General features: G+C 46.5%; 4 protein-coding genes across 27 annotated transcripts; 1 reads left to right on the top strand and 3 right to left on the bottom strand.

The window, feature by feature from the left end:
- Positions 1-3,370: 3,370 nt before the first annotated feature.
- Positions 3,371-9,857, bottom strand: Clec3b (C-type lectin domain family 3, member b). The gene is made up of 3 exons (NM_011606.2): positions 9,651-9,857; positions 6,288-6,386; positions 3,371-4,056 (listed from the first exon to the last, which is right to left on the bottom strand). Exons 1-3 carry the CDS (start codon positions 9,757-9,759, stop codon positions 3,656-3,658), a joined length of 609 nt encoding a protein of 202 aa, NP_035736.2. The 5' UTR covers positions 9,760-9,857; the 3' UTR covers positions 3,371-3,655.
- A 14,816-nt stretch (positions 9,858-24,673) lies between these two features.
- Exosc7 (exosome component 7) lies at positions 24,674-47,572 on the bottom strand. 3 transcript variants are annotated; one of them, NM_001081188.1, is made up of 8 exons: positions 47,481-47,572; positions 41,811-41,912; positions 41,468-41,562; positions 32,832-32,997; positions 30,209-30,279; positions 29,853-29,976; positions 28,763-28,918; positions 24,674-24,904 (listed from the first exon to the last, which is right to left on the bottom strand). In NM_001081188.1, exons 1-8 carry the CDS (start codon positions 47,535-47,537, stop codon positions 24,800-24,802), a joined length of 876 nt encoding a protein of 291 aa, NP_001074657.1. In that variant the 5' UTR covers positions 47,538-47,572; the 3' UTR covers positions 24,674-24,799. The 3 variants fall into 3 exon arrangements, with proteins under 3 accessions (NP_001074657.1, XP_006512270.1, XP_006512271.1); XM_006512207.4 differs by lacking the exons at positions 41,468-41,562; positions 41,811-41,912; positions 47,481-47,572 and adding an exon at positions 34,078-34,919; XM_006512208.1 differs by lacking the exons at positions 32,832-32,997; positions 41,468-41,562; positions 41,811-41,912 and having other exon boundaries at positions 47,481-47,564.
- A 36-nt stretch (positions 47,573-47,608) lies between these two features.
- Positions 47,609-94,644, top strand: Zdhhc3 (zinc finger, DHHC domain containing 3). Of its 21 annotated transcripts, none has more exons than NM_001372544.1 (8): positions 47,609-47,807; positions 60,211-60,540; positions 69,671-69,826; positions 71,647-71,771; positions 76,493-76,589; positions 77,177-77,258; positions 80,322-80,452; positions 82,482-88,505. In NM_001372544.1, the coding sequence occupies exons 3-8, from the start codon at positions 69,815-69,817 to the stop codon at positions 82,638-82,640; spliced, it is 606 nt and encodes a 201-aa protein (NP_001359473.1). In that variant the 5' UTR covers positions 47,609-47,807; positions 60,211-60,540; positions 69,671-69,814; the 3' UTR covers positions 82,641-88,505. The 21 variants fall into 21 exon arrangements, with proteins under 21 accessions (NP_001359473.1, NP_001359477.1, NP_001359471.1 ...); NM_001372548.1 differs by having other exon boundaries at positions 69,671-70,167; NM_001372542.1 differs by lacking the exon at positions 69,671-69,826 and adding an exon at positions 61,829-61,880.
- Tgm4 (transglutaminase 4 (prostate)) lies at positions 93,245-126,062 on the bottom strand. 2 transcript variants are annotated; one of them, XM_017313442.2, is made up of 16 exons: positions 125,978-125,993; positions 122,362-122,458; positions 121,183-121,282; positions 120,256-120,469; positions 119,212-119,309; positions 115,707-115,818; positions 114,201-114,319; positions 112,248-112,349; positions 109,546-109,717; positions 109,336-109,474; positions 108,027-108,130; positions 104,121-104,372; positions 98,902-99,177; positions 98,248-98,417; positions 95,966-96,102; positions 93,247-94,071 (listed from the first exon to the last, which is right to left on the bottom strand). In XM_017313442.2, exons 1-16 carry the CDS (start codon positions 125,991-125,993, stop codon positions 93,930-93,932), a joined length of 2,250 nt encoding a protein of 749 aa, XP_017168931.1. In that variant the 3' UTR covers positions 93,247-93,929. The 2 variants fall into 2 exon arrangements, with proteins under 2 accessions (NP_808579.2, XP_017168931.1); NM_177911.4 differs by lacking the exons at positions 121,183-121,282; positions 122,362-122,458 and having other exon boundaries at positions 93,245-94,071; positions 120,256-120,429; positions 125,978-126,062.
- Between the last annotated feature and the right edge of the window lie 347 nt (positions 126,063-126,409).

The following is a 126,409-nucleotide window of genomic DNA, read 5'->3' as shown; positions in this document are numbered from 1 at the left end:
CTGTTGTTTAAACTATAAAACACGTTAAGGACACCTCTAACTCCTATGCTCTGTGTTTCCAGTGCACATAAGCATCAGCTCTCGGGGAACCGTGGAACACTGTGGATGTCAGAGCACTACACGGACTAGATGGAGCCTGGATTCCAACTCTGTCCACTTTGTTCTCAGATGGTATCTGATATGCAAAAGGTTCTGCCCAGGCAATGAGACAGCATTGCCTGGATCTCCTATGACATCAGGGGTTAGGTCACCCGTGGGAAGCACATGAGGGTGGAGGCAGAAATATTTCCTCCTCATCTCTGCACTCTAGATGGTATATTCTATGGAGGCTGTGTCCTTCACTCAGACACATCTGTGGATCCACTCCACAACCACAACCCGGTCCTTCTGCCTCCCTGGCTACTCCTTGCTTTTGTAGAGTTCAGAGGACTACATTTTCACTTTGGCTGGCCCTGCCTTTGAGCTTGGCTCTAGCAGCCCAGTGTTCTCTATTGCAAATGGAACAGAAGAAACCACGGTTTTGAGTCTGTGTCTTCCCCCAAGGCCACAGGACTAGAAAGCTGCAGAGTTGGACTCTAAGTCAAGAATTCCTTCCTAACCCAGAGCTACTACTGTAAAAGAACTAAAAAGCTAGTTCATGGTTTACCCAGTTAAGAAAACCCTAACATTTAGAGCAAGCTCAAATTACCCTTGCTATTGACCTGGTATTTAAACTTGCCTGTCTTCATCCAAAACCACTTTCCTACTACATTGCTTAGCTTTGTTTGTTTGTTTGTTTGTTTATTATGTATATGAGTATTTTGCCTGTATGTACATCTGCACACCAGAAGAGGGCATCGGATTCCAAGGAACTACAGTTACCGGTAGTGGTGAGTAGCCATGTGTGAGCTGGGACTTGAACTCAGGAGCTCTGGAAGAGCAGCCAGTGGTCCTAAACACTAAGCCATCTCTCCAGCCCAGCTTAGCGCTACTCTTAACACAAAAATAGAAGAGCAACTCGAAGGACCAAGACCAACCTCGTCCTATTGTCTCTGAACTTCAAAACCCAAGAATTACACCACAGGAGCTGGGTGGGTGGGGAAGAGCGAGCAAGGCAGGTGCTTGGCCATCTTAGGCCCCGGGTTTAGGCTAGTGGACTGTTTGGAGGCGTACTTTGCACCCAGCTGCTTTCTACAGAGGACAGAATCTCACAGAGTTCATCTTCAGCCAGCTGAGAGACCTTAACCTTTCCTGTAGCAATGTAAAGAGTTGTATTAGTGTAGCTGTATTCACAGTGCATGAGACAACAGCGCCTCTTGGTGGAGAAGGAGGGAGTTGTTCTGAGAGTGGGTTTATCCAACTTGATATAACAACCTATGCTCATGGGTCACTGGCTCGTGAAAAGCAAGTAAGGAAGAAACTGGCATCAGGCCTCAGAAATAACCCGAAAACTCCGAATGGAATTGTATTTTTATACAATTCTGTATTTCCAATCACAAACACACCAACACCAAGTGCTGTCTCCCCTTTTAAATTCATTCATTCATTCATTCATTCATTCATTCATTCATTCTGTGTGTTTATGTTTCGCTGGAGTTTAAACCCAAAGTCTTAGGCATGCTAAGCAATCATTACAACACTGAACTACAGCTACAACAAATGCCTCCACCGGCACTTGCGAAAAATAAAAATGGAAACTGTTGGGGTGACTAAATTGGTAGGACTGAAAACTGTTTTATGACAGTGTTGAAACCTCAGAGACTTTTAAGGTACAGGTCAAAAGGGTTTCATCATTGGAAAGTATCTTGTATAGTGATCAGCTAACAACTTAGGCTCTTTGCAAAGGATTGAAAAGTAACAAATTAGCAAAATGATTCTCAGTGGGTCTTAGAGCAGCCCACCACGGGAAGATCGGGGGTTGGCCTTTGCGGAGGGAGGATTTCCTGAATGAAACCTGGAACTCAAACCCAGAGTCGACCTGGACAATGCAATGTTTCTTTCTTTAAAAAGAAAGAGAGGGAGGGAGGGAGGGAGGGAGGGAGGGAGGGAGGAAGGAAGGAAGGAAGGAAGGAAGGAAGGAAGGAAGGAAGGAAGACACAGCTGGGAGGTCAGGTGGACTGAGTTTGGAGTGCGCAGGTGTTCTAACCCTGAAACACTACAAGCTGATGAACAGGAAATCATTCTCTTTGCCACACTGCCCTCTTCCGATGGAAAAAGGCAATGTTTATCACCTGCCTAGATCGCCTTTCTACCAAGACCCACAGCTTCTTGGGAACAGCACGATTTCCATAATGGTGGTTAAAGAAATCTGACCAGAACTCTTTGGAATCAGAGCTCTTAGCTGGCTGACCATCCCGAGAACAGGCTTCACTCTTAACACTAACAGCTGTGGCTCCTCACTCTGCCCATGACTTGAATCCCATACAACGATGTCCCAGTGCTAGGCAGTCTGGTGGTGACATATACAGCTCCATACAAGCTTTCTCCTGCCCCAGTCAATCACACTATCATCAGAGCTGGGTCCACAGAGGTGGTCTAGGCCAGGTCACACTATAAGCCACTTGAGGAAGGGGAGGCATGAGGCTACTGTGTTTCATTTTTGGAGAGTTCTCGTCATGTGAGACCAGTATTCCATGGTGGTGGGAAGGCCCAGGCCTGTAGAATCAGCCCGGTTATAACAACACATACTGTCCTGGGTGAAAAAAAAATAAACCAGACTACATATAAGTTCCTGCAGTATGGTAGGCTCAGTGATTCTCTGTGCTGATAAGAAGCAATGTGGAACCCCTGGCTGGCTGTAAGCAGTGGGAGGGAAAGGAACACACTAGCCAGGCAGTGTTGGCAACTGTTATATTTGGCTCCTGGACCAGCCTCCTGGGACAATAGAGGCAGATGGGAATCTTCTTGGGAAGGCTTGATACTCCACTCATCCTTTACTCCACAAAAGCCCCCTGCATGCCTATGTTTCTCCCAGATGGATCCCCAACAAGAGAAGGGATAGCCCCACCCCATATCCCAAACATGCCTGCCAGAATTGGAGTGTGTGTTGTAGTCCAGCAGAGGGAATTAGTCTCTACAGAAAGCAGACTGGAAATGTGACTAAGGCTCTCCTGGGTTTGGGGCCAGGCTCCTGGGATCTTCTTCCCGCCCTAATCTGCCGACCAGCCAACTTCAGGAATTCTTTTTTTTTTTTTTTTTTTTTTTTTTTTTAAGATTTATTTATTTATTATATGTAAGTACACTGTAGCTGTCTTCAGACACTCCAGAAGAGGGCATCAGATTTCGTTATGGATGGTTGTGAGCCACCATGTGGTTGCTGGGATTTGAGCTCGGGACCTTCAGAAGAGCAGTCGGCGCTCTTAACCACTGAGCCATCTCGCCAGCCCCCAACTTCAGGAATTCTGCACCAACTTTATTTGCAAAAACCAAGCAGAGAGAGGAACAGAAGGTCTCCCCGCCCCTCTGGGCCCTGCAACAACTTGTCTCTCCCTGAGAACCACCAGGCCCGCCCCACTCACCAATGTTCAGCTCAGCCCCAACGCCCCCCCACCCCACCCCGCCCATATAGCAAGCTCACAAGCCCCACCCTTCAACAGCCTTCTGCTCTTTGTGGTTCACACCCCTCCCTGGCCCAGGCCCAGCCCCTCCGCTCCGGGCTGGGCTAGTAGCGGCTGTACTACACAATGGCAAACTGGCAGATGTAGGGCAACTGATCGCGGCATCGCTTGTCGAACCACTTGCCGTTGGCTGCGCCAGACAGGGCGGCGCAGTTCTCGGCTTTGCCGCCGTCGGGTTGCGTCGTGATCTCCGTCTCCCAGTTCTTGTAGGCCAGGAGGCCGCCGGTCATGTCCACCCAGGCGCCTTCCGCGGCCATGTCGTTGAGGCCCAGCCAGATGTTCGCATCGTTGCCCACGCTGTGGCGCGCGTACTCGAACAGCGCCTCGTTCTCTAGCTCTGACTGCGGGGTGCCCAGCGTGCCCCCTTGCGAGATGCAGTCCTCGCTCGCCTCATGGAAGGTCTTCGGTTGGGTGAAGGCCAGGAGGCACTTCAAGTTCACCTTGGTGCCCTTCAGGCACACTGAAGGGAGAGATGGCTGTCACAGAAGGTTTGGATGCTCCGAGGCCAAGAGACCTCTTCCAGGCTGACTCCCACCCTTCACCCCATCCCATCCATCTCCTGAAGCCTGCTTGCTCTCGCCTCAGGACCCTGCTGTGGCAGACCCTGAAGAGCCCAGTAAGAAGGGACATGGTGCCCTGCTCCTGGAATGGACACACCTCTGCTGCAAAGGGCGACCTAGCCAGGGTCACTGACTTCCAGAGATAAAGGGAGTGAAGAAGTCACCTGGTCCCTGATAGTTTCCCCTCCCTGGGATCAAGCTACTAGCTCATACTGCTAGACATTTACCTACTAGAACTAGAGACCCCACTCTGGTTACTTAGTATCTACCACTCCTGTCTGAGGGCCAGCAAGCTTCTACACAGGGGATCAACACAGGGGACCTCTGCTCAGACCAGGTCCCTGGCTGGGTGAGTGGAACTGGGACTTCAGGAGCATTTGTGGAAAAAAAAAAAAAAAGATGGTAAGGAATGGCCATTTCAAAAACTACTCTAAACTAGAGTGTTCAGTGCAACACTGGTCTCCCAGGTTAGGAGGAAGGTGCCCATGGTGAGCTTGATGTTGCAGCTTGTGTTTAGCTTAATTTCTGCATCAGACAGATGGAGTGTGTGGTTTTTGCTGCGGGGTCACATATGTCAGAGCTCCATATTGGCCCTGCCCCTTGCACTTAGCCATTCCACCCAGCGAATATTAAAGAGAAACATTCCCATGTCCCTGAGGGATTTGACAGCTAGGCCTCATAGAAGTGTTTAGTCACAGACTCTAAAGCACACCCACAACACACAGATGCATCGTATACACAGCCCAGAGCCAAGCACACACAAGGTATGCTCACGGCACACTATAGAACAGAGCAAGGTCACAGGGTGGGTAGAGAATGAGAATAGACACATGCAAGATGACCGTGATGGAGAGGGACAACTAACTTGAAAGAGGACTGGCCTGGCAGAGTGGATGTCCAGTCTGTTTAGGCTTCCCCAAGCAAGAAAGTAAAAGCTGGCTCTCCTGGCCACTAGAGTGCCCAAGCTATGAGGCCCTGGTCCTGCTTTGCCACTCCCCAGCTGGGTGACCATGAGAATCCCTCTGCCTCAGACCATCTTTTATTTTTTTAATATTTTATTTTTAGAAGTTTTTTATGTGTATATACATGTACCTGTGTGAGTGTATATCACATCTGTGTGGGGTTGTCCTCAGGACAGAAGGCATTAAATCCCTTGGAGCTAGAATTATAGATGGCTATGAGTCACTATGTGGGTGCTGGGAACTGGTTCAGGTTCTATGGAGAAGCAGTTAGTGCTCTCAATGACTAAGCCATCTCTCCAGCTCCAAGATTTTATTTTTTTTATTTATCTTATTATTATTTGTTTTTGTTTTTGAGATAGAGTCTCACTGTATGACCCTGAGTAGCCTGGATCTCATTTTGTAGACCAGGCTAGCCTTGAGCTCACAGAGATTCGCCTACATCTGCCTCCTGAGTGTTGGGATTAAAGACATGAGCTACCATGCCTTATTTTTATTTTTAAAGTGTGTGTGTGTGTGTGTGTGTGTGTGTGTGTGTGTGTGTGTGTTGGTAGTGTTGGTAGTGTTGGGGGTTAATGCATGTGACATGAAGTGCCCATGGAGGACAGAAATCGTTAGGTCCTTTGGAACTGGAGTTACAGGCAGTTGTGAGCCACCAGATGTGGTGATAAGAATCAAACTCTGGTCCTCTGTGAAAGCAAGCATCCTCAATAGCTATGCCATCTCTCCAGCCCCCGTCAGCTGGCAGATCTTTATACTGGGACTGACAGATGCTGGCCTGGTTGCTGAGATTCAGAGACCATCTGTAAAGCTCAGAGATGCAGAGGGATGGGCAGGGAGAAGGTATGCAGCAGTATGCCCCAGGGCTGTCAGGCTACTGAGTACAGTTCCTCTGTGACTGGCCCGACTCCAGAAAGCTCACTTCCACTGGACAGTGTTAGGTTCCTGTTGGAGTGCCTTCTGGCCTCTGGAGCACCTCCATACCCTCTAGCTGTGACCTACCCAACTATGCCTGACTGGGTGGGTCTTACAGATGTAAGTAAGGCAACCTTCCCTGAGGAAGCATGTGAGGGCTCTTGAGCTTGGCACTGGATGGAAACAGCCTTCTTCCTCAGGTTGCCTGTTACCCCTTCTTAAGTGTGTGTTCCTCCAAACAGCTATCCTGCACTTACCAGTCTGTAAGGCCTGCTTCTCCTTCAGCAGGGCCACCTCCTGGGCCAGGACATCCATCCTGTTCTTGAGTTCCTCGAACATCTTTGAGCTCACCAAATCTACGACAGAGGCATGAGACAATGAAAACCCAAGGTAGGCAGATGCTCCCTTCCCCATCTGCCAGCCCCAAAGAAGCAAGAGGAAATTCCTTCTCCCAGCCTAGATCTCTTGGTGTTCCTTCCTCTGTCCTCTGTCTCAGGAACTCACCCTCCAGTGGGACCTTGTTGCCTGTTCCTGGTTTCTCTCAGGCTTCTCTATCCTGCATTTGTCATGGTGGGGCTGGGATTAGCAGGACTTGAGGAAGCAGCCATTTCATCAGTTCCAATAGGACCATGGGCTACAAAATCACAGAGGTCAATGCCCCTAGGACTCAGGGGTATAGGGGGGCACAGGGCTGGGTATGGGGGACAAATCAAGAGAGCAAGCCCTAGACTGAGTTGAGTTGACGTGTTCACCAACACAGCTCCACCTTCTCATACATACAAGGAGATGACAACAACACTCTGAAATGACTCTGAGGAAGCCCAGGAGAAATGACACAGCACAGGGCATGTGTCCCCCACCCTCCTCAGCTGCAGCTCAGGGAGAGCAGGGAAGCCACTTCCCACAGAGTAACCACTGCAGAAGGACTGGGGCTTGTTGTGCACCACCTTAACCATGCTCACAAACTGCCCTATGCCATGGGCAAGTACCATCTTGAATCTCCACCATTTCACAAGGAAACTGAGGCCAGATTTAAATGACCTATCTAGGATGGTAGCTCAAGGCCCTGACCCAAGTAGCCACAATCTTCCCACCTGCTTCATGGTACATGGCATCTCTGATAGGGACTGCCTGTGCATCAGCAGGTATAGGTAAGAGACAGTGTGTGTGTGTGTGTGTGTGTGTGTGTGTGTGTGTGTGTGTGTGTGTGAGAGAGAGAGAGAGAGAGAGAGAGAGAGAGAGAGAGAGAGAGAGAGAGCTGAGAGCTGTGGGTAAACCCCTGTCTTTCTGAAGTTCCAGGGGTTCCCAGGAAAGGTCTGGCTTAAGGCAAAGGGTAGGGAGTCACCTCCAAGGGCCATTTCATGTGAAATCCACATCGATGAGGTCAGAGTCCACCCACTAGAAGCCTTGCCAAGGAATTGTGGCCAAGACACAGACTTGCATGTACAAAACCCAGTGGTCCAGTGATCATCAAGTGTGGGGAAAGTCACACCCAGAGGACAAGAGCAGAGCAGATAGGGCTGGAGCCAGCAACCAGGTCACTCTGAGCCTCAGCTTCAGGGTTCCATGGGAGCCATCTGGGACCAGTGCATGAGTGTGGCCATTACGGAAGACTGACCCCTGCTATGATCCTCCCCTTCCACACATGACATGATCTACAAGACTGATGAGAACCCGAGAAACTGGCAATCATTTTTCACATTCAGAAATTGTTTGCTTTGGACGAGTATCCCTCACATGGCATGCCCTGGTGGCAATGCTGGCAATGAACCATACAGGGTATTCAGCCCTCCTATTTTAAAATGAGCATTTTTGTAGACAATTATATTCATCTGACTTAAGAAATCAAAACAGCCTGGCAAAGTGGCGCACACTTTTAATCCCAGCACTTGGGAGGCAGAGGCAGGCAAATTTCTGAGTTTGAGGCCAGCCTGGTCTACAGAGTGAGTCCAGGACAGCCAGGGCTACACAGAGAAATCCTGTCTCGAAAAATAAAAAAATTAAAAAATTAAAAAAAAAAAAAGAAAGAAAGAAAGAAATCAAAACAACCCTTAAAATCTCTTTTCCAATCCAGACTGTTCCCTGCAGAAGTCATCTCTGTTACATTTGGGATCTTTCTGGAATAGTTCTCCACACACACAACAGACATTTACTTTTAGTCAGTCCATTCAAATTTTCTAAATAATCACTGATATATGTTAGTTGTTCAGGCTATCAGGATTCATCTCCAAACTTGTATGGCTATGATAAATCCCTTTGTCGAGGGGCTGATAATATAGTATCCATTCTGTTTTGAATTTTATTCACATTGTAAACTCAGTCTTCAGTATTTTGGTTTTGCCTATTTTTAAGACAGAGTCTCCCTGTACAGCCTTGCCTGGCCTGGAACCCCTAGGCTGGACTCAAACTCACAGATATCCACCTGCCTGCCTCCAGAGTCCTGAGTTTAAAGGTGTCCACCACCACACCCAGCGCTTTATCTTGTTCGTTTGTTTGTTTAAAGTTCTGAAGACAGAACCAGGAAGTCACACTATAGGCAGCTTGCACATTAGAGCACAGCAGGAAGGAAGCGGCTTAACTCTAATGCTGGAGTTTTGTTTTGTTACTTTTTTTTTTTTTTTTTTGAGATGGGTTCTGTAGCCTTGGTTGGTCTCAAATTTGCTATACAGTTGAAGATAACCTTAAATTATAATTCTCCTGCCTCCACTTCCAGAGTGCTGTGGTTAAAGTGTTTCCCTTCACTCTGGATTTTATGTAAATTCTGAATCAAACTCAGTTTCTTGCAGCCACTGGGCAAGCAAGCACCCTACCGCTGGATTCTGCCTGCTCTTTGCTGTAGCCTTGTGTTCCAAGATGCTGATTTGTATAGTTCACTGTGGAGGCTCAGAGGGCCTGTAAATTTCTTCACACCCTCCCCTCTCTTTGGCTGGGTTCTAGGGCCCCATCTCTCTGACTCTTCCTGCCATCCTCCAAAGTCCTGTAGGGTGACAGCCTCAGTCATTACCAGAACGTTCCCCACCCATCCCAGGATGACCTCACTGCTGACAGGACTATGGAGGTAGGTCTTGCAGCCTCAACTTTTCAGAGGAGAGCAGAGATGCTCTGAGCTCATCTGAGGGAACAAGGCTGACACCCCATGGAAGTAAAAGTCCATCTCCCCCCATTCCCCCTCTGAGTTTGTCTCTGGAGGACTTTAAATATATTATTAAATGTTGTCTGCAAGTCTTTGAGCAAATTCCACCCTCCTGGGCTCACAGTTGAGGAAACCCAGTCTGGTGCTCCCTGTTGGGAACTGTCCATCTCCAAGCCGGAGGTTTGATTTCTCTAACGTGTTGGGTGCCAGAGGAGGAGCAGATGTTAGTTTACAAAACCTAGTAAGATTATTCTCTGTTCTAAGAGTCAGGGACTCGAATCTCTGACAGCCATCCTTGCTATGAGAAATCCCCAAGCTCCAGGGGTCTCTCACCAAAGGTCCCAGAAGGACTCACCAACATCAGATATGGAGGGAGGATCATGAGGTAACCAGGAGGGTAGCTGCCCCCAGACTGTGACTGCTCCCCAGAAGATAAAGGAAAAAGCTGCTCCTAGGGCATTGGGAGGGACAGCTGCCCCCTTCTTACCTTTCTTGGCATTTGCAGCCTTCTTGGCCTTGGGAGTGGGTGACTCTGCAATGACCTGGGACAGGAAGGAGAAGAGGCAGAAGAGCAGGTAGGTGCCCCAAAATCCCATACTGCTGCTGCTGCCTGGGTCAGAAAGCAGTGGCCACTGCAGCCTGGGCTACACGTCTTAAGGCTGTGGACACAAGGACCTCAGCCTGGGAAACCCTCCCAAAACTTGGCTGAAGACATGTAAAAAAGAAAGAGAGAGAGAAAAAAAAAGTGAAGCAAGCCTGCCAAAGGAGAAAGGCTTGGGAGCCATAGCTACACTGCTGTGGACAAACACCCAGCAGCCTGGCCAGGCTCCGAGAAAGTCAGCATTTCAAAGGATTCTGACAGATAGCCAAAAGCTGTCATTGTTCAATCCATCCAGTGATCATCTCTCGCAGGAGCCAGATTGGGCCTAACATTGGCTTAATGAGTCTCTGCACCCACAGAATTGCCCTTTCCCATTTTGTTGAGGGAACTGGGGGTCCTTCCTCACATTTTTTCCCTCAAAAATCTGTCCTGAAGCCATAAGAGAGACAGAGCAAAAGAGGGGACCAGAGCAGAGAAGGGACCCAAAAGGCCTTAGAGCAGAGGTGCCAGAGAGGGAACCAGGGTGATGTCTCCTGGATGTGCAGTGAGGGGTATCAAAGCTCTGCAGGACAGAGGGAGGCATAGCCAGGAAAGTGGAGGTCCTGCAACAGTGCTGGATTCCAAGCATGGGAAGGAGGAACCCTGTAAGCAGGGGAGTGATGGCCAAGACCACAGGAACACCGATGGCATAAGCAGACCCTAGTAAAACAGTGGGCTTAAAAGCAGGGTTATCGGTGGGCCCCTGTGAATGTGAACATATCCAGAGAAATCCATATGTGTAGTCAACATAAGAATGCAGAAACATCTGACTCCCAGCTGTCCCTGAAAGGATCTTACTGCTACAAGCCATCCAAAGCCTTGAGTCCTCCTGGCATGTAAGTACAGAATGCAACATTCTACTCAAGGATTCAGAGCATGGCAGAGAGATGCTGGGTCCAAGGCTGGGGCAGGAAATGAACCCAAATTGTGAGAGACCAAACTGTGGGAAACTAAGTCCCGCCAGTAACTCTCACCCTAAAGATCCACTGACCCTTTGAAGGGAATTATGTCACCCCCTCCTTCATTGCCTCCACCTGGCACCTGAGACTGCCAGCTTCACTCCCTCCTTCACTTGGCACCTAGAACTGCTTAGATTAAGGCAGCTTCACCTTCTCCTCCATGTCTCCGTTTGGTGCCCAGGACTGTTTTAGGGCTGACATTCCAAGATAAGCTGCAAGAAGCCTGTAATCAGCATCCGCCCCAGATGTCCATCCCTTTCTCTGTATTTTATTATGCCCCTTCCTATTTTCTCTCACTGTGTGCTTATAATCAGGCTCCTAGCCTTCATTAAACAGACCTTGACAACTCTTTGCTTGGTCTTGCTTCCCTTTCTCCGCTCATTTCGTCTTTCAGGCCCTGGTCCTTCTCGACCCATGGAATAACTAAGTCCTGCTGGACGGGACACCAAATGTGTCTCACTGCCAGGAATCAAGCATACTTAAGAATGCTTAGGACCCATCAGTGGGAACAGCCAGCCTGAAGGAGTTCCTAAGGTGTGAACTCACCAGTGTTGGAGATTCTGCAGAATGGGAGCTCTCACACTACCATCAGCACCAGGCTGGAGGAGATGAACACATAATATAGCTCCACATATAATTCTGGAAAGGACCCTTGGATACAATTGATGGGATGTAAGGCACACAGGGCAGAGCTACGTCCTGTCCCAGTTCCAGTGGGGATGCTACAATGTATGACCACGTCTTCACCTTTAGGCAGCAAGGTGGCTCAGATGGACCACTTAGTCAAAAATGGCTTTTGGAAATAAGGTCCTTTGTAGAGTAGTTGGAATTTTCTGTGAATATGACCTTTTAAAAAGCAAAATGCAGGGATGGAGGTGTAGCTCAGTAGTAGGGTAGAGTGCTTGCCTAGCATGCAAGAAACCCTGGTTTTGAGCTGAGCATGGTGGCTCACACCTTTAATCCTAGCACTCAGGAAGAAGATGGATCAGGAAGGTGGCTCTCTGAGTTTGAGGCCAGCCCACTCTACAGAGTGAGTTTCAGGACAGCCAAGACTACACAGAGAGACCCTGTTTCAAAAAGCAAAAACAAACAAGCAAGCAAACAAAACCCTGGGTTTGGCCCTTAGCATGTAATAAACAGGGTGTTATGCACATCTGTAATAAACAGAGAATTGTACACATCTGCAATCACAGCACTTGAGGGTTTGAGGCAGGAAGTTCAGGAGTTCAAGGCCAAAAAAAAAAAAAAAAAAGATGCAGTACCTATATCATTCAGCTCTTCTCTGATCTCTGGACCAGCCTTGATCCATCCGGCTGGGAGAGACATGTTGTCGAGGCCCAGGAGAAGGAACTTAGATGGTCAGCCAGTGACCAGCTGGAAGCAGAACATCTGCAGATCCCCTTAACTAATGGAAAGAGCACCGCCCATCATTTTTGTAAGCGGGAGAGGGCTCATACTGACAGCTGGAACCTCAGTGGGATAATCTGGGGACTGATGATTGCATAACGTAACAAGGAATCTTGCTTCCAGGAAAACTGGGTGGGTAGAAAATGCAGGAGGAAGTTAATAGTTCTTTTAGAAAACAAACAAAAAATTCCTTTGCTCTCCAAACTCCTCTCCCCCGACTGACTCCATTACAGCCAACATAAGAAACAGCAAGAACCTAAGTATGTGTTAGTCCAAGACCTGTTTCCCAAAATGGGCTCAAATGTGGAGGCTCTACTCTACTTTTGCTGGGGAGGTTATCCCAGGCTTACAAACCATGGGAGAACCTTAGGGGACCAGTGTATTTCGGGAACTGTGTAAGCCCACAGTGCCTCATAGTCATAATAGGTCCTAGGGATGCATGGCAAGGACCCATGTTGTGCCTGGAGTTGACAGTGGGGCATCACTAGGCACTAAAATGCCAGAGCTGGCAGGGAGGGAAGACAACTAACATGGCCAGAGCAAAGGAGGACTAGGGATGGTAGTCCATGTGGGGGCTCAAGGAAAAGGAGAAATAACTTGTAGCTGAGTGACAGCATCTGTGGGGACAGGGACAGGGGCAGGAAGGGGGCAGACAGAAAGCTAGACATGCAGATGGAGACAATGAGACATATGAAAAGACTGGAGGCCAGAAGTAAGCCACACGGGGATGCTGTGATCAGAACGTACTTTGGAGAAAGGATGCGCCACTCTCAGGGAGGCACACTGGGAACTATCTGCCTAAAATTAATTCCAGCGGGCTTCACCTGACCTTGGGAGTGACTCTTCCCTACTTGATCTAGAAAGTAAAGCCTGAACCTTAAAGGCTTTTGGGGTTGTAGTAAGAAGTAGGCAACATCCTGGGTTGTTTTCACTTGCAGGACTTTGAAAGAGATAGGTGTACAAACATTGCACAGACTTCTGCACGAGTACAAGGAACCCCACTTGTGCTGTTACAGTGCCTCTTCTAGAACTAGGATAGTCAGAGGGGTGTGGTGTCTTAGCTTGGGGCTTCCCCAGATTTGGACCTGCAGTGTCTCCATAGAAAGATCTGCACAACTGGAGATGGTTCAGCAGTTTTGAGGGAAGACAGTTTGTCCCTCAGCTCCATCAGTGTGTCCTCAGTGGCAGGTGTGGCAGCTGCAGAATGTTTCAAAGCCAGTAGTGGCTCATGCCTGTAACCCAAATGCTCTGGGTGCTGAGGCAGAAGGACTGCCACCAGTCTGAGGCTAGCCTGGACTACAGAGACACTCTCTCAACAAAGGATGCTTTAAAATGACAGTCCTTCAGCAATAGCAAGACTTAGCAGATAGCAAGACTCATGGTCTCCAAGCCTAATGACCTGAGGGTGACTCTCAGAGCCTACAAGGTGGAGAGGACCAACCTCTGTGGATGGCCTCTGACCACATACAGGCCATGAATAATACCCACACACATAAACAAATGATCATCAGTTTATCCTTGTTTTAATATACATATTAGGTGTATGAGTGTTTGTACATGTGCAAGAGAGCACTGGATCTTTTAGAGCTGGAGTTACAGTTGTGAGCTGCCTGGGGTAGGTGCTGGGAACTGAACTCAGGTCCTCTGGAAGAGTGGGAAGAACTCTAAATAATTTTTAAAAATCAAGGTGTATTTGTGTAAAAATGGTATTCTGTTAAATGTAAGCATATATCACTGTTTATGTAGCCCCTCTGGTGGTTTGAATGAAAATAGCTCCCATAGGCCCATAGGAAGTCGCACTATTAGAAGGTATAGCCTTGTTGAAGAAAATGTGTCCCTATTTCTTTGTTACGCTCTCCGGTCGAGTCAGCTGGACAAGCCGAAAGGCTTAAAAGTCACTCATGAGGCAAGAGAGTTTCAAGGAAGCTCTCCTCCTGGAGTCTAGCATTTCCTACCCATACATTAATTTTCCATTCCCGTGTTAGTCTAGTGTATGGATCCACGTGCTCTCTTTCAGTATTTTCCTATTATAAGTGCTTTTTAAAATTGAATTCTGACATGGCTAAAGCCTTCCGCCAGTGTTCCAACAGTCCTAGAAATGTCCTTGAGCAAGATCATGGGCTTAGAATTCAGTAAGATTGTAAAAGCTAAGTCACTCCCTTACACAGGAATTTACCATCACTAAGGAAGAAGGAAGTTTCAGACCAAAGGAGAAATCAGAATAGATACTTAGAACTGTAGCAGAGTTACACCCATACACACGTATTTACAATGGCCTAAGGGGAAGGTGGACTATACAAGAGACTAAAATAGGAACTATGGCAAGGGCGCGAAGCCCTTGACCCTGGCTTCTAAGATTAGTATTAGTGAATCTTAGGTGGAGCCCTTGTTGATCCCAGCTGTTATCAATGAATTCTATCCCAGGTGGTTCCCGTTAGACCTTTTGTGTTTGCATTCCTCTGTTTTATGTAAGATTCCGGTTACCTCAATTGTACCTTACAAATATGTCACCTAACTTCCTTATTGTCCTCTGCATAAAAAGTCTGATGCTCGATTTTAAAATTACACTCAGATTCCACACGAACTCTCCTGTGTGTGTCTGTTTGTCACTCACCCACACTTTGCCCACCCGCGTCGAGAGACCCCATTCCACGCAGACACAGGGACCCAGAGGGTCTGCGGCAGCTGGTGCCCGAACAGGGACACCAGAGCGGGTTAGTCTTTAGTTCTTCTTTCTTTTTTCTTTTTCTTCTTTATTTTCTCAGGCAAAGACAGGATCTCGTCGTGACCATGCTGCAGACGGGCTGATTCGTAGATCAGTTCAAGGACGAGTAAGTTTTTATCATGGGGCAATCAGAATCGAAAGGGAAGAGGTTGTTTCTGTCGGTCTTCAAGTACATGTTGTATGAAAAAGGCCTAAAGGTCTCAGATAAATCTTTACAAGAATTTTATGATTTCGGACAAAAAGTCAGTCCCTGGTTTCCAGAGGAGGGAAGCTTGACATTAGAGGATTGGAAGCGAGTAGGTAAGATGCTTCCTCCCTCAAAAGAGACTGTTGTATTAATAAAACAATTGGCTTGGGAAAACGTGAATACCTTGTGCCAAGACCTAAACAGACCAATCCATAAGACAAGTTCCCTACAAGATTATATTAAAGCATGTGCAGATACCTCACCGGCCATAATTCAGGGGATAGCTTACGCCGCAGCAAGGAAAGGGAAGAAATTCGGTGCTACTTATGGAATTACATGTTTCGGTTATAAAAAAAACCGGGGCACCTAAGAAAAGATTGTAAAAATCTCTCAGGAGACAAGAAGAGTATTCCTTCGGATCCCTGCCAGCATTGTGGCAAATGAAAGCACTGGAGAATGACTGCAAATCAAAGTCCCATAAAGATGGAATTCCGCTCACAAAAGAAGTGGGTAAGGCAAAAAACTAAAGGGGCAGTCTCTTAACCCCATTCAGGAACTGTGGAGCTCATTATAGGACACAGCTCCAGTTAAAAGAAAAACTTCAAGTGGTGGATTCTGATACTTTAGGTAAAATTTAAAGTTATGGTTAAATTATAGTTAAAGTATAAAAAGAGACTTCATAAAGGTCAAAATATAGGTCACTCCTTACTGTTACCTTATTTACAATTTCCCAATCCTACATTGTGTCAAAAAATTCGTAGAAAAGGCTTTATTGGAAGTTAAGTCATCTCCTCAAACATATATAATTCATTCTATAGATAGTATTTTTGTTGGTTGCAGAAAGTAGAGAGCGTTTTGCAGATGGTTATAAAATATTTGACAAAGTGTGGACTGATGATGGCTTCAAAAAAGATTCAGCATGGTAAACTTTCAGGGTATTTGAGACATTTAGTGTATAGAGATTGTGTGTTTTCTCAAAAATTTGCCCTCAGATTAAATAAATTAGAAGTTTTAGATGCTTGCCAGAAGCTGTTAGAAAATTCTAGATTTTAATCTTGGTTTGACAAGCTACCTCTTACAAGCAAAAATAGGCCTATATAAGTAGCACCAGTTCTGGGCTTGGGGTCTCTTTGCCTCTGCAACCAAGCTCTCCCAATAAACGTGTGCAGAAGGATCCTGTAGGTGCGTCGTTATTGCTGGCGAGTCAGGGCGCGCAAGATTCTCCTCTGAAACCTCTTGAGCTGGACCCCACAGTTCAAATCACCCTCACTACCACTGTCTTCCATGCTCCTACTAGTATGACCCATTAAGCCCCACTTAAAGGATTCAACTGCTTTTCTAACCCAAAGTCCCAGTGTATTCCATATTCCTCCAAATAAAATCGTGGTTCGGCCTATCAAGCAATACCCCACTTCTGTTGGTATGAAGAGACACCATGACCGTGGCAACTCTTACAAAGGAAAACATTTAATTGGGGGCTTGTTGGGCCCTGCTAATTAAGGGAGACGTCACCATTATCTGGACAGCTCTCTTGAGTTTGGCACAAAATGGGGTATTCCTTTATCAGCAGGCTTCTCCTCTGACCTTGCCTGGGGAGTTCAACACACACACACACACACACACACACACCTCCAGCCCCCTACCTGTGAAATGTAAAGTAGCTTTGGTGAGATTACAGATTCAGCCTTCTTTCCCATGATAAGAACCTGTCCAGCAAGCCTCTCCATACAAATGAGATATCCTAAGTAGTAGCCAATGATATATGTACCTACCCTAGAAATCCACACCTCCTTCCCCCAGAACTATATAGTCCTTGATTCACCCTGATTAAAGTTGAACTGCCTCTCTGAAGCTGATTCCAGTAGTCATTTCTGTCATCATCCTCACGGGCCTTCTGAACCCTGTTCATCAACCCTGCTCCTTTGTTCTTGTGGGCTGGTGACCAACAGCCCTCTGGAGAAGAAAGAACCACAGGGGCTGCCTTATAGTTCAGAAGGAAAACATTTAATTGGGGCTAGTATCCAGTTCATAGGTTTAGTCCATTATTGGCAATCACAGGTAGCATGGTGGCATGCAGACAGACATGGTACTAGAGATATAGTTGAGAGTTCCACATCTGGATCCAAAGGCAGCAGGAAGAGAGGTTAATACTGGGCCTATCTTGAGCATCTGAAACCTCAAAGCCCACTCCCAGTGACACCCTTCCTGCAACAAGGCCATACCACCTAATAGTGCCATCCCTTATGGTCCTATGGGGGCCATTATCACTCAAATTACCACATTCCAATCTCTGACCTCCCCATAGACTTGTAACCATATTATAAAGTCCAACTTCAAAAGTCCCCAACCTCAACCCTGTTTAAAGTTTTTGGAGACTCAGTAATCTCTTAACCATAACACCTGTAAAATGAAAATAAAAAGGCAGATCATGGGCTGAAGAATTGGTTCAGTGGTTAAGAGCACTTGCTGTTCTTGTGAAGTGCTCAGGTTCGATTCCCAGCCCCCACATGGAGGCTCACCACTTCCTCAGGCACCAGGCATGCATGTGGTGCATAAACATATATGTAGGCAAAACACTCATCTTAAAAAAAAAAGTTTTAAAATAAAAAATAAAAATGGATAAAATGTAAAAAGCAGATTACATACTTCCAACATATAATGAACATATAGAATAAACATTATCATTCTAAAAGGGAGGAAAGAAATGCCGTGATGCAGTTCTGAATCCTCCCTGTAGCAGGGGGTCTTCGCTTATGCCTGAAGATGTTTCTTTTCCTGGGTTTCGGCACCACTTTTTGCACGTGCCTGACTAGCCAGCAAAGCAGATGCCGCAACAGGATCCTTCTGCACACGTTTATTGGGAGAGCTTGATTGCAGAGGCGAAGAGATCCCAAGCCCAGAACTGGTGCTGCTTACATAGGCCTAGGAGAGGCGTGTCTCACACCCGGATTGGTTATGCATGGGTTATGCTTACCACCTCATTTGCATGTCTCACATCTGATTGGTTAACTTGTCTCTCACCTGATTGGTTAACTCTTAAAACCTCATCTTGGCAAAAAAAAAAAAAAAACTTATACTGCCTATGTATGCATGGTGGCCAGCAGTAGCCAGCGCCACCCTGCAACGGCACATGTGGCTTCCCACAGGAGAATACTAACGTGTGACCAAGATATGATTCTTGCAGTATTTTGGTAAAGAATGTGGCTGTTCCCTGCCCTTGTCTAAAAAAAAAAAGTCTGTCCGAGACTAAATTGAAGGGCTATGAATTAATAGCTTCGGCAGCAGACATTTCCAAACAACCTACCATGGATTGACTGTGTTGTGTAGCTATTAGTGGACAGTCTTGTGTAGGTCTATAATGAAAAGGAGCACACTGAGCAAAGAAAACAACAAAATGTACACGTGAAGGAGAAAAGTGTAAACAGATTAAAGAAAAGCCTGACGTTAAATCAAATAAAGGGAGTGGGAACCTCAGCAAGACCCCATTCAGCTAAGCTTGCAACTTGTGAAAAGGAACTTAAAATGAAAAGAATTAAAGAAAAGCTTGGGGCCAGGCGTGGTGGTGCACACATTTAATCCCAGCCTGAGAAGGCAGAGGCTGGCAGATCTCTGAGTTCAAGGCCAGGCTAATCTACAGAGCAAGTTCCAGGACAGTCAAGCTTAGGCAGTGACGGGAACTACTGAAAACAGAAAGCTGGTGTGTGATGATTTGAATATGCTTGGCCCAGGGAGTAGCACTATTAGGAGGTGTAGTGTTGTTGGAGTAGGTGTGTCACTGTGGGTATGGGCTTTAAGACCCTAGTCCTGGCTGCCTGGAAGTGAGTTTTCTGCTAGCAGCCTTCAGATGAATTATGTACAACTCTTAGCTCCTCCTGCACCATGCCTGCCTGGATGCTGCCATGCTCCTGCCTTGATGATAATGAACTGAACTTCTGAACCTGTAAGTCAGCCACAATTAAATGTTGTCCTTATAAGAGTTGCCTTGGTCATGGTGTCTGTTCACAGCAGTAAAACCCTAAGACATAATGAACATGTATTTGAACAAGGGGACCATGTTTCAGCTCCAGCAAGTACCAGAACTCGGCAACTTTGGCCACATGGTTCCAGCTTTAGAGTCAAGGATACAAGAAAGGGGTTATGGAATATCTCTCCACAACTAAGGAAAGCCACTGAAGCCAGGCATATGTCAGAGATGTCCCTGAATGGAGGCAACCTAGACTGGTTATTATGTGAAGCTGTAAAGATGAAGCCTGGATTGCTTTGGAGACCTCAAAGTACTGGAGATGGCAGAACTGTGGGATACCTGTGGGAAAACCACTAATAGAGTGGAAACAGATAAAGAGCAAGAAGTGTGCTGCAGTCAACAAAGTTGAAAGGCGTTGGAGATCTGAAGAGCACATTGATTTTAGACATGGGTATAAAATGAGTTTGGAGTTTGTCCAGTGTAGAGAGCATCTCCTGTGCAATGTATGGTAGCATCGCCTGTTGATAAAATGCTGTTGGCCTATTAGCTTAGGCAGGAAATAGGAGGTGGGAGTTCCAGCAGGGAAAGAATTCTGGGATAGAGTCAGGCACAGGAGAGAGATGTTCCCTGAAAGCTGATGGAGACGGACTTATGAAACTGAGGAGAGGTAGCTAACCATGTGAAAGACATAGAATAGTTTAAACAGGAGAAATAAATTACATGCTAGCGGGAATGAGAAAAACCTTGTGGCCTAAGAATTTAGTCATATATAAGTCTCAGAGTCATTATTTCAGGGACTGGGGTGCAAATGGTAAAGCCCAAGGTTACAGCCCAGTCGGTTTTCACTCTTGCTTTGGTCCAGTATTTCCGCATTATGTTCCTTGTCCTCCCTTTGGAACAATAATGTATCCCTATGCCACTGTATGTGACCTGCTTTGTTTTGATTTTATTGGGGTCACAGTTAAGAGATTGCAATGAAGCTGGGCGTGGTGGCGCACACCTTTAATCCCAGCACTTGGGAGGCAGAGGCAGGCAGATTTCTGAGTTCAAGGCCAGCCTGGTCTACAGAGTGAGTTCCAGGATAGCCAGGGCTACACAGAGAAACCCTGTCTCGAATAACTAACTAACTAACTAAGAGAGAGAGGGAGATTGCAATGAGTCTCTGAAGAGATTTTGGAATTTTTAGGCAGGGTTGAGACTGTTAAAAATGATGGGGACTTTTAAAGTTGGACTATGATAGGTTACAAGTCTGTGAATGTGGTAGTTTGAGTGAAAATGGCCCATAGGACCATAGGGAATAGCACTATTAGGAGGTGTGGCCTTGTTGGAGGAAGTGTGTTACAGAGGAATAGGCTCAAGCCTGGCCAAGTGTCACTCTCTTCCTGTGGCCTTTAGAATCAGATTTAGATCTCTCTCTCTCTCAGCTACCTCTCTAGGATCATGTCTGCCTGCATGCTGCCACACTTCCTGTCATGATGATAAATGGACTAAACCTCTAAAACAACAAACCTGCACCCTAAGTTATAAGCCCACCCCCTGCCTAACGACCACCAATGCAGAGGGGAGCAAAAGTTTATATGACTCCCAATACCAGCCAATTGTGTTAAAGGCCACAGTAGCTTTCCAATTAGACATTCACCCCTACCCACAAACCATCCTGCATCGGGGAGGGAGCTGAGCCAGCTTGAATAGAATAAAGACCCTGCTGTGAATTGCACCAGATAGGCTCCTGGGTGTGTTTTGGGGAATCACTAACACTTCCTTGGCACAACTCGGGTCTACAAGTGGACTCTCTGGAGCAACCAAGCGTTACCACTACAAAAAACCAGGGAGAGGGAAAGGATTAGAAAAGATCATCTGGCCTGCTGTCTTGGCTTGAGGTTGGCCTCCAAAATATTACCCAGTGGCCCCTGGAACATCATTCAGGAGCCTAGTGACTGGACAGCATGTCCTTCATCCCTTCTCTAGGTTCCTTCCTCTCTTTTCTTCCCATTATTCCTCTAAGTTTCCTGCCCCGAGTCCAACCACATTGTCCATCACAGTACTGGGCTTAAATCCAGGGCCTTCTACATACACCTCAGTTCCATTTCCTGGATTTTGTTTTTTATTCTTTTGTGGTGCAGCTCTCAGAATACAGCCTATGTATGAAGCCCTTATGGGCAGTTTGCACTTCCCTGTACAAAGCATGGACGGATACATAACAGCAATTCTGGCTCATCTGCTACCCATGCTGACCCTGGATCTGTAAAGCATTCATATTCTCTTGTCTACTCCACTTCTCTCTAGCCAGGCGCACAGCACCAGTGCAGCCGGCCACAGTGGATTCTGACAGGCCACCTGGAGCCCTATCACTTTTACCCCCTCCCCCCCCTCCAACTACACATCTGTGGTACTGTCCCCATCATGTGTCAGAAGAAAGCAGGGAGGGCTGGGTTTCAGCCAGGACAGACACACTAGATTAATATTTCCCTAAGGAAATGTGTGCTAAGCCCTCCACCCTCAAGGCTATCTTATTGTGCTAAGTGTAGAAGCAGAGGTGGAAAACTGGGAAGAGGGTCAAGGCACAATGCAGTTTATTTTTCTGTTTTCCTCCACCGCTTTGAAAACATTTAAAGTCAAAACTGGACAAAACAAGATCTGGGCACCCCACCTAGATCTGCTTAAACATGTGAAATTCTGGCTCTGCATGCAGCTGGCCCTCACACAACCCCTCACAGATGTTTCCTTTCAGCCCCAGCCCTTCTGGCCCTGTGTCAGCAGCAGCGTGGCCTAGCCTGAGGCTGTCTTCCCACACCCTTCAAAGGCCAGAGCATCCAGAATACAGATTTCTAACATGAAAGCAAGGGTGATCCCACCCGTACTCAAAACCAAACACAAATAGCTTTTGACCCTGGCCATCTGTTCAAGTATGTGACTCTGGCCCTGTCTGTGTCCTGGTGCCTGTGTTGGGTAGGTCTTGGGAGGCCAAGCTCCCAGCCTGGTCTCATGGGGCTCACAATACTTGAGGATAGAAAGTGAAGCAGGATTCCCATGATCCAGATCTGGAGACACCTAGCAGGTGTCTTCTGGATACACTCCTATTCCATAGACTCATCACTTGTCCCATGTGCCATCTTCTCAAGGGACACACAGGAGTCACCTGTGGGAGAGTTAGTGGATAGCCTGCAAGGTTAAGGGAACAAGGGCAGTGCTGTATGCCCACCTCTTCCAGAAAAGCAGAGGGGTGTTGAACTTAGTTCTCTGCCTACATGATTAGTGCTCCTGTTGCTTCCGGCCTCCAGGATGTCTAAACTCAAACTCCTCTCCCACACATTGTCTTGGGCTTTGGCAGGTGTGGGCCCAGCGCTGTTTGGGGGATAATGCAGATTAAAAACCATCACACAAGCATCAAAGGTGTTGCTGGGGCCTGATCCACAGCCTACACTCTGAGTCTGCAAAGGCCCTCGGGAAGAGAGTAGCTGGTGACAGACTACTTACTTTCTGCAGAAGGTCCCTCTTCTGCAGGATCTTAGGGCATGCCATATTCTTAGCTTTCAGAGCATACCCCTTCTCTCTGGAGAACTTTGGGTAGTGACCCAAACAAGTTTCTACTAGCTATATATCCTTCTCCCTTCATGAAAAACAAGCCACCAAGTGTTCTATGACCCTGGCTCCCTCACTGCTGTCCCAACGTACAGAACCAACTTACCTACAAACTGGAGTTTTCCTCTCTCACCAATTTTCCCAAAGAGCCAGAGGAAGATGAGAGGTGAACAGGGGGGTGGCATATGAATCCGGGTGCCCTGTCCCAGGCTTGTGCCCATAGTACTGCTGTGGTAACCTCAACATTCATTTTTACTACCCATGGGCACATACAAAAGCACTAAAAGTGGTCACTGTCCTACACAGACAAAGTGATCGAGTGGAAGCGGTCCTTGGAACCGAGGCTTGTGCACCTCATTCACATTTGAGGCACCTCTCTGCACCACCACCGCTAATCACTCCTCGTGGGTACACAATGGGCACAGGGCAGAGGATAAAGCCTGTCTCCTGCCTTGTTGGGTAACATGGCATCTGTTGTGGCATGCACTGGGAAAACACAACAGCCCAGCTATGCTATCAGTAGGTAAGCAGCTTCCCAGGGACACACAAATCCAGCTACTTCTTTGCAGGGATGGATGGACCTGGTCACACGAGGGAGGGCCCATGCCTGGGCCTCTGAAATTAATGCACGAGGGCTGCAGCCCACACTGCTCTTTCCATTAGATGATAAGTTCCTAACACCTCGCCCTATTTGGCTGACTCAATGCAGAATGCAAATACCTCTGGCTGAAATGTTCTCCATGAGTCAGCTCCCTCCCAAGGGCCCAGTAAGACTGATTTAGGAGCTTTAGCTCTCCTGGAAAACACACAAATACTCCTGTATGCACGAAGCCTGAATTCCACCATGCTGCACTGTGAGTAGACTATCTTCCTTACTGTCCCCAGACAACTAAAGCTGGCTAGTAAGTCAAATGACAATAGTCCTTAAGCAGCCTTTATAGTGCTGATACAACACGGCCATCTTATGAAACATCAGGGCGGGGTTATAAAACACAAAGGAATTTGAAAACAAGACTGGAGTCTGATATGCCAGAACATGCCTGCAACCTAATCCCGAGCAGGAAGACTTGGAGTTCAAAGGCATCACTGGGCTACATAAGACTCTGACTCAAAACAAAAGCAGAAAAATCTAAGAAAGGTAGGATAGGATGGGGAGGGACCCAAGTGTCCACTAAGCCCCTGACCCAAGGAAGGATCTTCTGGGTCTCTTGGCTGGCAGGACCTGGTAAGGTTACCTGGCAGGTACAGGCAGGAGGCCTGGGCCCTCCTCTGTGGCCATGGCTTCCTTATTCCTGACCCTCAGAAGCACCAAGTACACGGTGGGTGGGAGTGGTTTGAATTGATTGATGATTGATTAATTTTTGTGACACGGTTTCACTATGTAGGTCTCACTTAGCTAGCCTGGAATTCACTATGCAGAGTAGGCTAGCCCCACACTCATAGTAATCTACTTACTTCTGCCTTGCTGGTCTTGGGATTAAAAGTTTGTGTCACCAAACCTGGCACTGTGATTTTTAGTGCAAAAGTTTTATAAAGAAAAAAATAATTCACAAAATACTTACTGCAGGAGCCAGGCAGTGGTGGCGCACGCCTTTAATCCCAGCACTTGGGAGGCAGAGGCAGGCAGATTTCTGAGTTCAAGGCCAGCCCGGTCTACAGAGTAAGTTCCAGGACAGCCAGGGCTACACAGAGAAACCCTGTCTTGAAAAACCAAACACCAAAAATAAAAAAAAAAAAACCCAAAAAACCAACCAAACAAAAAAAACCAAACTTATTGCCGGAGGCTATTTCTTTAAAGCACTTTCTCCGAGGAGTCTGATTGGAGACTGGGTCTTGTTAAATTGTCTCAGCTTGAACCCTCCCCAGTGCAAGTATTCAGTCTATGCTACCATGTCTAGCTCCTGCAGGGTCTTTACTTCAGTGTTTGCTGTCATTCTCTCGTACTTTAAAGCAGGCAGCTCCCGACTCACTTCAATTCCATCCTGGCAGCAGACTGCTAAGCAGGATGGTGTCTTGGTATAAAGCTGGAGATGCTAACAACACCAATGGACCAAAAAAAATAGACTTTATTTTTACATTTACAAATGTGGAATTAAATTTTGACAATTAAGAGAAATATATACAAACCAGTGTCAATGAAAAGTGAGGCAACCAACGTGCAGTGGAGAGAAATCACCCCAGGAACCCGACTCTCGGCCTCTTGGGCCCCAGGCTTTCTTCCTTGTGCAGAAGGCTCTGCAAGGACACGTGCAGCACCTTGCCCACTCGCTTGCTGCTCTGTAGGATGACAGGGACAGGACAGAGGTCACCTGCTAGTGAGGTACAAACTGACCAGAAGCCCCCACCTGCTGGCTAGTCTGCCCAATACCTACACATCTGTCTGCATCACAGAACTTTTAAAGCAGCTTTTCATTTGCCCTACAAATTAGGTATACATTCCACAGAGCTACACTCCAGCTCACTAACAGAAAGACCAGAACAGTCTTTCAATAAATACAACATGAACTCTAAACCCCAACAGCATCACAGTTACACCCTGGAGATCCTCTAAATACACCAAGCATGAAGGGCCAGGGAAGACTGCCCAACCATCAGTGCTCCTGTGGCCACGACAAACAGCCACATTGCCAACCAAAGCTGTCCAAGGCACTGTTTTATAATAAGGATAAAAGACCACAGAGAACCCTCCGGCTGAAGAGCAGACTGCCAGGCCATCTTACTAATAAGCCATTCCTAACTCAGCTGACAGCAGCCTCCCAGGTCAAGTCTCAGGTGCCTAAGTCTGCCCCTTGGCTACCTGCAGAGCTGCATTAGAATAGAACAGGTCAGACTACCTACTACTTTAGCCATTAGCACCCAAACAGCAGACAGGCTAGAAAAAAACAAAACAAAACAAAACTAAATAAATGCACAGAATGTCCCAAACCCCCCAAATAAAATCTTTGATATCTTGGCTCCAGGCTCATGAATCACTTTACGATTATAATGTATCAACCTCAAGTCTCTACTGAAAACTTTGAGTGTTCTCACAGCCTATGACTGTGACAATGACACTGGATTGGATCTTAGTGTCAGAGAGAAAGGCACCAAGCCTACAGACCCCAGTCCCAGGCCAGTCATAACCTTTGGGTCTATCCTGGTGCCAGCTGTCATGTGAGATGAGCCTCCAGATATGAAAACTTATGAAAAGATTATTGTGGATTAGAGTTCAGACTCCCAGCACCCAGTAAATGTTGGGCAGATGTGGTAGCAAACTTGTGATCTCAGCTTACAGAGAGCCAGAAGCAGGGATCCCTACAATAAGCTGGCTGGCTAGATTAATGAGCTCTGGGTTCAAGTGAGAGATCCTGCCCCAATACACATAGTGGAGAATGACTGAGGAAGACACTCAGTGCCAACCTCCGATCTACACAGACACACACACACTTACATGAGCAAGAACCTCCCCACATGCACACTCACACATATGCAAACATGCACATATGCATGCATACACACACAAACACACACATCCTCCACTACAGAAAGATGTTCAAGTCTAACAAACAGGTGGTCTGACTACCCATGCAAATGAAGGTGGGAGAAAGATAAGAAGAGGTAAGAGCAAGGACAACAGGAGTGGAGAGCAGAGGCCACAGCCTGCAGAGATAAGTTGTTCTTTGAGCCACATTTGCAGACCCCATTCTTAGGTTAGGGAGGCCCAGGCTCAGCTCACTGATGGAGCTAATTTCCCAACCACTGTAACCCTGACCCTAAGCTCTTGGCAAATACAGGCTGACAGCCCTGGAGGCACAGCTACAACACTTCAGAGAGACCTGCTTATCTTTTACATGCCTCAGGTTCTTCATCTCAAAAAAATGTGAATAACTATGGGGGATAACAGATTGGGAAAAACACTAAGTTCCTGGCATGTAGTACACAATAAATCTTTGCTATTGTTTAAAACACCTGTATTTCTGTTGCAGGATGCTTGATTGCTCTGTGAATCCTGAGATTATGTTATTTACTGAAAAAACACAACACAACAAAACAAAACTGTTTCTAGTTGTGGTGCGGCTCAGTCCTTAGGACATACCTTTAATCCCTTTGGCTAGAATACAGACATGACCTTAGTACACACCTTTAGTCCCAAACAATGAAGGTAAAGTTTGTAGAAGGAAGCACCCATGTTTAAAAGTGATGTCTAATTGAGTGGCAAAGTGATGAATCAGAGAAAGAGCTGATAAAATAGGATATGTATAACTCTCAGTAGAAGAGTGGCGAGGGAAGCTACTTGGGGGCAGTGCAGAGAGAGGAAGGAGGCAGTTTTACCAGGACAGTTGTACCAGAGACATGTTGCAGAGAGAGTTAAAATAAGCTAGACACAGGTGAAGATGGAATGGGCTGAAGAATGATAAGGAGCCAGAAGATTAGAACAGAGTTAGTCTGAGGCCAAGCAGAGCAATTAAGAAAAGCTGAGAGAAGCCAGTTTGAATCAATCAGGTTAGAAAGAAGTTTGAGACAGAATGGCTGAGTTGATTAGCCAGCCAGTGTTCAGAGAGAGCAAAGAACCATTAGCTCATTCAGTAAGTCTCAGAGGCTGAAAACATCCTCGGCCTAGGTAAGACTGTACAGGGGCTGGAAGCTTTCCAGGACGAGGCCTAGGTTAGCAGACTGAGGCAGCAAGCTTCAGAGTCAACAATCATTCTGGCACGTAAAGGACACTTTTACAGATTTCTCATTCAGTCCTCTGGGTGAGCCCTCTCCAAGGGAAGCTTGAGCTCCTCCTGTCTGACGAGGTCTTTGGTAGGACTCCTACTGCATTCTATCTGTAGAGAAGCCCAACCTAGGTTGCTTAGCAGAGTACAGAGAACAAGAGATAATGGGCACCAACTCACCAGTACTTCTGCCCCTCGTATTCTCAGAGCTGCCATCCTTCCCTCCCTGCAGGAGGTGCCCCTAAGCCTAGGCTGGAATGCACAGCCTGGGAGACAGGTCTTCACAGCTTACACTTTGGTGTGGAAGCTTGTGTAAGAAAGCAATGAACTATGGATGGGGCAGAGTATAGAGTGCTCTTCCCACAAGATGGCCGTCTATAAAAACTCACAAACTGTAATAAGTGAGGGCATTTAAAAGCAAGGGCATGAAGGGGATGCTCTGACATGTCGGCATTATCTCTGTGGGAAAGACAAAGGCCTGGGAGGAATATTCTTGGCTCTTGCACATGAGCAAAGACAACAGGGCCTAACATCAGGTGGATTCTCTCGCTGTACTTCTATCTGTTTAAGCTAATGGTAAATGCCAACTCATAGTTTGCTTGTTTTTATAATAAAAATGAGAAGTGCTTTGTACTACTGTTGAGCTCAAATGTCTGGAGTTCCTGCATGAAGGTCTAGGGAATAGCTTTTGCTCCTCAGAGACTTAGTCTTGTTGGCCACAGGTCAGGGTGACACCTGGGTCCAGCCAGCACACTGCCACCACGTCCTGTTATGTGCTCTTGGAGGCCACAGGTCAACACTAGGTGTCTTCCTCTATCACTCTTTACCTTCATTTCTGAGACAGGGTCTCCCTGGATGTGAAGCTCACCCCTGGTTAGCATGGCTGGCCAGCGAGCCCCAGGTTCTACTTCTCTCTGCCTTCTAGTACTGGGGTTACAAGCATGCACCACCCTGCCCAGTTCTTTATGTGGGAGCTAGGGATCTGAATCAGGGCCTCACGTTTGTGAAGGAATTGCTCCACTCATCGAGCCATCTCTCCACCTTTGCCAGCTTTCCCCCAAATACTTGCAGGTTGTGAAGAACTGGGATAGGTCACTCTTTTAGTGCTGGTCTTACCTACTCTCTCTTCGGAAGGGACAGGAATTCAATTCCTCATTCTATAATAATTATGTGACTCTATACAGTCAAAGATAATGCCCTCAGATACTCAAACCAAAATGCAGCCACTAGGGATTAGTGGAGGAGAGACTTGGTGAAGATAAACAGTCACTAGCAGGGCCTGACGCCCAGCCCAAAGCTCTACCCACTATCTCACCAACGCTCTGCTCTCCACACCCAACTTGGGGTCCTAGTGTGTCAGGGGAAGACACCTGGGTGATGAAGAGGTAGGAAACAGCGAGCTCCCCGAGCCAGGCTTGCCCCAGCACTGTGGCCTTACCTCCATCATCTCGAAGATGCTCTCAGGATCCAGGCTTCCTTTCCCCACTTTCCTCATGCATGTCACTACTCCCTTGCTGGTCACTGACACCAGCAAGCTGGCCAGGGAACAGGCCTCCTCTTGAAGTGTGGCATCTACCACATGCCGGCAGCCAATCTGTAAAATCAAGGTTGCTTAACACACAGGTGAAAAATATACCAGAGATCCCAGACGCCCCTGACACAAAGCCTACAAAGACTATACAAGAAACGCCTTCTCAGATCTTATTTTAAATTCTGCTCATCTGGAAAATGCTGGAAGGAATGCTCAACACTGTCATCATGGTTCATTGCATGAATAATAAAAAGACAAAAGGGAAACAAAGGGCATGAGACCACAGACAGCTCATCAGGACAGAGGCCAAGAGGCCATGTGCCATCTTGTTCACTCCAACAGTGAATCTAGAGAGCCACGCTAAGGGGTAAGATGACACCATCCTCCAGAGCTCTGTTCAGTCCCAACACCCTGTGAGCACTGTAACTCTGCTGTTCACGTACTTGATAGAAGCAGGTCTCAAGCCTGCAGTGGTCCTCCTGCAGCAACCTACTGAGTTCTGGAATTATAGACATGAGCCACCATACCTGGCTTCGTTTTATTCTTATATTAACAAGTCTCTGGTGTAATCAGTCACAAGCCAACACAGTTCTGAGGCTATGCGAGATGTCAGACTGAGCTCTGCGCAAGCCATGCCTGACACGCAACAACCAGGACCTCAGTTCTGAGATATGCATACCAGGGTCCAGCTACCTTGGACTCTGGGGTAAAGCGAGTTCATGAAAATGAGCACAGAGCACTGCAGGGCTGCAGAGGGAGAGAGCCCCACTGCTAGCGAAGCCCTCTCTCGGGACTCATCACATCACCTGAGTAGAAGGCAAAGAGAGCACTACATGATGGTTTATAATGTAACTTAATTATTAGATTTGGGTTAAAGCTGCATCTATACAGCGTGTACAACTATAACCTCTCAACCTATGAAGTAATCTCATAGGCCAGGGTTGGAGGAGACCCAACTTCTCAGGGAAAGTAGTACTGCTAAGAGACAAGCTCATACCTTGCACAGGGTGACAATGCAGGGGACATTCTCTACACTCAGTCGGATGCAGTCATAAGGATCGTCAGACAGCTCAATGTCCTTTGCCCCCTCTTCATCCTCCAGAACACGAACCCTTGGTATCCTGGAAACAGGAGTAATGAAAACTTCCAGCCACTGGAAGGAGGAAGCTAACCTCCTCAGAGATTGAGAACACGAGTTGAAATATATGCATTTTACAAACCCCTTTCCTGGAGCGCAACACTAGATAGCACCTCTTTCAACACTGAAACCATTTTAGACAGTACAACTCCCTTGCCAGTGCTCCACGATGAGCTCTACACAGGCTCACAGGACTGCTCTTTAGGAAGACTCACCTTGTGTTGAAGAGAGCAGCTTTTACAGCAATGGAAATAGCATCAAACAAATTCCCACCACATTCCAGCAGCTGAAAGAGAAAGGCACAGAGAGGAAAGAAAAAGTCAGTGTTACCTTTCGCCAAGCATTAACCCAGCTAAAAAAGATTCCCAAGCCATGCTGAATATATATTTAAAAAATAAAGGCATAAAACCAGGTGTGGTGGTTCACATCTATAATCCCAGAACCCAGGAGGCAGGGGAAAGAGTCTCATCATAGGGGTGAGGCCAGTTAGGGCTATACAATGAGAGTTCCAGGCCAGCCTGGGATAGAGTAAAACCCTGTCTCAAACAAACAAACAAACAAACAAACAAACAAACAAACAAACAAAAAACCCCAAAAAACAAAACCAACCAACAAACACACAAACCAAAACCAAAAACCACCAAAACACAAACAAAGCTGGACACAGTGATGCATGCCTTTAATTCTAGCACTTCAAAGGCAGAGGGAGGTGGATCTCTGTGAGTTCAAGGCCAGCTTGATCTACATAGTGAGTTCTACAATAGCCAGACTTACACAGTGAGAGACTGTCTCAAAGAACAAACACAACCAATTAACCAAATAGCCAAACTATAAATAAATAAATAAACAAATAAATAAATAAATGAGAATAAAGATAAGAAGCTGGGCTGCCCCCCTTGGCTAGGTGAGTCATGAAGAGAGTAACATGCTCCCTAGCTGTAGTGCTGCTAGTCCATGGCTGTGGTTACACAGGCACACATGCAAGGTCCTACTGCCCCGCTGAAGTGACAAGGTTCTCACAAGCAGCTGGGTCAGTACCTCAGCAGTGACTGACTTAACTTTTCCCCAGATGGTTGCCAACTGCACTGTAAACCTCACTCTAGCCTTCACTATCAGATGACCAACAAAGGATACTGCATGTATGGACTCGGGGACACTTCTGGTATGTGATTAACAAGGCACATACCCACTGCTCAGACCTTACCGGTATACACTGTACACTAAGTATAAAAGCCCAAGTTTACCATTGGTAGTCTCTTGCTGCCAAGGTCAGAGCCTATATCACTTGGAAACAGACAGCAAATCTACCCTCCCAAGGCACCTTTACCTAAGGTTCTGGGGAAAAAGTCAACAACCAAACTCCCCAAGGAGATAGAGAAGTTACACTATAGAGAATCTTTACATACTGTATGGAAGCATCATTTGTCAATAAAAAAGCCTATAGCCAATGAGCTGAGACAGGAAATAGGAGGTGGAACATCTGGCAGAGGGGAGACAGAGAAAGAGATAGAGACAGAGACGGGAGGGGTGGGGGAGAGGAGAAGGAGAGGGGGAGATTGAGATGAAGATTAAACTGGGAAATAGACATGAGCTATTCACTCTAGACACGGAAGAAGATGGTTCCATGAAACCGAGGACCAGGTAACCCAGCAAGTTTCATGACTTAGAATAGACTATATGGGCAATGAAGTTATAAGCTAGTCAGGGAACAAGCAAAGCTTTTAGTCTAGGCATTTATTCAGGAAATATTAAGCCTCAGAGTCATTATTTCTGGGAACGAGCGGATGGGTGTTACAGATGGCTTTAACTACACTCCATGTTGGGAAGTCAAGAATCTCTCTCTCTGGATTTGATGGGCATGTCATGTTTATGTATTTGTGCATCCATCATCCCTTCTGAGAAAGACCCTTAACAACGCCCAGCTATATAGAAATGCTTATTGCTGACTATATACTACTTAAGACCCAAATGAAAACTCTGAAACTAAGAATTAGATCTGTTTCTCAGGTTTTTGAGAAACAGCCCACACACATTGCCGAGGGTCTGCTCCTACAGTTACAGGTGAGCTCGCAGCTCTTCCTGACACTGCAGAGCAGCAGCCTCTCATCCCCAGAGGTGCCTTGTTAGTTACCATTTTCCTGCCATAATCATCTACGTTTATATGGAGTCTGAAAATACTCAGCAGCAGTGAGTTCAGGTGATTATCTATCCTAGTCAGAAACACAGGAAGGAGCGCACTCCAACTCTACTGAACGTGCAAGCTTCCCTTGGAAACATCCTCCTTCTTAGGTGTGGCCTAGAGCCCAGCTCCCCCTCCGAGTAGGCCAAGTGCAGTCAGTGGCCTGACACTGGCTGACTTCTTCACTTCTGTAGGTCTGCTCCCCACGGATCAGAATGAGTCTGGTTCCTTCTCTTCTCTAGGTCTCTCGTGTGTACTCACAGAAGGATTGGAAGGCTTAGAAAAATCAGTGGAAAGAGCTTATTCCACACAAAATGCCAACCTACTAAACTCAAACTCTACATCTGTTTGGTACTACCCAGAGGGTCCTTGTTGTTAATTCCCTGATAACGCCTATGGGTAATTTTAGGTACAACTCTGTTATGACTACAACTTTATTATAGAACAGTGTTACATGTACTACTTATTAATGTTTTGCATTTATCTTGTAAATAAAAGTATCCTAGGAGACGGTCCCCTCCCAAATACTCTGCATGCTGGGAATGGGTGCTGAGAACACCTTTCCATGAGGAGGAAGGGTAGAGGGAGGAAAAGAGACCAAACCAATAGGTCTTCCTTCAACAAGGGTAGCGTGACAGGGACATTGCAAGGTGACTCACCAGCACATCCACATATAGAACCCAGCAGTGCTCTCGAGGACTGATGCAGAGGGACCTCAGGTCTACGCTGCTCTTGTTGTTAAATATCCGGTAGAGGGTGTTAGCAATCTCTGTGCCAAGGTCATCACCTCCTCGCCCTTCGAATTCTGGGGTAGCATTGGCTGAACTACACAAGGCAGCAACAGAAAAAGTGAGTGAGTCTCTAACAGTACAAAGACCTTGTTCTCTGAGGAATGCTAGAGAGCCAGTGTTGGGAATATCACACAAGGACCAAAAGCTGAGAGCTGTCCTAGCCTTCATGAGGCAAAAGGGACAAAGAGCGAGGTCACTGAAATGAGACATGGATGGCCCTGGATGGCCCTGTGGGTCTACAGGTGTATGCAATGACTGAGACCGGCACTGTGCCCTGCACCTGGCAGTGGATGTGACAGGCCTTCAAGCAGAGGAGAAAGAACAGATCGGTGGCAATGCAAACCTCAGCTGATATAATGAACTCCTCAGAGGAAAAAGAACACTCATCTCTGGCTGGCCTGTGAAGCTAGGAAGCCTCAAGACTGCGAAGTATGGATTAGTAGAGAGGTCTCTCTACACAGCAGTGCAGTGTCAGTGTCAGGCCCTTGAGAATGATTTAGGAAGAGAAAAAAAAAATATATATATAATATGTATATGAGAGATAGTAAGACAGACTCCAGAACGAGGTTATCCCTGTGCTGAGAAGGAAAATGAATAGAAATACAACAATATGCTGGTCTGTTAAGCAAGGGGAAAAAATCCTTTTTTGGACTCTTGATACTTATGCCCAATTACCTTCACAAAGAATTAACAAGAGCTCACACAAGCTACTCTAATATGACTCAAAGGCTTTACAGGACTCTTCTGAGAGTTCTGTGGGGACTCAAAGCAGCCTATTAAGTCTGTGAGGTAAGCACACATCACTCATCTGTGTAGTCAGCACAGTGAGGGCGAGCATCAGCTCAGACTCTGAAGTCAGGCCTGGTGGGGGTGGTGGGGATATATGTGGACGTATATGTCTGACTCCTGAAGGGTAAAGAAGCCGCAGACTCCGGAGAAGCAGGAATCAAAGCAGCACGAGCAGAGAGGCTCCAGGGAAAACAATGCCAGCGTGGTGACCCACAACTGGGCCCAGGCATTGATTTAATGCTGAAAGGATCTTACTCAGTGGTATAGTCTAAGAACAAATCACAGAGCAGCATTTATTGTATAATAATTCTGATTCTCTAATTACCTGCTCTTTCCTTCCACCATCAGCAAGTAGAACCCAAATTAAAGAGCACAGAGAAGCTTCACTGCTGCCATGGCAACGTGGTAGTTCCCAAACTCCTGTCAGCCTCAGCCACGACAGTGAAAAGCAGCTCTGTTATGGAGGAACAGTCAAGACCATGGACCAAACTTTTCCACAGACAGCAACATACAGTCTCTTTCTGACTTTAACACCAGGCAGGCAATATTAAGTCCTATGTGGTTACGTGCTCGACATCACCCACACAGACACACAGGTCTCAGTGTGCACAAACCAATCATGGACGCTTGCCCTTGTCTCTTATATTCACTGAATATCACAACAGACACATTTTCAACTTCCTAGCCCCAGGGTAAACCATTAATCTTCTACACTGTTTGTCTACACTCATCTGTTCACAAAGCCAGGTCTCATTATTTCCTTGGGACTAAACAAATTTGAAGTAAATGTTATCCATTTAAAACAGCCTTTTATTTTTGAACATACCACTCTTTTAGCATAGCTTACAAGAGGAGGAAGATTAGAGGCTTCTGTAACCATGGCCCAGTACTACCTGCATAGTTCCTAGTTGTAGGGTAGTCACCTATAGGTACCTCTATAGAGGAAGTACCGCCTACAGAGGAGGCCAAGGAGAGAGGAGGTAAGTGTTTAGCATGGGGAACTGAGAGGTGATAGAGAGATGACTCAATGGTTAAGAGCACTGTCTGCGTTTCCGGAAGACCCAGATTCAATTCCTAGCACCCATGTAACTTTTACAAAAAGTTTTTACTGTGACTACAGTCTCAGGGGATCTGACAACCTCTTCCAGCCTCCATGGAACACCCAGACACATAAAAAATAAAATAAAGCTGGGCATGGTGGTGCACACCTTTAATCCCAGCACTCCGGAGGCAGAGGCAGGCGGATTTCTGAGTTTGAGGCCAGCCTGGTGTACAAAGTGAGCTCCAGGACAGCCAGGGCTACACAGAGAAACCCTGTCTCGAAAAATCAAAAAATAAATAAATAAGTAAATAAAATAAAAAATAAAGGAAGGAAAAAGCCAGAGTGCCTATATTCTGGCAAAGAAGAAACAGGCAAGGTAGAGAAATGAAGATTCTGCCCTATCACTGGGACTAACACAAGGACCCTTTGCAACTGTGCTGAGCAGAGAGGAAAGGGCCACAGAGACCATCTCTAGGGGATGAAAGCCAAATGCCCTCACAGGTAATGGCACACACCCAAACAAAGGGTCCACACAACAGTGAGCAACACATTCAATAAGGGAGACACTGGCATTTCCCAGGTCTGATTAAAAGCATTTTAATTCCTTTGGTAGCAGGGTGTAATGGCATACACCTTTAATCTCAGACTCAAGAAGGCAGAGACAGGTTCATCCGTGCCTCCATCCCTCCCCCCTCCCCCCCCTTCTTGATTTTTATTTTTTTTATTTTTTTTTTATTTTTTGAGACAGAGTTTCTCTGTGCAACCCTAGCTGTCCTGGAACTTGCTCTGTAGACCAAGCTGGCCTTGAACTCATCTGCCTGCTTCTGCCTCCCAAGTGCTGGGATTAAAGGTGTGCGCCACCACTGCCTGGCAAGATAATGTCTTTCCTCTGGAAAAATAAAGTACTACATAAGAAAAACTAAAATCTTACAGGTGGTCTGTGACCTATAAGGCCCAAAGGAAGTAGTCTCATTTTACAGGGTAGCAAATACAAACAATTTAATAAATGTTTACTATGCCCTACACACAACTCTTAGCACTTCAGATGCTATTTTGTTCAAATAGCAATTCTAGACAGTGCCAGCTGTCTTATCTATATTTATTTTATTGGTACTGGGAAATAAAACTGGGATTCAAAAATGCCAGGAAAGCTCTTTACCACTGAACCACACCCTTACTCTATGACACAATTCAGATGAGGAGTTGTGTAACTTACTGTAGATGAACAGTGTCTAATCAGCTAAGGGTCTAACTCAGGTATCTCAGGCCCCCGACAGCAGCCACCTTCCCATGTTACATACGCTTTGCTTTGGGCTTATATTTTTGTCTCTGATAAAGAATGGGTGTTCTTATCATGAGACTTATCATCAGACCATAGGTGTGGTCAAAGAAAGCAGTCCTGAGAAAACTTTCTGTTAAGTGAGAGAGAGACAGAGAGACAGAGGGAGGGAGGGAGGGAGGAAGAGAGGGGGAAGGGAGAGAGAAGGAGAGAGGGAGAGAGAGAGAGAGAGAGAGAGAGAGAGAGAATGAATATGAATAAATGAGAATGAATGTACAAGGGCTGGAAATTCCAGGCTTCTACTTGTATGTATCATCATGGTAGGTCATAAAACCAAATGCTCTTAGTTACCAAACTAACTCAGTGTCTACATAAAGCGTGCTCCAGTCCCTCTCCCAGAGCAAGAAAAACAGCTCAACCAGTTGGAAGAACATGGGTTCTGCCAGCTCTCCACCCTCCTGACTCATCCACTCCACCCTGCTCCTGCGGCCTGGCATATCTTTGGCCTAACTGGCATAGGGTGAGATCAAGGCGACGTCTACCTAGAGTGGGACTCCAGACTCGGGACCTTTGTTGCTCCCTTTGCAACCACTATAGCCTGAAAATCTATTCAGCCAGGGGACAGGTCAGGCTGCTGCAGAGAATGGCTGACCCTGGCTGACTCCTTTGTGTGTAAGCACTCATTTCTGAGACTACAGAACCTGGGTACACCTCTCTGCTTTGTCACCATCTCCAGCCCTTCAGCCAAGAACGGTGTTCTCCTGACAGGTAGAGAACAGATATACAGTTCTACCCACCAGATTTCAAAGACTCAAATACATGTGATTATACTAAGAACCAGTTAAGATCCCAGAGGGAACTAACAGATACTTGCCACACTGGAACCCAGGAATGACAACATTGTCCTGGATTTCCCAATTACAACCAAGCCTTTCTTTTCCTAGGTCCAAAAGCTCTGATCAAAGTCCAAGCTGAGCAGGGACTCAGTGGGATGCCACCTAGTGGCACTCAGGGCAACATGCAACTAACTGAATTCTTTCATCCTGGCTTTAGATGGAAACCAACTTAGTTTCAAAGTTCTCATTTAAGATGGACTTTTCTCAGCTACTACAATCAAGGCAAGGACCCATGAAAGGTTTAAGGTCCACTTTGATTCCAGATTATGGTAAGTGCTGCCTGGAGTTGCTGGAGTTGGGTAGGGTTAGGTAGCTAGTACCCTACCAAAGGGCTGAGACATATCAAGATGTCTCACCACCACTCACAAGAAGCAGGCCAAACTGAGGCAGTGAAGAGCTACCTGGGTCTATATTATCATTCCAAGGAGACAAACATGAAGAGAATGAGTTAGCAGAAAAGCAATTAGCTTTGAGAGACCAGTACCACTGAGAATTGAAATAATAAGAACCTGGAAGTTGCAGATCAAGCCGGGCTCAGAGTGGCAGGAGGAAGCGCACACCAACACCAATTATAATACTTTCCTCCCACTGGGGAGCAACTGTTACAGCTGGCAGATAGGGGCTCTCCAGCAGAGCTCTGCAGCATGTGGTATCTATATTGCTGAGCACATTCACAGGCACCCAAGAGCCATTTCTGTTTCCTAGGCAGCAAGAAAGGGATTGGTCTCCTCAAAGTCTCAAGTGAGGTTCTAGTACAGATGGCAGCCTGCAGGGCCTAGCAAACTTTCTTCTCCATCAATCGAGGTTTTGTGATTCTTACGGAGCCCCAGAAACACTGATAAGGGAGGACAAGGAATGGATTTACTTGTGCTATGGACCCATCCCTGCTTCTGTCTCCTCTGAAGATTTTTTTGTGTGACTAAGGACAGAACCCAGCACCTCCTACATGCAAGGCAATCATTCTACTGACCCATACACCTCAGCTCCTCACTGTGGATTCTAGGCAGGCACTCGTCTACTGAGATACACCTCTAGGCCCCCCCCCACTATTTTTTTTCCCCGAAACAGGATTTCTCTGTATAGCCCTGGCTGTCCTGGAACTCACTCTGTAGACCAGGCTGGCCTCGAACTCAGAAATCCGCCTGCCTCTGCCTCCCGAGTGCTGGGATTAAAGGAGTGCGCCACCACGCCCGGCCCTCCAGCCCTCTTTTTTATTTTTATTTATAGTAAAGAAGTACTGGAGGTTTATTTTAATGTAGGCTTAATCATGAAGATTAGGATAAGATTTGCTAAGTAGAAAGCAAGGCACACCCAAGAGTACAGGCGTGACTCTGCTTCCAGGGCCAACCACACTAGCTAAGCCTTCTAAGAAAGCTAGAATTCACTACCTTGAGATTATACATCTTGACAGGCTTCAGAACTCCCTGGAAACTGGAGCTCCTAGTGAGGTCCTCTGAGATTTAGGAGGAAATAGACCAGCAGACAGCCATTCTCAGCCAGGTCAGTGAGGCTGCTTTATAAACTAAATTTTGAAAGGAAGCAGTGCAAAGAATATTGCCACATGGGAGTCACCCTTCCTTGACAACTTGGATAAGATCGGGCCAAGCATAGCAGGCTCACCAGCCACATTCTCATATTTAGATACACAGCGTACAGTGAGACTTCTGTGAATTCTGGACAAAGGAACTCCATCTTGCAGCAAGCCACTGTATTTCTGCATGTCATGCTGCAGGAAAAACATTGTACTTCCCATGTTAGACGGTGTCTCCCGAGACCAATGGAATAAGGGTAAAGATGGCCCACAGACAAATATAACTGTGCCAGAGTTGAGTTTCATTTGTACTCAGGCTGTGTGAGTCCATAGTCACCTCAACACTAGGTACCTCTCTGGACCCAGATTTGTATCAGTTTTGCCAAAGACTTAGACAAAGATGAAACAAGAACAGGTAAGAACAGGGTCAGTGACTTGGGGAAAATGCAGCCATCCACAACTATCTTCCACTCCCTAAGCAAGCTCTGTTAAACTCAGTTTACTCACAGCTGCTGCTGTGAATCCCAGGGGAGAGAGGGGACATATGTTAATCTTATATCTCCTGGAAAAAGTCACAAATCAGAGTCCAGTAAAATCCTTCCTTCCCTCCACCCAGCACCTGAGTACACTTTTTATAATGTAGCCAGCATGCCTGTGGTCTGCTCAGGAGGAGTGGGGCAGAAAATAAAAAAGGAGGGGAAGGAAAAGGAAAAGGAATGGAATTACGGCTCTTCTGTCTGTAAATAATGGAACTTGAGATGAGGCCAGGGAAAGAGTCCTGCTTCCTTCAGCAGCAAAGGAAGGGATAGCACCACTATACACCAAACCTGCAGGATGAGTCAACTCCAAGACAACCCAACTGGTGAGAACAGCCAAGCAGGAGGCTGCTGGAGATGGGGGTGGAGGATGAGGTGGAAAGAAAACTGACCAGAAAGATGAATGTACATTCATTCTCCCAAGCTCAACATCCTTCTTAAACTGGTTTCTGCATGCTGTAGGAATCGAAAGAGCAAGATACAGAGTCAGATCTGCAGTTTTGGCCACTTGACCCTGGGAAGTCTCCTCCTCTCTGTAAACTTGATTTGTCTTTTTCTCACAGGAGTCCAATGTGGATCAACTTCTGTGTTTGAAAATGAAGACAGGAAGACTAACTACCATGTAAACATGGCCCTCCTGTATGGACAGGGCTGACACAGTGGCCACTGTGCCTAGACTTTGCTAACTGGTCCTACGCTTTTCTTCTGGGAGTCTAAGCTGTGGAACTGTAGAGGGTCCTTATGGGACAACACCCACTGAAAATCCTGAGTGTAGAATCTCTGAAGGGCAGAAATGTCCAAGTAAGTTGCCCCATCTACAAAGCTATGGCAAATTTCAGCCATGTGTACAACTATATGCTAAGTCTATGTTCCCTCTAACATATCTAAACTCGGAGGAGGTCTTAGGGCTACAGGATACACACCTAGACCTAGCAGGAACCAGTAGGGGATCTAACCCATAGAATGTTTGCTGATCTGGAGGCAGTGGAAACTGGGAGAATGGAGCCTAAAAATGAGATGGACTAAAGTCTCATGTGATAGCTAACTTTATTCAGTGCATCACGCAATTTATACCTAGAGGGCTAAGAAAGGTCATCTGGGTAAAGTTCTCACGAGTTCAAGCTGTATATAATCAAAAGGACAAGCTGCACGTGGCAAAACAAGTTTTTCCCCCATAGAGGCATATAATCAAATAACAATAGCCAGTTGTGAAGAATAATCTGAAGTAAGCTCACTCTTATCTGCTGTAGCTAGGAGGCAGGAAAGCACAATCCAAGAACAATCCCGTGTCTTTGAAGAAACTGAGGTCGCAAGACTCTTATCTTGGGTTCCTGGAGTTTTCTCACAAGCACTCAGAATTCCCTACACATTCCATTCTTGGACAGTGTTCAGACAAAGGCCCTCTGCTGTCAGCACTAGCTTCATTCGAGAAGCAAGGCAGGGATAGAGGTTGAGATGAAGCCTTACAGTAGGAAGTCTCCATCCTGGGGCTGGAGAGCTGGCTCAGTGGGTGAGGACTTGCTGCTGTTGCAGAGGACCCTAGTTAAATTCCCAGCACCTATGACTGTTTGTATCTTCAGCTCCAGGGGATCTAATGCCCTCTTCTGGTCTCCAACGGCAGGAGGCACACGTGTTGTGCAGAGATATTTACACGAAGGCAAAACACTCGTACACATAAAATAAAACAAAACAAAATAAAATAAAATAAAATAATTAAACGGGGAGAGAAATAATGCTTCTGAATCCCAGGGGAGTCCGCTGCTGCCTAGGACCTGCTCTGTTTTCACTCTTCCTCATAACCACGTTACCATCCCCTTTTCTTAGAGGAAAAGATTCAAGTACAGACTGAGGCCACACAGACTGGCCAAGAGCTGGATGAGATACCACGGAGCCCTGGTTCTTCCCAACACGCGTGTGGCCTGCGTCATGGCTACTTGCCCAGCATGCCAGGCTATGTGGCTGATTCTGAGCCACCTGTCAAGGAAGTGTTCTCTGCAGAGCAAGAGCAGGAAGAGAAACAGGGTATTGTGGACCAGACGATCGATATTACCTGTGCTTGGTGTTTGTCGAGGCACCTTACCATTTGCAATGTCACTCGACCCTCATAATGACCATATGCTGCGCTTCCAAGCTGAAGGCCTTTTTCACTCAGAGAAAGAAAAGCTTAGCAAGCATCAGGCGATTAAAACCAGGTTAGGTCCCCTAACTGCCTGGTGAGTAAATACCTCCTGGATAAATGAACGACTTAATAAACATGACAGGGCTCACTTTCTGAATCTTCTTCTTTCAATCTTTTTTAGGGTGTGTGTGTCGGGGGGAGGGGGAGAGCAGAGATTGAATCTAATGCATCCTACACGCTATGCAAACACTCTACCCCAGAGTGACATCCCAAGGATTTCTCTTGCTTAAAAACAGCCTGCGTAGTACTGACCAGTCAACAAAGAACTCCAGGTAGCCTTCATTCGGTTTCTCCAGCTTCGGTGTCCCCATTTCTGCTTTCACTCCCACCAAGATGTCTGTGTGACCCTGTAGACACATCCAAGAGTCCTTCTCAGGAACAACCACACTCCTCTTCAAGACGGCTGTGGTGTTTCGGCTTGGGATATGGTATTCTAAGATGAGGAGTGCTTTGGGTCTGGAAAGATGTATTCTCCCCGTATGGCTTGGGGACACTGGTCTCCTCAGGACCAATGTGCACCCCCTCCCCCAAGACAGCAGGGCCTGTAACTGATCCATTTCTCCACCTGGGTATGAACAGTGGCCACAGAACTTACCAGCTTGACTCTGGCAGACCCACTGGTGTTAGACACCACATCAGTCTCTACTTCAACACATCGGTAGTCCTCACAGCCACGGCCATCCACCCGAAGGTCTTCCTAAAGGAACAAGGTTCATGATGTGGTCCCAAACTCAGACTCCCTTCCAGAAATACACAACCTCCTTTTGTCTCAGTGGTTCACCTCAAATTTTGTCCTCACACTACTAACAATACTACCAGCCCAATATAAGGAAGAGACTCAGTAGTGACTTATCCTACAGTTAATGATGAGAAAACTATGGTTTCATGTCAGATGTGCCTTCACTACAAAGGCCTGGCATGTTTGGATATACAGAATACATGCATTAAAGCAAGCAAAATGGAGACACAGACACACAGACAGACACACAGACACGCAAATCTGTAAGGCTATGCTTTGCTAAAGCTACAGACACAACTGTCTCAACCTGAGCCCTGTTTACTCCAAATTTGTTCTACAAGACCTGTTATACACAATCTAAAACATTTAACCTTCTAAAATAGTCAACAAACTAATGCAGGTGAGCTACTTGTTTCTGTAATGAGGAGGTAGGTAGCACAGCTATGTTTATTCCCTTAGGTACTATGACTGCTTTTCCCCCATTTGCTGAAGGGAAATACACAAATTCCCACCTATCCTTTACAGAACAGTGTGTTAACCCTGTTGTATGAGAAGTTTCCAGGGTAGCTACATGCTGCCTGTCCCTTATGCAAATCTACTTATGTTTTTCATTGTCTACTTATAACAGCACAACTCATAGGTATCTATTTTATGTTGTGCTATAATCTGATATTTGTCACTCCCAAGCATGTTGGTGTCTTTAGGTTGGCTTTGTGCCTTTTAATCCTTTCGTATTTCTGACAACATAAAATGTTCTAGCCATTAGTTAGTTTTCCCTGCCCTTCCCCAAGGAGCTCTGGTTCCTCTTACTGGCAGACAGTATTCAAAAACCAGGATATGGGTGCTAAATTTGCTGTGGAATTCTAGAACATCTCAGCAAACAGAACTAGAAAGAATATATACCAACCATCAAGTCTTCATTTAGTTCCCCATCTATCAAGAAGCCAGGAGTTCAAATCAATAGCTCACTTCCCACTTCATGTTCACAGTTCATTCCAGGCTTTTTCTTATTTGTAACATTTTTCTCTGAGTCCCAGTACCAAATCTCTAGAGATGGAGGTAGGGAGAAACCTGGCTGTCATTATCTATCCCATATTTCCATATACCTTTTCCCTGAGTATATACATTGTCTCAGGGCTGCTAACCATTCTCCCGGGAGAAATAAACTTTGCAGTAGAGTACAGTTAGATACAATGTCTCGGTTTTCTTCTCCTCACCCTTCCTTCCCTTCCCTATAGTCACAGTATTTATTTGTAAACCCAACTCCTTTGCAACATTTATATTTCTGTTCCACTGAATCCTGGTTACTTTTAATTTCTTATTTACTTTCCCAGGGTTATGGAATGTCACTGTGACTCCTCCAGTCAAATAGCTTTGAGTAACAACCTCTTCCCTTTATCTAATTATGTTCTTTCCATACCCCCCCTCTTTTCACTTCTTTCCCATCTACTGCCAACAATTGGGTTTCTTATTGAAATCCAGTTTATCTTGTATTTCCTCCGTTCAAATGAGCAGATTTTTTTTTACACCCTCCCCTTTTAAATTAAGCATTATTACACAAAACACACATTTGCATAAATCTGGCATTTGGACCCCTCTATTGAAACAACTTAGATTTCTTGTAATAATCTAGTGTTGGGGGTAATAATCCCCTTTACTTATATGAAGGGTGGCATATCATTTTACATGTTTTTTAAAATTTTTATTTCCTTTATCTGTATGAGTGTTTTGCCTGCCTGTGAGCATGTGTACCTCATGTAAGCCTGGTGCCATAGATGTCAGAAGGGCAGCACTGTATCGGCGTAAGCGAAGCTTCACATGGTTGTGAGCAGCTGTGGGTTCTGAGAACTTACCCTGAGTTCAGTGAGAGTAGGAAGTGCTCCTGTCACCTTTCTAGGCCCTACACATTCTTTTTACACTTGTCTTTCTTCAGACACTTAGGTGTACACCAAGGAAAGCCAACACACAGCGCACACAATAAAATGCCCCAAGCCATCTCACTAAGCTCTTCCTCATTCTTCAAATACCCTTGAAGGCATTTTCTAAAACTAGATGCATTCATTTTATTTTATGTATGTATGTACACGTGTGGCACGTGTGTGTGCTTGATGCTGGAGGAGGTCAGAAGCAGTCATCAGATCCCCTGGAACTGGAGTAGTGGATGGTTGTGAGCCACCAAGTCAGTGCTGGAAACAGCTCTGCAAGAGCAACGGGTACTCTTAATCACTGAGACATCTCTCCAACCCACTTTTCCTCCCTGCTTTTCTTTCTTTCCCCCTCTCTCTTTCTTTCTTTCTCTCTTAAACAAACAAGCAAACAAGCAAGAGGCTGGAGAGACGGCCCAGTGATTAAGAGCACATACTGGACTTCAGTTGGGTTCCCTGCAACACCAGCTCCAAGGGAGTCAGCGCTTCTGGCATCTGCTGGCACCTGTCCTCACTTGTGCACATGACAACACATAATCAAAAATAATAATGAACTTCATCAGGTTCTCAAAGAGGGTGGATGTTCTCCAAAGGAGAGGGGGAAAACAAAGAAAGACTACTGCCATCCAAGACTGAAGGATCCGTTCTGAAAGTCAAAAAGGAAGGAAACAATTTCTGGCATCATGATGGCATGGACCCTGACCTTCAGCACAGACTAGAACACTGCAGACTGGGGGCTTCTGGATGCTGCTAGCTCCTGGTGACTTGCATAGCAGTTACCCACATGATTGTAACAACTCTGCTACTTGGAAATGGTATATGATAATTGGTGCTACTACTTCAACATACTCGGGAGGGTTCTAGACTAGAAACAGTTCTCGAAGGTGACCCTTCAGTTACCTTGCTTTGACATGTCAAATACCTTGACATTTCTTACAGGGGACTTCAGATTTAAGTGTCTTCCTTCTAGAAAATAACTTTATCTGGCCTAGCATTGCAGGCCCAGTCACAAGAAATGGAAGGTAAAAACTAGGTACCAATTGTTATTTCACTTTCCAAGTTCCCTGAGCAGCTCTGCCTCTCTTTGGAAGGCTATGGCTCAATAAGGCCACAGACATGGGCAAAGGTTTTCTGTGCCATGGGTTTTTGAATGGAAAGGGCAAAGGGCTAAGCAGGAAATGTGCTGGGGATTAGTTCCAGTTGTGACTGGTCAGACTGACTTCTCAATCTCATCACTGAAGACCAGACTCAGGTAAAGATCGAGCTAAAAGAGCTAGAAAAGGAGCAGAAATACAGAAAACAGCAGCTAAGCTATGCCTTCCTCCAGCAGCCAAGAACAAAGCAATGACACAGCTTTGACAGACCCCAAGAAAGCCTTGTTTGAAAGCCTAATCAACAGCCCTAGCCTGGTCTGGCTATGAGGCCAGCTTTAACACCTACTAGGACAGACCAGCCAGTTGGAGTTATAGCTCTGTAGCAGCCACCTGACTTACTATCCACCCTTAACAGGGCCAGAGGTAGGTGTGTGATCCAAGGCATGCCACACAGGGGGTGACCAGCTGTATTTGTAATGAACCACTAGCAGCCCAGACCAATTCTCTCAGTGAAATTGGATGTCTGATCTAATTAAAAGTTGTTAGACTAGTGCAACAGGGTGGCACACACCTTTATTCCAAGCACTCAGGAGGCAGAGGCAGGTAGATCTCTGTGAGTTTCATGACAGCTAGAGGTAAATCCGTGTCTCAAGAAACCAAAAAGTTGTTAGGCCATGATGTGATTGAGAAGCCAAGCAAAATTGAAGGGGTTGGGCGGGGACGATGGGACAGACTATACCAAGATGGAAGGGAAGCTGGACAGCAAGAGACCACTGAGAAAGGATACAGTTTGGTGAAGAAAAGAAGATGATTCACCAGAGAGTCACCAATCATTATGGTTCTTATGAGAGAAAGTATTATAAAGCTCTGGATGGAAGATTTCCAATTTTTGCAATGAACCCACTTTTTCTTCAGGTCATTTAAGATTTCCTGAACCTGTAGAATTTAAATCTCATCAGCACTTAATGTGTCACCATGAAGACTAGGGATATGGAATGACAGAGTCACACTTCTGGCAAAAAAAACAAAAAAAAATTAAAAACTCATCAGCACTTAATGTGTCACCATGAAGACTAGGGATATGGAATGACAGAGTCACACTTCTGGCAAAAAAAAAAAAAAATTAAAAACTCATCAGCACTTAATATGTCACCATGAAGACTAGGGATATGGAATGACAGAGTCACACTTCTGGCAAAAAAAAAAAAATTAAAAACTAAAAGGGAAGCCCCACCCCTAGGATTGACTACTTTAACATTCCCATACAACCCACTGTGCATATACCCCACTATTACTAAACCTGATCTTGAACTAAAAAGCTAATGAGTTGTGGGTTTGGATTTTTATTACTCAAGTTTAATATGAAACCTAATGACTGAATTTTGGCATTCCTTACTCTATATGAAGTAGAAAATAACAGTATGTCATATGATTTAGAAAAGAACATGCTTTCACTTGCATTATGTAGTTTAAATGGTAACAGGTCACCTTACTATGATGACTACATCACAAGATCAACTGTAGGGACAAGGCTTGTAGAATACTAGATTATGGTTGCCAGGAAACATTCTTCACTTCTCTTGAACGTTCAAAAGCAGGACTGAGCCCAGATCGCGGTAGTCATTGTAGCTACCCAAAGATCTAAGCGCCCCACAAGTAAAACAGGTAAATCAACAATTACACCATAGACTACCAGTCTGCTTTGAAAAATTCTTCTCAGCGGGTGGTGAAAAGGCATGCCTTCTGCCAAGGCAGGACTGATAGGAGTTACACACCAGCCTTGGATATAAAGCTCTCCTCCTCAAAAAAAAAAAGCAAAAAAACAAAAGGGTTGAGAATGCGGTTCCATGATAGAATGCCTGCCTAGCATGCACAAGGCCAAGAGGTTCAACCTCCAGCACCGCCAGAAAGAAAAACACTCCCTATTTTTCTCTATTTGTAAGACATGTGTGTGTATATGTCAGCGTGATTTCTCTTAAGATTGGGTCTTTATAGCTCAGTCTGGCCTTAAACTCCTGATTCTCTTGTCTCCACTTCCCAGCTGCTGGGATTACAGGTGCCAGCCACCAAGGTCTGGAGCATGCTAAGCACGCACTCTATTACCGATGCATTTCCTTCTTTCCTGTTTTTAGGGGGTGTGTGGCGTGTGGTGTTTGCTGTCAGAATTTTAAAGTCCTTTTCCCCCTCGGATACACGGCCTCTGTGTGCAAAGTCACCAGAGTCCATTCACGTGCCGCTATTCTGATTACAGGATCTCGGGCACTGCACTCTCAGGTCGTGCAGAGGCCACAAGGACATTCCTTCATTAAACTGCAGCCTCGGGAACTGCCCGCCCGCCGCTCCCTGATGAGCTAGGAATCTCCTCCATCCCGAGAGCTGTGGACATCTAGGCATACAGGACGCACACTCGCTGCAGCACTAAGCCTCGGGCGTCCGTCCTGACCACGTGGCCGCCCCGCACCTCCTCCCTGCGCAATATGGCCTGCACTCGCGGCCGCCACCGCTACCTGCACTCCATGAACGATGTAGACCTTCTCGGCCTCGCTTAGCGCCACCGACGCCATGCTGCTCAGCTCACCGCGCGCGCTGGCGTGTCATCAGCTCGCGCCTCTCCCCACCGCGCCTGCGCGTCATCAGCCCGCGCGGTGGCCGCTCCCGCAGCCGCGGCTGCCGCCACCGCCTGGAGCTCCATGGGCTTCTCCTTCGCACCGCCCCGTGTGAGGCCGAGTCCGGCAAGCCGTGGCGCCGGGTGCCCGTGCCATCGCGGACGCTGGCGGCTGGGCCCCGGGGCAGCAGCAGGCGGCGCGGGACTGCTAGCTGCCTCCAGATTGACGGTCAGTGCAGTGGGGAAGCCCCAGAAGGAGGGAGGCGCGGGGCCCCAGCCGGGACTGGATGGGAAGCGCGCAACCCGAGCGCTCGGGCCGGAGTCGAAGTAGCCGAGCGCGCGCACGTGAGACACTTCAGGAAGGCGGAAGTCGTGCTGCCCATGAGGGACCATCTCCTCAACCCCCTCCTAGTTGGTCCCTAGGATGGCTGAAGGAAAGAGACCATGGATCCCTCATTAGGTCACTGGTCGGGAAGGGTCTGCACCAGGAATGGGGCGCCAGCTTCTCAATTTTCTCACCCCTCCTTCCATTCCAGGGATCGATCTCTGTCCTGTCTTCCCTCATCCTTTCCTCCCCTACTGCCCATCATCAGATAATGGCCCAGAGCTTTGCAAGTTACCCTTGCCCCGTGCGGTTGCTGGAGTATTGTCCCAAAGAGAGTAGGGAGAGTGTCTTGCACTTCGGGATGCCTGGATGGAAGGGATCTCCGGGGAAGATGGATAACTTCATGAAAGAAAACCGACCCTGGGAGGATATGGGACCTAGGTTATCCAGAAAGGATGCCTGCAAGGTGAAGCTGGGGTCATAGTGAGGGGCCCTTTAAGGAAGAGAGGGGATATGAACTAAGTTTTAAAGGGTCTCTCTGAGAAAATGAGGGGAGACTTGGTAGAGACTTACCTGGTGTTCTATTTTAAACAAAAGTAACCCTTCAGCTTAATCATCAAGAAATAAAAGGTGCTGGCCACCCTTTGCCTTTAATCCCAGCGTTTGGGAGACAGAGCTAGGCGGATCTCTGAATTCGAGGTCAGCCTGTTCTACACTGTGAGTTCAAGGACAGCCTGAGCCACATAGTGAGATCCTGTCTCAAAGACACTGCCCCCACTCGTCGAAAAAAGGCTTTTTTTCTCTTGTGCTAACTAAGTAAGTAAACAGAACACTAACCAGAGTCCTCCAGGGTAGAAGGGAAGGCTCTTGTGAGCATAGCCACAGAGCATGGTGATTAGAGTTGTCATAGTGGATTACTGACTACGCTGAGATTTCAACAGTAACAGGAAGTGCCTGGCTATATTCCTAGGTACTGAACTGTTAGCTGCTGAGCCCTCAAATGATAGCCTCTTCTTGATAGACTGGATATGAATTTCCTGCGTCCATACATAATACTTACTACAGGTGCTCCTGAGACGGCTTCCTGTAGGGTTGGACTTTGCCCTCTAGGGTAACTGGAAAAGGTGGAGCCAGACGGCTTTCTTCCTTTTTTGGAGGAACAGATGCCACACTTGATATAGCACCTAGACACCATCTCTGGTTGAACAACTAGATTCTGTGTGAGGAACTGGTGAAATAGCAAGGGACTCCTGCTAGTAGGGTATCTCGTGCTAGAGATGACTGGAAAGAGAGACCATTTGAATATATAGTGGGGTGGGGGTGGGGTAGGGTGAAGATTGAAAAGTCAGAAAAGATACTGGAAGAAAGTTTGACTTGAGTTTAACTACTATGAGCCATTTTCCTGGGAAAAAGTCTTTGGGCATATCTTTAAAAGTGTGTTAGTGGCAGAACAGTAGCATGTGCAAAGGCCCTAGGTTCCCTCCCCAGCACCACACGGGCATATCCTACCCCCGACAGCAGACAACAGGTTCTTTCTGAAGAAGGGTCAGTGTTATCTATTTGGTGACTGATTTTATGAGTAATATCTGGTATTAGGTTCAGAAGACTTCAAGAAACATAAACAGTGGAGTTTATATTCTCTGCTGGAACACTGCTGTCATCACTAGTTATTTTTCCTATGTGATGCTAGAGCATTTTCATCATATTCATTGAATGCATTAGATGTCCTTAAACCTCATAACTCATAGTTCTTATTTATTGAAGCTATTCAAAGAACATATTAGAACCAGAAAAATGAAATACCCAAGGATGGCACATTATATTGTGTTATACCAGTTTGCTTTTTCATTTCTCTTGGGGTTTTTGTTTGTTTCATGCTGTTTTGTTGTTGTGTCTTTTATAAAACCCAGGCTCTATTAACTTTCTATGACACTGTGTGATGCTTGTTGTATGCCAAGAACTTTACAAAGATTCAATTCTCAGAATAGCCTTATGAGGGCAATTTTACAGTTTAGGAAACAGGCACAAATAGCATAAGTGTCTGAGCAAAGTCACAGAGCACATAACTAATATGTAGCAGAGGCAGGATTTGAGTGGAGGCTTTGTGGCTCCCAAATGTCACTTTCTGTAGCCTCTCACAAACTCCATGTCATCTACCAGGGGACCTAATGCAGAACACCCATGTTTGTTATGAGGCTGGTAACTATCCTGTAAAATACTGCTCAGTTTCATTCCATCAATTTTTGATGCTGGTGCTGGAGGCTCATGAGTCCTGGGAAAATATTCTGTCATGGAGTTATATCCCTAGGCCACAGATTTCGTTTCAAAAGCAAGGATGGATATTCTAGCCTGAATTCACTTCTCTTGAATCCTTTCTAGAAGAACACGGAATATGATTAAGTCCTGTCCCTGTTTAGTTCACTTTATCAGATAAAGGAAAAAGTTATGTGCAAAGCAAGGCTAAACGCCAACTCGCTAAGAAGAGAGCCCTCCAGAGCGGAACCTGGGATATCTGGAATGAAGGGAAGGGTTGACTGTGTGATATGCGTGCTTAGAGAGCCAAACATTCAGGAAGTGTCCTAATGACGTTCTCATGGACCAAAAACACGTGAAGAATTAGGCACTTGCTTAAAAGACGTATAGGATTTACTATAGCTGAGGAGTCCAGGCCCTTGAGCTAGTACATGAACCAGATAGTAAAATGAAGTACTCAATTGAGCTGGTTGGTAATTAGGGCTGTAATAAGGCACTAATTGTGCAAGTTAAGCACCAAGTACAAGAGGGAAAAGAGCTGCTGCTAACAGCAATAACATGTAAAGAAGAAGTAAATATGTCCCACCCACCCTGGTTCATTAAAGCTATAAAAGCTACTTAGCAAAAGCGCCTGGGGCAGTGCTCTGAACTCTTAGAACCTCAGCAAGGGGATGTTTCCTAAGGATCTGTTTCCTTTGCATTTGTCCTGCCTGGGCCTTATTTATGAATACTAGATATAAACAGCCTTTCATAATTTAACCTTGAGTCTGCATGTCATGTCCTAGATCTTGTGGTTTGGGACCATAGCAATGGAAAAATTGGTAGCAATACATGAGCCACACTTATTATTTCATTATTAGGGAAAGGCTCCTCCATGTTTCATGTTAAGAGACCTGTCTAAGCTTCATAAGGTCCTGTGTGAGAAAATGAGTCACACATCCCACTTTCCAGGTATATAGTACACCACCCTAAGAGCTGTGCTCAAAGACTGAGGGCTAAACTGGGGATAATATTTCAGTATTGACCTAGAAGGGAAGGAGGTTGACACCACACCGCTTCTAGTTACACTTTTGAAAATCGTTTGCTTTCCTCTTGGGAAATTTCCTGAGTCACTTAGCCAAGTTACTCCTGGCAGTCAGATGTGACGACGATAGAGCTAGAGGCAAATATCGGTGCTCTCATCATCCCAGGACTTTGCAGGAAAGTTAGGAAATCATATCCTGGGACTTGTGGCCTTCAGGATGCACAAACACTTGATTGAAGTGTTTGAGTTTTCTTCGATGACTAAGGCCGTTGGTTGTCTCCCATTCAGTGTCAGGGGTGTGGGAATACCTTGGGCGAGTTCAGTCTCTCAACTTGACAAATTGAGTTTAGTACCCCTAGCCACAGTCTTGTTGTGGTAAGTCTTAACCTTGGCACATAAAGTCTTATTTCCAGACCAAGTCAGTAGCAGAGAATCCAGAAAGACAGGTTGGTTAGGAAGATAAGGATCTGTAGTGTACAGACTCCAGGGCTTCTAGGGCTGTGCACTGGGCTTGGCTGCTCACTTGCTTTGTGTCTAGAATCTTTTAGCCCCACTTTATCCCAAACCCCTTTCTTGCTAATTTATAAAACTCATACTAATTCTGGACCTACGAAGATTTAAATATTGTCTTGATAGCTCCGTGGGTAAAAGTGCCAACCAAGTCTGACAACTTTAGGTTGACCTCCAGAACTCACATGGTAGGAGAAAAACTACTACCACAAGTTGTCCTCTGACCTATACATGTATCATGCATATCATGCACGGTAAGTACATAAACACATTCTCTCTCTCTCTCTCTCTCTCTCTCTCTCACACACACACACACACACACACACACACACACACACACACACACACAGGTCAGGCAGGAGTGAGACCCTATCTCTAAAATACATATATACTGGAAAAAAATGGCTTAAAATACAGTTTAACTTGGAGTGTTTGTTTTTTGAGCCTGGCTCTCTATGTAGCCCTGGCTATCCTGGAACTCTATGGATCAGACTGGGCTCAAACTCACAGAGATCTGCCTGCTTCTCCCTACTGGGTGCTTGAGCTTCATCTCTGAGCTCTGAACAAGCTGACCCAAGTTTGGAAGAGGCCAACCAGTCTCAGTGGATTTCCAGGAGGTTTTGTTTCAGAGGGCTTGTAAATTGCTTCTGGAAGAAGGAATCTCATATTGGTTTTTCATTTTGCTTTGTTGCTTTGCTTTTTGTTGTTTTGGGGCGAAGGCAGGTGTTGAGGGCCAGGCTAGCCTGGGTATAAAGAAATGCTTTTCTATGCTCTGTTGAGCATTACCAAAAATTAGAAATGTAATGGTCAGTTCGTTAGAAAGAAACATTTGGCAGGGTATGGTGTGTCACATCTTTAATTTGAACACTCAGAGGCAGAGGCAGGTGGATCTTTAGTGAATTCAAGTCGATCAGAGAAGTACAGTGAGACCTGGTCTCCAGAACAAACGACAATGGTCAGTGTGCAGCAGGACAGGAGGAAACGTGCCCTGCCTGCCATTGTCTGTGTTTTGGTAAACTTTAGTACAGACAAGGTTCAGGGTACAGATGTGACATTTACTTTTTTCCCTTTACATTTTTTTTTTTTTAAATGGCAAGCAGAGGGGGAAGCAATCTTGACTGTGTGGAGTTCCCATAAGGCAAGATAGAGCCAGGTCTGCCTGCCTGATTTGCTCTGTCAGGCTCTGGCCACACCCTTACCTGTGTGGAGAAGTAGTGATTCGTTCTGTTATTTTACTGAAGTGTTTCATACATAGCAATTCTTTGTTCATTACTGGATTTTTGGAGTCTCATCAGAAAATGGGTGTACATTTCATAGTCGTTTGGCATCATTAAATTTAGGTTAAGTGTCGCTCAGATAAATGAATTTTCTGCTTGCCTGGTTAATTTTTAAAAAGATTTTATTTATTCACTTTTTGTCTGTGCATATGGTATGTATGTGTGCCTGATATCGTGCCGAGGACTGACTCCAGCTCCTCTGCAAGAGCAATGAGTACCTAACCAATAATAACTCCAAAGTATTAACGAATCACATAAACCCCAAATACAACTTTATTTTTCCTTCCCTAACAATTATAAGTTGCTCTTCCACTTTCACCCCAACTAATCATATAGAAGTTTAGGATAATACAGTCCAAGAGTCTTCAGAGCCCTGAGAAAACAAACAAGTTTAATTTCTGATAAAGACTATAAGACTATATCCTACATCTATTGAATGCAAATCAATTGCTTTAATTAAGCTAAGACCTTAACTAGATCGGCAGGAGTTAAATCTACAAAAATTTAGTTAACAACTAAACACTCTATTTCTGGCGTCAATCTACTTCTCCCGCCTATCAGGAAAAGGGCAGTAGAAGCCTTAGTATAGTAGTTTCTCTACACCTCCGAATTTGCAGTTTGACATGACCATCACCTTAAGGCTTTGGTACAAAGGGAACTTAAACCCCTGTGTTTAGATTTACATTCTGAGCCATCCCTCCAGCTTCCCTTCCCTCAACCCCCATTCATTTCTAAAGCTCCTAGGACCTGGGCCATTCACCTACAAAGTCAGCTTGTGAATAAATGCTTTGTATGATTGACTCTAAAGTGGACTAAGAGTTCAATACCAAAAACAGTTCCATTAAACTTGAGGTTGATGTAAATTCTCTAGGTATATTTCAAGAAGGTTCTGAAAAGATGCCAGACTGTTTGAGATGACATTTTAAGGGACTGTGAGGACTGAAAGTCATTTAATCCTGATAGAAACTAGTTTAAACAGGAATTAAATGTTTAGGATGAGTTTAAGGGGAATAGCAGCCAGGCCCTCTCCTCCTTACATCATCTACCACGATAGATTTGCTGGGACTGACCTAGAGTCTCCCATTTAGGAGTTCCTGCAGCTTACTGATGTGTGTAAATTGATGAAACAGATTTATCTATATAGTTTCTACTTGTAGGGACCTAAATGGTTTACTCATGATAGTTGGTGTTGTATATATATTTAGATGACCCTTGTCTTTATGACTAGGGAAAATAATTGGGGAAGATTTGAATTGGCTTAACCAGCTTGGCTCATTGTCTTTTGCTCCTGTTACTTTACACAGCCTCACATCCACTTTCATGCTGTTAAGGAATGCACTTGTGGGTGGGAGAACTAGATTGGGTGAGTGGGTGTAATGTTTTAGAAACAAAGTCTTCACACAGTGATTTAAAAGGGAGTCTAAGGATTCAGAATCAGACCTGGCTGAAGTATTTCAAGACTTCAGGAGGGGATCTTGCCCTTCAGGAACAGAGGAAGTAGAAAAGGACCAGGGGTACTGGCTGGGACGAAGGTAGCATGTGGGTCTTTGCTCTTTCTATTTAAATATTACATTTTTATTAATACATTGAGAATGTCATACATACTCACAATATATTTTGAGAATTTGTGTGTTTATGTGATGGCCATACCTTTGATTGCAGGACTGCAACCAGGTTTTTCATAGAGCAAGTAGTAGACTGATATAGGGATTTGCCCTTATCCAGCAAGTGATCATGAACCATAACCATGGTAACTGGACTCTGCCTATGAGTCTAGCAAATGCAAAGCCTGAGTAATGGGTCACAGTAGGAAGGCCTGGAGCTGCCCATCTGTGAACAGATGAGTAACACCTCAAGAAGCAACCAGCAGTCAAGCCCCAGGAGCTCTGGGCCACAGGCGCCACTTCATGCAATGCGTTTGTGCTTGCCGGCCTGTGGTAGAAGAACATGCTTGCCGTCAAGCACAGTGAAGCCTGTGCTGTATACAAGACTCTGTACCAGAAGAAGGTGGCTTGGTTTGAGTTTCTTAAACACCAATTTCAAAAATTTTGGCTTTAAGGACATTTTCACCTAATTTCCTTACAGTCAGTCTCTCTCTCTCTCTCTCTCTCTCTCTCTCTCTGCCTGTGTCTCTCTCTCTCACACTCACACACACCTCAAAGTAGATTCTGACATGTACCATACCATCTAAGCTTGTGAGCTTGGAGCATTAAGAGACTTGCTGCTCTTCCAGAGATCCTGACTTTGTTTCCCAGCATCCATTTCAGGAGTCTCAGTCTTCTGTAATTCCAACTCCAGGAGATCTGATGCCCTCCTCTGACCTCTTCAGGTATGTCCATGTCCATGCACATACCTACACACAAACTCATACATGTACAATTAAAGACTGGGAACCCCAGCACTCCCAAATGCCTTCCTCCATTCTAAATCCCCTGTCTTCTTGCCAAAGGCTTTGTGCCTGTGCCTCTCTGGTCCTTGAGTATTCTTCTCTTAGGTGAGAATTATTAGTTTCAACTAGTGATTGCTAACACGTGGTGGGAGAGCTCCTTTTGATGTTATAAAACATCCCCAAAGTACAGTATAGGTTGCTATAATTTAGATTAGGAAAAAGATCATTTTCCTCAGATCTTTGGTGAAGAACTGGTAGCCACTTAGAGGAACAGAAAACCTAGTATCACCAAAATAGGACTACAGCTGGTTGCCTTATTGCCCTCTTGGGCTCCTTGGCTTCTGGACTTCGCCATCTCATCTGCCTTATCTGTCAACAGCCAGGGTGGCCTTGCCATAGGGTTGCATAGTCCCTCACAACTTCTCCTTCTCCACTCCAACACAGTCTTGCGTGTGCATAGCCTAGATGCCCAGTCCTCCCTGCCAGGTGTCCAGGCCCTCCTCACCTCTGTCTGTAATTCTCGCATCCCACTTTTCATGAGTCCTTACCCTGGGATGGACAAGTCTGCTCATCTCGCTCTGCGCTCATGTGGTTTTGTGATTTTTTTGCTTTGTTGTTGTTTTCATCCTGCTTACCCCATATTGCACTACTTGTTAGTCACCTGGTTTGACAACTTCCTTCATGCAAACACTTTGAATTTGAGCACATAATGCATGCAGCCAGGCTGCAGAGCTCAACAAAATGGGGCTTGTAAGTCAGCCTAGGAAAACAAATGAGCCCAGTCTTCCTGGATGGGGGAAGGGGGAGCAGAGCAGGGCAATACCCACATTCCTACCCTCACATCTCAAGGGATTGGTGGGGCAGGGGTGGGGTGGGGTGGAGTGCTGTACAGTTCTTTGCACACAGTGCCTGCTCCTTCAAGATCATGCTGTGTTGAGTAAAGAGAGACTTCAGACAAGGAGAAGGGTAAAGGGGCTAGGAGGGGACCCTAGAGGAGACTACTCCTCTGAAGGTATGGCTGGCCTGTAAGGAATGGTGTTGGGAAGGGGATAATCCTGGGCCTCTCCTAGCTTGAGCATCCAGCTCTACCAGGCTCCTCAGAAGCAAGGACAGGTAAAGGGAGGTGGAATTTGGCAGAGTTGCTGTTGAGCTGTAAGGTTAGTCCAAACAATAAGAAAAGATCATCTTCTACCTTTGTTGTTGGAGGAAGTCTGAAGGGATTATAGACACCTTTTTTCACATTGGATCCTTTAGTGAGAATTCTGGAATTCTGGTTTCTTTCAAAAATGTTATGTTTTTGTTTTAACCCAAGGTATTGGGGGTATGGGGCTGCTTTGGACTGCAGCAGCTGACTATGATTTGCTTCATGCTCTAGCAGAGGCGTGGTTTCTGCTGTTGTGTGACATTTGGAACTCTGGGGACTTTTCAGAGGGCATATAAATGCTAGGGCCTTGGGAGAGGTGGCAGTCTTCCTCTTCTGTAACCACTGTCACTGGTCAGTGGTTGTTGGTTGCTAGGGAGGTTGGATTCAGTTAGAAGTTGTGCTCAAAGAAGAAACAAAAAATTAGATTCAGAAATCTGTATCTTTCTTCCCTCTAGAATGGCCAGGTGTTAGGGAACCTTGCTTGCACTCTTGGGATAATCATGAAACTTGGATATGGGTGGGAAAGCCACCCTCAGCATGGCCCTGGCCTCTGGTTTTGCCAGGTGGGTCTTTTCCTCATCTTCCACATCAAGGAGGCTCTTGTTCCCAGCAAAGGGTTGGAAAATAGCTCCTTCTGTACAGTGTTTGGTTCCAGAACATTCTGGCTTCTTGTGTAAATATTAGTCCACCTGTTTCATGATCCTGCTTGGTCTAAGCTTTCTCACCTGAAAAGAAGCAGTCCAGGCCTTGTGGCCCTGGGGTTACTATTTACTAGTGAGCACATGGATTGAGGGGCTGTTTAGTGCCAAGTGAGAGGCAGGGCTACATGTTCCCTGAAGGAGCCTTACACCCCAAATGAGTAGCCTTTCTTTACAGATACCTCTAGAAGATCTTTACTAGCCTTGCCATCTTGCAGAAGTATGCAGAGAGCACTGTAGACCCAGAAGGAGCAGTGGTTAGTTATAGAAGAGGAAGACAGCCACACAAAGAGATGCTGGAATTAAAATGATCTGCACGGGTTGATGTTGGTGACTGTGAAGCCCTAAGGATGCATCCAAGGCATTGGTGTTCACGAAATTATTCTAGAAAAAAATGAGTGGCTATTGTGCTGAGGCAGGAGCAAGAGTCCCATTTTGTATGCACTCAATCTCTCTGTTTCTTTTCTCTTAAATTTTATTTTGATGTTTCCATCTAACCATCCAAATGATTGACAGGTGTTTCTGTTTTGAAACAAGTATGGGTGAGCCAGGCATTGTGGTACATGCCTTTTATCAGAGGCAGTTGGATCTCTTTGAGTTTCAGGATAGCCAAGGCTACATAGCAAGACTGTGTCTCAATCCCCCAACCTCCTCTCCAAAAAAAGGGGCGGGGGGGGGGGGGGAGTCCCAATTGCCTGGGAAACTTTGCTTATGCCTTAGTAAAACTCTGCAAAAACTTTAGTGACACCATTCCTTGACATCGTTGCTACATGTACAACTGAAAACGAAAAGCTGCTGAAGGGCAGAATGAAGTTAACTACCTCTGTCACTGGGTATTTAACTTTGGTGGTCTCCCATTTATGAAAAATACAGCCCTCATGACAATTAGATAGAGCACTAATGTGAAAGAGATGACAGAAGCTTGTGCTGTCAGGGCAGTGGAGTGTTTGTTACTGATCATCTACATCACAGGAAGCTAAGGCACGATGATCTGTTTCTTAGTGGGTGGCGATTGGGTTCAGCAACTTTTCTGTGAAGATTCAGAGTAGGTACTTGGCTTGCATGTTGATACAGCCCCCGCCTTAGCTGGGTAATTCTTTCACCAGGCAGAACCACCAGAGGCCTTCTGTAGGGTTGAGCTTTAATAAAATTGCTAGAGCACAGGTGATAAACATGCAGACCCACTCAGTGGAAGAAAGCTTGTCCCTGGAGTGTGTTGCTCTTCTGTTGTGGGATATTAGCTATTTATTGGGTTTGATTTGTAGTTGAATAGAATTTAAGTTCTAGAATTTGCTAGGCACAGGTTAGTTCCCATACATTCCTGTTCTTCAGTTTCTCATTGTCCTGCTTAGTGCTTCAGAAAGTGAACCTACATCATTTGTTCAGGCAGCACTGAACTTTCCTCAGAGAGCAAGCATGGGATTGCTCAGCTAGAAAATTTTGGTTGATGACCAAGAGACATTGTGTCACAACAGAGAAAGTTAATTACTCTCTGTATGTTACAGCTTTGTTCTCCAGCACTGTGTTCCTGCTGTAGGACAGTGCTCTAATTTGTTACTCTGTTCATTTAGCTAGGCATGTGACACACTTAGCTACCTGTCTGTCTTGAATCTTAAGCTAATTTGGAGCAGAACGGACTGTGCATGATTAGCCTAAGCAACATTTCACTCTGTTTAGCTTTCCCACTTTCATGACTGTGCTCCGTTCCAACCATATCTTCTTTCTGATGAGGAAAAAGGAGGAATCAAGTTTAGGTTAGTCTAACAAAGCCATTGAAAACCCAGAGCTTTCAAGAGACTGTGGGCTGGGGCTGTACACGGTCATTTCTTCACCTGTAGAGTGACTTGCTCTCCAAAGATTAAGCCACTGTGCTACATGTGCCTTTCCATGGTTTCTATATGTGGGAATGAGCTGAGCCATCAAATTCCCAGTGAGAATTCTGGTTAGTGTCACAACAAGTATAGCAGCTGAGAGGAACAGAGGACATCTCTGTGCTCTGTTCTTTAGCCCGTTGTGGATGGACATGCAATACTGATTCTTAGTTAATTCTCTTTTTTTGTTTGTTTAAAGCTTTTTATTTATTTGTATGTTATTCTTTATTTAACCAAGCATGGTGGTCCCACTCCTTCAATCCCAGCACCCTGGATGCAGAGACAGGTGGACTCTGTGAGTTCAAGAACAGCCTGGTCTACAAAGCAAGTTCCAAGACAGCCAGGGCTACACAGAGAAACTTTGTCTCAAAAGCCAATAGTAATTATTATTATTAAAGTTAGCATACAAAGTAATGATTTTCTTATGGCGTTTTCATGCTTATTTCACTATACTTTGTTCTGTTTCATTCCCAGTTCTTAGTCATTGTATCTCCGGAGGTCAGTGTTGTAACTGTTGGGACGAATGCTGGTTAGCCATCACTTTTCCACTGGAATAATGTCTTTTGAAGAGAATACTTGTGCAGGGCCAGTGAGCTATGCAGGGTGTTCAACATAGGCCCCTCCCCAGAACCCTCTAGCTCTGGTACCAACAACTCTGGTAGGGGCAGTGCTTCACAGGTGGGAACATAGTGGCTTGTGGTAAGAAATACATTTGAACACACGGTTCAGTATCTCTACTCTTGTCCCATCTCTCACAAAGAGAGCAGAACTCAGAGTCTCTTGCCCTAGAAGCAAGCCATTTCAGTTCAGTGCTCCCGGATTTAGTATAATGGGCTATTTGCCCAGTGGTCTCACAGTCAGGGAGACCTAGGCTCTGGTCCCACCTGTAGTTGCTATACTGCTATCTGATGTGCCTGCTCTTGGGCAAGGCATTGCCCTGTCTGGTCTCCTCATTCTCACCTTCATATGAAGATTTAGGGAAGGCATCCTTGCTTTACAGTGGTGAGGACAGAGCGAGCGGGCAGCCCTTAAATGAAGAGGTGCTGAGGCAGTGTCTGTGGGGGGGAGATGCACACAAGCACTTGGCTCACGTGTCCTTATTGCTAAGATAACACCATATTTCTGCTCCCTTTCCTTTCAGATGCCAGTATGGACAGAATAGCTTATGATGCTTATCCCCACCCATCACTTCCGAGACATTGAGCGGAAACCAGAGTACCTCCAGCCAGAGAAGTGTGCCCCACCTCCCTTCCCTGGTCCTGCGGGAGCCATGTGGTTTATCCGAGATGGCTGTGGCATTGCTTGTGCCATTGTCACCTGGTTTCTGGTCCTCTATGCGGAGTTTGTAGTCCTCTTTGTCATGCTGGTTCCATCCCGAGACTACGCGTACAGCATCATCAACGGAATTGTGTTCAACCTGCTGGCCTTCTTGGCCCTGGCCTCCCACTGCCGGGCCATGCTGACGGACCCCGTGAGTATGTCTGGGCTCATTTTGACCAGCCCACATTCTCTCCCTCAGGCCCTGGCATGGCCATAGCCTGCATGCTCCCCTCCATGGATCTTGGGGATGTGTAAAAAGGATGACAAGGGCTGGGTGAAAACGTAAGCTGCTCCTCATTGGAGCTTTAGGGACGAAGCTTATGGGGACAGATTGAGTGACACTGTGTACACACTGCTGTATGTGTTTGATAAGCTTTCTGTGTCAAGAGGAAACCCAGCCTCTGTTTGGAAGATGTAATCAGATAACCTTAGAGACTGGGCCAGATGTTCAGAGCAGAAAGCAAGCTGGAGGATAGTGAAGACCTGGGCTGGTTTGATGCTACAGCAGGCCACATCCAGTTTCAGGACATGGATAGGTTTAGTCTTCATTTAGCTTACACAGGAATCCTTTCTTTAAGGTTGGGTGTGGTGGCACACAGCTTTCGCCCCAGGGACGCAGAGGCAGGTTGACAACAGCCAGGGCTACATGATGAGACGCCTCGTTGTCAGGGGGGCCTGAAAAGCTGGCCAGGCCTGTGTGGCACTAACGGACACCTCTCAGTGAATGACTTAGGTAAATATATCAACTGGAGCAAAGGCCACTGAATAGTTCTTATATCCTGAATCAAGCCCTCCTGACTTTTCATTGTATTGAATGGGAAATACCCATGCAGGTAACATGGTGAGGCCCTCCCTGTGGATTAACTGTTTTAGTATGGGGGTGATAGCCATTAAATTGAGACAGTTCTTCTAATGGCCACCACAGTTCCTGTGAGCCTCAGGAAAGTATAGCATAGACCACAGGGCTGAACCAGTTTTCTTCTTTTTTTTTTTTTTTTTTTTTTTTGAGACAGGGTTTCTCTGTGTAGCCTTGGCTGTCCTGGCACTCACTTTGTAGACCAGGCTGGCCTCGAACTCAGAAATCCGCCTGCCTCTGCCTCCCGAGTGCTGGGATTAAAGGCGTGCGCCACCACGCCCGGCTCAGTTTTCTTCTTGAAGGTGGATTATTAATCCCTCTCAAGGTAAAACAGTTTCCTAGCTCAGTTACCTGTGTGACTGGTCCAGACAGAATTGCCTGGTGCCTGTGACCCAGTGTGGATGGCACCTTCTAGAGAGGAACAGCCACCACCTAAGGAAGTGGAGAGCGAGCTTGTATATTCTTGAAAGTGCCCCATACACAAGGGTATAAAAGACTTAAAACAAACTAAAGATTTATTTAGAATTTTGTGTGATGCCCTTACTATCGGAGACAGTGAAGAAAATTATATTCTTCTCTTCAGCTCACAGTTCAGTACCGGCTCTCCCATCAAGATGCCTCTGTTGGAAAGACAGGTGAGGACAGCCCTGACAGAGGAAGTGTAGTTTGCTATGCACAAGCAGGGAGGGGTGCCAATCCAAGGTTGGTGCTGAGAGGTGGGGGGGAATCCCCCACACAGAAAACAGGCAGTGGCTCCTCTCCACAGCTCATCGTTGGGGTGGGAAGACCAGGGGATAGGGATTTACCTTTGGAGTCCCTGCAGTTATGGAAGAACAAAGATAGGAGAGGAAAGCGTCTAGAGCCCCAATTTTTATTTTTATTTTTATTTTTTTATTTTATTTTATTTTTCGAGACAGGGTCTCAGTATGTAGCTCTGGAACTCAATGTGTAGAACAAGTTGGTCTCACACTCAGAGATCTGCCTGCCTCTACCTCCTAAAAGCACTGGGATTAAAGATGTGTGCCACTAAGTCTGGCTGTAAGACTTTTTAACTAAACAGTGACAAGACCAGAGTATCTTTGGACAAGGATGTCTATAGCAACAGTGCAAGGCCCTGCTGGGTGGGTAACAGTTGTGTTGACTTAGATGCCAACCCTGCAAGAGGTTCTTTCCCAAGGAGCAGGTAAAGCTGGGAATAAGGCAGACAGAACCTCTGCCCCCTGGAACCTCACATCCCGGTGATTAATGAGTTGATAATGATAGAATTGCTAGGTGCTGTCAGAGCAATGGGAGGGTGCAGTAGGCTTTAAAGGTACCCCACTGGCTTGGGGTAACCCAAGAAGGCCTCTCCATAGTCGTGCCATTGGAGCTGACCTGAATGGCCTGAAGCTGCAGGTGAGGGCATGGGAAGATTTCCAGACAGATTCAGGCAGAGAAAGGAGGTTCAAAGGCCTGAGCTTGGAGCATGCGACTAAAGCATGGTGAAACAGGCCACAGAGACAAGATCGCACCAGACCTTGTAGGCTCCTCAACCTTGGGGAGACAAGTGTAAGGACATTGTGCTGGCAGTGAGGTTCAGGTGAGACTTTCAGGATGAGACTAAAGGAAGGCATGGGCAGCTATTTAGAGAAGGCATGGCACTAGCTTGGATCAAGCTAAGAGGACAGAAGCTGATGAACTTGGAGCTTATTTTAAACCACTGGTTATGTTGTTGATGTTTCAAGACAGGGCAGAAAGGGTTTCTCTGTGTAAGTCCTGGAACTCTTTGTAGACCTCATAGAAATCTGCCTGCCTCTGCCTCCTGAGTGCTGGGGTTAAAGGAATTCACCACACCTGGCTAAGCCACTGATTTTTTTTTGCTTTGTTTTGTTTTTTGTTTTTGTTTTCCAAGACAGGGTTTCTCTGTATAGCCCTGGTTGTCCTGGAACTCACTTTGTAGACCAGGCTGGCCTCGAACTCAGAAATCCGCTGCCTCTGCCTCTCAAGTGCTGGGACCACACCCGTAAGCCACTGATTCTTAAGTCTGGCTACATGGTAAAAATAATCAGTGGAGGTGCCTGCCCCCCACCCTCCCGGGTTCTATTCTAGTCCTTGGAGAGGCAGAGCTCTAGGTATTAACACACTTGAAAATGCTCCTGGAGCCCTCAAATTCAACCAGGTCTGAGAAAAACTAACAAATGGATATTGATCACAAAGAAAACCTTCGGTCTGACCAGGAACAACTGTGGATGCTGGTGCCACTTGTCCATGAGAAGGGCTAGGAAGGAGTAGATTTAGGAAGCCAAACCAAGCTTCTCAGTGGCCAAACTGCTGTATATTAGGTGCAAGCAGAAGTGTTAGGTGAGCAATGGAAGCCAGTCAGGATTGGATGGTGGAAGATGAACTCATTGTTTAGAAGGCACATGAGGTGGGGGCTGGGCACCACCAGGAAGAGTCTGCTGGCACTTGGGCTGCTCTCACAAACTGTGCTCTCCTGCTTACTGCAGGGACCTCTGCAGGAGCCCTTGCAGCACAACCCGGATTTCACCTTGATTTTTGTTGTGATCAAATGCTTTGACAAGAGCAGCTTGGGGAATTTCTTTTAGCTCACAGTTCAGGTTACAGTCTATCATGCAGGGAAGAATGCAGCAGATTCTTGAAGTATCCATGCACAGTCAGAAGCAGAGACCAATAAATGAATGCATGCATGCTTGTGCTTGCTGAGCTTACTCTTACACAGTGCAAGACCCAAGCCCAGGGAGTGATGCTGCCTGCTTTGGGTTAGGTCTTCCCACATCAGTTAATGTAACTGAAACGGTCATCTCCCCCTGCCCCCGACACATGCTCAAAGGTCAACCAGATATAGACCACATTGAAACTCTCTTCCAGGTAATTCTAGACTGTGGCACTAAAAATTAACCAACACAGTAGGTGAGGGCCACAGTCCTGAGTACCAAGTAGCTACCCATAGATATAAACAAAGAATCTGTCAAATAGCCATCATTAGTGAGGGAAACATGTCAAAGCATGTCCTGTGGATGAGCCCCATTACAGGATCTTCATGCCTCTGCCAGAAGCACATGATGACATATGCAGACCCGTATGTAAAACAGTGAAGTGGAGCTATACAAGGGGGTTGCCAGCAAGGTACCACAGAGTCAGGAGTCCAGATCTCAGGTAAAATACTGATCAGTTAGAGGCTCCTGGTTCATCAGCAAGTGGAATCTGTTTCTAGCTTGGAATCACTGTGTGTCTAGGGAAATTTCCAGTGGAGAAGAGATGTCTTATATATCAGTAATTCTTATTGTCTATAATTTTGGGAGAACATCTTACACCCTGAGGTTATAAATAATATTTGCATTATATATCTTTTTGGTTAGCACTGACAAAGGTGGAGAGAAAAGAGAAAGGGAAACAGAAAAGGTATCATGGTCTCCCAATAGACTGTACCACTTCCAACTGGATCTTTTCATTCTAGATGTAACACTAGGACAGTTCAGCCAATATGGCTTTCTGAACCACCAGCAGGTAGTTCTGGACTTCAGCACAGCCATAGTTGAGTCACACAGCCAGGGGAAGAGAGAACTTACTCCCAAGTGTGTGGAACACAGAAATGGTGCCATTTGAAATTGGAGACGAGAAAGGCCCATCAACAAGAGACAGAGAGAGACAGAGACTGAGAGCAGACAGCTGGACCAAAAGGCACACGGACACCTCCCTCGGCCTTCGGGCCGGATGTGCGTGGTGAGAACGGCCTGCTGCAGTTTGGTCTCACTGGGTAGTGTTCTTGCCCACTCTGAGTTGTGTGCTCTCACTCATGGCATTTTCTATGTTCTGGAAGGGTTCCACATGAACTCATCCTGTGGTTATTTCCCCCGCTGCAGAATGTATCATTGAGATAGATATACTGAAGTTGGCGGAATTCCCACATTGGTTCTCTAACCTGTAGAGTGAAGGCCGTTATGATTGAAAAGGACAAATGGAAGCCATTGGAGTTACCTCAGCCAGGGAAAATAGTAAACCAAAACCACTATCACATCCCTGGAGGAAGTGCAGACATGAGTACCACCATCAAGGACATGAAAGATACAGGAGGAGCGGGCGGTTCCTACCCCATTTTCCTTTAACTCTCCTATTTGGCCTGTGCAGGTGACAGGTTATGGAGAATGACAGTTGCCTATCACGAACTTAATCAAGCAGTGACTGCATCGCAGCAGCTGTGGTGTCCTTACTTGAGCCAGTTAAGACGTCTCCTGGTATTGGTCTGCAGCTCTTGATTCAGCACAAGCTTTCTTCTCAGTACTTGTCTATAGAGACCACCAGAAGCAATTTGCTTTCAGTTGGCAAGACCAGTAGTACGCACTTTCCCTGTACAGTTTTCACTTTCCATCCCTGTGTTAGAACTTAGCTGATAGGGAGCTTGAGCATCTGTTTCTTCCTCAGGATAGACAGAGCACACTGGTTCAAAACATTGCTGGTATGCTGATTAGACCATGTGAGGAGGAGGTAGCAACCGCTTTGGACTTGTTAGTAACATTTATGAACATCAGAGGATAGGAAATAAATCTAACCAAAATTCAGGGACCTTCTACCTCGGTGAAATTTTTAGGAATCCAGTGGTTTGGGACACAGAGATATTCATCCTAGGGTAAAGGATTATTTATTGCATCTGGTTCCTCCCACCAGCAAGAAAGACACACGCCATTTAGTGGGTCTGTTTGATTCTGGAGACCGCACACTTGGGTGTGTTACTTGGGCCCATATACCAAGTGACTTGGAAAGCTGCTGGCTTTGAGTGGGGCCTGGAATAGGAAAAGGCTCCTCAACTGATCCAGGCTAATGTGCATGCTGCTCTGCCACTGGGGCCATATAATCCAGCAGACCCAATGGTAACTGAAGTGGCAATGGCAGATAGGGATGTTTTGTGGAGCCTTTGGCAGGCCCTTATAGGTGAATCACAGAAGAGACCTTTGAGATTTTGGGAGCAAGGCCCTACCATCATATACAGACAACTTATTCTCCCTTTGAGAATCAGCTTTTGACCTGCCATTGAGCCTTAATGGAAACAGAACTTTGACAATGGGCCACCAAATTACCATGCAACCTGAGGTGGTTATCATGAGCTAGGTATTAGCTGACCCACCAAGTCATAAAATAGGGTGTGCACAGCAGCAATCCTTTATCAAATGGAAGTGGTATATATGTGATCAGACCCAAGCAGGTCCTGGGGCACAAGCAAGTTACATGAAAGAGTTGCCCAGATGCCTCTGGTTTCTAGAGGAGGCACCCTTGAAGATAGCCTAGACTTGGGAACTCGTCCTGTCTTGGAGCCCTTTCTACTCCTTGCCCCTCGCCTCTTTGCTTTCTCCGTCTCTTCCTGTCTAGCTATAGATACATACATTCTTTGGCATTGTCCTTCCCAGAAAACACTGAAAACTGAGACACAGTCCCTGCTGCCAGGAAGTTTAAAGCCACACATTGCACAGTTGCCACAATTGCATGACTCTGTGTGGTCAGCTCATTTCTGCCTTTCCTTTCCTTGGGCCTAACATTTATTAACCCCATAAATTATTTCAAATCCGAGAACTGAAGAAAGGTGTGGTATCAATCCGCTCAATTTGACCATCATGCTAAGAAAGAGAATTAATCTGCCTACCAGTACTCCACTTCAAGACCCTGTGAACCCCTCTACAAAACACCAATTTCTGTGACTGTCTGAGAACACTGTAGTCTTCACTATGCATACCATCAATGGAAACACTGGGGCTCAACTTAATTTATCTGGTATTTCTTTATAGAGACTTTATGGAGGCAGAGGCAGGCGGATTTCTGAGTTCGAGGCCAGCCTGGTCTACAAAGTAAGTTCCAGGACAGCCAGGGCTATAAAGAGAAACTGCCTCAAAAAACAAAAAAAAAAAAAAATAGCCTGTGTTGGCTATGAAACTATAAGTAGTCTTTCAACCCCATCAGAAATCCAAGGGCAGCCAATAATTTCTGAAAATATAGGGAGCCTAACACAGCTTCCAGAACTGAGACAAATTCAGAGATAGCCCCAGGAAGTTGGAGCATCAGTCTTCAGCCTTCTGGCCCAGAATATTCTGACAGACATTGATAAACAGGGATTTATTTATTTATTTATTTATTTATTTTTGGTTTTTCGAGACAGGGTTTCTCTGTATAGCCCTGGCTGTCCTGGAACTCACTTTGTACACCAGGCTGGCCTCAAACTCAGAAATCCGCCTGCCTCTGCCTCCCGAGTGCTGGGATTAAAGGCGTGCGCCACCACGCCCGGCTATAAACAGGGATTTTTAAAGACTAGTTTATTCTGTCTCAGAACTAAGCTGTCCTAACCTGTAACTTGTGTCCTCTCAAGGACAGTACAGGTCTGCAGGAGAGATAGGCAATTTCTGCTCAGTGGCCACCTAGCCACAATGTACTACCACATCTGGAGGTATAGATGCTCAGCTGTGAAACAAGCCTTATTTTAAATTTTCTTATTCATGTACTGTTAATACAGTCATTGGCAGTAGAGTGTGATAAGATAGCATCAAAACAATTAAAAAAAAGCTTTTCTCAGTCTAAGTCTCTTATTAAAACTACCTAGTAAATATGTTTGTGCCTTGTCTGTTGTCTGGGCCTGGATCCTCAATCTGCTGTCCCTTAGCCACATGTCCTGGGAATTGTCTGACTCTGCTTTACTGGGTTCTAAAAAATGAGGGATTGCATAGTCTCTGCCCATCTGTAGATTTATTGTCAGAATTAACTGACAAAATGCTTTCAGTCACAAAACATTTGGAACTATGCCTGTACTTTATAAGCACTTAATAAATGTCTGCTATAGCATTATTATTTGGCTCAGGTATATTGAATGCAGGCCTAATGCCAGGCCCTGAGCAATTTGCTAGGCTATAGGTTGAAAGACATTGTGTCTGTCCTCTTGGGAATTTACAGTCATGTTGGAGGTGCGGTATGTAATTTTACAGTGTGTCTCGAGAATGCCAGCTTAGACTGTGGGCGTCAGAGTTGCTTGTAGGGCCCTGCTGTGGGCAGTTCCCCAGGCTCAGGCTCTTAGGAAGACGACACTGGTTTTGAAATGGGTACAGAGGACTTTGAATGCTTCTTGTCCAACTTCTAGAGGGTTTGAGATGGTGCTAACATGTCGTCTTGGGGACAGAAGAGAATCTTGAGACATGTGTGTGGTGCCTTTTCAAAAGCCCTGGTGCGTGCACACACACAATGACAGCATTGTGTCAGGAGGAACCCAGCATTAGATTGGGGCCAGGGTCAGGTGTGGCTTGTGCACCTGGCCCAGGAGCTCAAACTCTGATCCATCGTCTCCAGGGAGCTAGTGAGGGCTTTATGACAAAAATCATATGGGCATTCACAATTAGAATGTTTACCCTGGAAATAATCAGCAGCTGGTAGGGCCAGGAAAGCCTGTGATAGTGGTGTGAAGAAGATTGTGGGATTGAGGGCAATTTTAGGTGGAAGTAGCCTTAGCAGAGAGATGAAAGGTATAGCAAACTGAGAAGACCTGAAGGTAGCCACTAGATTTCTAGCCTGGATAACATGTGGCAGCCAGGATGCCACTGAACAGGAGGGTAGAGAGCTATGCCACGACCAGCAGGAAACCTCCAGCAGCCCTTGTGTGCTTTTGTGGACTGAGTTAGCCATGTTTTATCTTGCTTTGTGATGGGGTTGATGTCTTTTTAAGTGTTCACAGCCTACTTGAGTATCGAGAGAAAAGACTGGTAAAGCGCTTCACAATGTAGGTAATGCTTCTCTTGGGTGATCAAGTCAGGTTTTTCCTTTTCCCTCTTCTTACCTCTATTTTCTTTTTTAAATAAACTATAAACAAGTATTTATCAGTTTGGAAGTGAGAGGAAAACTCAGTGTGTTTGGATATGTAGGCTTTGGCAGTCTGCAGGCTTCAGGACATTCCTGTGGTGTGGATAAAGAGTAGAGGGGCAGAGTATCTCAGCAGATGTTCCCACCCATGCCCTGCACCAGTGGAGGACTACGCTCAACAAAAAACAGAATTCCTCTCCATGAGGTAGTAACGGTTTCCACAGCCCTGAGGTTCAAACAGACAAGTGTGGAAGAGGGAATTTTGGTGGGGATTGGGAGGGGACCCTGCTGGAACCCTCAAGGCACTTTCATCACAGGCTCAGGTGGCTGGACAGGTGGGACCTTGGTCTTCTGGGAGTTTGTGCAATTGGAGACACACTTTCAGGAAGGCTCTAATCACCAGCTGACTAATAAACAATGATGAGAATATTACATGAGGCTCTGGTTACCCTCACAAAGGGGCTTCCTCTGGCAGCCCTGTGTGGGCTCTCTAAGGTTTATAGGAAATTCTGGGAGCTAGTACCTTCAGGTACTTTCCTGGCCTGCCTCACTGCATCTGTGTCTGCATTCCACAGCTCTTATCATTGCTTCTTTGCAGGGCAGGAGGACTGTTATTTGGCCAGTGTCTGAAGTCACTTTAGCTGGAGTCTGTTCCCTGTGAGACATCTCGGTTGCAAAAGCAAACCACAACTTGCATGCATCTTTGCATTTCTTAAGAAGTTTTTTTTTCCGGGCTGGCAAGATGACTCAACGGGTAAGAGCATGACTGCTCTTCCAGGGGTCCTGAGTTCAAATCCCAGCAACCACATGGTGGCTCACAACCACCCATTATGAAATCTTACGCCCTCTCTGGTGCATCTGAAGTCAGTTACAGTGTACCTATGTATAATAAATAAATCTTTAAAAAAAAAGAAGAAGAAGAAGAAGTTGTTCTTCTCCTCCTAAAATTCTTCCATAGGATAGATCCTAACAACCAGCTCTTGTTCCTTCTGCCTTGCTGGCCTGCTCCAGTTTGGGGAAGTGGTGCTCTGTGTGAAGCCTCCAACCCCTACGCACACACCCTCTGGATCCTATTTGAGTTGTTGTGCAGCACAGGTACGCAGGCTTTGCTCCCTGCTGACTTTGCACAGCAGTGCTACGTAGAGTCTGGGTGTATTGTGCTTCATAGCTTCAGTGTTGGTGCACTGCTGGGCTCCTAATCTGAATGATCATATCCTGAGTACTTGGCTGTGTGCAGCACCATCCAAGGACCTCCCATAAACTTCCTGTGTGCCATAAATCCCAGGTATTGGACGAATGGGCCACTTAATAGGAAGCAAAGGCACAGTGATGACATCTGTTGTGGCTACACCACTGTCAAGTGTGGGACTTAGACTTAAAGCAGACCTGGGTAGTAGCCCTGTGCTGTGCCACTGCTTACTCCTTTTTTCCTGATCCATATTTTAAGGCATCCTGCTGGACACCTTTTCCTGGGTCAGCTGCTTCTCTGCTACTCTGCTATGGCTGGCACGTTTACCCCCTGTTGGTGCTTCTCTGTTGTCACCACCTCACCCACAGTCTTAGCTAGTTCTGTTCTACATGTTTGTTGTGTCTGGTACCCGCCTTTCCCCTCCACTTCTGCTGTGTCCTTAGTGAACCACCAATAGTCAGTCTTGTTAGTCTTCTCATCTGGCTCACAAAGCACAGGGGCCTACACTTCTGCCTGTAACACTGATGACACTGGGCCACCCAGAGAGAACCCACACCCCACAGCCTGTGGCCTGACATGACCTCTGCAGTCACTTTTGTCCCACAGCTCTCTCTGGAGCATGCCCTTCCATTTCTCAGTGGCCCTTAGACACCAGTGACTTAAAACTTCTGTCCCCTGGTTATTAGTTATTGGCTGCTACTGCCTCTGATCTCTTAATACAGTAATTTCCACAGCACATATACCCCAGCATCTGTGGGGGAGGCAAGGTGGACACATGGGAGGAAAACAACACAAATCCTGGAGACTGAGTCCATAGTGACGAATGGTGAGCACAGGACTTAGCTTAAGGTAGGTACTTGGTGCCGCTGGCTGTTGAGACCCTGCACGCATTGGTGGCGTGTCTGTGTCCTGTTCAGATGTGTGCAGAGTCCAAACAGACTCCAGAACCAGAGTACGAAGTATTAATATATTATATTACCAGTGTGGAATAACATGTCAGATACCAAAGGTGCCTGTCACTGAATACAGAGTGCCCATCCTTCAGAATAGTCACCCCGGTAAAAAGCCAAGCAAAGCAGAGCCCACTGAATATCTGGCAGCTTGTTTTGTCATGGAAGAGGTGAGCTGTGGGATATGCCTCTCAGCAGTGGCCCTTCCCAAAGGCAGTGCTCTGAAGTGACAGCCCAACCATTACCGTGATGTTCCCAGGGGGGAAGAATAGATCAACAAAAACAGTGCTGACTAATGAAAGCAAAACATTAATCCCAAGGTCAGTGTGGCCTGTTGTGATCTGGAACACAGACCCCATGTGTGTGGGGGCTTTGACATAATTGCCTCCACTAACAGAGTGACAACTGACCCTGATGCCTTTCCTATTCTCTTAGGGGGCAGTGCCCAAAGGAAATGCCACTAAAGAGTTCATCGAGAGCCTTCAGCTGAAGCCTGGGCAGGTGGTGTACAAGTGTCCCAAGTGCTGCAGCATCAAGCCCGACCGGGCACACCACTGCAGGTACCGTGGACTTTCCACAGCACCAGGCCAGCACTGGGACTGACTTCTGAGTGTCCCACCCAGGCAAGGAGTGACCACTAGGTTGGAAAAGGCATTTGAGTGGGCAAGGGATGCCTGATAAAACCTCTCTTTGAGTGTCTGTAAGATTGAGAGACTCTGATTTCCTGATAACTCAAAGCTCTGCCAAATCTGAGTGTCCAGTACTTGAGACAAAGGCACCGCTCAGACCTTCCGTGAAGTAACACTTGCAGAGCTTGTGACAAGCACAGCTCTTAAGCAGAAGTCCACTTTCCCTCTGAGCTGTTTTGCGAGTTCCCTTTGTATCATCAAGGTTCTTTGGGTCTTCTTGATGAGGCGATGTGGAGCTAAAAATTGCATTTCTTTATTACAAGAAGGAATTACAGTTATAAATGACAAATTACAGAGACCCATAGTGTCATTTGGTTATCTCCACAACACACTATATGTTTGAAGTGAGAAGGGTTTGGAGGAAATTGCTTTGCTCGCCTGAAGCACTGCAGAGAGAGATTGAGAATAAGTGAGAGATCGCTGAGTAGCTGACTTTCTTGTGCAGTCTCAGTGAAAGTATCTGTTTCTGTCACTCATGTGTCAGTCACCTCAGTCTACCCTGAGTCAACTCCTTAGTCTATTCTCTCTCATCATCACCAATTTCATTTCTATCTTCATTGCCACTCCTAGAGATAAGAGATTGTCTGATGGGTGATGCCCTGGATGGGGAAGCTAGCCTCATGGTGTTGAATGACTGCTTTAAGGTCACATAGCAAGTGGATACTTGAATAGGTCTGGATCCTGCCCATTCTGCCTCTAGAGCCTCATGGGGCTCAGTCTTTACCTAGGTCCTCCAGTTTGAAGTTGATTTACACAGAGGCAGCTGTGAGTGTTTGATGGGTAAGCTCTGCTTTTCCTAAGGAGCTCCGTCTTGGGTTAAACTTGCCTTTGAGGTGTGTGTCTTGCTTCTTGTGACTGAGATGGCATTTATTACCTTTCTGCCACCCTGGAGGCCTGACTTTGAATCTGGAGAGGTTAGTGTTTTAAATCCAGGGCAGTTCTCAGGCCAAGTCCCTTCCTCATTGTGAGGACTGAATGTAAATAGCTATGAGTGACCAGCAGTGAGTGAAGGTGGTTAGAGATACAAAGGCTAGGCCAGGAATCAGAGAGTTAACTGCAGGAAACAGCTTTCTCGGCACCATAGTGGTGAAGGTGGTTAGATACAAAGGCCAGGAACCGGAGAGTTAACTGCAGGAAACAGCTTTCTCGGCAGCATAGTGGTGCTTTTCTTTTCCTTATCTGGTGTTCTCTTTTTTACTTCAGCTACCACCAGCTCTTCACCTCCACCCCAAAACCATCCAGAGTGGGCATCTAAGTGCCAGTAAACAGTTAGAGCAAGGCAAGAACTGCTGATTCAGAGTAACCTTGTGAGGGCACTGATTGCCTGTGTCTGCCCCAGAAAATGGGTGCTGACAGCTGTTGTTTTATAGTAGTGTATGGTCACCCAGGCTATTCAGAACATGACACATATTGGGTAGGTTGATGGTCTATTAGCTCCTATTAGCTCAGAGGCTACTATATGGTCCTGGTTAGAGAAGTGTGTGTGTGTGTGTGTGTGTGTGTGTGTGTGTGTGTCTGTCTGTCTGTCTGTCTGTCTGTCTGTCTGTCTGTCTTAGTCTTATTTTCAGATAGAGTTCCACACCTGTACCTCTTTCTGTATTCCCCTGCTTCTGGTAGAATCTGTAGAAGTAGATATTGTCTACATTCCCAGAACTCTGGTGGGGATCATAGCCAAACACAAAACATTCCATCTAGGGCAGTGGTTCTCAACTGTGGTAATACTGTGACCCTTTAATACAGTTCCTCATGTTGTGGTGACCCCAGCCATAAAATTATTTTTGTTGCTACTTCATAACTGTAATTTTGGTACTCTTATGAATTGTAATGTGTAACTATCTGATATGCAAGATATTTGATATGAAACTTTAGTGAAAGGGTCCTTTAAGAGGTCGAGACCCACAGATCGAGAACCACTGGTCTAGAGTATGCCTTGTAGCCCTGCATCTATAGGCAGGCCTTTTCCCCCTAGCAGAAGCCCTACAACCCCAGACTAGTCACTTTCCCTGCTCCCTCAAAGCATGTATTTGTCTAACCTGGTTGCCCAGCACACCTTAGCCCCTTCTGAGACCCAGCTTCCTGCTTTCATTCTGTTTCATTCTCCCATTTATAAGGACCAGAGACCATGTGGAATCCCTTAGGGGTTTATGCTGTTGTAGAGCCAAGGTCTTGGGCTTATATGATACGTTCCCAGGGAAGGCAAAGCCTGGGCTTGACGGGGCCTAACACCCCAGGCTTCCTGTAACCCCCATTCCCAACACACACACATACACACACTGAGGCTGAATCCTCAGCAGATTCCTAGAACCCTGACGGACTCCAGTTGCTTAGTTTTCCAATCCCCACCGTCACCAAATACATTGTCCTGTGACCTGGTGCTCACCTGAGGAACAAGATGATGGCCTAGGCTGATTTGGAGGGCCTGTTTCTTTGTCCAGCCACAACATGGAGATCTGCCCTTGGACCCCTGTTCTGTTCTTTCCTTGGCTACACTGTCTCTTCTGAGCTGTGTTAATCTAGAGTATGGGATGCTGTTACCTTGCCTACAGTTTTTTCAGATAGTGAGGTATGTGATGAAATCCTATGTGTGAAAGCATAGCTCCCTCTGTCTCTCCCTTGCTGTCTTGGGGTTCCACCCATTCTCTTGCCTGCTTCTTATCTGTGTGAGCTCCTGCCGTCACGATCAGACCCAACTAGGCTAAGCCCAGAGTCCCTCCACGGAGTCAGGAAAGGTGTGTTTGAGCAGCATGACAGTGTGGTTAAGTGCTCCTGTGGGACATGGCTGTGTGGCTAATGCTGGCCCAGCACCTGCTTAAAGGCTACACACCAAAGATTGTTCCTTGTGCCTCCTGGTGGAATACAACCCAAGAGTGGACCTGTTAATGTATATAAGCCAGAGAGAGCTTGTCAATGTCTCCTGAGATCTGGGGGCTGAAATGTGGCAAGGAAGTAGTAGAAGGGAAAAGTATCGCTTTTAAAACAGTGGTATAAAAGATAGGAGTAGTGAGGGAAATCTAGAAGGCCTAGCACCAGAAAAGATCTCTCTGTAGAGCATCTTCTGTGTTCAGTGACCATTGCTTCGCCTTCAGTCCCTACAGCCTTGGGCCTGGAGCCCTGCCTGCCCTGCCTGAAGCTGTCTGGCCCACAGAGAAGACAAGTGCTGTGCTGGCACTTCATGTTCTTGAAAACAAGAAACTACCTACCTATGCCACCCCCAAGAGCTATAGAGACTTTCCCTACTCCCTCAAGCATATGTTTGTCTAACCTGATTGCCCAACACATCTTAGCCCCTTGTGAAACCCAGCTTCCTGCTCTTCCACACCTGTTTTCTTCAGAGTGTGAAGGGTGGCTTTGCTATGCGAACTTGTTTAAAATATCCATGGCCTACAGAACCAGAGGCCACTTGGTGCTTCTCTACAATGGACCCTCACTGACTTAAGTGTGTACTTGAAAGCTGCCCTAGAAATAAGTAGGATGGAAGAGGACCTGCTGAGGAGCATAGGCAAGAAGTGGCTACTCTCAGGAGTTTGTTCCTCAAATGAGTAGGGATGAAGGACCCTAGAGCTCACTGCATTGGGTTGTATGCCCATAAGATAAATAGGATGTGGTGATTCCATCCATGGTGAGCAGAGGCCTGGTACATAGCGAGCCGACCACTCTACACTACTTGCCTGCTTTAAAATTGTTTATGGGGAGGTCGGGCATGGTGACGTACACCTTTAATCTCAGCACTTAGGGGACAAAGGTAGGTGGATCTCTTGAGTTCTAGGTTTGTAGAGCAAGTTCCAAGACAGCCAGGTTACACAGAGAAACCTTGTCTTGAAAAAAACAAACAAAAAAGTGTTAATTTATTGTATACATAATTCACATGTGTTTTCATGTGTATTTTTAGAGCTGGTAACAAAAGAGACAGAGCAGACAGACCAGTGGTATAGTTGCTGGGCCTGGCTATTTGCTTCTGCATCCATGTTGGACCTCCTTTTCTTTCTTGCCTTGCCTTCCTGCTCCTGAAGATCATGGAACCAGGCTAGGATTTCTGAGCAGTGCCTGTTGGCACTGTGTCATGAGATGAGGCCTTTGGAGTGATGGGGAAGAAAAAGGGTAGAGAGCAGTATGAAGCCTCCACTCGTCTTAGTCAGACTGACAGGAACCCACCGACTTGAGTAAGGTAGTCCAGCAGACCCAAGTCTGCCGAGCTACTACAGTTCCTGCAGCTTGAAAAAGTATATTCCATTTCTGCTAGAACATCTGGAACTTCTGCCAGCCCTGCCCAGTATCCTGTCCTACAGTAACATTTCCCAAACGCCTCTCACTTGGCCTCCTCGGGACCCCAATTTCTAAGTTTCATGAGGCTTCAGAATAGTCTCTTACGTGGGCCAGTTCTGACCTGTTACTGTGTGCAGATGCCCTGGAAGCAAATGCTTCGACCCTAGTGAGGAGTGACCTGACCCTGGAAGTCCTGACTCTGCATTCCAGAATTCCAGTGTTCCCCTCTGGGTCACCCCAGCACCGCTGCTTTGTTACTTGTGTAGTGTTTGTTTTCAAACTGTATGATGGTTACCCCTGCTGAAGGTCTGAATTATGGGTCATTTCAGTGTTTGTAAGCGGTGCATTCGCAAGATGGATCACCACTGTCCTTGGGTCAACAACTGTGTCGGCGAGAACAACCAGAAGTACTTTGTCCTATTCACAGTAAGTCAGCATCAACTCTGCCTCCACGAGGCAGGGGCACTCATTAGTTCTTTGGAAAACCTCAGCACTCTTAGCAGTCTTGGTTGCTGTTGAGAAAACTGCCTACTGTGTGGTTCTCTGCTTTCTCACTCACTATCTCTCTGGCTCAACAAATGTCCTTCACTTTCTGTGCATGGAGAAAGCTGATTTGGTTTAACTAGCTGGAGGCAAGTGCTATGTTCTGGGTACCACTAGAGCACTAGGCCCACATAGCTAAAGAAGACAGTGTTGCTGGTGGCTCAAACTCTGAGCTACAAGTAGATGTAGAATAGTTGGCACTCTAACCTTTTAAGTTAGAAGCAGCATAAGATTTCATGTGCCCCACACAGCCTGAGTCATGCTGTGTTTGGGCTGTGCATCTGTTCTGGTTCCACATATTCTCAGAGAACAAGAAATAGAGGGTCTGTGGACTGGAGGAGCCGCAGCTACCTTTCTGGCCTCTGCCTAGCAGAGTATTCATGTAGAACATGTTCTGAGTAGCTGCTCAAGGAGGCTGCATAGTTAGGAGATTTTCCCAACAATGGCTCAGCACTGCTTTCCTGTTTCAGATGTACATAGCTCTCATTTCCTTGCACGCCCTCATCATGGTGGGATTCCACTTCCTGCATTGCTTTGAAGAAGACTGGACAAGTAAGTATTGCCAGGGTTTCCCTTCCTTTGGTAGAGAGGGTATAAGACCTGAGTGGCCTGGGATCCTGTTCCCTTTGCAGTGCCAGCCCAGCCTCATTTTATTACATCTTCTGAAACCCTACAGACTGATCAGGCCCTAAGAGGCACTAGTCTTTTTTTATAAAAAGAAACAGACCCTTCAGTTTAGACAGGCAACTTACTAAGTTGGACAGGATCAAACTGAGCATGTCTCCAGAGAGAGCATGCTCAGGTCAGCAGAGGGAGGCCAGGCTCCTGAGGAGGGCAGGCTCGGTCTGCAAGGCACTTGCTTTACTCTTTTCACCGCTGGCGATGGAGCCCAGGGCTACACTAGGCAAGCTTTCCTTCCCTAAGCAACACCCTGGCTCCAAACAGGGCACTATGATCAAGGTCATTTTACCCCAGTCTTCTCCCAGAGATCCATTTTTAACTTTTTGCCTAGGGCATAAGGGTTTTTAACTTTGTTTGGTGAGTGTGTGTGTGTGTGTGTGTGTGTGTGTGTGTTGCAGTAGTAGTAGTAGTAGTAGTAGTAGTAGTAGTAGTAGTAGTAGTAGTAGTTTGTTTCAGATTGCTTGTCTTGATAATACTAACTTAGATTAAGATCATAGACCATGTCTCCCTGCTTCACAAATATTCCATTTAAATGTACAGATTTAAAACAGGGAGAAACCGGGGTAGGAAAGAAAAAAAATAATAAGCAGCCATATGTAGGGCTAGAACTTTCACACTCAGAGTCTACAAGGCGGATGTCCTGACCAGGGAACCCCTTTCTAGTTCTGAGAGGAGGGAAGGGACAAGCAGGATACCATCTGCAGAAGTGAGTGAGTCCAGCCAGTTCTTGCTCACTTGGTGAGCATTCTAAAAGTACATATATTTGGCTAGGCCCTGGCAATCCAAGTCAATTCTGGTGTGGCCTTGTCAACTTGATATAGGATGTCCAATGAGGTCATTCCATCATCACAAACCTCCCTCCTGTGTCAGGTTAACTGTGGACAATGCTAGCATAACCCAGACTGTCACAAATGACTGCCTGTCTTTGCTTTGTGGTCATGCTGACTGGGCTGTTAGAGCCCTGTGGGAGTTAGGAAATGTGCAGAGTGTATTTTGAGCAATGCAGACCCTACAATCCCCAGAATAGGAGAATGCTCCTTATTTATAGATGATAAAAATCTGGGTATAGAGTATGAGCATAATTCCAAGATCTTTTACTGAAAAGAGCCTGAAGTTCAAGCTGTGAGGTCAAGCAGGCATTCAAACTTTACTGCCTTCAATGCCAGCATCCTCCCAGCCAGATTCCTAATGGAGGGAATGGAGTCCAGGCTCCCACTCCAGAATAGATTTTGTACAAGAGGCTCAAGGAACTGTGCCCCAGGATGGGTGCTTGGAGTTAGCATTCAAGTAAGAGTTGGGGAGCTCTCTATTCCTTGGGCCTTGATTCGTTCCCGTTGGAAATTCTCAAGGCCTGGCAAAAGAAGGGTGGGGGTGGAGAGCCTCTCTGGCTCTACCCCTAGTAACAGGGCAGCTGACAATGATGTGAACTTACAGAGAAAACACACTGCATATCACACAACACACAGCTGACGTGAGGTATATAGATGTTCCAGTACCACTTCTTATCCATATCCCTGTACTGAAGGGAAAGTAAGTCTCAGGATGTCTCTTGCCCAGAGATCTGCAGTCAGGCATCAATCCAAGATTGGTTGAATGGCTGCCTGGAACCTAAAGTAGGTTCAGTGGGAGAGCCAGGTGTCAGGTAAGGAAAGAAAAGGTAATCCCAATTCCACATGGAAAGAATGGGGAAGGCAGGCTAGGGCAGAACGTGAGGGCGATCAATGTGGTCAGGTTCTTATCCTTTATTCATGTCTGTCAGACTTAGAGCCCTGCTTCTTCCAGCACCCTTCACTACCCAGGGCCAGCCAGGTAACCTTGTCTGCAACCATCCACAGCCAGTTCCTCAAGCTCTGCCCAGGTGGGGAAGAGAATTTACCTTCCAGGGGATATGACATGTGCATCAGGCTCATAAATAGTAGATATGCACATGGAAGCAAAACCCCAAACAAATAAAAGTAAAAAAGAAAGGAAGGAAGGAAGGAAGGAAGGAAGGAAGGAAGGAAGGAAGTAAGTTAGTTCATATGGAGGTATAAGTTCCAGGGAAGCAGATAAGAGGAGGGCATGTCAGATGAGATGCCAGCCTCCCTAACACACACAGTGATTGGTGTCATTCCTATTCTTTCCCACATCCCACCTCCCTAGATAGTCAAGATCCATACAGCCTCCTTAGCAGAGGAAGCAGACCAATCCCTACAAGCCAGACTGAGCGACCTGCACCAATCACCAGAGTTGATGCTGGCAAAGCATATCACATGTGTGGCCCAGTTTTCCTTCCCTGTTCAAACACTGTCTCCCTCAGAGCCTTAGAGTGCTGTGTGTTCCAGTTAGGCCCTGTTCATTGCTCAGAAACCATCCTTGTCACACATCACTGCTTTTACCATGGAAGGGTGAGCAAATGCCTAGAGCCAGCCCAACCATAAACAGAACAGTAGAAGCTCCAGTGAGCGACTGACAGTCTCAGTTACAGAGATGTCCCTGGCAAGAGGGGCACTCCCATCACTAGGCAGACCACTCTTTTGCAAATAGTCCCCTTTCAAGTCCCCAGACTACCAGGCACTCCTCTGGACCTACCCCAGTCTCTCACTGGGACCCAAAGGAAGCATGGGGTGGCTGAGCTAGGGGCAGTTTGGGGGTGGGGGGAAAACCTCTCCAGGAAAGATCTGGCCAGACCAGGACTTGGGGCTTCTGAACCTGCATCTTGTGTTCTCTAGGGAAAGGCAGGGTCTCCTGAGGTGTCCTGAGGCCTAATGCTTCTTCCAAGCCGGCCTCAGTGTGGTCTGAGGATGATGGGCTGCACTACTTAGGGAAGAGGATTCCAACAGCTCAGTCTGTTGCGGACTTGATGAGGGAGTAAGCGGGAGGCGGGTGGGAGCTTGGTGGGGTGAGGCAGGCAGCCATGCAGCCAGTCCAATCCCCACGCTGCTTTCCCTACAGAGTGCAGCTCCTTCTCGCCGCCCACCACAGTCATCCTGCTCATCCTGCTGTGCTTTGAGGCCCTGCTCTTCCTCATTTTCACATCAGTGATGTTTGGGACCCAAGTACACTCCATCTGCACAGATGAGACGGTAAGCAGGGCACCCACCTCCTCTAACCTTGGCTTTGGGGACCCGGTCACCTGTCAGTTCTGAGGACTCAGGGTGCAGGGCACTGTGCCTTCTGTTGTGACCTGGTCATGTTTATGCAGGTTCTCCTGGTTGCATGGGAGTGGCCCTACCTGCAGCCTTCGCCAGAGGTTGCCTTTAACACAAGTCCCGCTTTATTATATACTGTACCCTGTCAGGCATTCTGCCAGGCTCTTGTCCTTTCCAGCAAGGCTTCCAGACATCAGCTTCTAGAACTGATGTCATGACTGGATCCAGGAAACAGTGGCTTTGAGCCCCCAAGGCAGCACATTCTGGCCCTTACCCGTCCCTTCCTCTTGTCTTCTCACCCACTCACCTCATGTCCTACAGCCAGTTTCTGGCCTTCCACAGATACCCAGAAGCCTTGAAGTGGTTCTCATGTGACATTTCTTGACGTTTGTGCTTTGGGTTCTAGAAAATGGGGTGGGCAGCACTTTGCCTTGAATGTGGAAAAAAAAAAATCATGGGGACCTGGATTCAACCTCTTGCTTGCTCCTGGCTTTTTGAGTGCTGCCCACCCACCTTCCCAGGGAGTTTTCAGCTGTGGTCTGTGCTCGTAGATGGAGAACAGCTTCTTCCATGGCTTCAGGTGCTACAGCTCTGTGGACCTAGAAGCAGAGAGGGGGCAGTGCTGCCCACTGCCAGAGTGCCATTGTGAGTTCTAGGTGGTTCCCAGTGCTTTTGACATCTTTTCGCCACTCTGTTTCTTTTAGAAGAATTCATGTCATTGCAAAAGGTTTGGTGTATATTCCGGCATATATCAAACTGGTAAATGGGACCAGCTGCTCCACAGAGAACCTGTAGGAAGCCCAAATGTGACTTTCAGGCCCTGCCCATTTGGAAGCACTTCTAGGTCCCCCAGGGCATGTTCTGGGGGCAGTAGATAGACTGACAGTCTGGTTCTAGTTCTTCCTTATCAAGATTGTCCCTAGACAGAGTTGTGTTGCCTGTGCCTCATGGGGAGAGAGAGCATCATCTGCCCTAACTGACGCCCGCCCAGGTCCCAGGCTCTGAGAAGAGCCTGGGCTGCCCCACCCCATTCTTGGCCAAGACTCAGAACGGACAGACAGCCCCTGCTCTCTGCTTCTCTGGAAGCGCAACAGCTCTATTTGAAGGAGGAAAGAAAACACACACTCTTCCTAGCCCCATTTTTGTTTTTGTTTTTGTTTTTCCTGAGACTTGGCAGGGAAAGTGGCACAGGCTGGGAGGACTGCCTTGTCCTCCAGGCTCCTCCGGGAAGACCCTCCTCACCGTGAGTGAGGCTGCGAGCCACCCTCCCTCTAACCTGCACTAACTCGCTCTTCCTCTTGTGATTCCTCTCTTCATCACCTGCCTCTTGCTGTCTCACCCTTCCCCTTTGTGTCTCCTCACCCTGCCCAGCAGTGGCTCCTTGACCCTCGGGGCTGTGAGACAGGGTCAGAGCAGCCACTGCACTGCTGCTTGTTTTGTTGTTGTGAGGTTTGGTTTTTTTGTGAGGTTTTGTTTGTTTGGGTTTTTGATGTTTTTTTTTGTTGTTGTTGTTTTTTTTTTTTGTTTTTGTTTTTTTTTGTCTGCAAAGTGGTCATTGTAGCTTCAGCTCTCCTATGCATCTTTACCACACCGACAGCCACCATTAGTTGTCAGAATCTCAATGTCATGCATCAAAGCCTTTGCATGCACAGGTGCCTCGGAGCATTGCCTGACCCAGCAAGGACTCAGAACTAGACAGTGTCAATCTTGTTGGCAACAGTGGCCCAGGTGCCTGCTAAGAGCTCACTGTCCGTTCACCCTCGGGGCCTTGTAAACACACGCCCACCAGAAACCACTGTTAGTGACACTTCTTATGAGAGTCCGAAGAAAGCTGCGTTGTGTAAGTAGCTTTCCTGCTTTGAAAAGGAAGTGTTCGCTCTGGTCACCTGAGGCATGTGGACATCCCTCCCAAAACTGCAGAGATGGAGCGCTTGACTGAAAGTGTGATTGTTCTTGTTTTCAGGGCATAGAACAATTGAAAAAGGAAGAGAGAAGATGGGCTAAAAAAACAAAATGGATGAACATGAAAGCCGTGTTTGGCCACCCTTTCTCTCTAGGCTGGGCCAGCCCCTTTGCCACACCAGACCAAGGGAAGGCAGACCCGTACCAGTATGTGGTCTGAAGGACCCTGACCAGCATTGCCACTCAGACCACATCATGGCACCTCCCATCCGCTCTTGTGAATGTTTAGGCCAAAACTCTTAAAACTTTTTTATGTCTTCAGAAAAATGGCTGAGCATTGCAGAGAAAAAAAAAGTCCTCATGTTTTATTTTTAAAAAAAAAATCATCCTTTCAATTTTTTGATGACTGGAGCTGCTCTTTTCCCTTTTAAAATCACTTCTCTGGCCTCTGTTTCCTCTCTGCTCTGTCAGCATGACTAACGTCGAGGGTGCTGCTCAGGCCCTGCCCCTTCTACTAATTGAATGCCCCTGATGCTGTGTATGGATGAACTGGCCCAGTAGGAAAGCCAAGAGGGCCCTGACCTCCTCCTGCCCACAGGGCAGCACTGGCGCCCGCAGGACTCAGAACCTCTTCGAAGATAATGCTAACCCCTTGAAGCCTAAGGATGAAAAGATTGGGCTGGAGCCATCATAAGGGTCCTTGGTGCAGTGGCCTCCTGCCCAAGTGGACAGTTCGCCTCAGTTTCAGAAATCGATGGGTGTGGGTGTACAGAATGACTTGGGGGAGGTGGGAGAGGTAAAGGGGCCTTTGTATTCTGAATCAGCAATTATGTCACTCTGGCTTTTGGGAAGACTATGAAAGAGATGTTTCCCAGTTCAAAAATGCCTTATACAATCACAAGAGGAAAACAATTTCAGGCAAGCTACAACAACTTTCTACCCCAGTTCCCGCCCTTTCCCAGCAAGATGTCAGTCATTCTGAGGGAAACAGACAACCTCCTGTCAGGATCATCTCAGTTTTAACCGTGTCATGAGCATAGACTTTCTGGAGTTGAAAGTCCTCCAGATGTGCACAGACCTGTGTCTTATGTGTGTTTAGTCTGGGAAGTGGTTGTAGATGTTAGGTAACATTCTTAGAGTTGCCAGGTAGCCCCTACTCACCTGCTTCTCAGCCTGCTACACAGACAAGCTTTCCCATCAGCAGGTACTGCTAAGCAAAGTCACACAGGGAAGAGCTGGTCTTGAGCTAGGGAGGAACCAGGGGATGTAGGAGGTGCTAAGAGAAGACTGCTCTTGAACCCTACAGCCACGTGGAACCTGAGCACCATGAAGTCCCCCAAACCAGTGGGTTTTAAAGCAATCACCACAAAACTCCCTTTTTAGCTTTTGCTTGGGGTGGGGGTGGGGATAAGGTTTTTCATTCTAGTTGTGGGTAGGAAGAAAGTTAATGTAGCCCTGTGGTTTTTCAGAAGTCGGTGGGACGTTCTGCCTCTTCCCAACTCTGTCAGTGCTTCCACATGGAAACAATGCAATAAACCTTTTCCAAACCTGCTTCTGCTCTGCTCTCTCCCCACGGCCTGTGCAGAAGGGCAGGTGGTGTCAGGCTGCAGGCTGAGGGAGTTTAGTTTTGTTCTTAAAGGCTATGGATGGCCTTTCTGCAGGCAGAATTCTCTGCATGAGTTGCTGGTGAGGGTGCCCTATGGCTCCAAGAGGTCAGTCTTTCTGGAGTCTAGGGCCAGAGCCTGCCCAGCAGAGAGCAAAAGCTGTGCCAACAGAAAGTGCCTAGCATCTATACCCACAGTGCGAGGTGCTGTTTTTCTGGGGGGTTCTTGTTGATGGTATCTAGTGATGACAGATGAGGCAACACTGAGGAACTGGCCACCTCCCCTACCTCCGTAGGCTTTGATTTGCCTCGGCTGTGCCGTTTAGGCTGAGATCCTGGGTGTGTGCTCATGTGGAGTTTTACACATAACTATATATCGACATAGATAGGTTTAGATGAAGTTCATAGCATTTGTTCTCCAGGTGCCTTTGAAATTTTGTTTATTTATCTCTTGGTTTATATGAAAGAGGTGTGGCCTGTTCCAGGTTCAGCAGGTTAGAAGGGTCCAGCTGTCCAGCCTTGCTCGAATACTCAGGTTAGATCTGCTGTGGCAAAGAGCAGCTACACTGCACACTGCAGCTATGGTTCTGTTGTCAACATATTCATATTCTCTCTCTCTCTCCCTCTCCCCCCCCCCCAAGACTGGAACTAAGGAAATAGCCTTTAGCCTTTAAGGGCATTTTGTGAATGGCTCTAGCTTTTGCTATGGGGTTTCACAGTAGATGGCACTGCAGGAATTTGAATCCTGAAATTAAAGCTCACACTCTAAATAGGCATGCGACCAGCTTACTGCCCAGGCCCTTGTAAGTCTCCCTCTGCATTATTACAACCAAAGGCTGCAAAGTGGAGGTCCTTAGTGCTCAAACTACAGCAAAAAGGCCTCAAGACAGGACTACCCTAGGGTGGCCTGTGAGTACCATTGCATTCTCTCTGAAGCCAGGAGAATTTTTCTGTGAGCACAGTAGTGACCAAGGCTGTGTGTCAACAAATGACTCTGTCCTGAGTCTTCTGATCCCTTTAGATGGAGTAAAAGGTCTTTCTCCGTGGCCTACTGGAAAGTGAGCCTTTGTCGCCCATCTTCCAGAATGGTAACTGGGTAATAGGAGTGAAGAAGACATGGCCAGTAGACTGGGTAACCCACGTACTTGTCCATTTCTTCATGTCATATCTGCATATTTGCATGAGCTTGGTGACATGTATACAGTAGAAATGTGTGCCCAGTCTTTCCTTAATACCATTTTACCTTTGTAACACTTGGACCTTACAAGACTTACAGGACTAAAGGGTAGCTAGCTTTTGCTCATTCTGACTGAACCACTTTGCATCCTGATGAGAGAAATCTTCCAAAGAAGGCAAATTCCCAAGTGCTTATTAAGGAATACCCATGCAAGACTGGCATCACAGACACTCCACTGTAGAAGGGTGGGCTCGGACTATCCATCCAAACTAAGAAGTTCTCAGTTTCTCTTCTTTCAAAACAAAGTATACCAGTTCCAAAGGGTGAACTAGCCAAGGGACACAAGCAGTTCCAGCAAAAAAGGAGGGCCAGTGGTTTTTTTGCACAAGCTCAGGGCCTCAGAATTTATAGGGATGGGGCTTCAGGTTAGCCCTGCTGCCACTGCTGGTAGGTACAGCAAACTAGTTCCTGGGATGTTATATCTGAGGCCAGCATGCTCCCACTGATGAACCACTGACTCCTTCCACTCTGTTACCTGTGACCTCTTTAAACATGTCATCTGAGTTTGTCTTGACCAATGGCACCTTTACTGAAGAGCCAGCAAGATGAGGGTAGAACCAAGGAACCAACCTTCCTGTGAGGAGTGTGCAGTGAGTTCTCCAGACCACACAGTGTTTGAGCAACCCAACCACTGGCAGTGTTCTGGTCTTCATTTTCCACTGTAGCTTCACTGACGGGGCCAACTGGTTATCTGAAGCCAAGTATGGAGGAGCACGTGTGCAAACCCAGCGAGTTCGGAACTGGAGGCAAGAGGGTCAGTTCAAGGTCATCCTTTGCCATACAGAGAGCTCAGGATTAACCTGTGGTACATGAGACCCTACCTCAAAAAACAAAGACTTCATAAAGAGCCAGGTCTATGTGTCTGTAGACCCAACACTCAGCAAGTTAGGGCCAGAATATGCCTTAAGTTCAGGAGTTCAAGACCAGCCCAGGCAGCACAGTGAGCCTCTGTTTAAAAAAGAAAAGGAAAGAAGCCACTGAACCGCTTGTTCTCCCAAACCTGGCCCTTCAACTCCCTTCTCCCTCCTCTACGCTCCCACGGACAAATAAAAACAAAGGAACGATGACTGGTACTTCTAAGATGGCATGCTAGAAACCCTCTAGGGGAAAGGCGCCATTAACTCTCTTGTGGAATAAAGGACACCTGGAATTCTTCAGCTGGGGTGATGGAGTTCAGCACTTGTCTAACCTCAGTGTGTGGTCTCTGTAGAACATGATCACCTACTCTCATGGTTTCTGTAAGCACTGGATAAAAATGGAAGGTAGAATGGTATGGGCGGGCTTTGGTTTCTGTGTGTGTAACAGCTGCACAGGAGCTGTGATTTTTCCAGTCTGGGTCACCAATGTCTGCCCCTGCCCCTTTCTTACAATACATGACCGCTGCGTGATACTTCAGAGTACTTTGGTTGTGAGTCTGTGCATCTTCTGGGTTGCAACAGGAAGACGTTTCGTGCTGTGGGCTGCAGTAGAAGGGTATGGAGCTGCTGCTCGAGAGAGTTGGTATCATCTGACCAGCTCTCCAGAGCTTGCTGTGGGGATGCTGGCCAGCTTATCTGCTGGCACTGGGGTCCTATTCCAGGAGTCTCACAAGCCCTGAACTGATGCCTGTGGTCCCTGCCACCCTTGGGAGCCTTAGGCCTCACACATTCATGCTGGGGTGTTGGTGCAATGTTCACCGGTCAGACTCTACAGGCCGTTCAGGTGAGGCCGAGGCCTGCTCACTTGTGTCAGTCACTGTTCGCTTGAGCCTGACATGGCTCACACCTGTGAATCTCAGGCTGCAGAACTTTGCCTTCTGGACACCTTTAAGTCTACAACTCTTAGAAAAAGAAGCTCTGGGGTCTGTTTTATGCATCAATTTTCTTAGATTATTTTCTTTCCCTGCTCAAAGCTGACACTCCTGATGTCTATATATATAGCTGCTAAGGAATGTGGGCACACAGGCCAGTTGATCCTAACACACCACTTTACAGTGGTAATCCTGGGCTTGCTCTGCCTCTGCACCTGACTTTGAGACCTACAGAGTGAGGCTTTGTCAGACAATGGGGAAAACACCTGGTGGAGAGAAAAAAAAGCACTTGTCCTGCTTCTGCATAACTTTCTGTTTTTGTTTTTTTGTTTTTGTTTTTGTTTTTTGAGACAGGGTTTCTCTGTAGAGCCCTGGCTGTCCTGGAACTCACTTTGTAGACCAGGCTGGCCTTGAACTCAGAAATCTGCCTGCCTCTGCCTCTAGGATTAAAGGTGTGCGCCACCACGCCTGGCTTCTGCATAACTTTCTAACCAAGCTTGGGCTGCTGTCTCAGCCTCTCGGGAACTTAATACTGACACCTTCACAAGGGGTGTGTGTGTGTGTGTGTGTGTGTGTGTGTGTGTGTGTCTGTGTCAGGACCTGTGTTCCTGGCGGTGGAGGGCATCATCTGCCTGTCTTCATGACCTGCAGAGACTATTAAAACTCTGGTCTTAGCTGATTCTTGTTCTTATTACAAAAACTAATGCTTGCTCCATGGTGAAAACATGAAATGTGGACAAGTCCACAGAAATACACCCCATCTGCAACGGTAACAGCCCCATGGGGGGTGTCCTGTGCAAAGTGCTTCTCCTTAAGGCAAGACACAGGTTGCAGGATGTCCCAGGGTCATGCAAAACATGGTTTCTCAGTGCCACACTTGCAACTTATAGAACTAGTTACTTAGACTGCGTTGCTGCACATTCCAGTTCTCAATTTATCATTATAACTCAGTGTCAATTCTGTCTTGGGTTCTCTTGAACTTCTCATTGTAAAATAATGTCAGACTTATAAAAATCAGCAAAATTGTATATCTTCTGAATGACATTCAGTGTTACCAAAGATAAACATCTTACAACAACAACAACAACAAATTCCTTTCTCTTTTAAGAAAGTAATTTGGAAAGAAAAAGGAGGGGGTGGGGAAAACTTGCAGTCTCCATAGTGGTGCACACCTGTAGTCCTAGCTGTTCAAGAGACTAGGGTGGGAAGATCACTGATTCTCGGAGTTTGAGGCCAGCTTGAACTGTGCGGCAGACCGAAACCCATTCTCTCCTTAAGAACAAAACTCTTACTGTCCTCTACCTCGGGGGAGCTTTCTCTACCTGCCTTTTGTCTTCAGGGATTCCACATTCTACTACTTGTCTCTACCCCATTTCTATCAGTTCCTCAGTCTTAAATTTGTCATGACCTAGATTTTTTTAATTGAGAATAAATTCATATAATGTAATACAAATCATTTAAGTGTATAGTTGGTTCTAAGACACTTACCAAATTCAGGATAAACCACTTCTGTCTCATTCCAAAATAGTTCCACCACAGACCTTGGCCCTGGTGAAAACTGTAGGTCAGTTATTGTTGTCAACTGCTCTTGTGTCGGGTTAGGCAGGAGGGGCACTGGCGTGTTACATTTGTGGTTCCCTGTAACTGGAAACACTTGCTGCTGATCCACTTGAGTCTTGGCAATTCTGACCTTGATGGTTGTGTTAAGTCCATTCCTGGAACGTTTCCCTGCTATAAAGTGACCACTGGCACCTTCCATTATTGATGTCTCATGAAGAGAGCACATGAGATCAGATTATTGGTTATTGGGTTTTTTGGTTTGGTTTGGTTGATTTAAGACAGGATCTCTTTCCCTGGCTGTCCTGGAACTCACAGAGACCCACCTGACTCTGCCTCCACAATCAGCTAAGGTCAGATTCTTTAACTGATAGCTTTTACAGAAGTCAAGAAACGTAAGTCCCTGAGATGTTATGGGAAGAGTGCTAGAGTATTGGTATAGTCAGATTAGTCTGTGTGTCTACCTCTTCCTTACAAAAGGGATATGCCATATTCCAGTTACAGGAGAAAATTGCATGAAAGAGATAAATTAGGACCATAGAAGTCTTCCTTGGGGGTAGAGGGTCTTGAGTCATGATTGAGTGCATCGATATCTGTCTGGGAAACTCAGAAAATTCCCTTAGCTTGTGGAAGAGGTGAAGAAAGCAGAGGCCTGGCTGGGGGCTCAGAGCCTTTGTAAGGATGAATCTGGAGGTCTGATCTCTGTGTATCTATAACTGTTTGGGGCTTTTTCCTACCCATCACCTTCTTTCTGTGGCCTGGGGGCCGAGTCACAGTCAGCACCCACAGCAGGTGAGTGGTCAGCTTGGGAGAGGTCATGTGGAATGTCCACTGCATGAACCCACAGTGGCCTGTGCACCTTCTGGTGCCCACTGCATGTGGCATCTTTGCTTCCCCTCGCATGTTTATCTCCTGTGCTGTATCCTCACCCCTCAGCCTTCCCCATGCCAAGCTTACTGGTCCTACTGTGGGCAAGGGGCCCCTTTTTTAGTGGTTTCTTTTTTTAAGATTTATTTATTTATTTTATGTATATGAGTACAGATGGTTGTGAGCCATCATGTGGTTGCTAGAAACTGAACTCAGGACCTCTGCGTGCTCCGGCCCCACTCACTCCGACCCAAAGATTTATTTATTTATTATTATACACCAGAAGAGGGCATCAGATCTCATTACAGATGGTTGTGAGCCACCATGTGGTTGCTGAGATTTGAACATGGGACCTTTGGACCACTGAGCCATCTCTCCAGCCCCTTCTTAGTGATTTCATAGGTGATAGTCTAGCTCATGCCTACAGAAGCCAAGATATACTTGGCCATTGGGTATCTGGTCCCTGCCCAGGAGCAGACCACTGCCTTTGTAGGAAGGGGTCTGGCAGTACGTGGGTGACAGGCAAATCCAATGCCAGGCCCGCTTGTTCTGCTTCACAGTTTCTGCTCTGCCCTGCAGCCCTAAGGGACTTCAAAAGTGGCCTGGGCCGCAGCAAGCTGTGCCGTCCATATTGAAATTCCCATCCCCTGCTCTGCCAAGGCAAAAGGTGTGTTCATGTAGTACACTGACCTTCTGCCCATTCTCCTTCAGGGTATTGAACGCCTCCAACGAACAAAACAGCCCAGGGAGCAGTCGGGCAGCTGGAAGTCGGTCCAGGAGGCTTTTGGTGGGAACTTTTCCCTGAACTGGTTCAACCCTTTCACCAGACCTTGTCAACCAGAGACACCCATTGATAAGGGCTTGGTACGTCAAGTGTCATCTCTGTCAGACGTGGACAACATGGAAACAGCTGAGAGCCAATTGGAGGCGACAAAAGACAGGGACTCTGTGGAGGTGCTGGATGAATAGAAGTCATGGAGGATAAGACACCAACAGTGGCTGCTACCCTGATGAGTGTTACCAACTCTGTCACCCCACACTTTTTTTTCCATTAGGATTGGGGTCGGGGGATAGGAAGGGCAATAGAGGGTACAGGAGAGTAGGGACTTTCTCTGAGTTCCTCTTAACAGGATGTGCCAAAAGTGATCCAGCAAAGGAAATGGTGACCAGGATGTCGGGGTGGGGGATCCACTTCTGCTTCTTGAGGGCTGTCTTGGGGAGGCTGGGGATCTTGGGGAAGGAATGCTCTAACATCAAGGAAGACCAGCCTGGAAGGCTAAAGAGACTCCAGCCATTTCCAGGAAAGGGATTCCTTGGCTGGCTGACTCGAAATCAACAAAGGAGGGTATGCTGAGCCTGCGGTCAGGGCTTGGGCTTGGTTGAAAGAGCACCCTACATGCATGCATGCATACACACGTACAGAGTCTACCCAAATGGAAATGAGCCTGAGTCATGACAGTATCGCCATCCTATAGATACGAGACTCTTCCCTGAGACAACAAGGCAGTCAGCCTTTCTATAGCCACAAGCATGCATCCTAGAAGAGCTAGGTGAAGACATATATTGAACTCCTGGAAAAAGTCTGTAAGACATGGGGACAGGTGCAACCAGAAATGGCCTCCTTTGCATTTTAGAGCAGCGCCCAAAATGGTGCCTCACAGAAAACTGCATTGCTAGTCCTAATGACATGCCTTATTCCCAACATTTAGAGCTGGCAACTAAACCTCTGTTGCTTTGAGGAGAACCTGGTCCACATGGTTCTGGCTACATAGGGAAACCCTGTCTTAAAAACAATGAAGAACTGCATGGTGGCCAGGACATGCAGACTGTTAAGCCAGGAAGACCCCAGGCACTGCTCTCCCAGGATGAGCTTGGACCTAGTCTGTCCACTGGAGCTTGAGGTATCTGGCTGTTACTGATAGTCTGGGCAGGCTCCTGCACTCCCCAGTCCATTGCAGTGGTGGCTGAAGCGGCAGCTTCTGCAGTCTAACCAGTTAGATAGTCTCAAGAAACACACCCAGCTCAACTCACCCCTTGAACCATTCCCCAGCGTGGCTGCCACTGACCCTGGCAGAGGATTGTATCACAGCTCCTCTAGCTCTGCAAAAGGGCAGGAGTCCTGGGCCAGTGGAACCTGTGACCTCCATGACACGAGTCAATCGAGGTACTGTCTCAGGACCCTGAGAAAGGAAAGCTGTGGGGAGCCAAGTGGTGGTCTGATTCTTGGGCAGCATCCTAGGTAGTGCCACAGTGTCAGCAGGACTTCAGCATTAGCAGATGTGGCCTACTCCACCCCACTGCAAGTGCACTTCCTCCAAGCAGGTCTGCTTTAACATTTATCAGCAATAACATGAGGAACCCAAGTTGTCCCTAATCTTGGCACTATGTGGAAAGACCTGTAGGGCCTCCAACCCCAAACAGACCTGGACGGCCCAGGTGCTGGACCATAACCAGAGATTCCATACCAGGGAGAAATCAGAGCTAGTGACTAGGTCCCCAAGGAGCAGCAGTTAAATTAAGGAAGGAGCTTTGGAGTCAGGATTTGTTAACTGAATGTCCTGTACATTGAGGCTAAAACCAGTCTTGCTTGGGGACAGCTTGACCTGCAGCAGAGATACCTCCCAGCCCACAGCCATTTGTTTCCAGAGTGCTTTTCCTGGAAAGGTTGAAGTGTGCATTTTGCTCCCAGTTTTAGGTCCTCCATACTCCTCAGCTAACCCATTACCATGTCAGGCCTCAGCCATATTTCTTCTGTGTACTGGACAGCCAGGATCATGTAGGTAGTAGTCTGTCCAGCCCTGGGCCTTGTGCCTTCACACCAGAACCCAATGGCCTTCTCTCTATGGCAACTCCTGAGATTCTACTCAGCACTGCAGCTGATAAGAGGAGGCCCAGTGTTTCTGGGCCAGAGGCTGCTTGCACACCTGCCTCTTGCTTTGAATAATAGTTCTTTGGTCTACCTCTGTGGCTAGAGGCGCCAATTTTTTAGCAGGAGATCCTAGCCCAAAGCCTTGGACAACGTCCTTCCTCTCAGGTCTAGTGTGTAAAACAAGTGTCACAAACACTAACTGATCCTCCATGGCCCCAGCATAGACAGAGGTTATTCTACAAGCATGTACCAGACATCTGCACGCCACAGAGGTGGGCATCTGGGCAAAAAGGAGTCAGGACTTGGGGTTTTCTGGTTTCAAGAATGAAGGAAAGATGACAGGTTTTAAATTAACTTGACACAAGCTGAAGGTATTTGAGAAGAGGGAATCTCAATTGAGAAAATGCCTCTGTAAGATTGGCCTTTACACAAATGTGTAGTGCATTTTCTTGATTGATGTAGGAGGGCCAGGCCCATTGTCAGTTATGCCACCCCTGGATGGAAGAAAAAAACATGACGGGCAAGTTATGAGGAGCAAGCCAGTAAGCAGCACTCCTCTGTGACCTCTGCATTAGCCCATGCCTCTAGGGTCCTGCCCTAACTTCCCTCAGATGCAATTAACCCTTTCCTCCCCAGGTTGCTTTAGGTCGTAGTGTTTTATCACAGCAACAGAAACCCTAAGGCAAGAATGGCCTTTAAATACACAAAATACCCCTTATTCAGTGTGTACTGAGTATCTCTGGAACACATGTCCACTTAGAATTACAGCCCTTGAGAGAGGTTGACCATCACGAAGAGGACCCAGACCAAGAAGGCCAACCTGGATCCATGAAATTCAGAGGCAATGAGGTTAAATTAAGCAGCATGCTGGCATAAAAGAAAATTTAACTCCAGACCACTTAGCCATCTTAAAGTTGCCAGAGTTTAATTCAAAGCATAGTGGTATGTGAGCAGATACCTTAACAGCAGAGCAAAGCACAGACTCCCGAGAACAGGGCAGGATACGTTGCTTCTTCAGATGTTGTCACTGGCCATAGACTCTTACTTAAAAAAAGGGTCTACCTCCCATGGCTCATCCAGAGCAAGAGGGCCTCACGCCAGCGTGGGGCCTGCTTCTAAGAGGACAGAGCCTTGGGATAAGAGGGTGTAGTGCCTGACCCAGGACCAGCTCCAAGATGCTTTCTATAAGACTTCCAGCACAGCCTCCAGGCACCCCTGGACTTGATAGAATCCATGGTCTAGATGGAAGATGCCTCCAGCCCTTCTATATCTGGGCTCTGTACATGGTTCTGAATCCAGATGACGGTGGCACTGTCTTCTGAGGCCACAATTCCTAAATATGTATTTGAAATGTTTGCCTGTGACATGTGCCCAGGTTCTCTGGCTCCCTGGAGCTACTGCCTGTGGTGACATCGGCCTTTGAGCTCTGTCTTGCTGGGCTGGCTCTTGAATGTGCCTTCACACGCATAATCAAATTTAACCATCCCTGACCTGAAAGCTAAATGCAATTTAGAAAATGTTAACATGCTTAGCCAAGGCTCAGAGCCAATCAGGGCTCCTGCCTCCATCTCCATGGTATCAAATGTGCTACTTGCTGATGAGAACGACCTTCTCGGCATGAACCTCTTTCACTTGTCTGGAAATAAACTTGACAATGAATTTCTGGGGTCCAGCTTTCACTGGGGTGCATTCCATTTGGAAAGTGATGGTCTTTCCAGGTGGCACTGTCCTAGAAAATTCAAAGGCACACAGTCAGCCAAAAGTGCCACAGAGAGAAAATCGCATTGCATGAGGAACCAGGCAGGCATCCGGTTCCAGTACAGATCTTGGGAAATCCCTGTGCTGCAGAGCCACTGAAGCAGGCCTCCACCTGGAGGGTGGCCACTTGTCTCAGCTGTAAGACAAGATGGCCTGCTGGAATGGCTGTTTTCCAGCTATGCCAGTCACAAACCCTCCTGAGAGCCCTCAGGAACAAATTTTATGATGAATCTACAAGAAAGTGTTGTCTAATCCTAGTATTCAAGATGGCAATACATGAGAGTATGTTAGGCTCTGAGGCCCTGCCCCAATACTACTGAACTGAATGTAGTTTTGTTGTTGTTGTTTGTTTATTTTGGGGTTTGTTTGGTTTGGTTTGAGTTTTTTTTTTTTTTTTTGGAGGGGGGGGATGTTTCAAGACAGGGTCTTTCTGGGTAGCCCCAGCTGTCCTAGAACTCACTCTGTAGACCAGGCTGGCCTTGAACTCACAACGGTTCACCTGCCTCTGCCTCCAAAGTGCTGAGATTAAAAGTGTGCACCACCATCTTGCCAGAATCTGTTCTTTAACAGTGGTCATGGGGAAACAGCATATCTGTGGAAGTGTAAGAAACTTGTCCCAGAATAACAGGAGTCTGCTGGGATTTACCTGGAGGATCTGGACACCTGGTAAGAAATAGGCCCGAGGAACAGAGCATTTAAGTAAAATCCCTTACTAGATATGTTGCCATACCAAAATCAATAGTGTCTGTCTAGTCCATCAGACAGAAAACTGTGAGAAACACCCCTGCACAAAGGCATCAAAGACTCCCACTAGGAATGTGCCCCTTACAAAGAAGACGTGTGGATGCATGGGAACTTATCCCAGGTTCCTGCAAGCTGAGAACCCGCACTGTGATTTACTCTGAACAGTTAAGTGACCCAAGATCACCTACAAAGACAAATGAAACAGCCTATTAGTCGAGAGACTGAGGTATATTTGGGGTTACCTGTATTGTAGACAACGTTTCAGAATACTAGGTGAATGATAGGCGATTTGACAAAGTTGGGGCTCTGTACTATTCCACCCCAGAGCTGAAGTTGACAGTAATAATTATGCAACTAGAACCATAAATTTCAGGAAAAGTGTAGATTATTTCTATATTCTTATAATGACATGAAATTCAGTATCCACAGAGATTAAAATTTTAAGCCGGACAGTGGCGGCGCATGCCTTTGATCCCAGCACTTGGGAGGCGGAGGCAGGCAGATTTCTGAGTTCGAGGCCAGCCTGGTCTACAGGGTGAGTTCCAGTGGTGAAGCCAGCTTACGGTTTTAAACAGTCTAGACTGGGGTGTAGTTCCATAGGAGGGGACTTGCCTATCATCTACAAGGTCCTAGGCGCAACTTCCAGGGCAGCACCTTAAAACAAACTGCAGTGCCACGTATGGGAGCACGTTCAAGGCTAGCCTGGTCTGTATAACAAGTTTCAAGCTAGCTAGGGCTATAGAGTGAGGATGTCAAATAATCCAACTCCTACAAACAATTTAACCATAACTTTCTTAAGGCTGCACTCAGGTTAGTAAAAAAAAGTGAATGACTCCCTAAGAAAAACCAGGCAAAAGGAAGTACAAATAAATTACAGGGTCAACAAGAAAACCTGAGCTGTAAATAGAAACACAAATTAAGACAGAGATGTTTTGGCATCCACTTCTAAAGACCAACCAACCAGACTGACAAGAAACAAAAGGTCTATTGTTGGTAGAGTACTAGCTAGTGTAACCTTTTCTGCATTTTGGCAACAGGACTATATGTCTACATTTTTACTATAACATCCTAGGGGTTTACATCTCAAAAGTATGGCACAGGTATATGTTGGGAAGACTCACTCTTGTTCCCAGGATTTCATGTTAGCGAGGCCCAGGCTTTCCACTGAGAACTTGATGTTAGTCAAAGGGATGGGCAGGGTGTTCGTGAATTTGCTGGTGATGACGAGAGGCTGCTTGACCTTGCCTGTGCTCGGCATCTGTTAGAGTGGAGAAAAGACAGGTGTGACAGACTGAAGATGCGAGGTCAGAGGACAGGCTTCAGCAAGAAAGGTCATTCTTGGTCCTCTCCCGAAGCCCAGAGTCTCAGTAGGTCTGTGATCACTTGGGAGGCTCTAGTGGGGAATCTGACCTGCCTGTGCCTCTCGCTTAGGTCCCTCATCTTTGCTTACCTCTCTAGTCCTGCCAGACATATTATTAAGGAACTCAAGGTGTGTAATCTCATGGTAGCCAGAAATCCTCATGTGAACTACATTCTGATCTATCCAGAGAGTCAAGACTCCCCCTTTTCCAAAGCTCGAGGGCTAAATAGTTGTTAGAGCTCCCCCCCCCACACACACACACACAAGCTATACTAAGGACACTAGTCTGTACTGGCTGGTTTTGTGTGTCAACTTGACACAAGCTGGAGTTATCACAGAGAAAAGAGCTTCAGGTGAGGAAATGCCTCCATGTGATCCAGCTGTAAGGCATTTTCTCAATCAGTAATCAAGGGTGGGAGAGGCCCATTGTGGGTGGTGCTATCCTTGGGCTGGTAGTCTTGGTTCTATAAGAAAGCAAGCTGAGCAAGCCAGGGGAAGCAAGCCAGTAAGAAACATTTCTCCATGGCCTCTGCATCAGCTCCTATATCCTGGCCTGCTTGAGTTGCAGTCCTGACCTCCTTTGGTGATGAACAGCAATTTGGAAGTGTAAGCTAAATAAACCCTTTCCTCCCCAACTTGCTTCTTGGTCATGATGTTTGTGCAGGAATAGACAATGACCCAAAATACCAAGTTGTCTTACAGGACAGCCAAGAAAAACATCCAAAACCAACCTGTGTTCGACACTTGAAACTCTTGCATGCCTCTGTCCTGCCTGCCCTGGATGTACTCTCTTTCCCAGAGCCCCACCTTCCCTGCCCAGGGCATCCCAGGGATCATGTCTTTGCCTGCATGTTTCAAGTTTTGTCTCCTTCTGTAATTCTCCTTAAGGTGCCTAGAGTCTGAAGCACAGACAACTGAGTGTGTTGGGAGAAAGCTGGAGTGTCTGCCTCCTAGACACTTGAAGCACCAACTAAACTTGTGTGATCTCAGGGATAAGTGTTCTCTGACACCCGCAGATATCTGTGATGCCACCTGGAAGAGGGTGGGAGGGAGACCCCCCCCAGAAGCTTTTTAACTTATTTTTTCAGATGTATTTTATTTGCATGAGCGATTGGTTGCATGTATGTATTATGCACCACATGCATGCCTAGTGCTCACCAAAATCAGAAGAAGGCATCAGATACTCTCAAACTGGAGTTACAAGAGGCTGTGAATCATGATGTGGGTACTAGGAACTGAACCTGGTTCCTCTGTAAGAAGTACTCTTAACCTTCAGCCCCTCAGAAGGAATTCTTGATGATCAAGCTATGGTAGGTACATTGGAACTACTTCCAAGTAGAGTGAGTATGCATGCTCTGCTTCACCGAGTGGGGACCAGGCCAGCACCCGACCATGTCTAAGAATAAGTCAGTGCCTTGTGTCCTCAACCACACTGCTGCAGAAATGTCAACACATGCTCTCCAAAGAGGGCCATGTTCTCAGCCTGAGACATTCCTATGGGAGGTACACCTGCTGAGATGCAGACATCTTCGACAAACCCTACACTAGGCCAGGCCTCATCAGGGAAGGGCTCTGAGATGATTATGTTTGACAGGTCATCAGAAACATAACATAATGAAAGTCTCTTATGCAAGCTGTCTTGACTCCTGCATGCATGGGAGAATACTGATCAGAGAGCCCAAGTGAATCTGGCACCAGCTTCATCTCACCCCACATGGGGTAAGGCCATGGCAAGAGGAACTGAGGAGGAGGGTGGGAAGAGACCATTAACTGTGCCACTGCATCTTTATAATTTTGTACTGTGCACAGGTATTCCTTGTTTTTAAAAGTTTAAATCCATTTAGCCAAAAGTTGAGAAAAGAAAAACTGTTTGACACATCACTTCTCAGAAATACCTGTATGGAAAAAAATGATGTGCCACTTTCCTTAGGAATGCAATTGACCCAAAATCAGTCAACCAGGAGACCACAAAAGCCCTGAGCTCTGCCCCTCTCTGAGGTCAGGTTTCAGATAGGGTCCCTTTCTGGCGTGCAGGAAGCTCACCTCTACAGAGAAGGCAGAGTACAGGAAACACAGGGTTGTATCAGTGGCCACCCTTTCACCAGAATCTACAATTTCTGCAATGATGAACCCTCCAATGACCATCTCATCATCAACCATGCCCAGTTTATAGATGTAGTAGCTGGCATCCATGGTGAGAAACACCCTTGATTCTGTGAAAGAATGGGAAGAAGGGAGAGATTAGCTCTGGGGATAGAGCTGCTTGGCCACAGAGGAATCCTATTCTCTCTTTAGAGAGCCTGCCCTCAGGGACCAAATGGATTTAGTCATTAACTGAGACCTCAAGACCCATTCTAGGCTCCCACTCTCAGGATGGCCTGCTCATGTTGAGAGCAGCCACAGCCCACTGATGAGAAGGGGGACACCAAATGAATCGCTGCTGCTGCAGAGGCATTTCATGACACCATGAGCACCTTCACTTGTGATTGTGTGCTTGACCTCCAACTCCTGACCTGTTTTTCTTCTGTGCCTGGATTCCTTGTCACCACCAAAATGTAAGTGCTCAATAAATGCTGTGTGTGTTCTCGCATAAAGAGTTAAAGTATGTGAGTGATTCACAGAGAAGAAAGAGACATCCGATGGTGGGCATCCTGGTCTCTCTGCGGCTCGGGGCCTCATTGCTTCTGCTTCTGGTACCTTGGCCGTGGATCTGCACAGTCTTCTGGATGACTCCCAGGTTTGTCTTCTTGTTGCCTGTGTATGTCTGCAGGTTGAGGGAGCAGGAAATGTTGACATTCTGTGGGGTGGCGGTTTTTCTTTTCAAAGTTATGGTCAAATAGATGGGAGCTCCTAACTCCAACGAGTTCTGGAGGACAGATATCTGAAGAGAGTTGTTCAGAGTCCGAGAGTTGAGCTTGTCATCAGAAGGTTTACCAGAAGCCTTCGCCATGACCTTCCTCTCCTCTGGGCTGCCTGTAGAGACAGAATATTTTCTGAAGACACCCTTGGGGGCTGAGAGAACCTTCCCATTGGTCTGCTTAGATTTTGGGGGGGTGGGTGAGGGGGGTCAACAACACAAGCCACGGTCAGCTGGAAAAAAGAACTTCAATTGAGAAAATGCTAAAATGCTACCAGTTGATTGTCCCAAAGGCAAGTCTGTGAGGCATTTTCTTAATTAATGACTGATTTAGAAAGGCCTATTCCACTGTAGGTCTAACACCCCTGTGACCTGCGTTGTATAAGAAAAGTTAAGTAAGACATGAAGAGCAAGCCAGTCAGCAGTGTTACTCCAGGGTTTCTGCTTCAGTTCCTACCTTGAGTTCCTGCCTCAGCTTCCTTCAGTGGACTGTGAGGCAGAATATGTAAGCCAAATAAACCCTTTCCTTTCCAAATTACTTTTCATCATGGTCTCTATCACAGCAATAGAAACCCAACTAAAACAATAGAAACCAAACTAAAATTGGTACCAGGAGTCAGGTATCACTGTAACAGACATGATCATATTCTAGGGAGGATTATGGGACTTTGGAACTTATGATCTGGGAAAGCTGTTGAGTGTTCAAAGCTCAGTGGGCTGTTTTGTGGGAGCTCGAGAAACAAAAAATTTGAGAGCAATGAGACAATGAAGTTTTGAGGGAGTTTTTGTTTGGTTTGGTTTGTTTCATTTTGTTTTGAGGCAAGGTTTCTCTGCATAACCCTGGCTATTGGAACTCACTCTGTAGACCAGGCTGGCCTTAAATGCAGAGATCCACTTCCTCTGCCTCTTCAGTGCTGGGATTAAAGATGTGTGCCATCACCACCCTGGCTCATGAAGCTTCAAGGAGATCTTGAGAATGCTCTAAAGAGTCTTTCAGAGCTATCTGTATGATACATTTGAATTAAGACTCTCTGGTATCTGATCAGTTGGAGCTGAAGAATCAGCTGTGCGTTTCTCAAGAAGAGCCAGGTAGATCTCAGTGAGTTTGAAGCCAGTTTGGTCTACATATGAAGTTCTAGCCCAACCAGAGCTACACAGTGAGATCCTGTCTCAAAAAAAAAAAAAAAAAATCAGCTGATTATCAAGAAACTAGCACCACCAAAGTGAAACCTCTATGACATAACCAATTGCTGGTCAGGTAGAGATGAGAAATCTGCTGTGATTTAGAGACCAGAATCGTCGAGGTAAAATCTTCTGGAGTATTTCCTCATTCTCAGCACACAGAATCTGTGGTCTAGAGAGGGCAAAGGTTGCATCTCATGCTAGCAGCTGAACTTGGTATTCTACGACTTTCCCAGGTAGTACTGGTTTTGAAGGCATGAAGGATCATGGAGATCAGCTGAACCTTGGCACTGTGAACAGCCAGATGTTACTGGTGAAGGTGCAACCATGTAGACCCCAGCATATTTGAAATGCAAGAAACATGGGATAACCACCAAGGACAGTGACAGTTGTAGCATAGAACCAACTTGAGCTTAAGAGACCAGGTCTTTGTGCTGTAGATAGCAGGACCAAAAACCAGAGCTATGTAGGTGCTCAGGAGTCTAAAGGACCACAAGCAGACCTCAGATTTGAAAACTGAACTTTTTATACTGTTGGGTTTTGGCTTTGCTTTCATTTGATTGTAACTATGCCCTGGGTTTTCCCTCTTGGAATAAAAAATATGTAACTTATTTTTTAACTTACAGGAGCCCACAGCTGAGAGTGTTTGGATGTCTTAAAGAGACTGAATTTTTAAAGACTGTGGGACTTTTAATAGTTTTATATTGTGATATTGATATTTATATAAGATCGTAGGGCTAAGCAAGTCAGGAAAAGTTATCTCTTAACAGTGTTGTATTTGTATGTCAAGTTGACAAGGAGTCAGTTGTCCTGGTTAGATAATTTTGTAAACACAAAGCAGGCTCATCTAGAAAGAGAAAACGTCAATTGAAAGAATGCCTCTACTTGATTGGCCCATAGACAAATCTGTGAGGCATTTTCTTAGTTAATGACCTATCTGGGAGGGCTTATTCTGCTGTGGATCTGCAGGTGGGCCTGGGTTGTATAAGAAAGCAGACTGAGCAAGACATGAGGAACAAGCCAGTCAGCAGTGTTCCTACATGGCTCCTGCTTCAGTTCCTGCCTCAAGTGTTTGCCTTGGCTTTCTTCGATGTACTGTGACCCAGGATATGTAAGCCTAATAAACCCTTTCCTTTCCAAATTACTTTTTATCGTGATCTTTATCACATCCATAGAAACAAAACTAAGACATCCATTGACTAGCACTATGGGGGCGTCCAGGAGCTAAGTTTTCACACTATGAAGCACCCAAAGCCCCATGCTGGGACCTGTAATAAGTGGAAATGGCAGCAGAAAAACAAACAAAAACAAAAAACAAAAAAACAGAATACCCCTGCTCCTCCCTAAAAACTGTGGGAATACTAAAAAGAGTGAATTCACCTTCAACCTTCCCTGGACTATTGAAATCAACCCAAGGATCATTTAATCCCAGTAACCCTCTGAGCCAGGCATGGAGACTTAGACCTCTAATCCCAGCACCTGGGAAACCTGAGTCAGCAAGATTATCAAGATTTCCAAGCCAACCTGGACTACATAGTGAGTTTCAAGCCATCTACAAAGTGAGACCTTATCTCAGAAAACAGGAAGAGAGGCAGCAGGAACTCAGAAGGCATGAGGTAGTCCCATTCTCTCCCCTCCTCCCAGGCCCTCAGTCACCCCAAAAACAGGAAGGACTAGTCACAGTGGTGTCAGAAGCCTCCCCATCTGGTGGTATGTGGGTTTGCAGCAGACTCACAACCTCACCACAAGGGGTTTATTGTCCTTTGACTGTGATAACAGCTCCCTGGAAGTGTCCATTCACAGAGCTCACCTTTACTTGACCAGACTCAGCTTACAACAAACGGTATCTTTCCTTGTGTATTCAAAAAACAATTTTAAAACCTTGAAGAGGAAGCCCGACAAAGGCAAAGCAAAGTTGGGAGCTGTCACCTTGAGGCTCTGTACAAATGAGGCTGAAGTAGAGCACCAATCGTGCTTCTGGACGCAGCTCCTGGACCAAGGCAAGTTTACTTATTATCCCAGACAGTCAGTCTCCTGATGCCCAGGAGGCAAATGGGAGAAGAGCTCAGAAGTTATGAATGATGCATACAGGCTGCACAGAGCTGCCACAGGGAGTCGATGCACAAGCACACAGCAGAGAGCCACAGTGTATCCAGCAAGCTTATAGCTTTCAAGGAAAACCAGCCCCTGTGGAAGCCTGATTTGGAACTTACTAGAGAAAAAGTTTATCTATTTTAAATATAATCATAGGAACTATTGAGATGGCTCAGCCAGTCAAGGCACTTACTACAAGTTTGGTGACCCGAGTTAAATCCGCAGGACCCATGTGGCAGAAGGAAAGGGCTGACTCCCACAAGTTGTCCTCTGACCTCCATATGATGTGGTGTGCTCACCCTGTGATGTGCTCACCCACACATATGTACAGACACGAAATTAAGTAAGTGTAAAAGCCATGGTAAATATATTCAAAGGACTGAAATAATAGAGATAGTAGCTCACCAAGCAGATGCTGTCAATAAAGAGACTTGCAATAGTTTTAAAGTCAGTAATAGCTAAGAGACTGCACAAGAAACCATTAGGAAATGTGAGGTTGGGTTTGTAGAGAGAATGTCTTGTGTTTGGATGGATGTGGCACTCGTCCATAATAACTTTGATAGCCTGCAGCTGAGACAGGAAATAGGAGGTGGGACATCTGGGAAGCACAAAGGCTTCTGGGATAGTGTCAGGCAGGAGATTTGTTTGAGAAGGTGTGACAGACAAGACGAATGCATGTGGTACCCGAGCACAGTCAGTTGGCCACATGGCAAAATGTAGATTAGAATAAATGGGTTATTTTAAGTTATGAGCTAGTCAGAGAAGAGCTTAACTATATGGCCAAGGTATTTGTAAATATAGTTTGAGTCTTGAGTCTTGTGTCTGGGAGCCTGGGGCTGGGAGAAAGAATCAGGCCTAACTTTACATAGGTTAGTTGAAATTACTTCGTCTTCTGGGCAGAAGGGGAAAGTATAAGGAAAAAGAGACACTGAGCCCTCTTTCTCCCTCCCTCAGACGCTGGCAAAGTGCTTGCCTAGCATCCATAAAACCCTGCTTTAGTACTTTAAAAGAAAATTAAAAAAACAAAAACAAAAACCTAGGCCAGGCATGGTGGCACACACAGTTGATCCAAGCACTCAGGAGGCAGAGGCATGCAGCTCTCTGTTAAGTCCAGGCCAGCTTGGTTTATATAGTAAGTTTCAGGCCAGCCAAAACTACTTAGTGATATTTGTCTCAAAAACATACACACACACACACACACACACACACACACACACACACAAACCTCCTAACTTAGCCACTTCTAAACTGGGTAGCGCTAACCCAGGAAGAATACCTCTGAGCTCTGTGACCGCTGCCTATAGTGTATAGAGCGTTGCAGGACTCTGCAAGACCACAGGGGCTGAAGGTGCCGTGTGTTTGCAGCCTGGTATGTGTGTTGATTGCCCAGGCAACCTATGATCAGGTTTTGTTTCAAATAGGACATCATAGTGTAGATGATGTACCTAACCTCCAGGTGTGTGCCACAGCATCTGGCTACTTCATCTTGCCCTGGAGTGGACACACTGAGTCATCATTCAGGACACAGTCACCCTCATCCCACAGGACACAGTCACCCTCATCCCACAGGACACAGTCACCCTCATCTCATACTGCCTAAAGATACTGTCACATTCTTGCTAAAGACCATGTGGTTGGGTTGTTGTGACAGGGACCTCTGGCCGATGATGCCCTAGATTTCTGCCATCAGCTCCTCTGGGTCTCAGATCTGCCTTCCACCAAGGACTGTCCTGGTTGAGGATAATGTCCTGGTCTTGGAACTGGCCTGTAACGACACAGCTACCTTCTGGGAACTTGTACTGCAAGGTTATATCTTCACGCCTGTTCTCGCCCACCATCTTGGTGCTGATTTTCTTGCCGATGCTGGCAGTCTCCACGGCGATGAGAATATTCTTCTCCCTTTCCTGGTTCTGCTTCACCAACCAGATAAACTTGTCACCATTGACCTCCGTGAACACAAACGTGGTGTCATACTTCATCTGGATCAATCCCTGGCGAATAGCAGTCAGTGGTGAAGGCCCGGTGCGGAAGCCTCCTGAGGGAGGAAGTAAGAGAGGATGGCTGCCAGGGTCTCCTTGCCCACCCTGCCTCCCAACCCCAAAATCCATCACGGTAACAGTAAGAAATCCCGCCCAAGCAGGGAGGCAACAGGTACTTCCCAGGCAGCCCGAACTGCTTTGTGACCCTTAAGGACACATCCCAGCTTAGAACTGAAATGTCCAGGAAATCTCAGGCCCAGAGTAGGGAGCCGTTCATCCTAGCAAACAGCCTACTTCCCGTATAGCCTATACCTCTGCTTCCTGGATATTGGTGATAAAGGCGTACTGACCTCACTGGTCATCAAGCATCAAATGAGCATCAACCAAAGTAGTACACAGTGGCACTCAGCATCGTACTCATCCGGGAACCATCGCTAGCCATTGCTATTCATCTAAACCAGTAGGGCTCCTTCTAAAGCTCTGACATAGCAATAGAGAGGTCTCCTTGGCTGTCATTGACAACTTAGTAAACATTAGTCCTTCAGCTCTCCATTGTACAGTGGGTTTGATTTTGCATATCCTTGTTCTCTGGCCTTGCCATGCCTTTTGTCTTATTTAACCTCCAGGACACCCTGGCCTCTTAACAGCAGCCAGCCCCGTGATTCAGTGTAGTGGGAGATAAGATGCAGAACAGGGCTTCTAATGTAAACTTGCTGTTTCTAATTTGGCAGAGGACTTCCCACTCTCTGCTATCATCATAGCTACAAAAGTGAGTTTGTGGTAGACTTCTAAGGCCCTTTCCACCTGGGCATAGGGCTTCTACCTCTCAGGTAGATAGTAACCCTAGGCTGTGTGTAGCTCTGTTGCCAAGGCTACTGTCTCCACCTTGGCAAATACTACTGAGACCCCAGAAAAGACTGTGAACCCTACTGCTGAGCATCTGTCAGCAAGAGGTGTGGTGAGCTTGCCTCCTCGTGGGGAGATAGGAGCAGCAGATCTTTGGAGATCCCTGGTTGGCTCCAGTGGGAACTTGTGACACTGTGATTTTATCTTGGCGAGTCTTTGGGACATACTGGTTGGAATAATACAGACACCAAAATATTTTAAGTTGTAATTTGAATGTCTTTGGGGACCTGTGCCTCCTGTATCTGGGTACCCCTTCTCAATCTACAAGGTTCCCTGCCATCAGCCAGGAGCTGATGGCCCAGATGATTATTTTGCTCCTTGAAAGGCTGACAGAGGCCACTGTAAGGATGCCTGTGTCCTGCCCAGGCCAAGGTCCCATAGGAATGCAAGAGTGGAGGAGCCTAGTTGTAGGGAACCTGAGACAGCCTGATTAGAGAAGTTCTTTTATAAAATGCAGGTTCACAAAACAGTTGAATACTTGATATCATCTCAAGCCTTCCCATTCACTGGGCTGTTTCTTTGTTTGCTTGTTTGTTCGTTTGTTTGTTTGAATTTATTTTTGTGGATTGTTTTGTTTCATTTCATTTTGCTTTTGAGAGAAACTCACTATTTAGCTGAGAATGGCTTTGAACTCCTGATCCTTTTTCTCAGGATTATAGGGTTATAGACAAATGCCACCACAATGAGGTAACTTGTTTTTTAATATTCAGACTAACTTGATTGAGCCTTTTGGGACAAATCTGTAGTCCCAGTACTGAGGGTCCAGAGCTGACAGATGGGAGCGCCAGGCCAGTCTGAGTTACACAGCAAGACTATCTCTAAAACAAAAATCTTTTTAAAATGAGTTTGAGATTATAATATAATTACATTTCTCCCTTCACCTTTCTTCCCAAACTCTCCTATATTCCCCTCCTTGTTTTCTCTCAAAATCATGGCCTCATTTTCATTGATTGTTTGAAAAATCTTAAATAATATGAACTAATGAAGGTGACTTGATTCTGATGTAGGAGAAACTTGAAATAAGAAAGTTGATGCTGGTCTGGAGAGATGGCTCAGCAGTTAAGAACACTGACTGCTCTTCCAAAGGTCCTGAGTTCAATTCCCAGAAACCACAAGGTGGCTCACAACCATCTGTAATGACATCCAATGCCCTCTTCTGGGGTATCTGAAGACAGCTATGGTATGCTCATATCCAATAAATAAATAATTCTTAAAAAAATAAAAAGGAAAGGAAGAAAATTGATGCTATGAAAGTTGCACAAAGTAGAATTTAGCTGAAGGCACGCTGCCTCTGATAGGATGGGAGGTTAATGCTGGGCAGGCTTTCTAGAAACTGTAGGAACCAAAATTCTGTACCAAAATTGAAGTTTAGGGTTACTGAGAAAGTTTCTGCTAATGTTTGTTCAGTAACACTGACCTCAGATTAGGTTCATTTCTGATACCAAAAGGAAACAACCCTAACTTAAAGCTGACCGTGAGGCCCGTCCTCATATAAAGGAACAATCCTCCAATATGGCAGCTGTAGTGGGCAGGGCAGGGTCACAACCATCATTAAGTCGAGGCCTGCCCTTGAGTCCCCTGTGCTCTTATCAGGAAGATCATGATTCTAGCAGCTGGGCAAAATAAGCCTGGATAACATCTATTCAAAAAGAACAACACTGGTGTACAAAAGAAATAACCCTGGCAATATCTTTGCTATGTAAATCTACCATCGGCCCAAGTAGCCAGACTTGAAGTCTCCTGTCTTAGTTTCAGTTGTTCAAAGTATAACCTGGGGCAGGGACTGGAAAGAGATTTAAAGATGACAGACTATGTATAATGTATAAGCTTAAGGCCTACACAAGCTGTAAAAATTTTCTGTTTGAAGCTAATTCCCTCTTGTGCATAAGTGGATGCTGTCACACACACTTTTGTTTGTTTGTTTGTTTGTTTGTTTGTTTGTTTTTGTTGTTTTGTTCTTTGATTCAGAGTTTCTTCATGTAGTCCTGGCTCTCCTGGAATTTATTCTGTAGACCAGTCTGGCCTCGAACTCACAGAGATCTGCCTGCCTCTACCTCCAGACTGCCATGATTAAAGGTGTGTGCTACCACCACCCAGAAACTATCATGCATTCTTAAAGAGTTTTTTCCTTTGTTAATCGTTTATGTGTGCAGGGTGGTTTCTCACTGGTAAGGCATATTAGCTTTATAACAATTTCACAGATTTTTTTAGGTAGCCTTAGACCACACCTCATCTACACAGAAACTCTTCAAGCTCTTTGCAGCCCCTTTCACCCAACCCAAGACAAGGTAATAGGTTAAACTGTAAGGGGGAATACACCATCCAACTGGAGCTCAACTGTTCCAGATACCTGCAGCTACTAACCACATTCACTTCACCTCCCTGAGCATGGATTTGAAAAACACAGATAATGACAAAAACGGGCTTTGAAAGATTAGCTATGGGCTATCAAAACAACTAAGTGGCAGGAGTTATCTGCTAAGCCTGTAAGCCTTAATTCACTCCCTGGTACCCATGTGACAGGAGAGACCTGACTCTCACAAGTTGTCCTCTGACTTCCACCATGATGCATGTGTGTACACACAAACCAATTAATAAACATGATTGTAAAACGTTTGAAAATGTGAGTTGTACCTCCCTTCCGTCAGCACCCGTGCTCACTGTCCTTTGTGTTCTCTTCACAAGGCCGTGCTCAGTGTGAGGGTAACCATCCAAGACCAACTTGACTCTGCACAGACTAGTCAGAAGAGCAGCCCAGACATTGCCTCTGTCCCCTGCTCCTACAGTGCCTCATACAAACTCACCATCGCTGATTTCCTGGGGTGTAGAATCCAGGACCTGCCAGCCATCATAGCCATGAGGTAGATCCTGCCTTTTCATCCAGGCATCTGTCCACACGTGGAAATTCCTGTGGCAGGAGAAACAGCCTCACCAGAGCCAGCCATGTAGTTAGAGAACCTGCCATCATAGCCCTCTAAGGTTGTTCTGAAGAGGTGGGAACCCTTGTCAACAGAGGCAAGGACAATTCTGAGTACTTTGTGGAAAGCAGAGCTTAGAGAAGGCGGGCAGTAGGGAGAAACTCCTCAGACCCAAAGAGTCAAGAGAACAATTATTAATCCTCTGCCAGATGAATGAATGAGTGAATGAATGAACAAATGAGCAAACAACTGTAAATTCTTTCCCCCTCAGGATTCTGATTTAATTCATGAATAGTTTTGTGTCTGGACAATATTCCATATTCTTGCTTGTTTGCCTGGGTTTTTTTGGTTTGGTTTGGTTTGGTTTTTTTGGTTTTTTTTTTTTTTTTTTTTTTTTTTTTTTTTTTTGGTGTTTCTCTGTATAGCTCTGGCTGTTCTGGAACTCACTTTGTAGACCAGGCTGGCCTCAAACTCAGAAATCTGCCTGCCTCTGACTCTCAAGTGCTGGGATTAAAGACGTGCGCCACTACACCCAGCTGTTTTGTTTTTCAAGACAGGGTTTTTCTGTGTAGTCCTGGGTGTCCTAGAACTCACTCTGTAGACCAAGCTGACCTCAAGCTCACAGAGATCCTCCTGCCTCTGCCTCCTGAGTATTTGGATTAAAGACATATGCCATAAAACAGTTTACCATATTGGTTAACAGGCTTTGGTGTCTTCCACATGTAGTGCCAAAGTGAAAGTCTTGGCATGTGAACTGGACCTTCACAACAGTGTTTGAAGAACAGTGGTAGAAGCCATGACCCCGCCCCGACCTCCAGTCCTCCCCATACACCCACACACCCATACAATACCTGCATTTTCAGCCTGCAGAGTGTTTGTGCACTGGGTCAGAGGGCACAACAGTGCCTCTTGCTGACTGAGGATACCAGTTACCTCAGAGTGTGACACACAGCAACCTGTCTCAGTCCCTAGGGCTGGGGGCCAGAAGTAAATACCAATTCTTGGCCTTTGCCTCCAGGGATATTTATGTTTAACAAGCCTTCTCAGGACTTATGGGTCACACTATGAGGCTGACTATGCAAAGTGGGTTTCTGGTGTTGATACTGCTCACAATTTGAACCAGTCTGCAGAGAAGCTTCAAGGCCCACAGAACAGAACAGAAGAGAACAGAAGAGACCACCTGGAGGGAGCCTACCAGACAGAGTCTTTGGTCAGATGTGGAATTGTCTTGCCCGATTCATCCAGGTAGATGTCTACTGTGAGGTTCTTTTCTGTATCATGGGCTGACTCAAAGTTAGTCACGCTTCGAGCTGGGATACCCACTGCTCTCAGTGCTGAAATGACCCAGGGCGGGATTGTTAGCTTCTGTGGGAACTGAGCAGCCCCAGCCCCGGCTGCAGCCTACCTGTGGTCAGGATTCCAGAGAAAACCCAGCACTGGCCGTAGCGTACAGGCATCCTGGTGACATAATGCTGCTGCAGGATGGGTACACTGCTGGTCCACACATATGGGGCCGTGCCATCGGCATAGTCTCCTGTCCAGTTCCCCATCAGCACTCCGCCGTTCGCAGCACACATCTGACACAGGAGAGAACTGTGCTAGCATTTGTGCCCTTCCCAAACCTAGAGTTTATCCAGGGCAGGTGGCTACCCAGAAGGGCCAAAGAGCAAGTTTAAGAACAGGTCTAGCTACATAGTAAGACTTGGCTTCTCCTCCTGTACTATCCTAAAGAAGCCATCACTCACTGAGTGAGAGTCAAATGGCAGAGAAGAGCATCTACCGTAATCTGAAAAGGCTGTGCCAATATGCGCAGGGCGACAGATGGTCTTCACGTGTTTTAACCAAAATGATATAACAAGGTCCCTCTATGGATGAAAACTGCAACAGATATCTACTAAGGTGGACACTAAAGAGATTTGCAAAACTGCAAGCCACACTACTCTCTTCACTACATTTTACACTTCAGAAAGCTTTGTTTTAATTTCTTTTTTAATGATTTACTTATTTTATGTATATTAGTACACCGTTGCTCTCTTCAAACACACCAGAAGAGGGCATTAGACCCCATTGCAGATGGTTGTGAGTCACCATGTGGTTGCTGGGAATTGAACTCAGGACCTCTGGAAGAGCAGTCAGTGCTTTTAACCACTGAGCCATCTCTCCAGCCCCAGAAAGTTTTTAAACACACACAAAAACAATTGGTTAACTTGTAGATTTATTATTATTCTCTTAGCAGAAAACAGATTTGTTGCATGTGTGTGTATAAAATATAATTTCTAAATATAATATTTATATACCTGTAATAAAATATTCATATTATAAGTATAATCATAAGGTATAACTTCTACACATTTGTAGACATAAGCCATATAAACATAAGCTACTTGGGGTCCTTGGTACCTTTTAACAGTGTCTTGATGTCCTGACCGCAGGGTTTGAGGACTGCTGCCTTGGATACAGTAGACAATGGCTGACCATCAGCAGCAAAGATCCTGGGACACGGTTATTGCACTCGGGAAGCCCTGCCTAAGCTCTTCCATATTTGTGAAATGGTGGTTTTGTAGGCTGTGCCTTGCCCTGGGGACTTCCATTTTACAAGCAGCACTTGACTCCAGGGTTCAAATGCAGAGGCAGGATGATGTTTTAGCAGGCACAGACTGGTACAGGACATGCCTAGCAATCAAAAGGGATCAGCGTACAAAAGGACTATAGCAACTTAGAGCCACCAGAGCACAGGGACAGCACACTCCTACCAGGAAAGCCAGGCCCAAGACCTTAGCAAACACCTTCATCTGGACCCTGAAGTGGACCTCTAGCATTGCGATGGCGACCTGTCACCTGTGCTTGTATGAACAAGGGAACTGACTGTCCCAGAGGTCTCTGCTCGGCCCTATTCCCACTGCCAATATAACTTACTTAAACTGCTGTCGATCTGGACCCTGCCCTGTACTTCATCCAGTGGCAGCCACTGTTCCACACTTCATTTCCACAGCTTGGCTTGACCATGAGTCTTGGATAAAACCTGTAATCTCACAGCTGTATTCTGCAGCACTTTCGAATACCTATATCAAGGTTAGTGCTCTCTCTCTCTCTCTCTCTCTCTCTCTCTCTCTCTCTCTCTCTCACACACACACACACACACACACACACACACACACACACACGATACAGATCTTTATGCCACTTCCTTTGCCTCTCAGGTCTCCTCACACTCCTTGGATTCTGCTGCAGCTTCTTTGACCCTTTTGTGACCACTTTATAACCATCTATCCACCATCCATCCATCCATCCATCCATCCATCCATCCATCCATGTATCCATCCATCTACCCATCCATTCATCTATCTATCCACCCATCCATCTATTCATCCATCCATCTATCTATCCACCCATCCATTTATCCATCTATTCATCCATCCATCCATCCATCCATCCATCTACCCATCCACCTATCCATCCATCTATCATCTACCTATCCATCCATTCACCCATCCATCCATCCATTCACTCATCCACACACCCATCCATCCATCCATCCATGCATACATGTAGATATGTTGACTGTGTGATGTGTAATCCAAGAGATAATATTAGTAAGACTGAAATAAAAGAACACATGTTTGCCTTGACTGGCAAATCAGTACTACTTGGTATGTTGGGCTAAGGTAGCTGACATAGCTTATGAGTTTATTATTCAATAAATTCTGACACTGTGGGAAGACAAACATGTCTTGTGTGTCTCTATCACAGTGCATTCATGACAGTGTTCATCCCAGCTGTGGCCAGGCTTGCAGGAGGAAGAAGACCTCGAATATTTATACCATCTCTGAATGACTGAAAAAGCCATTTTCCTAAGGTCAACTTAGAAGTGCCAAAATTGGCCTCCTGAGCTCAAGTTTGAAAACCTGTGCTCAGGACAATGGCAGACATACATTCCTTGGTAGTTTTGACTGACTGCTCAGCCACAGCTCCCTGTGCGCTCCATGTAGAGCAGCTTACTGTTTACAGGGAAAGCTAAATCAGCTAAGCAGCTGTTGATGGACCACAATCGCATTTACTGTATAGACGTCCAGGAGTCTGGATGTAGAACCCGGCCTCTCCACATACCATAGTACAGATGGCCCTGGACACAAGCACTGGGTTCTGCATCTCATTGTTCTCCAACTGGAACAACAAGTTGAAGCAGCAGCTCAGGATGTGCTTCTCAAACTGTCATGGAGATAAAGAAAGAGGCATCAAGAGTCTGCTGTGTCAAACGAGAAGCCACCCCAACTAATTTGCATTGCTTTTAGGGGTATCTCATCTACCAAGTAAGGGAACTTGCCCACAGTCTCCCACCAGATCCTGCACATTCCACAGCAGACGCCATTTAAACAACTAGACACAAGGCAACAGTTAAGGACAACTAAAGGCTCATAGAGCACAGACGCTGAAAAGACAAACTGTGTACAAGAAATATTATCTCAACTATATTAGTATTAGTAATAAAAAATGAATGGGGAGGGGTGCTGGAGAGATAGCTCTGTGGTTAAGAGCACTTGTTGTTCTGACAGGAGACCTGGGTTCAACTCCCAGTACCCACACAGTGGCTCACAGCCAGTTCCAGGAGATCCAATGCCCTCTTCTGGCCTCTACAGGGACCAGGCAAGCACACAGTGCACAGACATACATACAAAAAAATACACATAAAGCATTCAAAACAAAAAATAGGGAAGGTAGGATAGTTTAGTGGTAAAGATGCCTGAATTTGATCCTCAGGCTCCACCCCATAGAAAGAGGAAATTGACTCTTGAAAGTGGTTCTGACCACATACATACAACACACACACACACACACACACACACACACACGGTAGCATGTGTGCATGTAGGGTAGAAGGTCTGAGGCCAGTGCAGGGTTTGAAACCTACCAAAATCAACAATCCCTGAGTTTGAAAGCCCACCAATCCCTGAGTTCAAAAATCTCACCAATCCCTGGGCTCTGCTTGAAATCTCACCAATCTCCACTCTGGTAATATTCAACCGAAAAAGCTCTGCCCCCAAGAAAGTCTATCTAAAGCCTGCCTCCTGCTCGATTCCTCATTGTTTCTTTTTTTTTTTTTTTAGATTTATGTATTTATTATATGTAAGTACACTGTAGCTGTCCTCAGACACTCCAGAAGAGGGAGTCAGATCTTGTTATGGATGGTTGTGAGCCACCATGTGATTGCTGGGATTTGAACTCGGGACCTTTGGAAGAGCAGTTGGGTGCTCTTACCCACTGAACCATCTCACCAGCCCCCTCATTGTTTCTTACCGGAGCAGAGGCAGCCACCCTTTTATGTCTCTAACAGTGAATCTCCTGTGTGAGGTTTGTTGTGCGGTGTGACTTTGTGGTGTGTTGTGTGTGCGGTGTGACTTTGTGGTGTGTTGTGTGTGCGGTGTGACTTTGTGGTGTGTTGTGTGGTGTGACTTTGTGGTACTCCTTGGCTGCAGACTGCCAGAATGCCTTACCCTTCAGAGCTGTAACACTCACAGTGCACCCATACACAATAGTTTAAAGCGAAATACTCTAAACTGCAGAGTTGTTGCTAAGGGAACCTGCCACCTCAGTAAATGTTCTATGGTTCCTTTTTTGTTCCTCCCCCTCTCCACTTGGTGTTTGTTTATCTTAGGTCTTATTAGTTTTGTTGCTTTATTGAAACTGGGTCTATGTAGCCTCAGCTGTCTTAGACTCGTTCTCATAGAGATCTATCTGCCTATGAGTGCTGGGATTAAAGGCACCTGGCTCATATAGGTATATTGAGACAAATTGTTACCACTACTTCAGATTCAACCTCTCTTGTCCTTATATTACAGGTATGCACCAGCAAACCTGGTCTGTGTGTCTTGTGATAAGCATTACTGGGGAGCAGGGTCTGTGGAGCTTAGTAGTCCTTTCAGGCCACTTTCACACTTGTGAGGCTAGTGTTTCAGCTGAGGTGAACCCACTTTCCTCCACAGCCTTTGCTTGATAGCCGCTAAGAAAGAAGTGGTCTATCAAGTGTGCCTGGTGCAGCCACACGAAGACAGTCTGTATTACCTGACCAAAGGTCCAGGGCTTCTCTTTAATTTGTTTGGCGAAACCCATGTACATGTAGCCGGTGTCATTAAGGATGTACTCTGCTCGTTCTTCCTCACTAGCCATGAAGACACTGTCGTCTGGAGCAAGACCACACACACATGTTACTGGCCACCCCTGAGACAGAGGCAGGTTGGGACAACACATGTAAGGGGGCATGGACACAGGAAACAGAAAGGGTCACAGCAATACATTGTACATGCAAAATACAAAGACCCAGACGCAGTGGGTCATGCCTTGACCCCAGCACTTGGGAGGCTGAGGCAGGTGGTTCCCTAGTACTCTGAGGCCAGCCCGGTTTACACTGAGGGTTCTAGGACAGCCAGGGCTACACAGAATGACTCTGTCTCAAAAGCAAAAATAAACAGACAAAAAATGAAGAACTTCCAAAGTACATCTTGAACCAGGTGTAAGGCTCATTTACTGGAAAACTGTGGGGAAATGTGAACATGATCAAAATTGTCATTAAGTAAATCGGAAGCCCTTAATAAAAGAAAGATTCCAAGAGCTGGAGGGATGGCTCCACAGTTAAGAGCACTTGTTCTTGCAGAGGTCCCAAGTTCCATTCCCAGCATCCACAGAGTGGCTTGCAACCATCCATAACTCCAATTCCACATATACACACATGCACATTCATAACTGTGTGCACACTCACCCACATGCACCTGTATACTCGCACTCATGTGCATACACACACACACATGAGCACACACTAATTAAGTGTTAAAGTTAAACAAACAAGGCTGCCGGGCAAGTGTGAGGTAAGATCAGAGTACTACCTGTTTGACATGTCTCAGGTCCAGGGTTTCTGGAGCAACACTGGTGTATTTAAAAAAAAAGAAAAAAAATGGAGGACACATTTGGATGGATAGGGAAGGCATGTGTGGGGGATCTGGAGGAAGTTGGAGTAGGAAGGTTAATATCATCCAACCAGATTGACAAAGCTCTCAGAGAACTAACAAAGACTGAGAAAGATTAATTTAAAATTAAAAAAAATAATAAAAATTTGAACTAAAAAGTATCCTTGAGTGACATTTGTATAAAGGCTCAAGGGTAGCCACAGGGCGGAATAAGGTGGCAGAAGAGCCACATTTGCAGATGAGAGGAGCCACTGTTAAAATTCAAGTCCCACCCTAGAGTTGTGAAGGAAGGAGTCACAGTGGCTCCCAGAAGACTCTGAACAGGGCTGGAAGCAGAAGCTGGCTGGGTTTGGCAGGGCAGTGAGGATAAGCTGAAAAGGCAGAAGAGACATGGGTCCGTGGGCTTGGCCACCAGAGGATCTTCTAGGCATACACTAACTGTGCCTGGTCATGTCTTTCAGCTGGTTGGAGAGTATCAAGGGAACAAAGAAGGGCTCAGGGACTCTGCACTGCAAACCCGGTGCAAGCATGGGTACGTCTTGCGGAGTCACACAAGGCCTGCACATGAAAGGGACACATCCCACAGCAGAACTGAACTCCGAGTTACCTGAGCACCACGGATTGAAGAGAAGGTAGAATACTCCAGCTTTATACTCGTTCACCCTCATCTTGTACCTTCCCACTACGGCGTCAGCAGCACTGATGACATTCAGAATAACCTGCATGAAGCACAAGACATGGCACACTCCCTCTCTCCTGACTCAGCTCGGAAGCCTCTGAAGCCTTTAACAAGAATCATCAGCCCCAACAAATCGTTCTCTCTGGGCTCAGCCCAGCAATCAGGGCTACCCCAGTGTGAACACATCAGACAACCCACCAGGCAGGAAGGTCGAGCAAGCCCCCCAGAGTGACAGACAAACTTGGGTCTACAGCTCATAGGTGTTGTTCATTTCAAGCTGTATTCTCTTCGTGCCTGCGTGCAGATGGTGCCACCTCCCAGACCATAGGGTAGATCCTCCGGCTGTCGTTAAAAAGAGCCTGTTCTCTACAGGGCCTGCATACTGCTCACAGTAGAGCACTTGCCTACACGCTGGAAGCCCTAGATGTACTTTAGTCCTGCAGTTCATCGAGCATCTTCAAAGGCACCCAGACTGCTGTCCATGCTTTAGGGTAAGTAGTGGCTGGACAGAAAATTAAGACATAGACAGTGCTTCAGCAGCACTAAGAATTTTATTTCCCATCATTGCCACACAATCCATTGTCTTCCAAATCTACAGGATACTTGTGACTAGAAGGTGTCTTTTAGGAGCAATGGCGGCCAGTTCTAACGCTAGCTCTGTCTTCTACTAGCTGAATGGCGTTGCAACTTTCTTATTTTCTCATGTTCATCAGTCTCCTTGCTTAAAAACTTGCTAACCCCCTTCCCATCTCCCTGGAGTGGTTGTGCGAATTAAATGAGCAACACATACTCAAGGCAGTAAGAAGGAGATGAAGCCTCCTGGAAGGTAAGATGTCCCCACCCCAACCCATAGTGACACATGGCTGTCTTGGTTAGGGTCTGTTCCATGAGAAAGTGTTCCTGAGCACCAAAAGGACAGTGGGGACAAAGTCCCTCCCCAGTACTCAGGTGGCAGAGCTCTGGGCTACTAAGACCTTTCCTGTGTGTCCCTCAACAGCATTCATTACCAAGCAACACAGGAAGCTCAGCCTGCATGGCATAGGTAATGCTAGGATCCCTGGCCTTCACAGGCCCTACATAGGTGTTCATATACTTGATTTTTTTTTTTTAAATAGCAGCAGGCGGGCTGGTGAGATGGCTCAGCGGGTAAGAGCACCTGACTGCTCTTCTGAAGGTCCTGAGTTCAAATCCCAGCAACTCACAACCACCCGTAGGGAGATCTGACGCCCTCTTCTGGAGTGTCTGAAGCTACAGTGTACTTACATATAATAAATAAATAAATCTTTAAAAAAAAAAATAGCAGCAGGCTGGAGAGATGGTTCATTGGTTAAAGATCCAAACTGCTCTCGTAGAGAGTCTGAGTTCAACTCCCAGAACCCAAGTAAGGCTCCTTCACAGCTGTGAAGAGGTAATCCAACTTCCCCATGGTAATCTGGATCTATCACCCCTCCTAACACTGTTATTCCTTTTTTAGCCTGTTGGTTTAAGGGCATTAGAAGCCCAAAATGACCAGGGGGAAGTCTGAGTTTCCAGTTCAATGGAATGTTTGTTGTAGCTCCTGGTAGGAGCACTCCCCTCTCTGGAGCCAATTCTAGGCCAGCAGAACCTAGAGTTATGGGGACAGGAAGCAAAAATTTTCCTAGAGGGTCACTAGGAGTGATAGTAAGTGGAACTATTCCGTTTTCCACCCCTTGATTCCTTGCAACACCAGCTCCAGGGGGCCCAGTGCCTCAAGCACTCAGCTCACACACACACACACACACACACACACACACACACACACACTTGATACACACACCACACACACACACACAGACACATACACACACACACACACACTTGATACACACATATCCTCCCCATGGAAATTTATGATTCACTTCCTTTATGGGTGCTGTTAAAAATAAACAATTTTAAATAAAAAAAAAGTTAGACAGTGCCTTTTGTGTGAAGAAATTTAGCCCATTCCCTACCCAATTTTCACCTCTGCAGGTGCCATTCCCACCAGCTCCAAAATCAAAACTGAGGTTCTTAGAGAAGGAGAATGAACCTCAGGCCTTCCAGAGAGCTGTCCTGAATGCCTGAAAACACAAAATGTGGCTACAAATTGGAAATGGGAGCCTTGATTATGGCCAGAAGGAAAGGAAGGGAAAGAGGTGGGAGAAACTGATGGGGGCTGAGGATCAGGGGGACAGAGGTGTGGGGGAAACTGAGGGGGGCTGAGAACCAGGGGTACAGGAGTGTGGGGGAAACTGAGGGGGGTTGAGAACCAGGGGTGCAGGGGAAACTGAGGGGGGCTGAGAACCAGGGGGACAGAGGTATAGGGAAAATTGAGGGGGGCTGAGAACCAGCAGTACAGGGGTGTGGGGGAAAATTGAGGGGAGCAGAGAACCAGGGGGACAGAGGTATGGGGGAAACTGAGGGGGTGAGAACCAGGGGGACAGGGGTGTGGGGGAAACTGAGGGGGGTGAGAACCAGGGGGACAGAGGTATGGGGGAAACTGAGGAGGGCTGAGGACCAGGTCCACTTACTCATTTGCCAACTACAAATTCTGCTTTTGGAAAACTAGAAAATCATTGCTGTTTTTAAATCTTGGAATTAACCTAGCAATGGGATCTGTAGGCTGTGTCCTACAGGAAGTAGCCATTGCTAGGTTAAGAGATCTAGCTAGGAGGTGGTGATAGATGGTAGTGGGTTTCCAACAGTGGAAATACAGACAGACAGCTTTACAAAGAACGTCAGAGAAGCCATCACCAGCCCATGCACTTGAGCAACCACTAAACAAAGGAACATCAGTAAAGTTCTCAAGTTTTGCTAAGAGAAGGGGACAAGAAGCCATGTGTCTCCATCTTCATTTGAGTTTAAACACAGCAGAAACCTCTGAGGGAAGAATGGACAGCCGTGCTTGTGGGAAGACATGCTATTTTTTTTCTTCTTTCCTTCTGCTCTCCCTCCCTCCACCCCTCCATCTCTCCTCTCCTTCCCCCTCTCCTGTCTCTATTCCTCTGATTCTGTTTCTCCTCTCCCCCCCCCTCTACTCTCTCTATAGCCCTGGCTATCTTGGAACTCACTGCTGACCAACCAGGCTGGTCAGGAACTCACAAAAATCTGCCTGCCTCTGTCTCCAGAGAGGGCAGGAAATAAAGGCACGCACCACTCTGGCTCCGATGGATTACTCTTATTCATTTTTCTCTGTTTATTTCCTCCAGTGAATATAAATGAAAACAAGAGCTATGCAAGCCATCTGTCTAGTCAGAGTTACTGTGTGCTTATGGGTAAGCAAAAGGGATCTGATGTACCCAGAGCCATGGCTATGGGTAGGAAGCATCATTACACAACTGGACAGCCAGGAAGGGATAAACAGGAGATTCTCAGTTGAGTCAGAGAACTATTCCAAAACCACCAGACAGTACCCCAACACTATGGTCCTCACCTCTACGCCAGACTGTTTGGCAATCTTCACCTGCCAGCCCTTAGAACGGTAGGATGTCACTGGATCAAGCTCCACCATGTAGGGTGGGTCTCTCTGTCCTGGAAACACCAATAGAAAAGTGAGTCTTGACACCAACCCCCAGTACGGCATCTTTGCCTACCTACCACTCCTTCACAGCTCCTGATGTGCAGCCCTCAATTGTTGGTTGGTCCCTCTGCCTTAATAGGACTCATGGTCTTCCTCCACCTTGGCTATCTGGGTTGCAGTTTGCTCAAATTAGGCAAGGCTACCTCATCTATATCCTTGCCTATAATCCTAGCACCTTTTGCATGTCTCTATCTGTTTTGTTAAATTGTTTAGCCCTGCAAGGTATAGTCACTACAACATGAATTAAACTAATGATCTTCCTGCCAAAATGCAGTATGTGGGTATGTGTGTGTGTGTGTACCTCTGTGTGTGTGTGTGTGTGTGTGCCAGAGGTCAACATTGAGGGTTTTCCTAGTCACTCTCCATCTTTTGTTTTGTTTTTGATCTTTGAAACAAGCCCTCTCACTCAACTTGGAGCTCACCAATTAGCCTAAGCTGACTGGTCTGAGAGTTCTAGGATCAGCCTGTCTACAGCTCCACCAAATAAGATGGTATTTCTTGGTTTTTCACCTGGGTGACTGGGGATACAAACTCAGGTCCTTATGCTTGTGTGACAGGCAGATCACTGACTAGACTATCTCCTCAGCCCCTCAGGTTTTGATTGCTATTATGGTTTACCTCAAGCCCACAGAGCTACAGTGTCAGCAAACAGTTCTGCAGGTCATCTCTACAACATGTTCCAGATCCCTCAGTCTGCTCTGACTTTTCCCTGGCTATCTCCGCTGCTTGGCCAAGGGTTTGACCAACTGCAGCATCAGTGGTTAATGCAGCTCTCAGACCGTGCTCAGCATGGGGAAGCTGAGGTCTCGGGATCAAAGTCACTCTTGGCCATCGCACATTTATAAACCTTTGGTCCAACCCTCCCTCCTGCTCCTGGGGCTGGGGCTGGGGCCTCACCGGAAGTGAATGTCACCTTCAGCTCATCCTGAGGTTGGAGAGGTCGGTTCAGTATCACCTTCAGAGTGAATATCTGTCCACGCCTCAGCACGAGCTTCTTGGTCTGGTACTCGGATGTGTGGTGGGCAGCAGCATTCAGCTTTCTCTCCACATTCACAGCGTAAATGATAAGCACTGTTAGCACACAGCGGGAAGACACAAACAAGGTTAACTCCTAACTGACAGCTCAGGGAGGGGAAGAGGGGTATCCTTAGCACACAGCGGGAAGACACAAACAAGGTTAACTCCTAACTGACAGCTTAGGGAGCGGAAGAGGGGGATCCTTAGCACACAGCGGGAAGACACAAACAAGGTTAACTCCTAACTGACAGCTCAGGGAGGGGAAGAGGGGGATCCTTGTCCTATCCCTGGGGGCCATGATAATCTGAGATTTGGTGTCTGTGGTGACTTGAATAGGAATGAATTTATATGTTTGAATGGTTGACCCATAGGGAGTGGGCCACTATTGGGAGGTGTGATCTTGTTGGAGGAAGTATGTCACTACATCTGTCAGTGGGCTTTAAAGTCTCATATGCTCAAGCTATGCCCAGTGTTGCACACAATCACTTCTGCTGCCCGTGGATGAAGATGTAGAACTCTCAGCTCCGTCTCCAGCACCACGTCTGCCCACATGCTGTCATGATAATAACGAACTAACCTCTGAAACTGTAAGCCAGCCCCAATGAAATGTTTTCATTTATAAGAGTTGCCATGGTCATAATGTCTCTTCACAGCAATGGGAACTCTAACTAAGACAGTCTCCTATCTTTAAATTGGTTGTGTGCATATTGTCCTCACAAGATATGGAGGACCAAGCTGACAGATGGAAGTCATAGCCCTGCCGAGCACTTCCACCAGTAACTGCTAGGAGGTGTCCCTACTGCTCACCCTCCCAGGTCTGTAAACTGGTTCCTGGATGCTATCGAGGAGTGGTGGGGAGGGGAGCGTTTGACTGCTCTCCGTCTCTGTCAGTCCAGCTGTTGGACTACTGCAAATGAGACAACACCAATAGGTGAGAGTTCACACCCCAAAGAGAATGGTAGACTATAAAGTTGCCAGACTCAGCCTTTTTATCCAAACAGTTGTGGCTCCAAGAACTCCCATGGTCCAGTGAAGGGGACCAGGGCAGCATGGAGGGAATCAGCATCCTCTTCCCACTGAGTCCCTTCTTTTGCTTCTGCCAAGGAGCTCAACTGGTGAAGGAAATGCCTCGTCCTTTCTGGGTGCAGTCTCTCTCTCTCTCTCTCCTCTCTCTCTCTCTCTCTCTCTCTCTCTCTCTCTCTCTCTCTCTCTCTCTCTCTCTCTCTCTCTCTCTCTCTCTCTCTCTCTCTCTTATACAACCTGCTTGGTCCATGGAATGTTACTCATATGTATATCTTTTCAGGGCTGACCAGTTGGTATAATTGGTGTGCTCTTCCCTGGGGAATACTGTTTCGCCTGTTCTCCAGCATTCCTTAGTTGCCTGTAGTTCTTCCTATGGCGTTGAGGCCTCGTGAGCTTCTCTCTATCCACATGGACATGGCCCTTGGTGTTTATTCTTGTTCAAGTCCTGTCTAGGCAGTCACACTGCTGAGACTTCATGGGTCTAGCTTCTGATATTTTTAGGAAACACAACTTCACAGCTAACTTTTGCTCCTCTGGCTCTTAGAATCTTAACAATCCCTCTTCCTCTGTGATCCCCGAGCCTAAGGTGTGGGAGTTGCTCTGTCTTGTATCAGTTAGGACCGGATGGAGGCTCAGTTCTCAGTTCCAATGTGCTGTGCTGCCATGGCACATACTGGAAACACCTGGGTGAGTTATCAAACCTATTGAGATGCACTTCTAAATTGATGTGAAGGGACCAGGTGGATCACATGGACCTGAGGTTAAGTTGGAGAATGTCTGTCTCCCAGTGACTGTTGAAGGAAGACAGCAGTGTCTTAGATGTCTAAGAGAGCCTGGGTTACTAGGCCTCCCAGGTGATGAGAAGCGGTTTCTCTAGAATCACTGCTTCTGTGGACCCAGAAGCCCTTGGGAAGCGCTGGCTTCAACTGCAATTGTCTGGTGAGGTGACATGACCCAAGGTACAGGGGTTTCCCCAGCTCCAAAGGGCTCTCAGCATTCAGGATGAGTTTCCGCAGAGTCCAGAGATACAACCTGAGCTTTCTCCGCTCCTCGACTGGGGCTGAAGATTAACAGGAGATCAGAAACACCAAAGAAAAACTTCTGTTTTACTGGGATAGTCAATGCTGGTTAGCTGGAGCTGAGAGAGAAGCAGCAGTTAAGAAGAGACCAGCATCACTGAGGATCACAAACCTGGGAACATTTCCTCAGGGGCAGTACACTGAGCCTGTGGTCCGAGGGACGAAAGCTGCATCTCAGGCTGGCAGTTGAGCCTCACAGTTTAAGAGTCTCCCATGGTTTTGAAGGCATGAATGGGCCATGGAGCTCAGCTGAGGCATGCCACTGGAGAAGACGTAGTTAGTCTCAGTAGTAGTGAAAACCCCAGAACTGAAGAGGTCATGGAGAGAAGCTGAGGTTTGGGCCATGTGGCAGGGTTAGAGTCCATGAAGAGAACCCAGGAAAGGCTATTGGTGAGAGTTGAGATCAGTTGCACTAGGCACCAGAGCATTTTGGATGTGAGTACATGGGAGAGCCACACAAAACAGTGGCATCTGTGGGGCAGAGCTGGCCTGAACCTAGAACAAACTGCACGTGCTATGGATGATAGATAGAGAAGTAGGTTTGCCAAGTCCTTTGAAGCTCAGAGGATCATGAGTGAGTCCCACATAGGGTGCTTTCCTGATCAATGGCTGATGTGGGAGATCCACATTAACTATGGGCAGTGATACCCCTGGGCTTCTGGTCTTAGGTGTTATAAGAAGGCAGTAGGGGCAAGCCACAAGGAGCATGCTAGTAAGTAGCACTCCTCCATGGCCTCTGCATCAGCTCTTGTCTCCAGGATCCTGCACTGACTTCTCTGAGTGAAAGCTGTAGGCTGAAATAAACACATTTCTTCCTAAGTTGCTTTCAGTCATGGTATTTCATCACAGAGACAGAAATCCTAACTAAGACACCGTGCTCAGTGCCCCTCTGAGGGCAACGGGCATTCCTTGGGTCTTTATAGAACTGCTGTAGGCACAGGAGTTCCACTGGACACAGAAATTTTTAAGCTCTCCAAATCTTACCTCTTCTTGCAGAGGGCTGGGACCTCTTCACATTGGAAGTATAAACTGTTGTCCTAGGCACACAGGCCAAAGAGTTGTCACTGATTTAGAGCACAAACATCAATCCTCATCAAAGGAACTCATTTTCAGCCACGGTTTTACAGGATTTCCACAGAAAAGGTCCCCAGTATTCTCTCCAAAGAAATCAAAGATTAAAAGCAGGCATGGCAGCTCGTCCAGTAATCCCCACACTCGGAAGGGTGGCAGGTTGAGGTCAGCCTGGGCTGCCAAAGTGAGTTCCAGACCAGGGCTACAGATTCTCAAATTGTCTCACCCCACATCCACCCCAAAAGAAAGTATGTTAGAGGCTTTGAACGATGACATATCTAAGTTAAAATACGCTAGGGACATAAGGAATTCAAAAAGGCTATGGGAGGAGGAGCTATAGACATAGCTCGGTGGTTCAGGACACTTGCTTTTTCAAGGACTCAGGTTCTATTTTCAACACCCACATGGTGGTTCACAACCATCTGTAATTTCAGTCCCAGGGGATCAGACGCCATCTTCTGGCCTCCTTGGGCACCAGGCACACAAGTCATGCAAAGACATACATGCAAAGACATACATACATATAAAATAAAAAAAATTTAAATGAAAAAATTAAAAAATATTAACCAGAAATACTTAAAATAACTTCTAAAAATAAAAGTAGTTCTTGAAATTAAATATACAGTGAAAGGAGCTGAAGAGATGGCTCAGCAGTTAAGAGCTCTAGTTGCTCTTGTAGACCAGGGTTTAATTCCTGACACCCACATGGCAACTCACAACAGTCTATAACTCCAGTTCCAAGACCTACTGGGGTGCTGAGAAAGGAAGTGTCAGGAAAAGTTCTAGAAAGAGGATTGAAAACACCCGAGGAGAAGCCTTCTGTTACTGTAACAAGCAAGCATTTGTCTATGGCAGATGCAACTGCTGAGACACTCTGTAATGCCTGCTTCTGGAGAAGGGACTGGAGCCATGCACCCATGAGGGCTAGTTTTTGCAGTGACCAGTTATTACTTGTTACTGCTTGTGTTGTTGTTCCTAAGGAAATGGCTCATTCTCTCACCATGCTGAAAGTCCTCAGTCACCAGAGAGGACATGTCAAGTGTGTTAGGCCCTCCTCACACTGCACCATCACTGGTGACCCTGAGCTTGCAGTCTTTTGCCATTTGCCTGAGGATTTCTCCCCTCATCATGCTGGCTGGACCAGGAAACTCCATACCTTTTTAAGTGGTTTTCTTGGTTAAGGTTTCTTTTTTTCATGATTCACTTATTTTTTTATTTCATGTGCATTGGTGTCTTGCCTGCATGTATATCTATGAGGATGTCTGATCCCCCGGAGCTAGAGTTACAGTGGTGGTGAGCTGCCATGTGGGTGCTGGGGTCCTCTGGAAGAGCAGTCAGTGCTCTTAACCACTGAGCCAACTCTCCAGCTCCTTAGTTAAGGTTCCTATTGCTGTGATGAAACACCATAACCAAAGCAGCTTTCAAAGGAAAGTGTTTATTTGGCTTACATATATATCCCCAGTCGTAGTCTACTGAGGGAAGCCAAGGCAGGAACTCAAACATCGCAGGAACCGGAAGGCAGGAGCTGATACAGAGGCTGTGGAGGAGTGCTGTTTACTGGCTTGCCCCTCATGGCTTGCTCAACCTGATTTCTTATAGACCCCAGGACTGCCTGATCGTTGATAGCCCCACCCACAATGGGCTGGGCTCTCCCCATCCATCACTAATTAAGAAAATGCCATACAGGCTTGCCTACAAGGGGGACATTTTCTCACTTGTAGTTTCCTCCCTCTCAGATGAATCTAGCCTGTGTCAAGTTGACATAAAATAATCCAGCACAGTTGTCCTTAGTCGTTTGCAAAGCACTTTCATAGACTTGTCTTTTTATTATGGCTGAGAAACCCCAAAGACACACTGCTACGTATGCAAACTTCAACTGGAACCGTCTCTCCGACCGGCGGATCCTCCCAGCAAGCACAGCCTTTACCAGGTCCCTGGCCCTGCTGTCCTCCTCTTTTGGATGTGGACAAGCATTCGGCCATCTGAAGAGTCTCTGTGGCCTAGGAGCTATGCAGAATTATATTTTTCATTCAGTGTGTCACTCCAACTACACCCCTTTGCAGAACTCCAAAGCAGTCATTCCTTGCCTGACCCATGGCTCTGTATCCAGAACAAGGCTGCATGGCGTGTGGTGCCAGGTTGCAGAGAGCACTAACTGGCCCACACAAAAGCTAATGTGGTCGGCGTGAGGGAGTGCAAGTGAAAAGTGATCAGCCATGCTTATTCTTGCAAGTATTTGGGGGAATTTCAGAATTCCTATGTATCTGAAAGTTTGGTTTTCTCCAATGAACAAGACAGCAAGCCATGGATTAGGTAGGAGGACAATGGCCCAGGCACCGTGCCTTGAGGCAAGTGGCTGGATCAGAGGGCTGGACCCCAGCAGGTGCCCAGAAGGCCGAGGTACCACTGTGATGGTTCTACCCACTCACCATTCCTGGAGTCCATGGTCCTGCTACCTCTCTCTGCAGCCCTGTCAAGACTCTAGTCTGATGCCAAAGGCACTGCCAGAATCATTCTCAGAGCAGGATGTGGCCCCTTTTTATATGCTCCTGGGTTAGATGCAACTCTGCAGTGGCTGCCAAGGGGCGAGGCTTGGGGACTATATCGATCAGAAACAAAACCTTAATCATCTTCCATATCAGCCCCAGGAGGAAATGTTGGAGACAAGATGAGCCTACTTCAAAGGAAGGAGCACAGAGAATGGCGCCATGTATCTTCTGTGACCCCAGAAACAAGGCACTGAAAGCCAGGATCCTGCGACCCCCAGAGAAGCTGGGAAGAGCTTTACTGATTTCATGGCTTTATTTTTTTTAAATTAAGTGATGGCTAATGTTTTAATTTTTGTTTGTATTTTGAACGTA

Source organism: Mus musculus, chromosome 9 (assembly GCF_000001635.26).
Source record: "Mus musculus strain C57BL/6J chromosome 9, GRCm38.p6 C57BL/6J".
Lineage (NCBI taxonomy): Eukaryota > Metazoa > Chordata > Mammalia > Rodentia > Muridae > Mus > Mus musculus.
The sequence above is the reverse complement of the archived record's forward strand: the minus strand, read 5'-3'. Positions and strand labels throughout refer to the sequence as shown.

Bases quoted from the DNA above. Each gene is read 5' to 3' on its own strand.
- Exosc7 (NM_001081188.1), bottom strand. From the start codon at position 47,537: ATGGCGTCGGTGGCGCTAAGCGAGGCCGAGAAGGTCTACATCGTTCAT. The intron at 41,913-47,480 runs GTAGCGGTGGCG...TTGTTCCTTTAG, and splicing joins ACATCGTTCATGGAGTGCAG to GAAGACCTTCGGGTGGATGG. The intron at 41,563-41,810 runs GTAAGTTCTGTG...ATGTGTCTACAG, and splicing joins GGTCTGCCAGAGTCAAGCTG to GGTCACACAGACATCTTGGT.
- Tgm4 (XM_017313442.2), bottom strand. The intron at 114,320-115,706 runs GTAACTCGGAGT...GTCTTGCTCCAG, and splicing joins CTTCAATCCGTGGTGCTCAG to ACGACAGTGTCTTCATGGCT. The intron at 109,475-109,545 runs GTAGGCTGCAGC...GGGTCATTTCAG, and splicing joins CTCTGGAATCCTGACCACAG to CACTGAGAGCAGTGGGTATC.
- Clec3b (NM_011606.2), bottom strand. From the start codon at position 9,759: ATGGGATTTTGGGGCACCTACCTGCTCTTCTGCCTCTTCTCCTTCCTG. The intron at 6,387-9,650 runs GTAAGAAGGGGG...CCTCTGTCGTAG, and splicing joins GGCTGCAAATGCCAAGAAAG to ATTTGGTGAGCTCAAAGATG. The intron at 4,057-6,287 runs GTAAGTGCAGGA...CTCTCCCTTCAG, and splicing joins GAAGCAGGCCTTACAGACTG to TGTGCCTGAAGGGCACCAAG.
- Zdhhc3 (NM_001372538.1), top strand. From the start codon at position 60,235: ATGATGCTTATCCCCACCCATCACTTCCGAGACATTGAGCGGAAACCA. The intron at 77,259-80,321 runs GTAAGTATTGCC...CTTTCCCTACAG, and splicing joins CTTTGAAGAAGACTGGACAA to AGTGCAGCTCCTTCTCGCCG. The intron at 80,453-90,184 runs GTAAGCAGGGCA...ATTCTCCTTCAG, and splicing joins CCATCTGCACAGATGAGACG to GGTATTGAACGCCTCCAACG.